General features: G+C 35.3%; 1 protein-coding gene across 1 annotated transcript; it reads left to right on the plus strand.

Annotated features, from left to right (window-relative positions):
* The first annotated feature begins 42928 nt into the window (after positions 1 to 42928).
* Positions 42929 to 111089, plus strand: LOC149568375 (uncharacterized). Its single transcript, XM_089821319.1, has 6 exons — positions 42929 to 43572; positions 44330 to 44427; positions 80095 to 80119; positions 99191 to 99311; positions 99515 to 99649; positions 110579 to 111089. The coding sequence occupies exons 1-6, from the start codon at positions 43209 to 43211 to the stop codon at positions 110796 to 110798; spliced, it is 963 nt and encodes a 320-aa protein (XP_089677445.1). The 5' UTR covers positions 42929 to 43208; the 3' UTR covers positions 110799 to 111089.
* The last annotated feature ends 33090 nt before the right edge of the window (positions 111090 to 144179 follow it).

The following is a 144179-nucleotide window of genomic DNA, read 5'->3' on the forward strand; positions in this document are numbered from 1 at the left end:
TAATATGATATACTATTGGCACGTCTTTTCTCCACATGATAGTACCTTTTGATGGAAAGAATTTTTGAACATAAAAGAATAAACATGTCAACATAGAGTCAAACTTACACAAGTTATTCTTCGATTTTTTGATGATCTCCATGTTCTTGTTGAATTGATTCAATAATAGCTCAGTAAGGTCAAGAGAAAGGTTGTTCTTGACAACTTTGTATGCTAGGTCAATTGCTTCACATGACATAGTATTCAACCTGCTTGAATTGTATATCTTGTGTACAATGACATGAATGCCAAACTTCAATTCCATGTAAGTGACACTACTAATTTTCATTCCCCTACCATCCCACTCGGCTAGGATTTTCTTCTCCAATTCGATGCAACCAAGGGTTTTTATCATTTTAGCTTTAGTCAGCATAGGGAGACTAGTGATCCTGTGTATCATCTTCTTTGTAATCAAAATAGGTTGTTCCAACCACAACTATCCATTATGCACATGATTGAGAATATACCTAATCCATTTCACTTGGAAATCACAGGGCATGTGAGGAATATGGGTTAAACCTTTAGCTTTGAGATGTTGGTGCTTAGGTTTCAAAATTCCATCAACATATAACTCTTTTAAACATTCATCCATTTCTAGGGTGCCAATATCTTGAATCACTCATTTAAAATGAGAATAGATGTCATTTATCAACAGTACCTTGGGAGGGATTTGCAACTATGCTCCACTTGGGTCTAAGGTTTCAACGATTGCAGGAGTGAGCTTGAAGTCTAGTGCTTTCTATTCTACACCATGAACTAGCATGTCTAACCCTCACTTTGCCTTACTGCTAGTTGCTGCCATCTTCACTCGATAGGGTTTGAGAGAATTCAAAAATTTTGACAATAATTTGCTTAAATCGCTTGAATTTTTTTGAAGATCGCTCTATGCAATTTTCTCTCAAAAATTCATGGTGAAAATGACTTTGATTTCATTCCTTTTATCAAATTTTGCCATAAATTTCTGGTATGAAAGTTAGATGGATTTGATAGACTGTCATCCACTTTGCTTGCATTGATTACTCGGTAAAGTGTTTCATCATTCGGTAACCACATGTAAAACTTAGTTACTCTTGACCTCACTCAGTAGAGTCTGTGACCCAACCTCATTCAATAAGGAAATCATAAATTAGTAATAACTGGTACCTTTTACTCGGTGATTCCTTTTGTATCTTGAATACTATTATAGATCTATTGTCCTGTCAACTGGAACTTATTTAGATATCTTCTTTGGTAGCCTGGTTCCAGATCTCCTTCTCAAAAATCAAGTTGAAATGGTGGAGTCACCCAATTCTTGAGTGACTTGATCATCATTGCTTGAACTTGTATTCTCCGTAGACTTTGGAACCCATTGTTGTCTCATTTGTTTTTTGATGTTGTCAGCTTTTGCCTTCTTTTCATCTTCTATTCTTCCAATATTCATACAGCTCTTGGCAAGGTGACCAAGTTCCATACAGATGAAACATCTTTTGGTAGTATCTCTTTTCCTCATGTGATGTTTTACACAATTCATACCAACGTGTCCAAATTCTCCACAACAATGGCATCTGCACTAGGTGTTATAGTTCCAACCAAATATAGCTTTGACAAATTGTTTTGCTAGATTCAATATCTTGGTTTTGAATTCTGATGATTTGTGCCCATGCTTCTTACATTTGTGGCATTTGCCTTCAAATCTTGGTTTCTCTTTACATTCATTTTCTCTATGACCATGTTGATTACAATTGTAGCATTTTTCATTTAATTTTTCCTTCCCATTGCTCCAACATTTGTTTGAAGTATGACCTTTCTTACCACAGTGACTGCAATAAGGTTTTTGGTTCATTTGACCTCCTTGCTTAGATGATTCTCCTTCTTTTGTACATCCAATTCGTACTTTTCCTTTTTGTTTGAAGTGACTTTGTTCATTTAACTGATTCATGTCTACTTGGGATTTCAACATTCTTTCATTGGTTTATCTTTCAATGTTTAGATCATTTTGTAATCTTTCATTCTCTGATCTCAAGTTCATGATTTCTTTATTTGCATTTGTGAGCTGATTAATGAAGTCTGCTTGTTGAAGGTATAGTGTTGGATTTCATTGTTCTTTCCTTCTATCTCTTTTCTTATCTTATTTTTATCTTCCATGACTTTACACAGTCTCACTGACTAAATTTCTTGCTCTCTTCTTAGTTTTCTTACTTCTTCTTGGAGATTATTATTCTTTTCTAGTATTTCTTTGATTGCTTCATCAGTTTCATTTGAATTGCTTGGAATTATGTCTTCAATTATTTCTTCAATGTCAAGTGAATCGTTCATCTAGATTGCAAGATCTTTTCTTCTTTTCAGGGATTGGGAGAGTTGCTCTTTTGCTTTCTTGAGTTGTCTAATGGCCAATTCCAAATCTAATTTTCATTGTCAATAGCCTTGTCAAGTCTGAATACCTCTATTGCCTTTGATCTTTGCTCAAGTTGTTAAAATTTTCATTGAGAACCACAATGCTCTGATACCAATTGTTGAAAATATTATGACAAGCTAAGTCACTGAGAGGAGAGGGGTGAATCAGTAACTTCTAAAACTTTTATCCCAATTAGTAATTAATCCTTTAGATGAATTTTGATCCAACTTCATGCAAGAGAATCTGATAAAACATGAAAGCATACATAACACTTTAACACAAGATTTGGTGACCCAGAAACCTTCCAAATAGAAAGTAAAACTAGGGTGGGGATGATACCCACAAGCTTTAGTACTGCAGTATAAAGTTGGCCTGTTAAGGCTTACATTGATCACTTGTGATGATTTGCCCTGTTAGGAGCAATACAAAGTGCTAGGTCCACCTTGTGAAAGGATTTACAAACATACAATAAAGTATGCACTCGGTAAAGAGATTTACATGAGACTGTTAGGTCTACCTTGTTAAAGGATTTGACTAATCCACCTGTTAGCATGAAATAGTAGCTGATCTTTGATCTACAACTTGGTTTATTGAATGATATTCCTCTAAGTGTACAAATCACCTTGTTGGGATAGATGAATCTTTGCTACTCCTGATACTATTATAGCCGTTGTAATTTGCTCTTTTGCTCTTCTATGATGATTACATTACTTCCCTTTTGATTCCATACATATATTGGATGTGATACAATACATTACATATATGAATCCAATTACATAATTACAAAGTCGGCCACATACAAGTTTACACAAAATATTACAAAGTTGGCTAAAGTATAGAAACTTAGGATCTGAAGACTGACTCGGTGAGGTTCTAATACTTGGCATCCACTGTCAATGCTTGGCATCAACATGCACTTGATAGACATAGAAGCTTGGTCCATACTGATCACTTCCAAGTAGTCTTGAACTTGGTCTACACTGGTGACTCGAAAAATATTGTGCAACTCAACATATAAACTGAACCACTTGGTTCACACTGTATAGCTTAGTAAACATTGTCACCTTGAGCTCAGTATAATCTGAGTCACTTGGTTAACATTGAGTAGCTCGGTCAATGCTAGACTTGCATCACATCAACTATGTTCGATTTACACTGTTCAACTTCAACTCTGTAGTAACTACTCAGTTCAAACTAAAATCTATCCATAGGACTCAGTAGCAACTGTAGGACTCAATAGCAACTAAAATGCTTGGCTAACACTGTTAACTGTACAATATGCTTGGTATGAACTCAAAATCTGAATAAGTGTATGTCACTAATAACAAACATGACTGGAATGTCAACACATTTCTATAGACTCCATATCATTTCCACTACAGTTTCATCGCATGCCTACACTATTAGTTATCATCGCTACATTTCCATAATGAATCGCAGTCATCTCTTTTGTGATAAATCAGCACTGTATGTTATTCTTCATATGACATGACTGCAATTGATCATTTCTTATTCAATACTGAATTAGTTTATGCTTTTCATATTAACGTGATTAGATAATTTGTTCCTTGACTTTAGTTGTATTGCTTCTTGCTCCCAAAAACATCCATACTGATTATTTATATCTATGTTCTTATATATTCATTCCTGATGATAATTGTTTGTTATATATGTTCTGATCTATTCATTCATAAGTTCTCACTAGATTCATTTTGTGAGTATTTACTCTAACCATTTTGTTTTCCTTTAGTTTCTTTTATAACAATATATTCTTTATATGTGAACTATCATATGATCATCTTCTTCTTCACAAAATGATTTACTTTTTACTTAATCCAAATTATTTAACAACACCTACAATATTTCCAACACTCTTCTAGAACAAATTAAACATTTCTTACAATGATATCTTCATACATTTGACATCAATGACTATACTTTCATTAGGAATCATACGACAAAAATGAAGGAAGGCTCTCATATGGAAAAAAAAAGTATAATGGTATGGTAGACATATTTAAGTATGAACTATATTGGAATCAATAAGTAATGCAATGATAGATTTTGTATGAACTATATTGGAATCAATAAAATAAAGAATTTCCTTCACATTGCAAGACATTTTAAGTGATTTATCTATTATGGATTGCAGTTGATAGTGTATAATGGTATGGTAAATAGAAGTGCGGGTGATAGCTAAAGCAAACATTCTTGGTATAAATCATCTACAAGGATAATGAGGCTAAAATGCATGCATCACTGATTGAGATAATGTTATGTAAATAGAAAATAAACAAAGAAAAATCTATTGAATATAGTCAAGTGGAAGATTTCAACAATTTGGAACTTGAAGAATATTTTGGATGTTGTAAGGTTGATTTTTGACAAAATAGCTTTTAATATTTTCCACTATTATAGGAAAGTGAATCAACCAAGATGAAAAAGGCACATTATCTAATAAATGTTTTGTAGGAACATCTAGTGTTTGATATGATTTATCTAGGTAACACATATATGGTGTTGTTAACATGTTCATATAGAAGGCATGTTAAAAGATGATATGTTTGGGTAATGCCATTATGCCAAATTGTCCTTGTGAATTGATATATACTTGTAGGATCTAAGCATTTTTGTTATATTAGTTTAAAGTTCATATAATTTGCCTTCATGGAGGTGATTGTGACCATTTTACAAAGTGTTATATGTCCTTTTCTTATGACTATTTTGGTTGGGCTATTATGTTTTGGCTATGAGCCCTTTGATAGTATTTTTTAGTTAGACCTGATGATTCTTTCACCATTGTTGTATTTGTCTTGTTTTAGTAATAGATCTCTATTACTTTTTAAATTTCCTTGCATGCTCCTCAAAGGGACAAATCTCTTCAAGTATATCATGAAGGCACATGCCAAACAATATCTCATTTTTTATGTTGAGTGCCCAATACACCACTATTATTATTTGGCATGCCTTCTAGCTCTAAATTAAATTTATTTTGATCGATGTTGAGTGGGGCATTGAGAAATTTAAATATAGCTCTAAATTAAGTTTATTTTGGTCATTGTTGAGTGGGGCACTGGGCAATTTCAATTAAATGGTACTTTGAATTTTGTCTAACATTCAATGCTTAATGCTTGTTTTTCACTTTTTTTCTCCTCTACAAGTTCATTGTTGGTGGTTTCTTTATTATTGTCCAATGATGTGATAATTTAATTAGATAGGTGGCCAAAGATGAATTGATAACATATGATGCAAAGGACACAAATCAATATTCAATGACAAGAATGAATGAAATAATATTGATGAATGACAAAGATCAAATGCATAATATGTAAGACTAGTTAAAACAAAGGGAGTTCATAGGCATTTACCTTTTTTAGTGTTTATATTTATCCCCTCATTGATAAAATACTATTTTGAGAATTGTTTTAAAGAAAAATTAAAATTATGCTTGAGTTGACCAAATTAATAGAGATAGTGTTAATTGGAAATGTTAGGTACTAAGGGAGGCAGGTGAGGGTGGGGGTGAATAATTACTTGTTATAATTCTTTAGAATAACTAAGAGGAGGGGGGTGAATCAATTATTCAAGGTCCAAATGCCATAATAAAACTTTTTCTCTTTTCTCTACAAATCCTTAATGGTGCATAACTGAACTTATCATGCATGCAATTTAAATATTGAAACAACTAAGAAAAGTAAACATGCATCACACCATAACACTAAGAATTTGATAACCCAGAAACCCTCTAGGAATAAGAAGGTAAAACTGGGGTGGGGATGATACCCACAAAATAACTGCGCAATTGATTTTAAACACTTTTGATGGTTTGCCCTGTGAAAAGCCTGCCCTGTTAAAGGCTACAACACATTGTTAAATGTGACCTTGTTAGAGGATTTCACCAAAATATTAGGAATGGGCCTGGTTAAAGGACTTTGGAACATTCATTTCGAATGTCACCCTGTTAAAGGATTTACAACATGGCTATTAAACCAATCTAAGTCCATAGGATTTATCTTAACTGTTACAATTGCTAGAAAGTAACAATAATGGCTTTGATCTGATACAACTTACAACATAACTTGCAGATTACAGATCACACTTCAGTTCAATCCTTTGCTTGGATTTTAATCACTTCAGTTCTATTAGCTTGTCTTCCTCTCAAGCTTTGTTTCCTTGAGTCTTCTTTACTCATCATACCAATGCAATCATATATGTGGTCATCCAACAAAACAAAGTATTCTTTTCTCTCTTTCTCCTTAGCACTTTTCTTCAGCAGCTCATGCTTTCATACTTTTCTCACCACCACACTACTGCTTCGTGACCTTATGACTTCTTAAATAGAAATCTAAAATATCTTTCCTGCTCAATTCTCCCTCTCCAATTTTTAGGGTTTCAATGGATTAGGTAGGATACAATAGATCTACCCCATATTTCTTCTTCATCTAGAAACCTTGTCTAGCATCCAGTTGTATTCGCTAAAAACCTTTTTACATGGTCTTCTGTGCCACCATCTCATCACTCTTATCTTCTATCTAGTTTACCAACTTCTAGGTAACAACCTTGTTGGCTCAGATCTAGCGAATCTTTGATTTCAAAAATAATTCAGCAACTCGGCATTATTGGTTTACTAATACTCGGCTTGTTCTGTGTTACTCGGCACTTGTATCCTACTCAACACTTGATGTTTACTCAGCACTTGTATCCTGCTCGGCATCTATATCTTTACTCAACATTTCTTTTCTGCTCGGCACTTGATATTTACTCAGCACTTGTTTTCTGCTTGACATCTATATCTTTACTCGACACTTGTTTTCTACTTGGCACTTGTTATTTACTCGGCACACTCTAAAAGTGAACTTGCTTGGCTTCAACTAAGAATCTGTTTGGCACTAACTTAGGCTTTCTCAACATTCTCTCATGAACTTAGTTAGGCTATCACAAATAACATAGCTAAACCCTTACATCTTTGATATGCTTTAATGTGTCTTAGAATATGTCAACAATACACTATTTCATCAATGGCTTAGCTGATCCTTGTACTTCATTACAACATCATAACTTCAACCTTTCTCTAGGTACTCTAGTTACATCTTATTGATTGCCACCTCCTTGTCAATCAACCAACTGATAGTATTTGGATCACTAAAACAATTGTCATTCCTGCAAGTAGCAAGTTTGACATCAATGACAAAACAATGATTGAAGACTTTCTTTGCCAGTTCCATCATTCTTATTCAATCATTTCCAACATTACTAACATATTGCATTACAACTTTGTAACTCCACCTAGGAATATAAGTATTTTAGGCAATGCATCTAGGAATGTCCTCTTGTCTAAAACACCTAACCCTGCAACAAAATATTTGTTTGGTCACACCTTGACACCTTAATTTTGAGCATCACAACTTTCTAAATCAACTTATATTTGCATGCATGTGCACCTCCAATGTATATATATTTGCATGCATGTGCATATACTTGTGTATCTATTTTCAATAGATCAATTTTGTGCATATCACACACTCATGGCTTGCCAAGAGACCACATTTCTTTGAGGCATTCTATAAAACAGTTCACAATTAGTAGTAAATAAATTGACAACATTAAATTTTTAATGGTAAATATTTCGAGTAGGGTAAATTGAAGGTTTTTTTACTAGTATTTGAATAAGAATGTAGTAGTAAATATGGTGGTAGTTTTAGATGTTAGTTGTGTCAATCTCTTGGTTCAGGAAATGCAGAAGGAGGCTCTAGTTCAAGATGCAATCTTGATTGATATGCATACGGCATCAGGCGGAGCTAAAAAATGCAACAAGTTTTTTTTTTGTTACATGTCATTGATTAGGTATTTTAAGTTATAGAGCATCATAAACATTGAAATTTTGACTCTTATAGGTGAGGGTGATATCCTTAGCATGCAAGAAAATCAAGACTTTTTATTTGTTTCCTTGTTGAGGACATTCTCTTGGCCATAGCAGCCAAAGTTATAACATTCACAATGTTCTATAATTATTTTTTTTAAATATAGACCTATTAAAATAATGTAAACATGGTGCATTTTTTTAGCACCACCTGTTGTCCATACATAAAGGAATGCAGTTGCATGTGCATTCTCGATTCAGAGTGGCCAAATCTTGGGAGGGAGGGAAGCCAAAGACATAAAGGAAATGCACTAAAAGATGGCAAAATGATGTCACTTTACAGGTAGTCAACCTTTTTTTGTTATATTTTATCACATGTATCCACATGTTATCAATTTCCTTAAAAAGGCATATTTGAAGTATTAAACTTTGCTTTGTGGACAGATGAAAGTAAGATGAATTGGTGTGGACAATATAATACACAATGGGGCAATATTTTTGCTAATCCTAAAGGATATTTACAAGGATGTTCTCCTTAAACAACCAACTTGAGGAAAGACTAATGTTTTGAAAGAGCGTGATGTTTGCAAGAATAGAGTAAGTGCAAACATAGTCATCACAAATCCAAACACACTTAGAATAGAAAAATCTTACAAAATTTAATATTTAAAAAATGCCATATAGAATAGAAGTAGAATAGATGAAACACATCCCATCAACTAGATATTTGTATAATGAAAGAAGTAGCTAAAAATGTGGTCATAGATAGGAATCATATAATGTGTGTATAAGATGTATAGAATCTAAGAAAGACAAAGGTAGACAAAGATATATACTAATGTAGTTGGAGATAATAAGGACAAGATAGATGTATATGCTTGATCTTTATAATATCAATATAAAAGAGTTTTATTTATTATGCTATGTCTATTGAATGTTCCCCGCTTTCATGTTTTGTAAACTACAAGTGTTTTGTACAGATTAACTTCTTACTCACTTTGTATAACTAGGTATAAGTAGAGAATACACAAATTACTTGAACTCACAAACTTTGATCCATGTTCCCCATTTTTCTTGCTAACAACATGTGCACTAAAAAATAAGAACCATGTATAGGGAAGGTGTGAATGTAGATAATGTGAAATTTGAAAAAGTGGGATAAAAATAGCAATCATGATAATGTGAAGTTTGGTAAGTGCATCAAGGATGTTATGATTTAAAAGTCAAGTTACAGCCAAAAGTATTGGAAAGGATCTTGTATTAGTGAGTGCATCAAAGGAGCCCAAACTAATGTCATCAACATAAGTGATGTAAAACAAAAAATAAAAATCATAGTTGTATTAATTTTCCTCTTCCATACATCAGCATCACTAGATTATCCAACTGTCATATAATAAGATCTCACATATCATCAATTTCCAATATAGCTCAATGTTATTTCATCCAATAGACATTAAGAAACTTGTTAAAATATTACTCCCAGCGTAAAGGTTCAACAAACCTTCTAGTGCTTTGAAAATAACTTTAACATATATAGAATTTGAAAAGCTTGGGTTATTCTTTGGTCAAATTTTGTGTTCTACATTTTGTCTTCACACTATGTTGGCTTTGTGCTTATATAAATTGATCAAATACTCTCCTTACTTTGTTATCACTCCCTTAAAGGAAACATGCTCCATTAGTAAGAGCTTAGTGTTCATTCAGATAGAAAATATGCCCCAATTGCCTTCATTAATTTGGTTGTTGATTCTTAAATTAGCATAGATCATGATGCAAATAAAACACAAGACTTGGGTTGTCTTTATGTTTCCAATTTGTTATTATTAATTACTGGTAATAAAATCTTCTATACTTATCTCTGCATCTATGTCTCTCCACACAATCTCTGCAACACACATATCAAATTTTGACAAATGGTAGAATGGAGATGATCAAATCATTCCATTTCTTTTATAATGTTTGTGTGCAAATTGGAGTAAAGATTGAATAATAGCAGCCTTTCTTCTATGTTACAAGCATGATAGAAATGACATACAACTACCTTTCAAATTGAGCCTTCATCCCAATGGTTAAGAGCTCATGACACATAATTTCTTGAGAAAGATTTTAGACTTCATTTTCAAAGGTTAGGCATTGAGAACTTTGTGGCATTTTATAGTCTTCTCCTCTTAATGTTTTATATGTTAGTTTTCCAATACACTTAGTGGATTTCTACAGACTATATATCCAATTAAACATCATACATTGCAATGAGAATGAGTGTAAATCATGATGCTTTATCACTGATCAACATCCCCTCAATTCACACTCAACTCTTTCTTTTGACCTAAGGCTTCCCTAAACACATCCATCCATCTAAGTATGTGTCTCATTTGAAGGATTCTTTAAACATAAAACAATATTCACTTATCAAAATTATCAATATGCCCATACTAAAAATATTGTGATCCATTGTCAAATTATTATTTTTCCAATATAAGGCTCTCGTCAAAGTTTCAATGACCTTTTACTAATCTTTTAACGATGTTTGTCATCGATGACATGGCAACACCATCCAAACCTCCTAGGATTTCATCAAATTTTTCACAATGTTATGTAGAGGTTTTGATGGGGCCTATCGCTAATGGCATGGAAACCTCATCAAAAACCACTAGAAATTGTCAAAGTTTCAATGTCGATTAGTAGATGTTTTGACACTTGTGAGGTGAAATCAAATCATGCTCATTCCTGCCTCCTACCAGAGATTAGGCTCATCTTTGACAACATCATTTGTTGATAAATAGACAACCCAACCTTGCATCAAAATTTTGATTAAATTTTAACAATGAGATGTTTTGACCATTTACTATCAACAAATTGGCCAACCCTCATTGAAAAATAGGTCCAAATTTATTGGTTTCATGAATGCAGAATACTATTTGATAATTAGGGTTGTGTTAAAAATAGTTGGAAAAGGAAAAGGAACATGAAGAAATAAGGTTTTTAGCTCTTTAGAATGGCAAGCATCAACAACTATGGTGATGGTAGGCATCCATGGTGGCCTCCTCAAAAAATTTGGTTTGGTGCTAGTGGTAGAGTTCTCTTTGATGGAGGGATGCAAGAGCATCCAGACAAATGAGGGAGTCAAACAAGGACCATAAACTCTTCTCAAAATAGGTGGGACAAGACCTTTTTGGTAGAAACACTAATGTTATGGCTCAATGGCCTTTCAGGAGGAATTAGTTGGAAGGTTTTAACATGAAGGCTAGACTTCTAGGCAAGCCTCTAGGAAATGCTCATCATGTGTTGAATCAAACCATTCACCCAATGATGAAGAGTAGTGGTGGGAATGAGAAGAACGTTGATTGAGGGAAGCATCATTAAAATAACATTTTCTCACTACCAAATAAATCTCAATTTAAGTAAATTAAACAAAAGTTTTGGAAACTAATAGAAGGTGGGATAATTTTGAACAAATCCAAACAAGTAGGACCGGGCTCACCGACTTGTAAGGAGGTAAGCAATATTGAAATCTTTAGAGCTTCTACTTTTCCTATAAAAAAATCCCTCTTGGGATGAGTTGGTTAAAAGTTTCCAACAACAAGCTTTTTATGAAATGATTGGGCCCTTGGCCTTCAATCCATAAACTACAAGGCTAGATTGATAAGTAGTGGGAAGAAGATTTGGTTCTAAAAACTCTCTCAAATGATTTTTTTATGGTTTTATGCCCAACAAGATCAGATAAGGAGGAAATCATTGAAGGGGTCCTTATATGTTGGATGGGAAAGGGATTTATATTTGTGAGTCGTGCCCTAAATTCAATCCTAATATATAAAAAAAAGTAAAAGAGGTTTTGGTCTGGTTGAAGTTGAAGAATTTGTCATGGGAATATTAGGATGAGGAGACCCTACAAGAAATAGGGAATAGTATGGGTTCCTTTATAGCTTCTAAAGAAGATTTAGATGCAAATTATTTGTACCAATATACCAAAATATTGATAAAGATGCAGAATTGTTATAGCATTCCAAAGTATATAATGTTGGGATCAATCTATGATGAATGGAGGTTGAAGATTATGGTGGACTATACAATTTAGGGTAGTAGGGTAGAGGAGCCTAATAGGAAAGGTAAGGCCCTTGAAGATAATAGATGATTGGATTTGATTAAAGAGATTGAAAAACATCGAGAGAGTATTCCCTCTTGGTTGACAATGTTTGAGGAAGATATCATATGTGAACAAAATCTGGTGGGAACCTTCAGGGCTAATAATGAGGTTGGATTTTTCTCAAGGGTTCAGATAGAGAAAAGGGAGGGGGAGGTTGTTTCATAGAATGTAAGAAGAGATTATTCTTTTTCAACTCAAGTGGTCAAGGAAACACCATTATTCCAATTTGAAAGGAGGTTGTCATTTGGAGGTAACATAAGAAGTGTTTTAGAAAGTCGTAATGGGTTACCTCTTATTGTCCTTGACTCTTTAGATGAGTTTCGTTCCTCTCTAGGCAGAGATACTAGGGTGTTGGATAAAATGTGTTGCAAACTGGGATAGATGGGGAAGGAATATGTTTCGTATGGGCTTATATCTATGCCTAGGGGACAAGAGACATAAGATCAAGAGATGTTCAAAGATATTTAGCTATCACCCATCATAAATCTAGAGATATCTAGGGAGGGCCTATGGGATAGTGGAGGAAATAGTTTGCAAAAATATTCAGAGTATTACTCTCATGATGAAGATAATGGTCAAGATGATTTGGGCATTAAGGATCAAATTGATGTTATGGAGGAAAGAAATATCTTACAGCCACCTTCAAAAGTTAAAAAGCCTAATGTTAAAGAAAAAAAGAAGCATGGTCCTATATCAGTCAAGTTTAAGCTTGTAATTACTGATAATGGAGCAGACTAGTCCAAACTACTAAGATCAGGGAGAGGTTATCCTCTTCCTAGTAGAAATTGATAGGGAGAGTGTGGATGAACCAATCACAAGTTCATGCTTCTAGCCTACCACTAAGACTTTAGGTGTCTTGCTAGATCACCAAATGGACCTATAGGATCCCTTTTAAACAAATATCCCCCAATTCTAAACCCTACTCCACTATCTTGATCAAACTTCGCTTCTTGCCATCTGCCAGGCTCCCATATTAGATGGAGAGTACTCAAGGTCTTCCAACTAAGCTAGGTCTTTTTGACCATTCTTCACATCCAACTTGTAGGATCATGGAGGAGACACAAAACCTTTCAATGAATTTCTTTGGTATTCCAAAACAACTCTTTATGGTTGGGCTTCCTACTGCTTTCACAATTTCCCTTCAGAACAGGGCTACATGAAAGAGCTCAAATTAGCCCTCTTGTTCCTACAATTTAGGGATTTTCTAAAGTTTTCTCCACTAAACCTTCCAAACTATCTTCACAAACCTTCATTCATTTCATGAGCACTTTCAAATTTTCTAGGTTTTAGACCCCAGAACTGTCGTACAATACCTTTGCTAATTTTGAGGGGTTTTGAGGGTTTTCAAGGTCAAATTGTCATTTGGATTTGTTAGGTGTCTTAATGGATTGGTGGAACCTTTTACTTATACTTGAAGGACCTCCTATCACTCCCTTTCAACCTCCACATTCATTTTCCAAAATATCTCCACAACCCTACAAACAATAAGCTCTGCAATCTCATTGTTCCCTAGCTGGACATGCTCTAGCTCGCCTAGGGAAAGAGATTAAAAATGCTTCCTAGGATTTTGAGGGCCCTTCGTTTTGCCAAGATGAAGTAAATTATGTACATTCACTATCCCCAAAAGGTCATACTATTCCTATAGTGGGATAGTGAGTTACATCATTGCCAATGCAAATTGCCAGAATAGGACAACAGACTGGCTAGAAAAGAAATATTTTTAAAACAATGAAACAAAGCACAACAAAAAAAACTTCTTGAAACAAAAATTTCCTTAAAAAAACTATCTACAAAGCCAACTAGTATAATACTCAAAAATAATATTAAAAAAAACTCAGATTTTAAGTCTTTTTGCAATCAAAACTCATACTACAACATGATGTCCATACAATAACATGTAACTTCTGACCACTTTAGGTTTTTGGAAGCTTATATACATCATCCTAGGTCTTTCTCCTTCATATTTATGGTTTTCATCAGCCTCTTTCATGTTTGGAAAGGTAAATCAACATTTTTTTGTAAAATTGCAAAATTGCAATATTTTTTGCATAGCAACTTTTGCAATTTTCCTTGTTTGCAACTTTAAACACTTCATACTTGCTAGTTTGGCCATCCCTTAGCATTTTCATTCTAGGGACCCTTCCCTAGGCTAGAGACCTATACTTTAGGTTATTTATTTCTCTATGGAAAGGAATGCCTTGATTCTAAGGACATTTAATGACTTCCTATACCCTAGCTAACACACCTAGGTCCTAAGACCCTTATTCTACTTACAAAGGCTCTCTTGGAGCATAACACAAAAAAATTGAAAATGGTGAAGGCCCTATGTTTCAAGGTGCCCCTACATCATACTCCCCACCAAAGAAGCTAAGTCCCCTCTGGAGACAAAAGGTGGGGATCTATACCCTGAAGCTTAAATTGATTCTCAGGGATCCATGTAGCCTCTGAGTTTGGTTTTCCTTGCCATTTGAAAAGGTGCTCTTTGTATGTTCCATGTATGGTCTTGGTATGAATCTGAGAATCCAATATCCTCTCTACTTGAAGCTTGGGCTAAGGGGGTAAAGCTACTATTTGAGTATCCTTCTGAATTTCTTCCACATGTTGATCCACCACAATAAGAGGGTTTTTATATCTAAGTTTGCTACATTGAAGATGGGAGAAATAGCTAGATCATCTGGCAACCCAACCTTGTAAGCATTCTACCCATACATGGCTAGTATGGGACATGGTCCAAGTCTTCTCATTTGCATCTTTATTGAGGTCCCTTTTTCCATTCTTTCTTTGTTTAGGTCAACCATGACCAAGTCCCCTACACCAAATTGTACTTTTATCTTCTTGAGGTCAGCTTTGTACTTGATCTTCTTGGTGTTATGAATGAGGGACTATTTTACTTGCTCATGCACTTCATAGATTGACTAAAATCTTCAGCATAACCATTGTTAGGTACTTGACCATCTAGGTTTCTCAATTCACATACACCCATAGGTTGTATCCCATATACAATCTCAAAGGGACTCTTGCCCATAGTTCTATTAATGCTATCATTATAAGAAAAATTTGCTTGGTGAAGAACCAAATCCCATGTCAAACCATACTCCTTGGTTAAACATCTTAACAAGTTTCCAAGAATCCTATTGACCACTTCAGTCTGACCATCAGTTTGAGGATGGTAGGCTGAACTAAAAGATAGATTGGTACATAGTCTATGCCACAAGGACCTCCAAAAATATCCCATAAATTTGCTATCCCTATTAAATCCAATGCTAGTTGGCAAACCATGAATCCTCACAACTTCCTTGAAAAAAAAGTAAGCAATATGACTTGCATCATGAGTGACCTTACATGGAATAAAATGACTCATTTTGCTAAATCTATACACTACCACATAGATGCTATCAAAACCACTCTTTGCTCTAGGTAAACCAACCACAAAATCCATACTTATACATTCCCATGGTCTACTTGGTATTGGGAGAGGCTGCTAAAGTCCTGCATTTGTAGAAGTTCCCTTTGCTCCTTGACATATGATGCATTTCTCAACATAAGCTCTAACATCTCTTTGTATTTTAGCCCAATAGTAGTACCTTTGAACCAATTCCAAGGTCTTATTCAAGCCAAAATGGCCATTCAAAATTCCATTGTGTTTTTCTTTAATGAGGTTCTCCCTCATGGAACCTTTTGGCACACATAACTACCCTCCTTTGAAGAGTAATCCATTCTGCAATGTATAGTCTGCAAACTCACGATGAAAGTGATTTAGGTGCTCTTAACACACCTTGTATGTTGCTACAAAATCTCCATCAGTTTGGTAGAGTTCTTTGAAATTATCCAACCCTATGCTCCTTACTTGGATTTCTTAAATAGTGAGGAGCCTTCTACTCAAAGCATCAGCTACCTTATTGAGCTGCCCCTTCTTATGCTTTATGGTGAAGGTATAAGACTATAAATACTCCACCCACTTGACATGTCTATGGCTTAGTTTCTCTTGGGAGTTGAGAAAACTCAAAGCTTGGTTATCAATGAACACTACAAACTCCTTGGGCAAGAGATAATGCCTCCATTTTCTAAGGGATTGAACAAGTGCATAAACCTCCAAATCATAGGAAGAGTAATTTTATTTGCTGCATTTAGCTTTTCACTAAAGAAAGCCACTAGTCTATTCCTTTGACTTAAGACTCCTCCTACTACTATATTACTAAAGCCATTGGTCTATTCCTTTGACTTAAGACTCCTCCCACTGCTATATTACTAACATCACATTCTACAACAAAAGGTTCATTAAAAGTAGGTAACCTTAGGATAGGCTTAGTAGCTACCTCTTTCTTAAATGTTTCAAATCCCTCATTTTTTGTTGGTGTCCACACAAACTTGGTCTTTATTCCACCCTTGATAGTATCCATCATGGGAGCACATATCCCAATGAAGTTCTTGATGAACTTTCTATAGTATTGAGCTAGACCATGGAAATTCCTCACTTCACTGGCATTTTTGGGAGTTGGCCAACTCAATATTGCTACAACTTTGTCTTCATCCATTTTAAGATCTCCTTGAGATGGAATAAACCCTAAGTAGACTAGTTCCTACTTCATGAAATCACACTTGTCTAGATTGATGGTTAGGTGTTCTTCTTTCAATTTAGACAATACAATTCTAATATGGTCTAAGTGTTCCTCTTTACTCGTGTTGAAACTTAATATATCATCTAAGTAGACTAGCATAAACTTACCTGTGAAGTCTTTCAACACCTCATTCATGAGCCTCATGAATGTACTTGGAGCATTGGAAAGGCCAAATGGCATGACTAGCCATTCATAGAGTCCTTCAATGGTTTTAAAAGTTGTTTTCCACTCATTAGGCCCCTCTTTTATTCTAATCTAATGATAACCACTTTAAAGGTCTATCTTTGTGTAGTACTTAGCCCCTCTTAAGAAATCTATTAAGTCTTCAATCCTAGGTATGGGAAACCTTTACCAAATTGTGATATTGTTTATGGCTCTAGAATCTATTCATAATCTCCATGTTCCTCCTTTCTTTGGTGCCAAAATAGTAGGCACAACACATGGGCTGATGCTTTTCCTTATCAACCCTTAATCCATCAACTCTTGTACTTGCTTTGCAACTTCCCTACTCTATTCAGAAGTTAACTTGTAAGGTGCCTTGTTTAGAAGAGATGCCCTTGTAACCAAGTCTATTTGATCATTGATTTCTCTTTGAGGTGGTAGGACTATAGGTGTTCTATATGATATAATGCTCTTGAATTCATCTAAAATTTGCTACACCTCATGAAGTATGTCCTCCTTCTTAGTCTCTTTTTCCTCCTTGGGTTTCACCACAATAGCATAACCCACTCCTTCTTTGTCAAGAGTTTTCATAAACTCTTTCCCCTTCAACAACAAAACATTAGGTCCACTCCCTTAATTATCAGATTCAAGTAGTGACTAAATTTTATAACTCACCCCATCCTTCTTAAAGGTGTATGAGTTGAGCTCACCATTGTGTATGGCTTTCCTATCAAACTTCCATGGCCTACCTAATAATAGGTGACATGCATCCATGGGAAAAACATCACATAGAATCTTGTCTTTTTATCCTCCTATGGTGAACTCAATCCATGCTTGCTCATTCACCAAAACATGTTGCTCCTTGTTTAACTAGGTGACCTTGTAGGGAGTGCTATGAGGTATTTTAGGAATCTTGAGTTTAGCTATGGCTTCCTCTAAAATTATGTTATCAATAGATCCTAAGTCTATGATAACTTTGAAAACCTTTCCAATAATCTTACATCTCACCATAAAGAGTGATCTTCTTTGCTTGGACTCTCCTTTGACTAGTTCTTTAATCAAGATTCTCTTTATCATTAAGTTCTCACCACTTTCAGAATCTAACTAGATATTAGGTCACTTCACACTTGAAGCATCTTCATGAATTTATGCTATCTTCTTTTCTCCTTGTGATGTTGATCCCTTTTCAAGACACCTATAGGCAGGGTGCCCAAGTCGCTGACAATGGTAACACTTCATTGTAGAAAAGTAGGATGGTCCCCTTCCTCCTGGTGATCTACCTCAACCTCTACCTTTGCTTGAACCACCTCCTTGACTAGTTTCTCCACTTTTCTTAGTCAACTTGGACTCACCTTGGGATCTACCATCATTGCTTCTACCTCTGTAGCTTCCCCTATGTCCTCTACCATCTCTACCTCTTCCTCTGTTCTTTGAGGTATAGGCTTGCTTTCTTTTTCCTTTCTCTTCCACGTTTAGAGCCATTTAATAGCACTGATGAACTATTTTAGGAGTGACAAGGCTCAAGTATTCTTGGATAGACCACTTGAGTCCATTCAAATATCTTGCCACCTTGATGCTTTCATCTTCCACCACCTTGGACCTTAGGCATAATATTTGGAACTCTTTAGTGTAAGAGTGCACATCCATATCTTTTTGCCTAACATTTTGTCTTCTCCTATGCAATTGTATTTCATAGTCCTCAAGAATGTAAGCTTGTCTAATTTTAGCCACCATTCCTTTCCAAGTAGCAATGGGGCTTTCCCTTCTTTTTCCCTCTTTGTTAGACCAAACTTCCACTAGGTTAGAGTAGTACCCTTTAACCTTGACTTTGCCACCTTGACCTTTTGAGCATCAGAAACACCATCACATTCAAAATGGTTCTCCATTCTTTCAATCCATTCCATGATGAGCTCTAGATCTATCTTTCCACTAAATAAGGGAATGCCTTTCAAGGCCTTACTATTTATTGCTTTTAGTGCCTTCAAGAAAGACTCTTCTGGTATAACATGGTCTAGTGTTGGCACTTCTTCCTCCAATTGAATCTGTTTCTCTTTGGCTTCCTGATCCATCTTGTCCTTAACTTTATCTACTATGTCTTGGACCTCACTCAACAACTATTCAAGTTGTGCCAATCTTTCTCTCAAAGACTTGTTGTCTTCCTCTTGCTCTTTTACTTTCTTCTCTTGTTCTTCTACCTTCTTGGTTAATTCAACATTGGTCACCATTGTGCTAGAACCACTAGATTTAGTAGGTTAGAACATTCACCTTACTTTGCACTTGCTTTTCCCACACCTTTTGTGAGCTTTGATACCACTTGATAGGGAGAGTAGGGATGAACCAATCACAAGTTCATGCTTCTAGTCTACCTCTGAGACTTTAGGTGTCTTGCTAGATCACCAAATGGACTTATAGGATCCCTTTCAAACAAATATCCCCCAATCCTAAACCATACTCCAATATCTTGATCAAATTTAACTTCTTGTTATCTGCCAGGCTCGCATACTAGATGAAGAGTACTCAAGGTCTTCCAACTAAGCTAGGTATTTTTGACCATTCTTCACATACAACTTGCAGGATCATGGAGGAGACACAAAGCCTTGCAATGCACTTCTTTGGTATTCCAAAACAACTCTTTATGGTTGGGCTTCCTACCAATTTCACACTTTTTCCTTCAAAACAAGGCTACAAGAAAGAGCCCCAATTAACCCTCTTGTTCCTACAATTTAGGGATTTTCTCAATTTTTCTCCAGTAAATCTTCCAAACTATCTTCATAAACCTTCATTCATTTCATGAGCACTTTCAAATTTTCTAGGTTTTAGACCCCAAAATTGTTGTACAATACCTTTGATGATTTTTAGGGTTTTTGAGGGTTTTCAAGGTCAACTTGTTGGTAAGTTTCGTTAGGTGTCTTAATGGATTGGTGGCACCTTTTCCTTCTACCCAAAGGACCTCCTCTCACTCCCTTTCAACCTCCACATTCACTTTCCAAAATATCTCCACAACCCTACAAACAATAAGCTTTGCAATCTCATTGTTCCCTAGTTGGGCATGCTCTGGTTCACCTAGGGCAAGAGCTTAAAAATGCTTTCCAAGATTTTTAGGGCCCTTCCTTCTACCAAGATGAAGTACATTATGTATGCTCACTATCCCCAAAAGGTTAGACTATTCCTATAGTGGGGTAGTGGGTTAGATCATTGCCAATGCAAACTACCTAGAACAGGACAACAAACTAGCTGAAAAAGAAAGATTTTTAAAACAATGAAACAAAGCACAACCAAAACAAACTTCCTAAAACAAAAATGTCCTAAAAAAAACTATCTACAAAGCCAACTGGTACAATACTCAAAAAAAAAATTAAAAAACCTTCTAAACTCATATTTTCAATCTTTTTACAATCAAAACTCATGCTACAACATGTTGTCCATATAATAACTTGTAACTTTTGACCGCTTTAGGGTTTGGGAACCTTACATATGTCCTCCTAGGTCTTTCTCCTACATATTTAGGGCTTTAATTGGCCTCTTTCATGTTTGGAAAGGTAAAAAAAGCATTTTTTTGCAAAACTGCAATATTTCTTGCATAGCAACTTTTGCATTTTTTCTTGATTGCAACTTTAAAAACTTCCTACTTGCTAGTTTTGCCATCCCTTAGCATTTCCATGCTAGGGACCCTTCCCTAGGCTAGAGTCCTATACTTTAGGTTATTTATTGCTCTATGACAAGGAATCCCTTGAGTCTAAGGACATTTAATGACTCTTCTAAGGACATTTAATGACTTCTTATACCCTAGCTAACACACCTAGATCCTTAGACCCTTATTCTACTTACAAAGGCTCTCTTGGAGCATAACACAAAAAATTTGAAAATGGTGAGGGCCCTATGTTTCAAGGTGCCTTTACACCAGAAATGAAGCTCCTTTCATGGAATGTTAGGAGCTTCAATGCCCTTGATAAATAGTGTTTGATCAAATGACGTACTTATCAAATGCAGCCTGATTTAGTTTTTCTCAAGAAAATGAAATTGAGTGGTGATAGTATTTCTTAGTTTGTTAGGAAGTTCAATTAATGGGGCATTCTTTTTTTGGAAGTAGATGAGGCATCTAGTGGGATGGGTATCTTTTGGAAGGAATTTTCTCTAAATGTGAACTTGGTTGAATTGGATGTCAACTGGCAACTGGTTGAGGTGACTTCTTTCCAATTGAGACTCAAATTATTTTCCTTCAACATGTATAGTCCATGCAGGAAGGCTTTGAAATCTTAGCTGTGATCTTTTCTCTCTACAAAGATCAATATGATTAAAGATATTTTGTTTGTTCTATGTGGGGTTTTTAATGCAATCCTTTCACTAACTAAAAAATTGGGTAGTAAAGGATGGTGTAACCAAAGCCAAAAAGAATTCGTAGATGTTGTTCTCTCAAATAGTCTTCTTGATGTGGAAATGAACAATGGAGAGTTTACATGGACTAACTGATGCTTGGGTTTCTCAAATATTGTAGAAACTTTGGATAGATTTTTGGTAGGGAATTATTAGATGGACTCAAGATGGTTATGTCAAGCACAAATAATTTCAATCACAGGGTCAGATCATATCCCTATTTTCCTATGATTTTTAGATGGCAATGCACCTAAAAGAGCTCCATTTAGAATTGAAAAAAATATGGTTGAGGGAAAATGGTTTCATGGAGATGATTAAATATTGCTAGGATACCACTCCTAAACACTCAAAAAATCTTGCTTTTAGGTTTTTTAAGAAACTATAGTTCTCAAAGGAGAAATTGAAAGCATGGAATAGGGAGGTGTTTAAAATGTTTTTGATGAAAAAAGTAATCTAGAAAAGGAATTGACTGATCTTAATGATAAAGTTTCACATGGAAGCATGGATAAAAATACGTTAATTCAAGAGAAGGATTAAACAAAATCCTACATTGAAGTCTTTCTCAGAGAAGATATTTTTGGGGGCAAATGTCTAGAAAACTGTTGTTGAAGGAAAGTGATCATAATACTAAATTTTTCCATAAATATGTTAAAGGAAGAAGGGTAGTTAACAATTTTTCTATTAAGAACAAGCAATGCATAGTGTTGTCAAAGGTTGATCAAATTAATAAAGAAGTGATTAGGTATTATGCTAATATTGTTGCCAAAGAGCTTGTTGAGCTACAAGGTTAGAATGGACTTTTAGATGTGATCCCTAGCATCATTATGAATGATCAAAATGAACTTTTAAGACCAATTTCAAAGAAACAAGTTAAAATTGCATTGTTCAATTTGGGGAGTGATAAAGCCCCTAGTCTTGATGAGTTCCCTGACTTATTATTTCAAAAATCTTGGAATGTTTTGGGAAATAACCTCTATGAGGTGGTGGAGGAGTCAAGGAAAGAAGATTTTATCTTAAGAAAATTAATAATTGGTTTCTCTCTTTGATTCCAAAGAAAAGTGCTAAAGGATCCTTTGATGATTTCAGGCTCATAGCCCTATGTAATATAGTTTAGAAGGTCATTTCTAAAGTTATTGATAATAGGCTAAAATTGGCTCTACCCTCTTTCATTTTAGTGGAGCAAAGTGGGTTTGCCCTAGGTAAATCTATTTATGAAGGCATTATTGTAATGCATGAAGCTATTCATTCTATTATGATGAAAAAGGAGGCAAGAATGCTGATAAAATTGGATATTAAAAAAACTTATGATAATGTGAACATGAAATTGTTAATGGATATGCTGAGAAGGTTTGGTTTTGATAAGTCTTGGTGTGATTGGGTATATAGTTGCATCTCTACCCCATGCCTTTCAATTTTGGTAATGTTAGTCCTCAAGGTTTCTTTGAAACTACTACATGAATTAGACAAGGGAACCCCTTTTTCCCTTTTCCTATTTATTATTCTAACTGAAATATTGGGAAGATCCATCAAGAGATTAAGGAGCAATGGAGAATGGAGGGGTTTAAAAATTACAAGAGGAATTGATCCCACAACTCATTTATAGTTTGTGGATGATAACTATCTAATGGGGGAGCCTCAATAAGAGAAGCTAACTTCGTCAAGTCAAATTTAGAGGTATATAGTAAGGTTCTGGGTTAGTTTATTAATTGAAATAAGTCAAAAAAAAAAAATTCTTTAATACCTTGCAACCACTGTAGGAACATATCTACAGAATACTTGGGATGAAGGTGGGTTCTCTTCCCAGAAATATATTGGAATACCTCTATTTAGGGGTGCAAATAGGGAAAGTTTATGGAAAGACTTGGTAGATAGTTTTGTGAAAAGGCTAGATAGCTAGAGGGGTAGATGGCTAACTTGTGCTGGGAGAATTTTATTGTTGTAATTATTTATATATGCTATCCCTATATTTTAAATGAGATGTCTAAAAAATCTGATGAAAGATTTAAAATATATTGAACATAGAATGTAGAAGTTTTTTTGAAATGGGGCACAAGAGGAGGATAAAATACCTCTTGTGGCATGGGAATCAATTTGCAGATCTAAGAAGAATTGGGGGTCTTAGAATATGGTAGATGATTAATAAAGCTTTCGGTGCTAAGTTGGTTTGGAACATTTATGCTAACCCCTCTCAACTATGGGTGTGTATTTTATAAACAAAATATCTAGATTTGGAGAAGGATACTAGAATCTTTAGGGTTAGAGATCCCATCAAGGTTTCATTGGTATAGAATTTCATACTTGAATACATACCAGTTATTGTCAACCATTTTTCTTGGAAAATAAGGATTGGTAGTAAGGCTTCCTTTTGGGAGGATTCATGGAATTGTGGTAGTGTTCTTTTAGAGAGAGATAATGTCCAAGAGATGAAGGAATGCTTGTAGTGCCTTTGGGGGTTTAAAGTTAAAGACTATTTGGAAAGAAGGTCAACCCTTTAGGATATAGGTGGTGTTGAAAGGATGTTTCTTCTTGTGATTTATCGAAAGATCAGAAAAATATGATGAGGAACATTTTTGAGGAAATGGATGTTTCTCTGATTGAGGGTGGAGATAAGATTGTTTAGTATGCAACTAAGAGTGGTAACTATCCAACTAAACTAAGGTATAGTCTACTGGCAAGGGAAGAGCATGATAATAATTGGCCAAGCAAACTTTGTTGGGACAAAAATTATTTAAGACGTATGAGCCTTTGCATTTCTATAAATTTAGAAGAAGATTTTAACTTGTGAGAGGAGAAAAAAGTATGGATTTATAGGACCAACCATGTGTATGATGTGCAGATAAGTTGTTGAGGAAGTTGATCATCTTCTTGTCTAATATGAAGTGGCACAAGCATGTTGGGGTATGATTAAAGAGAAACTGATTTTGGTTGGACCCTTACCAAATTCATTGTTAGGTTTATTTCAATGATGACCTACTTACTTTCAAAAATCTATAATGTCAAATATATTGATCATAAGTCCTTCAATTATAATTTGGGAACAATGGAAGGAGCACAATAGAAGGATCTTTCATGATGAATTTAAATTAGTAGATAATTTTTTTAATAGAATTAATATGTCTATAGAAGAATTCATGTGCAATGTTACTAGAAATTTGAATTCTTACAGGGTCTTCTCTTCTTGGGATAGTATGATTCAAAGGAAATGGCATGGGATCAAGGTGAGATGAAAGGGAGATGGTAAAACTTTTAAGTAATCCAATTGTTGAAAGGAGGTGTTTTGGAGCCCACTTAACTCAGGGTGGATTAAAATAAATTTGATGGTTCCTCTAAAGGAAATCCTGGGGTATCAGGGGTAGGGCCTATTACAAGAAACTTGACATGTGAGATTGTAGCAATGACAACTATCAGATTACAAGAGGGAACAAATAATACGGCAGAGGGACAAGAAACATTTCTCGCAATAAGATTGAGGTGTAAACTTGGGGTGCAAAATATACATATGGAGGGAGATTCAAAAATAATTGTGGAAACATTGAAGATGAATCATTCTTAAACTTCGTATATTCAGAATCCAAAAGTGAAGTAGTAGGGGAATTGAAGAAATTCACAATTTATCTAGAATTAATCATTTGAAAATATTGGGGAGGAAGTGTTTAAGGACTTTGGATATTTGAATTTCATTAAATAAGTGTAAGGGATTTAGTAAGTTTTAAATGTTCACCAAGTTGAGCATGTTGAATCATTAAGCAAAGAGGACAAAAGAGATAGCATTTTATTTTAATCAAACCTTTTGAACATTGGTATCGAGTGGGTAAAATGGGTGGGTGGCATATTAAATACTGCTGACAATTGGAGGAATGAAATTGACCAATGGATTCGACAAGATTGTTAGTGTATGTGGAGAGATAATGTGTGAAGCAAGACATTAGAATTATAATAACACATCAGTAAAGTGGTATTTATTTTTGAGATAGAGGTTAGTAGCCGAAGTTGGTAAGAAAGAGTGGTTTGTGTTGAAAGCTTGAGAGAGCAAAAATGGAGGCTACATTCAATGTGGATTTAGATAAATAGATGAAATCCTTTAAAAGGTCAGCTAGTAGGGAGCGTGTTAAGAGATTATTGAAGGTAAAAAATAAAAGAGACAATATCTTTAATTATGGGTGTTTTGTGTGAGCAATTCCAAGGGAGGCAAATCAAATGACATGCAAATCTAGATATAATCACCATTTTTGTAGTGTGGGGGTTAGACTTAAATGAAATCACGTAGGAGGTGGGAAGGATTACTAGCACCTTATTCGAAATGGATATGCTTGGAGAACTCAACTCAATATTGAAGTGGGAGCTTATTTGAGTGAATTTTTTGAAGACGAAGATGAAAGCCTGTGTTTTGGGTATGTGTCATTTCTGAGATGGAGGGAGAAAGTTAATAAACCACTCATGTATCATAACACAACAACAACATTGCAACAAGTGAAGGTTGAACTGGAGAGGTTTGAGATGATTAAGCATGAAGGGCCAAGGGATATGATTAGGAATGTGCCCTATTATAGAAGAAGTTATCATGGAAGGGTAATTGCAGGTGTGGTCATTTGAAGTGCCAGGGTAGTCTTTTTTGGCACATTTTTTATGATTTTTGAGATTCAATGGTGGATTAAGTGGAAGCTACCAATGTCATTTTTGAAACAAGTCCATGAAGCTATGAGCCTATGGAGATGTTGAGTCAAAGGGGAGAAGGTTTGCAATCATTCACAAGCCATTTTGGATTAACTGGAAAAGGCAAAAATGATAGTCAAATAATGATTTAGATTTCGGTAACAAATGTCATTTCCCTGGATTCAATCCAGAATTTTGGGTGGCACTAGTTTAAAAATTTGTAGTTGCTATGGTTGGTTTAACCAGTGCCAAGGATAGTGGTTTTCAACAAAATTTGTGATGAAAATATGATATATATTTTATAATTGTGAGGTTGCTAGGATAGTGTAGAAGTGAGGAGTTTATGGACAAGTGTTTTAGTTTATAAATGTGGAAAACATGAATTTTAGTTGTATGTAAGTTTGAACAGTGTTGTAATCTTTATTTTATTAATAAAATATACCTATTATAGACCAAAAAAAAAAAGAACAAGGAGAATACAATATTTTTTGTACTATAGGAGAGTAGAAGCAAACCCACCCTACATAAATGAAGGGGAAATACCAAGAGTCACCCCTTTAGATTGGGTTTGATTGATACAAGAAGAAATATCAATGCAAAACCCAATGGATGAAGGAATGAATGACTTGGTTTTACTTCTCTTTCACCCCCACCTTAAGATGATTTAGGTAAAGATATATGTAATGGATGTAATGCTAAAATAGAAAGTATGGAAATAGAAGGGAGAAAGTAGTACCTTGTAGGACACAAACCTAAAAATATGTTGTCAAATGATGTAGGAGGTTATTGTAATCAGTGAGGCAGGCAAAACCTAGAAATCTTTCAATGATTTGTTAGGGGCAAACTGGTGCATTAGGGGTGGAGTGTGACTTTGATTTACTATGAGCAACACTGATTATAATTTTGTAGTTCCAAAGAAAGATAAAAAGGGTATCCAAATCTACAACATGTTCGTCGATCTGAGATCTAGAATCTGCAAATTAAATGGATTGTTTGTTTCTTTTTCTTTTTTTGCAGGGAGGGGGGGGGTTGCCTTAGTCAAACCTCAATTTAGGAATTAACCTTGATTTAAATTGATTGAAATAAAATACTAGCAAGTAGTAGTGATAAATCTAACATGAAGTAATGTAAATATATTAATATGCTCTTGAATTTATAATATAATCAAGTGCATAGATGCAATAGCTTTGACTTAACTTTAAAACCCTAGAAAGGAAATCAAAGTGAAACCAAAACCTTCTTGAATGTATGTGCTTGAAATATGCCTTTGAAGATCATGAAAGAAGATGTGACAAAGGACCTTAAATGTATGAAGAGAGATCTTGAATGCTAAAAATGAAATGCAAGATCCAACAAAACTCCTTCAATGGCTTGAATGCACAAATCCTTGATCTTCAATGAAGGAAACCTTGAATGCCTTGAATGCTTGGAGAGAACTTGAAAACTTGGATGTTTGAATGCTTTAACTTGTGGATTCTCAGATATGAAAAATGGAGGGATTTATACAAAGATAAGAATTAACTAACTTTCGATGGTTGTCTATCTTAGAAGTTAACATTTGACTATCTGAAATATGGGATTTAAGAAAAGGGGCCAAATAGGGCTTCATCAAGGGCACAATGCACCCTTGATTGGTTGATTAGGGTTGGAGTGCACCCTTGAAGCATTGGGAGCACAATGGGCCCCTAATTATCAGGTGCACAAACCCTAGGGACAATCTAGGGACCCCAAAATAAGTCTCAAAATCTATAAATCATGCTCAAACTTTGAGGAAACCCTATTCTAGTGTCAACAGTAGATTTCGAGTGGAAAGATGGATGGAAAGGAAGGACCTAGGGGAAGCAAATCCTACCTTGAGCTTATCACTATAAAAATAGGATCTTTAAAGAGGATCTACTATGTTTTACCTTGATTCCACCTAGGAGAAAAGACATAAAAGGGAAGAATGAAAGAAAGAGAGGAGGAGATTGATAATCTTACATTAATGAGTGCTAAACCTCCATTAAATTGAAGTGCTTCCAATTTAAGATGGTACATTTAACCCCCAACTTTACCCAAAGTGTGGATCAACCCAAACTTGCGGTAAAGTAGAGAGAAGAGAAGAAGAATCTAATGAATCTCAACAAGAGAGGACATCACTTAGTCAAAGAGGAAAAACCCCCAATACTAAAGGTCCTAACTCCACATACATGCACGAGGGTGAAAAGAAAATAGAATCCAAAAAGGACACAAGCATAACAAAGGGGTTAGTACTAAACAAGCCCAAATCAACCAATGAGAGAAATTTTAGATAAATAAACATCTCTCCCATTAATGTCATATTTGGAAAGCCATTGCAAGAGTATATATGATGACATAAGAAATGTAAGAGCAATATTATTAATCAACATAACTTTTGGATATCTATGTACTAGCATGAAAGCAAAAGAGGAAAAAGGAAAAAGAGAGTGATTAACTCGTCGAGTAGAGTGCCCATCCCCACTATGAAAGATGGCATTGAAATAGTCTAATAGAGTGGTAACCTATTAGTCAACCCACCAAAGTTTCACCCATAGATCAACATCCATTGTATCACCATAGTATGATCACGTGTAAAATGATGTGTCACCTATGATGGGACTTAACATGTTGTGTTTTGAATGTGTTGCCTATATTCGAACTTAACAAGTTGTTATGCGCTACCCATAAATGAGATCTAGCAAGTTTGTCTGCGTTGCCCATTATGATATTTAGCATATGTGTTTGTATGTGCAAAAGAGGGATAAAGCAACAATGCATGGATTTGAGAATGACTTAGAAAACGTACCTAGCATCTAGGGATAAAGTACTCTAAACCATGCTCAGTATTTGTATTCACTACCCCATGCAAGAAAGACTATGTACAAGGAGGGAGCATGGGTGTCCCCCTCTTTATCATGACTATGTCAAATAGACATGTGAAGGAAGAGGAGGAGGACACCTATTTACACAAGAAGAAGATATCATTTTAGTAACAATGCATACTACATTCATAACGAAGAGTCATGATTCTTCAATCTAAGAACATAGACAATTGTGAAAAAGATATATCACTTATGGCAAGAGAATCTTCAAATGGGAGAAATCTTAATTATGAGGTATCCACCTAAGAGGGAAACTTGACTAAGATAAAGTCTCCAATTTTAATAGAAGAAGAACAAGAATGCACCTATTCAACCACCCCCCCATATATAGGTGAAATAAGGATCCTTGAATGAAGGATAACAATCTCCAAACAAGGGAAGGTGTGCATAACAAACATAGTTTTTCTTGATAAAGAAGAGGTGATGATCTAGGACATGCACCTCTTTGAAAAAGAGAGAATCCTTAGTCAAGACACAATTCTTGATAAAGAAAAGAACAATGTCACATAATGAAAAATTTCCACAAAACCTTAAAGAAAGTAGATCCATAAAAAAGAGATAAAGAATGTACGAAGGCTCTTACCCCCCAAATGTGAGAAAAGAAAGGAAATCTAGAGTAGATTATATAATATAGTCCTAAAATAAATTAAGATGAGTCATGAGAAAAAATTGATAGCCATGCATATAATGACAACATCTAATATCTATCAAGAGAAATATAATGCCACACTATATAGATAATTGAAGAATCTATAGAAGATTGTAGCATGCAAAGAATTAAGAACACATATATGAAATATACTCTTCTAAGCAAAACACAACAAATAAAACATACCTTCAAATGAAAACGAACCATAAAACAATATCAATCTATACAAAGATGAATCTATTATACTTCTAGAGAAAAATCTCACAATGATAATGAATTATACAAATGTGAGTGTAGAAGAGATAACAAAATCTTCATCTCACATAAGAGAGAAAGAAGAAATGATCTCAAAAGGAAGAAAGAAAGAGACAAACATTGCCCCCAAGTGAAGGACAAGGAAATGAGCCAATTGGGAGATTCCAAGAACATGTTATGTAGGATAACAAGGAATATACTCCAATAGGGGAGAACAAAGACTAAATGAAATCATGAAGAAATTGTAACACCTCATGTGTATAAGGAATGATAGCCACTGAAGCCTTTTCTTTAACATAGAAATGAAACTAAAAAATAATCGACAATGTTATGATCATCATTATAATGAAAGGGACAAGAATACACAAAAGGAGATTTCTCATTATAAATTGCGTGCAAAGGAAGTATAAGGAATGATAATAGAAGGATGAACACAGGGGACCTTATACTTTCCCCTATTATGAATAACATGAGGAGAAATAGGTCCTCAAAGAAGGTAGAAACATCCTCATTGTGAATTAAAGTGTGAGCTTGAACATGTGTGGAAGAAGTGCTAGGAGATGAAGAAGGAGAAGGATGATTAGGAGGGTTAGGAGGAGGAACATCCTCAACTAAGGTTCTCAAATAATCCAAAGAGGTAATAAGCCAACCACATAAAGAAGTATGCACAATTTTGAAAGAAGGCAAAGTCATATTCAATATTCTCACAATAACATAAGCAAGGAAAGCATGAAGAACCATAAACATTATAAAATACATAGAATTCTCATAAACATCATAAGTGCTATAAAGAGATGCAAAAAAGAGAATGTTGAAAAAGATAACCATACACCAAAAGATCTTCACCATGCAAGACGTATGCAACCTAAAGAAGAATCTAAATCCAATGTACTAATGAGGAATAAGATGACCAAGAAGGATCTAACTCCTAGAAAAGAAGGTGACATGTAATAATGTAACTCTAAGATTAAATAAGAGCACATCAGGTTCACCAATTAATGTAGGGTAGGAGAATGGAAGAAAACCCGCCCTATATAAATAAGAAGGCATAATAATAAGATCTACCTCTTTGGACTGGGTTTGATCGATACAAGAAGAAATATCAATGCAAAACCCAATGGATGAAGGAATGAATGACTTGGTTTTACTTCCCTGTCACCCCCACCTTAAGAGGATTTAGGTAAAGATACATGTAATGGATGTAATGCTAGAAAGCATGGAAATAGAAGGGAGAAACTGGTACCTTGTAAAACACAAGCTTAAAAATATACTGTTGGATGATGTAGGAAGTTGGTGTAATCCAAGATCTAGGATGAAGTCTACAAGGAAAACACAACTTAGAAATCTTTTGACGATCTGTTAGGGGTGAACTGGTGCATTAGGGGTGCAGTGCAACCTTGATTAACTGTGAGCAACATTGATTCTAATTTCATAGTTTCAAAGAAAGCTGAAAAGGGTATTTAAATTTGCATCATGTTTGTCAATTCGAGATCCAGAACCTATAAAATAAAGGGACTATTTGTTTGTTGTTTGAAGGGGGGGCGAGGGGGGTCAAACCCTAGTTTAAGAATTAACCTTGAATCGAAATGATTGAAATAGAATGCTAGCAAGTACTAGTGATAAATCTAACATGAAGTAACACAAATCTATGAATATGATCTTGAATTTAGAATATAGTCAAGTATCTAGATGTAATATCTTTGACTCAACTTAAAAAGCCCTAGAAAGGAAATCAATGTGTAACCAAAACCTTCTTGAATGTATGTGCTTCAAATCCACCTTAGTAGATCATGAAAGAAGATGTGACAAAGGACCTCAAATGTATGAATAGAGATTTTGAATACTGAAAATGTAATGGACTTGAATGCCTAAATCCTTGATCTTCAATGGAGAAAACCTTGAATGTCTTGAATGATTGGAGAGAACATAGAAACTTGAATGCTTGAACTTGTGGATGCTTGGATATGAAAAATAAAGTAAATGGAGGGATTTATATATAGATTGAAATTAACTGATTCTCGTAGGCCAATTGTCTTAAAGGTTGACACTTGATTATCCGAAACACAAGACGAAAAGAAAAGGGGCCAAAACAAGACTTTATCAGGGGTGCAATGCACCCTTGATTGGCCCATCAGGGGTGCAATGCATCTTGATTTTCATGTGCACAAACCATAGGGACAATAGATCTGGGGACCCCAAAATAGGTCTTAGAATCTTGAAATCATGTGCAAACTTTGAGGAAACCCTATTTGGGTGTTAGGAGTAGATTCCAAGTGGAAAGGTACATGGAAAGAAATAACCTAGGTGAAGTAGATCCTACCTCGAGCTTATCACTATGAAAATAGAAACTTTAAAGGTGATCTATTAGGTTTTATCCCAATTTCACCTAGGATAAAGGAAATCAAAGGGAAGAAGACAAGAAAGAGAGGAGGAGATTGATGATCTCATATTAAATAGGTGCTAAACCTTCATTAAATTGGAGTGCTTACAATTTAAGAAAACACACTTTTACATAAAAAGCCATAGCATAATATAATTAAATAATAATAATTTCATGGTTATGTTGAAAATAATTGTTTAAATGTATACTGTCTTTGATGTTACACAAAATGTCAAGTCTTTACCAATCAGTATCTATCGAGCTCACTCGGGTAATAATGACAGTTTCCAGTGTCTACAGAGCATTCTAGAGTTAATCAAGTTTAGAGTCAGTTTTTATCAAGTTCACTCTGTTAGGAATAAGGTGTCTCAACCTTGGACAATTCCTATTCTTATTATTTGTTTTGTAAAATGTATTTCTTGCAAATAATGTTGATGTGTAGGCATCTTGAATTATGTATAAGGAGATCATTGCTAAAATGGTTATGACGGATTCCTATGACACGTAAGAGCTATGTTAGGAAGATTCAATGACAGGTGAAGACATGTGGCTAAAAGTGAAGTGCATGTTATAAGCGTTTTTAGGGTTGCGAAGAGGTTGATGTGAAATAGTGTATTGTTGGTACTATGAGTTGCTACTGGAGTCTTCTGTTGTCGCTGTTGAACTTGCATTGCAAGTGTATTGTAACCTTGTGTTGAAGATAATACATTATGCAGGTTTTAGAGGGGTGGGGTTGTTTTACCAAAAGGTTTTTCCCCACCGGCAAATCTTTGTGTTATATGTTTCTTTCTCTGTCTATTTTCTTTATGCTTGCTTGGAAGAAATATTGTTGTTTACATGATATTGAATCTATAAGTGTAAAAGATTTTAATAGGATTTGCACCATACTTCTCTTAAGAGATTAGTGTAGGAAGTTGTTTCCGCACTCGAGTTTCCTTACACACTCAGGCACCAAAGGAAGTTTGCAGGAAGACAATGTTTACCGAGTTCACTCGAGCACCAAAGAGAAGTTGGCAAGGAACTAGTGTTAATTGAGCTCACTTGGTTACCAAAGGGAATTCAATTTAGGATGCAATATTGAACAAGTTCACGTGTTTAACAAAGTAAGTCTGAAGAAAGTATTTTCTGAGTTAGTATTGATCGAGCTCGGTCAGCTAACGAAGGATTTTCTTGAATCAATTTATTTAGTTTGATGAATTTATTCATTAAGTCTAGCCAACTTAAGGAATGAATATTGAATATTTGTAAGTGTATTCAAGCCAACTTGACAAGGCAAAAGATATAAGTATAAGGTCAAGTTGTGGGATTGAAAGAGAGAAGCATGGGATTGAAAAGATAAACTAAGGAAGCAAATTGGAAGGATAACAAAGTATCCTGAGTTGACTAAGTTACAAAGTTCTATCTGATTAAGGAGGATCAAGTATTCAAGCCAAAACATAGATCTGAAATCAACAATACTTGATGCAGGAGCATCTAGAGGTATAAGGGCAATCCTATGCCAACCAAAAAAAATGTACTTAGACTTAGTTTCTATTTCATGTGTTTTCATTTCTAGATACCCATTTGGGTCAAATAAAGGTTCCAACTCTCACAGTTCCACTATCAGTGTTCTAGGATAGAGTATTTGAACACCTTGGGATATGTGTAAATGCCAAAAAAAATAGGAGTATGTAATTGAGCCATCATTTTGGTGAACTAGAAGGTGTAAATTGGTTAGATGAATGTAATTGTAATTTAGAGCATTCTAGAAAAAGAATCAGGTCAAAAGGCCCCATGGTTTGAAAGTTATTACAGTTTTTTAGTTTCTGGAGACCTCCTAAGAATGCTTCAAAGTTAGGTTAGGGGCATTAAATGACCTTGAAAAGGGCCAAAAAATGGGAGACAAGCACAGCTGGTCCATAGGGCTATAGAGCACTTTGAGAGCTTTTCAAAAATGTAAACGGTTTGTCAATTGGAGCTACAGTTCAAAAGTTATGCCTCCCGAAAGTTCGGTTACCATTTTTGGATTCTTCTAATTTTGCGCCAACTTCTAATGCGACTTCTAAAGCCTTCTATTTGGTCGGTGGATGCCTACTAGCACTTTCTAGAATGCATTCCTAATCCTTAACCCTCCGGAGTCTATTTAAGAACATTTCTGGCATTGTAAAAGGTAGTTTGGAGTGCAGTTTGAGAGGAGGTACTAAAAGGAGAAATTATCTCTAGACTTATACTGTTGTAAGCCCTTAGGGCATGTTTTGAAGTCTATTTTCTCTATACTGAATGTAATAGCATATTTACACAGTTAATACAATTTTCCCTTTCCTGTTGTGTCCATTCTATGCTTGGGTCGTGTCCCCATCAATACTGTTGCATCAACAATCAAGTCGTATCATTGTTACTCTCTAATAATTGTAGCAGTGTATCAAATCTCTTAACAAAGTTAGCTTAATAACTATTTGCCAAATCCTCTAATAATGTGGCATTTCTAGATTGAAGTGTCTAAAGACCTCTAACAAGACCACTCCTAACAAGGTGATTAAATCCTTTAACAAGGTCACACCTAACAATGTGTTTTGTAACCTTTAACAGGGTTCACTTCAGAAGAGTAAAAAATAATAACTAGTTGCAATTGGTGGTTTTTCCCAAATTGGGTTTCCACGTTAAAATCCTAGTGTTATATGTGTTCATGTTATTTGCTTTATGATTCTACAACTAAGTTAATTGTGGTTAATCACATTAAACATATTAAGAAGCATTTATTTCAGTGATTGCCAAGTAACAACAATTCTTAGTGTTTGCCGAGTGATTCAGTACTAATCGAGTTACAACAATATTTTCAGTTTTAGTAGAGTTTTGTTTTGATTTGTATTGACATCTAAGGGATCTGAGATTTATTTTTGTGGTAAATGATTCACCCCTCCACTCTCAGTTACTCCTCTTATGTTTCCAACAGGTTATCCTAGGATTAAAAAGTTGTACAAGTAACCATTTGGAATAAAACATCAAAACAATTATACAAATTTAATGAATAATGATATGGTACTTAGCTTGAAATCTAATGTAAATGCTTCATGGGAGATATGACTAATCAAATGCTTTGAAATTCGTAAAGTTAATTTTTTCTTTGTGGGTGACTAATGTGATTTGTGAAAGTGATCAAAGTGAACTGTGAATCTAACTAGTTTTGTAGGTTGAAAAATGGTATGTAGATATTAAATATGTCAAACTCTGATGTGTGATATTTGTTTTTTCTCATTGTTTACAACTTGACTATGATATTGGTAGTGTTTGGGAAAGCTTTTGAGAAGTTTTTTAGGCACCGTGTGCTTTCCCTTTGTTAAATATGTCTTGATGGTTTGATTTACCAATTATGAACAAGAATTGAATAATAACACTAAGTTATGCAAGAAGGCCTAAGGTACTAGTGCGTAATTGGCAATGCTTATGAAAATATTATAGATGCTACTAGGTAGGGTGTGCTCTTACTTGGTTCAATACGCTGAGATGAATTAATTTAACAATTATGAACATGAATTGGAAAATGAAATTGAAGTTAGCAAGAATTTTGTAAGTATTAATGCAAGTAAATAATGCAATGCTAAATATTTCGCTAATGTGAATGACTCTTAATGTGACTACTTTTATTAGATTACAAGATATGCCCATAACACAGCACGATTAATAGTTATATACAACTTGAAAACAATTAAAGTCATTCACTTTATACCTTGAAATGACACATTACAACTAATAGAAAGACAAGATTAGTTCTGAAATTCTCTTTTTTAAAATTAAAAGTTGTAACACGATTTTTGAATTATGCTATTGTCATAAATTATTTAAAACAATACTAATAATAAATAAAATGCACAATAATATAAAGTTTTAATTAAAGAAAGTCAAATTAAAAATTAAACGTGGAGGAATGTAATTTTCCCCTAATAATTTTAGTTAGTCAAATCAATCTCAAAGTGCAATTCTCACATAACAATATTTAAGTTGATAAGTAGGAGATAATTTCCACAGCTAGTCAAATTGTGATATGAATATCAGGATTTAACTGTGTGATTTTGAGTCAAACTCGATGACCCATGTTTCATGAGTAGTGATTCAACATGAATCCATCTCTCATGAGAATAAATGGAACACTTAGCACTCATTGGATCTAGGTGATGCTCACAGGGGTGAAGCACCGGGACTTCCCGGGAGGTCACCCATCCCAGTACTACTCCAGCCTGAGCGCGCTTAACTACAGAGTTTCCTCCATAGTTAAACCCAAAGCTTGCAACCCCATTTGCAAAACCTTCACCAAGTGTTGTGCCTTATGAACCATTCATTAGAAAGCCCCTTAAGCTCATCTATTGATAAGTAGGAGATAATTTCCACAGCTAGTCAAATTGTGATATGAATATCAGGATTTAACTGTGTGATTTTGAGTCAAACTCGATGACCCATGTTTCATGAGTAGTGATTCAACATGAATCCATCTCTCATGAGAATAAATGGAACACTTAGCACTCATTGGATCTAGGTGATGCTCACAGGGGTGAAGCACCGGGACTTCCCGGGAGGTCACCCATCCCAGTACTACTCCAGCCTGAGCGCGCTTAACTACAGAGTTTCCTCCATAGTTAAACCCAAAGCTTGCAACCCCATTTGCAAAACCTTCACCAAGTGTTGTGCCTTATGAACCATTCATTAGAAAGCCCCTTAAGCTCATCTATTGATAAGTAGGAGATAATTTCCACAGCTAGTCAAATTGTGATATGAATATCAGGATTTAACTGTGTGATTTTGAGTCAAACTCGATGACCCATGTTTCATGAGTAGTGATTCAACATGAATCCATCTCTCATGAGAATAAATGGAACACTTAGCACTCATTGGATCTAGGTGATGCTCACAGGGGTGAAGCACCGGGACTTCCCGGGAGGTCACCCATCCCAGTACTACTCCAGCCTGAGCGCGCTTAACTACAGAGTTTCCTCCATAGTTAAACCCAAAGCTTGCAACCCCATTTGCAAAACCTTCACCAAGTGTTGTGCCTTATGAACCATTCATTAGAAAGCCCCTTAAGCTCATCTATTGATAAGTAGGAGATAATTTCCACAGCTAGTCAAATTGTGATATGAATATCAGGATTTAACTGTGTGATTTTGAGTCAAACTCGATGACCCATGTTTCATGAGTAGTGATTCAACATGAATCCATCTCTCATGAGAATAAATGGAACACTTAGCACTCATTGGATCTAGGTGATGCTCACAGGGGTGAAGCACCGGGACTTCCCGGGAGGTCACCCATCCCAGTACTACTCCAGCCTGAGCGCGCTTAACTACAGAGTTTCCTCCATAGTTAAACCCAAAGCTTGCAACCCCATTTGCAAAACCTTCACCAAGTGTTGTGCCTTATGAACCATTCATTAGAAAGCCCCTTAAGCTCATCTATTGATAAGTAGGAGATAATTTCCACAGCTAGTCAAATTGTGATATGAATATCAGGATTTAACTGTGTGATTTTGAGTCAAACTCGATGACCCATGTTTCATGAGTAGTGATTCAACATGAATCCATCTCTCATGAGAATAAATGGAACACTTAGCACTCATTGGATCTAGGTGATGCTCACAGGGGTGAAGCACCGGGACTTCCCGGGAGGTCACCCATCCCAGTACTACTCCAGCCTGAGCGCGCTTAACTACAGAGTTTCCTCCATAGTTAAACCCAAAGCTTGCAACCCCATTTGCAAAACCTTCACCAAGTGTTGTGCCTTATGAACCATTCATTAGAAAGCCCCTTAAGCTCATCTATTGATAAGTAGGAGATAATTTCCACAGCTAGTCAAATTGTGATATGAATATCAGGATTTAACTGTGTGATTTTGAGTCAAACTCGATGACCCATGTTTCATGAGTAGTGATTCAACATGAATCCATCTCTCATGAGAATAAATGGAACACTTAGCACTCATTGGATCTAGGTGATGCTCACAGGGGTGAAGCACCGGGACTTCCCGGGAGGTCACCCATCCCAGTACTACTCCAGCCTGAGCGCGCTTAACTACAGAGTTTCCTCCATAGTTAAACCCAAAGCTTGCAACCCCATTTGCAAAACCTTCACCAAGTGTTGTGCCTTATGAACCATTCATTAGAAAGCCCCTTAAGCTCATCTATTGATAAGTAGGAGATAATTTCCACAGCTAGTCAAATTGTGATATGAATATCAGGATTTAACTGTGTGATTTTGAGTCAAACTCGATGACCCATGTTTCATGAGTAGTGATTCAACATGAATCCATCTCTCATGAGAATAAATGGAACACTTAGCACTCATTGGATCTAGGTGATGCTCACAGGGGTGAAGCACCGGGACTTCCCGGGAGGTCACCCATCCCAGTACTACTCCAGCCTGAGCGCGCTTAACTACAGAGTTTCCTCCATAGTTAAACCCAAAGCTTGCAACCCCATTTGCAAAACCTTCACCAAGTGTTGTGCCTTATGAACCATTCATTAGAAAGCCCCTTAAGCTCATCTATTGATAAGTAGGAGATAATTTCCACAGCTAGTCAAATTGTGATATGAATATCAGGATTTAACTGTGTGATTTTGAGTCAAACTCGATGACCCATGTTTCATGAGTAGTGATTCAACATGAATCCATCTCTCATGAGAATAAATGGAACACTTAGCACTCATTGGATCTAGGTGATGCTCACAGGGGTGAAGCACCGGGACTTCCCGGGAGGTCACCCATCCCAGTACTACTCCAGCCTGAGCGCGCTTAACTACAGAGTTTCCTCCATAGTTAAACCCAAAGCTTGCAACCCCATTTGCAAAACCTTCACCAAGTGTTGTGCCTTATGAACCATTCATTAGAAAGCCCCTTAAGCTCATCTATTGATAAGTAGGAGATAATTTCCACAGCTAGTCAAATTGTGATATGAATATCAGGATTTAACTGTGTGATTTTGAGTCAAACTCGATGACCCATGTTTCATGAGTAGTGATTCAACATGAATCCATCTCTCATGAGAATAAATGGAACACTTAGCACTCATTGGATCTAGGTGATGCTCACAGGGGTGAAGCACCGGGACTTCCCGGGAGGTCACCCATCCCAGTACTACTCCAGCCTGAGCGCGCTTAACTACAGAGTTTCCTCCATAGTTAAACCCAAAGCTTGCAACCCCATTTGCAAAACCTTCACCAAGTGTTGTGCCTTATGAACCATTCATTAGAAAGCCCCTTAAGCTCATCTATTGATAAGTAGGAGATAATTTCCACAGCTAGTCAAATTGTGATATGAATATCAGGATTTAACTGTGTGATTTTGAGTCAAACTCGATGACCCATGTTTCATGAGTAGTGATTCAACATGAATCCATCTCTCATGAGAATAAATGGAACACTTAGCACTCATTGGATCTAGGTGATGCTCACAGGGGTGAAGCACCGGGACTTCCCGGGAGGTCACCCATCCCAGTACTACTCCAGCCTGAGCGCGCTTAACTACAGAGTTTCCTCCATAGTTAAACCCAAAGCTTGCAACCCCATTTGCAAAACCTTCACCAAGTGTTGTGCCTTATGAACCATTCATTAGAAAGCCCCTTAAGCTCATCTATTGATAAGTAGGAGATAATTTCCACAGCTAGTCAAATTGTGATATGAATATCAGGATTTAACTGTGTGATTTTGAGTCAAACTCGATGACCCATGTTTCATGAGTAGTGATTCAACATGAATCCATCTCTCATGAGAATAAATGGAACACTTAGCACTCATTGGATCTAGGTGATGCTCACAGGGGTGAAGCACCGGGACTTCCCGGGAGGTCACCCATCCCAGTACTACTCCAGCCTGAGCGCGCTTAACTACAGAGTTTCCTCCATAGTTAAACCCAAAGCTTGCAACCCCATTTGCAAAACCTTCACCAAGTGTTGTGCCTTATGAACCATTCATTAGAAAGCCCCTTAAGCTCATCTATTGATAAGTAGGAGATAATTTCCACAGCTAGTCAAATTGTGATATGAATATCAGGATTTAACTGTGTGATTTTGAGTCAAACTCGATGACCCATGTTTCATGAGTAGTGATTCAACATGAATCCATCTCTCATGAGAATAAATGGAACACTTAGCACTCATTGGATCTAGGTGATGCTCACAGGGGTGAAGCACCGGGACTTCCCGGGAGGTCACCCATCCCAGTACTACTCCAGCCTGAGCGCGCTTAACTACAGAGTTTCCTCCATAGTTAAACCCAAAGCTTGCAACCCCATTTGCAAAACCTTCACCAAGTGTTGTGCCTTATGAACCATTCATTAGAAAGCCCCTTAAGCTCATCTATTGATAAGTAGGAGATAATTTCCACAGCTAGTCAAATTGTGATATGAATATCAGGATTTAACTGTGTGATTTTGAGTCAAACTCGATGACCCATGTTTCATGAGTAGTGATTCAACATGAATCCATCTCTCATGAGAATAAATGGAACACTTAGCACTCATTGGATCTAGGTGATGCTCACAGGGGTGAAGCACCGGGACTTCCCGGGAGGTCACCCATCCCAGTACTACTCCAGCCTGAGCGCGCTTAACTACAGAGTTTCCTCCATAGTTAAACCCAAAGCTTGCAACCCCATTTGCAAAACCTTCACCAAGTGTTGTGCCTTATGAACCATTCATTAGAAAGCCCCTTAAGCTCATCTATTGATAAGTAGGAGATAATTTCCACAGCTAGTCAAATTGTGATATGAATATCAGGATTTAACTGTGTGATTTTGAGTCAAACTCGATGACCCATGTTTCATGAGTAGTGATTCAACATGAATCCATCTCTCATGAGAATAAATGGAACACTTAGCACTCATTGGATCTAGGTGATGCTCACAGGGGTGAAGCACCGGGACTTCCCGGGAGGTCACCCATCCCAGTACTACTCCAGCCTGAGCGCGCTTAACTACAGAGTTTCCTCCATAGTTAAACCCAAAGCTTGCAACCCCATTTGCAAAACCTTCACCAAGTGTTGTGCCTTATGAACCATTCATTAGAAAGCCCCTTAAGCTCATCTATTGATAAGTAGGAGATAATTTCCACAGCTAGTCAAATTGTGATATGAATATCAGGATTTAACTGTGTGATTTTGAGTCAAACTCGATGACCCATGTTTCATGAGTAGTGATTCAACATGAATCCATCTCTCATGAGAATAAATGGAACACTTAGCACTCATTGGATCTAGGTGATGCTCACAGGGGTGAAGCACCGGGACTTCCCGGGAGGTCACCCATCCCAGTACTACTCCAGCCTGAGCGCGCTTAACTACAGAGTTTCCTCCATAGTTAAACCCAAAGCTTGCAACCCCATTTGCAAAACCTTCACCAAGTGTTGTGCCTTATGAACCATTCATTAGAAAGCCCCTTAAGCTCATCTATTGATAAGTAGGAGATAATTTCCACAGCTAGTCAAATTGTGATATGAATATCAGGATTTAACTGTGTGATTTTGAGTCAAACTCGATGACCCATGTTTCATGAGTAGTGATTCAACATGAATCCATCTCTCATGAGAATAAATGGAACACTTAGCACTCATTGGATCTAGGTGATGCTCACAGGGGTGAAGCACCGGGACTTCATAAGGCACAACACTTGGTGAAGGTTTTGCAAATGGGGTTGCAAGCTTTGGGTTTAACTATGGAGGAAACTCTGTAGTTAAGCGCGCTCAGGCTGGAGTAGTACTGGGATGGGTGACCTCCCGGGAAGTCCCGGTGCTTCACCCCTGTGAGCATCACCTAGATCCAATGAGTGCTAAGTGTTCCATTTATTCTCATGAGAGATGGATTCATGTTGAATCACTACTCATGAAACATGGGTCATCGAGTTTGACTCAAAATCACACAGTTAAATCCTGATATTCATATCACAATTTGACTAGCTGTGGAAATTATCTCCTACTTATCAATAGATGAGCTTAAGGGGCTTTCTAATGAATGGTTCATAAGGCACAACACTTGGTGAAGGTTTTGCAAATGGGGTTGCAAGCTTTGGGTTTAACTATGGAGGAAACTCTGTAGTTAAGCGCGCTCAGGCTGGAGTAGTACTGGGATGGGTGACCTCCCGGGAAGTCCCGGTGCTTCACCCCTGTGAGCATCACCTAGATCCAATGAGTGCTAAGTGTTCCATTTATTCTCATGAGAGATGGATTCATGTTGAATCACTACTCATGAAACATGGGTCATCGAGTTTGACTCAAAATCACACAGTTAAATCCTGATATTCATATCACAATATTTAAGTTGGCGAGTCAAATCAAATTCAACAAGGTCAATTTCTCATCTAAGCACCTGCAATGAGAATATTTTTTATTCCCCGTTGTTGGGAAGGAAAATGTTATTAAATCTTCCTGGTCTTAGATTAAGTTTGATATAAACAAAGCTCATTTGTTTTACTGGTTAGTATAAATTTATTCTTAGAGGACGGTATATACACATTTCTCTTGTAGAATATTTTTTATTCCCCGTTGTTGGGAAGGAAAATGTGATTAAATCTTCGTGGTCTTAGACTAAGTTTGATATAATCAAAGCTCATTTGTTTTACTGGTCAGTATAAATTTATTCTTCAAAAACAGTATATGCACATTTCTCTCCTTCGTGGGAGTTTCATTGCAACCCGCCATTAAATCATTTCTTTCATTCATTTAACCTCGCCAAATCAGATCTCTACAAGAAACATTTGTTTTTTCAGTTGAAAATCTGTAGCATCTTTGGATCTTGTTGCAGAAACACCAGTATCGAAAAGCTTAAGAACCCTAATTGTAGTGTAAAAGAGGATACCAATCAGGATGCCCTGTTGCAGGGGGTCTGTTGTAGGTTCAGGGTCTTTTGCATTTCCAAAACCCCGCCATTTCGGCTTTATAACGGCTGGGTTCAACATCAGGGATGCCAAGCAGTTGAAATTTTCAAGAAATATGGCAATATACGGACAAATTTCGTTGGAGGATTGCCTGTGTTTAACGAGAGCTATGCACATTGAGGGCGGGGGAAATCTGGAAAATGGTTTCAGGATTGACATTGAAGATTCTTTGTACGACCATTCTAATTTTACAAATGATCCAGTGCACTCGGATCGGGGTGTAAATGGATTGCTCATGCCCGCTCCACAGTCTCGCTCTAATTTGCTTAAGGTGGCGGTGGATGTTGATGAAGGTGTGTTTTCCTCTTCGAATTTTCCTTGTTTTTCGTTTTAATTGCAAAGCTTAATTGGACGAAAATGCAGTTAAGATTATTGTTCTTTCCTCTGGCTGTTGGCTTCAGGAAGAGTGTCCCTGGCGAACCCATACAGTACACTTCTTTTATCAGATTAGATAAAAGGAAAAACAAAGTAGTCTATGAATGTCTCAAAATTAAAATAACAGAAGTTAAAAAATTTACAGGAAGAAGAAATAAACGCAGTCTGTGGATGCCTATGAAATAAAAATAATTATTGCCAATTTTATTTAGATGACTCTTAAGGAGTTTATTTTCCTCACAATTTCATCACTGTTTTGAACTTAAGAAACTCTGCCATGTAAGGGCTTCAGGATCTATCAGTATCGAGTCCCTTGTTATTGGCGAAAAATTGTTACATGTTAACTTGCAATCTTTTCTGGAAAATAAGGGACCCAATATTTTAGAGCAGGTTTTCAACAATTGCATGTTTCCCAGCAACTTGGGTCTTTTTAATTTTAGATAAACAGATCATGAATTCAGGATTAGAATTAGAAGCATTCCTCCAGAAGGCATAGAAAGGGTAAAAAATCCCAATTAATGTTGATTCAAGTAAATCAGGACTCATAAATTTGGTGCAGTGACAGTAATTGTTAAGGAACTCTGTTTGCACAAATTAATTTGGTTAGTCCTTTTTAATTACAGCTGTTTTTCCTTATAATTTTAAACTTAAGATGGCCTAATACTCGTCTTCCAGTTCTTGGCAGCTTTCTCAGTTCGTTGAATGCTTTTCTAGCAGAGAAGTACCTGGTGCATTATGATCTTTCAGAGTATTACGTCTATGACTTCATGAAGGTCAGTATCAACTATTCTGTTGACTTTGGCAGCTGTGTTGTTTTTATTTTCAAAGGTAGTTTTTCCCAAAAATTATAATTAAAAAGCAGTTTATAATATTGCATTGTTCTGGGATCTATTGTTTACCTAGATTTTGCTGGATTTTTGAAACTCTTTGAGTGAGTGTATGTCTGAATACATTATTATGTACCAGATGGAGTTGGAGGCATACATTTATTATTAGAGGAAGCCAAAGTACTCAGATCATGAACCAAGTCAAATTACTATAAACTTCCAAAATGGTAAAACTCATAAGGGAAGGCCCAAGCTTAAAAGAGCAACTATTAACTGGCCTCTGATATGGAGCAGGGCCCTATTCTGCCACGTTCCTTCAATTCCTCACTTAAAGTTTAGATGCACAGAATCCTTTCAAGATACTTTATCTGATGAGCAACTAGTAACTTACCCAAAGTCCGGCTGCACATAAGATGAATAGCCATGATGAAGAACATTATGGAAGTGACCATACATGAATTCAAATAAAAAAGGTAACCTATCAAAAAGAACTCTATGCCTTCATGCAGGCTCTGCACCTCTGCCTACATAATTTCTTCCATGCTCTGCAGAAAAAATCATCCTATAGCTGCACATCTGATTGGAACTAGGTGTGTACTTGTTCTCCATTTTTAAAATACTAGTATCATGGATACACAGCCATTCTTTAGATATGGTCAAATTTATGCACAATCATGCCCAGAAAAATATTACTGCCATCCTCCTACAAAGAAGGAAGACTGTTGCTATCTTATGATGGAAACCCCATCCAAGGTTTCTCTCAAAGAAATGGAACACTCAGTATGGTATCTGAAGGCAAAGGAATTAATATTCAAATTCACGGGGAGCTTACCCTGGTCCAAAAAAAATTCTAACTATTTGTTCTGATGAAAACTGGAAGTCCTCTGCTTTAGTTGACCTTCTCCTGATTCACAAAATATGTTTAATGGTTATATTCTCCGCAAAATTAGAAGCATCAGATCTTCTAAGGTGAGCCCTGATTTATGAAGAAATTAGGCTTATCGATATTCATGAAACCACAACCAGCACCCTTTACTCTCATAGAGGATTTACCTCATGTAGATCTCGTATGCAGAGGATGCTCCTGTTGCCTGGTGAACACTATCATTTCAAAGTTTAAAGGATTGGAATTGCAATAGGCGAGTACATCACAACTGCCATATTTACCGGGCAACCTAGAGTCCTAAACTGTGCTTCATCTGTGTTAGGACTAACCTGCAAAAATTTCACCCATCTCTGATCTTGCTTGACGTGGAAGTGATCAGATGGGAGAAACCCATTGACTACTAAAATTAAATCATAAAACATATCTTTGGGGCTTTTGCCTTTGTTAGCGTCTTGGCCTAATTGGGACTGGGTAATTGTATGATCCTGGTATGGGATCCTCTTTGCCTAGGGCCCTGCAGTGGGTGAATCCAGAGAGAATCCACCTAGGGCCTCAAAAAAGAGTCTTTTTTAAAATAAAAAAGGCAAACTATGATAAAAAGTTCCTGACAGCCAGGTTTTCTTGATCTCAGTTGAGGATGAGGGGCACAATTGCTACACGACTTATGCAGGGCACTAGTGGGAGAGGTACTGACATTACTTCTGCTTTCAGTTTTAACAGACTAGATGATGCTGCTAATGCTCTTGATATATGACATCAATTTTCTGTGAGGAGTTTCACCAATGCAAACCATTTTGATTAGTTTTTAAGTTAATTTTAATATTTGACAGTCAACATCAAAATACCAAAACTGGTAGCTTATCATAGATTTGTGTTGGTGGCAGAGTATGCTGTACCGAGCCCTACACACCTATGATAATTTACTTGTTTTTGGTATAGATACAAGATTTGGGTATTGCCAGTATGACAATTTTTTGTTTAGTTTGGTACAGCACAGCTGGCTATGGCTGCACACACAGACATGTATACATGTATAGAGATGTGTATATACACATATATATGCATGCATATATACATATGTATGTGTGTATGTATACACAACATAAACATATATACATACATAGATATGTATTATAATATATGTATCTATATGTACACATGTATATGTGTGTATATCTATATGTGTGTGTGTGTGTGTGTGTGTACTGCAATGTACCAAATGATAGACTAGGTTTCTTCTACTGTACGACTCCCACACTCTTCCCATACACTAGCAACACCTTCACCATACCACACGCACTTCCATTGTACCATACATACTTCCACCATACTGTGTACACTTCCATTGTATTGTATACACTGCATGCTGCACATCGCATACTGCATGACTGCACTCAGCATGCCATAATTTGACAGCCTTCAATACCTAGTATCGACAACCTCGGACACTCCACACCCTCCATCTCCCTTTGACACACAACACTTGTGGCACTCAACCTTTGACACTTGGTACCTGACAACTAAATATAATACTCGATTTATTTAGAATAATGAGTGGCTATCATTGTAATCCGAGGGAACACAATAGGTCGTAGATCAAGGCATATGCAAACCATAGAAATGAGTTGCTATCGATTGGATCCATATTCTCAGATTATATCTGATGCTTTTTTTTGGGTTGAAATAAATTAGTTAATCAAAGTTTTGTTTCCTTATAGTGTAGATCTGAAAATTTGTAGTAGAAAAATAGTTATCTAAATCATGCCTTCCTTTAAAAGAATCTATTTTTTATTTTGGGTAAGAAATTCTGGGCATGACATTATATCCAGATGCACAAATTTGTCTTTGCAAGAAGACTTCACAAATTTGATAATGAAGTACATAGTGAAATATCTAAAGCAATATCTCCAACGATAGACTAAGGTGAGGAATGATTCCCACCTAAATTGCAAATACAAAATAGGAGGATCTTGCACCTCTGAAATCGTAAATAAAGAGTCAAGTCCAACTAAAATCAGGAATAAACAAGAAACGTAAACTCCACAATGATTTCCTATAATACCAACCACGACTCTATGAAGAGCCCTAGGTAGTTTCTCGAAGGGTTACAAATAGGCCGACATACTTATTATTTTATTATTTTGACCGCCTTTTATTTTATAACTAAATTTATTAATTAAAGAAGTCCTTTATGATTTTATTTAAAATCTTGGAAACGCTTAATTAGTTAATTTAAGTAAGTCAGTTTATTAAATTAGGGACATTACAGTCCTCTTGGCTCAAAGATTGCTTGTCATCAAGCAATTCACAAACTATCCGTTGTTTAACAAGCTCTAGGATCCCAAACCATGCGCAAACATTGATAGCCATATCTGCTGAAATCTCCATGCCACAAGATGACCACATGTGCACACTTGGATGTAGGCGAGAAGAGTAAATTTCCATCAATCTTCTGCTGCTCCACTTTGATATAAGTTTTTCCATGCCCAGAGTCATCAGGATCCCATTGAAGCTGATGATCAAACACTTCGATGCCTGAACCCTTAAGCTATTATGCCATCATGCCAATCAATCACTTCCCATAAATGATGGTTTGGAATCTCAAAGCGCATATATAGATGTCATTCTTTTTGAAAAGCAATGGTCATGTTTGCCACATGTTCTACAAAAGGAAGAACTCCATACTCAACCAATTATAGACCTTGCCCATGAAAAGGACTGTTGGCAGAGTCTGCGCATTTGATTGATCAACATTGACTTTGCAAGCTTCATACAAGCACCCTCTTCAATCTTTTGGTTGTTCTATAGGCTTAGGTGTTCTCCATTGTAGGTGCAATTGTAAGATTTAGAAAATGCTTATGTGACTAAAGTAAACCTGTGATCATGTCTTCATCATCCTCATGTAGTTCATTGCTCTTATTTGTTAATTTTGTAACTCTAGTAATCATGACTGATCTGAACTACAGATCCTGTAATGCATGAATATCCTTAATCGAATTTGCCTCTTTATTAACCTTAGATGATTAACCTTATCGGCGGCCTCCTTAGGAGCATTTAATAATGTTCTTTTGCATGATTGTTGTTAGTATAATTACTAACTAATTATGTTTTCTGGAAGATGCCGATCATGGATTATAATCATTAGTTTATTCATAACGGCCAACCTAGAAAGAGATATGTCCTTTGAAAGGACATGCCACGTGGGTGCAATATAAGTATGAGGTAAGAATGAGGTTAGAGAACGCACAATACACAATCAAGTCTGCTCCTCTACATGACTGCCTTATGCGATTTATTGCAGGGATAAGAACATTTCCAGAATAGTTATTATACTATTGGTAACACTTCATACAAGTCTGATATATAAAACATCATCTTCAGCAAGCACTTAAAGGCATTGTAAAGTTTGGTTGTTCAGAATTTGCAGAAACTTTACATGGTATCAGAGCTCTGGTAGTCGAACCTAGGCTTTGCAAATTAATAATCAGATTTAAAATATCTAGCAACTCCTTCTACCTTCAATGGCTAGCACAATCAGACCCGAAGATAGGTTTGATGGAAAATAACACTTTGTTGCTTGGAAATTCAGAATTATGATGATTCTTGAAGACAATGATGTAATACTGTTTGTTGATAAAGAATCCAAGTGACCTGATGCTGATCCTCATAAAACTATCTGGATTAAAGGAAACAAGAAAGCCATGCAAATCATATTAGATTGGGTTAAAAATGAAATAGTACCTATGCTAATGAAACATTAGACAACATTTAATATGATGAGTGCATTATTAAATGCATATGAGGTTAACAATGCGACTACAACCCTTGCACTAAAAAGGCAACTAAATCATATACAACTAAAGAAGGGAGAATCTATGAATTCATACATCCTAAGGGTGGCTAGTCTAAGAGATTAACTTGCGAGTATAGGGACCACAGTTGAAGACAGAGAGCTAACACTTATGGCTATTGATGGGTTACCGGATTCATGGGAAACATTCTCACAAGGAATAAGTGCTAGAGACAATCTTCCAGATTTCAATAGACTTAAAGGAGATTGCCTTAAAGAAGAATCTAGGAAACTTAAGAAAGGAGGAAAAATTGAAAATTGAAGATGAAGAACTTCATGTTCTTAACACAAATTCCTATAAAGGTAAGAAGAAACACTTCAACAAGAAGAATGGTAATCAAAGAAACGACAAACCTAAGAAAGATTTATCCAAAATAAAATGCTTTAAATGTGAAAAATTTGGACACTATAGATCTAACTGCCCTGAGAATTCAAAGCAACAAGTAAACTATACAAACATTACTAGGCAAGAAGAAAACTATGATTCTGAGAAACGTGTAATGTATTCTGCACTATCAAATGAAGTATCAAACACAACATGGGTAATTGATAGTGGATCATCTCGACACATTACAGGATACAAAGAAGTACTAGACTCAATATCAGAAGAAGTTAATGACGAAGTTACCATAGGTGATAATCCCAATCATTTAGTCAAAGGAACTGGGAACTGCACCTTGAAATTGAAGTCGGGTGTTTCTCTCGATCTCAAAAGAGTACTCTATGTAGCAAGAATAAAGAGAAATCTAATCTCTGTTACAACACTTGAAGATGATGGACATAATGTTGCATTCATGGATGGTAAAGTGATGACCTGGTCTAAGAACTCTTCATTTAAGAAATCAAAATTGATTGGTCAAAGAAAGGGATACTTGTATGAATTAAACATAGAACCTATTCAAACCTTAATTCATGAAGCTGCTGATATAAACGAAATGTGGCATAGAAGGTTAGGACATCTAAACTTCAAAGCCTTATCAACTATGGAGAATATGGTTACTGGTTTACCTAAGTTGAATAAAGATCATTCAAGCATATGCAAAGGATGCGCTCTGGGTAAGAACACCAAAAGTCCATCTCATAATAGCACTAGAAAAACTAACAATGTTTTGGAATTAGTCCACTCAAATTTATGTGGACCTATGTATGTTTCTTCTCTTGGAGGATTTTGGTACTATATACTTTTTATAGATGATATCTCTAGGAAAACATGGATTTACTTTTTAAAATGTAAAGAATCAGAAGAAATTCTTAAGAGATTTAAAGAATTCAAAACCTTAACTGAAAACTTATCAGGACACAAAATTAAAACTCTTAGGACTGATAATGGAGGGGAATATACTTTAGACTTGTTTAAAGATTTTTGTAAAGAAGTAGGAATTAAGAGGGAGTATACCGTTCCTTATAAACCACAACAAAACGAGGTAGCAGAAAGGAAGAATAGAACAATTATAGAAGCAACAAGAGCTATGATATTTGATCAAAATTTAGAATATTATCTTTGGGCAAAAGCCTCTTGTACTGCTGTCTATTTCCAAAATAGAAGTCCTCACTCCCACCTTAGAGATAAAACTCGTTACTAAGGTTAAACCAAATATAAGCCATCTTAGGGTATTTGGGTGCCCAATATACATACATGTTCCAAAAGAAAAGAGAACTAAGTTAGAACCCTCCAAGAGGAAAGGTATTTTTGTCGGGTATAGTGAAACATCTAAGGCATATAGAATCTTCATACCTGGTCAGAAATACATTGAACTTAGTAGGGATGTAATATTTGAAGAAGATTTAGCATTCAAAAGAGCCCTTAGCTCTGAAGATCCTTACATATATACCTAGTTTTGAAGAAAATCACGAGTCTGAGTTTCAGAGGGAGAATAAAAAATGAAATTCAAAATCTTAATCTTGAGGAAACTCAAAATCCTAAGAAAAGACCACTTTGGGCTATTAAGACTATAGAGGAAGCACAAGACTTTGCTGCACCATCTGGAACCTTCAGAGAAAGCAAAAGACCCAAAATATTTTCTAGTTATGCAACAAACATGAGTGATTTATCTAAATCAGAACCAACAAATGTTTCAGATGCTATTAAACATACAACTTGGAAGGATGCTATGATGGAAGAATACCAATCCATTATTAAGAATGATGTTTAGGAAATTGTTCCAAGGCTTGAAGGAAAATCTTTTGTTTCTTCTAAGTGGATATTTAAATCAAGTATGCTATAGACGGTAGCATTGAAAAATATAAAGCCAGATTTGTAGCCAGGGGATTCTCTTAGAAGGAGGGAATTGATTATGAAGAAACCTTTGCTCTAGTTGCCAGATACACCTTTGTAAGGGCAGTCCTAGCTATTGTAGTATCGAAGGGATGGAAAGTACATTAGATGGATGTGAAAACGACATTTCTAAATGGAAAGATTACAAAAGAGGTATATTTGAAACAACCTGAAGATTTTGAAACTCGTAACCCTAAAGTCTATGTTTGCAGGCTCAAGAAAGCTCTCTATGGGCTTAAATAGGCTCCGAGGGCATGGTATGAAAGAATTGATAAGTATCTCTCTAGTTTAGGATTGAATAAAGCTGATCCAAATCTCTATTATAAAAAGGATAAAGATGATATGATAATTTTGATACTATATGTTGATAATTTACTAATAATAGGCGATGATCATCTTATAGATCAATGCAAGAAAGATCTAATCAGAGAATTTGAAATGAAAGATTTAGGACTCCTTCATTACTTCCTAGGACTGGAAGTATGGCAGAACTTTGACAACATCATACTTAATCAAGGAAAGTATACATTAGGCATCTTGAAGAGATTTGGAATGTGGAACTGCAAACCTATGTCTTCTCCTACGGAGACTAATCTAGATAAACTTAAGGAAGCAACAACATAATCACCCTCTATAGATTCTACTCTTGACAGACAGATGATTGGGTCTCTTATGTACTTGGTAAATACAAGACCTGATATTTGCTATGCTATTAATGCTTTAAGTCAATTTATGTGTGAGCCAAAGGAGATTCACCTAGTTGCAGTCAAACACATCATGAGATGCTTACAAGGCACTCTTAACCTTGGGCTCAAGTATGAGAAAGTTGACTTGGACTTACATGGGTACATAGACTCAGATTGGGCTAGAAGTGTTATTGATAGCAAAAGCACTTCAGGATGTTGTTTCAGTTTAGGCTAAGCAATGATATATTGGATATGCAGAAAGCAGGCATCAGTAGCACAGAGTTCCATAGAAGCTGAATACATTGCCGCAACAATGGCCTCTTGGTAGGCAGTTTGGCTTAGAATGTTACTTGTGGGATTATTTTGTCAACCCATGAATCCTCCTATTAATCACTGTGATAATTAGAGTTCCATCAAGCTTTTTGTGAATCCAGTTTTTCATGACAGGTCCAAGCATATTGAAATTTCTTACCATTCTGTAAGAGATATGGTAGACAAGAATACTGTAAAATTAGAATACATTTGCATTACAGATCAGACAACATATATTCTTACCAAACCTCTCTTTCGAGTGAAGATAGATCACTACAGAAAAAGACTTGGTATGGTTGAATTATAATACAGTTGTATTCTTTAATTATTAATGAAATAATTTTGAGTTAAAATTATTATTGTCAAGCTATTGACTGTTATGGGCTCCACCATTTGTATTCATTATTTAAGAGGTGACGATCTCTAAGATAATAAACACTTGTATAAAAAACATTATGAGAGATGACGATCTCTTAGATAATGTATTGAACAATAGAGAACTACTGTCAGATCTGGATGAGTCCAAGATCACATTTTGATATAGACATTTTTATGCCTATGAGTCACAACTTGGATAAAGGAAGAATTTAATCATTCTCTAGATTTTATCCTGTGTACTGGTAAATCTTAACTTAGGATCATATTGTGATATAGGTCTGCCAGTGCCTATGAGTCACAACTTGGATAAAGGAAGAATTTAATCATTCTCTGGATTTTATCCTGTATGTTGCATTCCATGCAATACTGTTATCACTAGTATAAGTGATATGTCATGTCATAGGTATAGTAATATGGCATAGTATCATGTGTTCAAATGATACCACATGCTTAGAAGATTTAGATAGATATAGAGTATCAATCTATGCTTATTCATCATAATTGATGATGCTAGATATGCTATCTCTCAGTATGATTATCAAGTTAAGAGGGAGTGTTAATTCTGTAACTCTGGTAATCATGATTGATTTGAATTACAGATCGTACCTTATTGGCGGCCTCCTTAAGAGCATTTAATAATGTTCTTTTGCATGATTGTTGTTAGTATAATTACTAACTAATTATGTTTTCTAGAAGACACCGATCATGGATTATAATCATTAGTTTATTCATAAGGGCCAGCCTAGAAAGGGACATGTCCTTTGAAAGGACATGCCACTTGGGTGCAATATAGGTATGAGGTAAGAATGAGGTTAGAGAACACACAATACACAATCAAGTCTGCTCCTCTACATTACTGCCTTATGCAATTTATTGCAGGGATAAGAACATTTCCAGAATAGTTATTATACTATTGTTAACACTTCACACAAGTCTGATAGATAAAAGATCATCTTCAGCAAGCACTTAAAGGCATTGTAAAGTTTGGTTGTTCAGAATTTGCAGAAACTTTACATTATTGTTGTCTTTAATTTCCTCACACGTGTCCAAATGAGGCTTTAGTTTTTTATCACAATGCTTGAATACATTATTAACCAATCTACATGCTACAATAGAAGGAATGCATTATAGATTACGAATGACCCATAGCATAGATAAGATAGGTTGGTATATTTCCTGCATCTCTTCAATACATGAAATCATGAGGCTCTCCATGGGAATAAAAAACTTATCATGGTACTCCTTGATAGTGACCAAGAAGTGATGAAACATATCATGGATCAATTTTTGTAATCCCAAGCCCAAAAGGTGGTTATTCACTTTGACTTTTGCATAGATCTCTAGTATTGTAAACCTCCTTGCGAAAGGGCTATTGTTGTCATCAAGGCTCTAAAAGATCACAAATATCAAGTGCAATATCTCCTTCATGGTGTTGTCATCATATGGTACTTAAGGGGTCAAGATCCTCAAAATCTCACTCAAGCATCAAGTAGCTGCTAAGCTTAAAATCCTTGTCATGGTGTCTTAACAATCTTGGTGTCTTAAGGAAATCTAATTGGAAAATGGATCCTCTGTATAAACATTGAAGGTGACTACTCCACCTTACTCAGACACGCTTCCTATTTTTCGAATAGAATATTAGTACCATTGTTGAGATCTTTCTTAATCTTTTGTAGTGCATTCAACCACCATTTTTTCATTGCTAGGTGCCATACTAAGAGCCAAACCCCCAAACTCTCAATCTCCCTGATAGGTTGCAAGATCACCAACTCTAATACCGCTATGATGTACTGAATAGTAGACTAGGCCTCCTCTACCGTGTGACTCTTGGTAGTGCACCAGTGTCCCTCGCAGTATTCACGGCATGGTTTAACATCGTCCTATGTCTTCTATGAGTCTAGTGGTTGTATTGGGCATCGACATGTTGATCTTTTGGTGTAACAACAACCACTACTTCTAACAAGTGGTATCAGAGCTTGGTTACAGGTACAAATCCACGTAGGCCACGATGAGCAATGGTGGGAGGTAGATTGTTTGCAATGTGCCTCACAGGATTTTCAACATGGTTTAACAACCTCTCGTGTCTTCTATAAGTCTAGTGGTTGTATTAGGCATTGACAAGTCGATCTTTTAGTGCAACAACAACCGCTACTTCTAACATTGATAGTCGCACTCTTCCTTAAGGTGACCCCTCAATATGCTAACGACACCTCCACTATACTATGTACATACTCCCATCATACCATGCACACTTCCACCATACCATGCACACTTCCACCGTACTACACACTTCCACCATACCATGCACATTGTCACCGTACCACACACACACTTCCATCGTATCATACACTTCCACTACATATACACATTGCATGTTGCACACCACACACTACATGATTGCACTTTGCATGCCGCAACTTGACACCCTTTAGCACCTAAAATCGGCACCCTTCAGAGTCGGTACCCTTTACCCTTTAACACTCAACCTTTGACACTAGGTACCTACCAACTGAATATTATACATGATCTATTTAGAAATATGAATGACTATTATTATAATGGAAGGTAACACAATAGATTGTAGATCAGGGCATATGCAAACCTCAAAAATGAATTGCTATAGATTAGATACATTTTTCTAGTGTAACACGGGGACTCACACCCCTCTCCTAAATCTCAAATTACTCGTCCCCGAGACCTCCCTGCACCGGGTACTTGCGTTCCAAAGTACCCCCACCTCCGCCATTCCACAGCCATGCTGCCGCTGGAATGGGTACTTGGATTTCTATTTTAATTTTTAATTTTTCGATGTTACTTTTAGGTTGTAATATGTTATTATGTTGAATATTCAATGGTTCTAGTTCATGTTGCAATTTTGCTATGTTCAAGTATTTTAATTTTGTATGTTCTACTGAGAAATCATTTCATATCAAGCATTTCATGTTCTATATGTCTAAATACAACACCCATCCTTGCCTCGTCTTCCCCTTGCCACTGCCCCTTTGCCATCCACCCGCCGTCTTGAAAATGAGGCCCATTTTCCCCCCGTCCCAGAAACTCATCCCATCGTCTTGCCGTCCCGACGCACCCCAGTAGTGGTGTTACATTGCTTATTTCCTTAGATTATATCTAAATGCACAAATTTGACAATGAAGGACACAACGAAACATGAATTTGACAATAAAGTGTAGAATGAAATATTTGAAGTGATATCACTAGGGTGAGGAACAACTCCCACAAAAATTGTGAATACATAATAGGGATGGTCTTGCACCTTTGAAATTGCAAATAAAGACTCAATTCCGACTAAAATTGTGAATAAACAATAAATTTAAACTTTACAATGATTTCCTAGAATGCCAATCACGACCTTATAAAGAGCTCCAAGAAATCTTCTGAAGGGTTACAAATAAGCTAACATACTTATTATGTTGACCTCCTTTTATTTTATAACTAAATTAATTAATTAAAGAAGTCCTATTTAATATTATATATATTCATATTTTGGGACCATTTTAATTAGTTAATTTAATTAAGCCACTTTATTTAAATTAGGGACATTACATATAGACACAAAATAAATCTTTATATACATAGATATGTATGTAAGTAAAAATGAAAATAACGATGTTTGAAGCTAGGATGGTATGATACATCATTGTTGGTCAATAATAGTGATAAAGATTATATCAATTGTCAACTGATAATTAAAAATTTCAATATTATGTCATAAATATGTCTGGGACTCTAGAGTCAAGATTCAAACAGAAATCATTGCAGTTACAAAGTTTGAAAATAATGCAACAAAAAATTTCTATTGCCGTCTTCAATCTTTGTTGAAAGCATCTAGATTGAAGTCATTATTTGGTTCAAAAACATTTGAACCACAAATTAATGGAGTGCCCCCCTCTCTAGGTATATCATGTTAAAAGAATGCTTTTAAAATTAGGTTCATCTTAGCCTGGACTTGTGTCGGGATCTTTTGCACTTTTATTTATTTATTATAATGTATTAATGTTAAAAAATGCTTAAAAAATTAGGTTTTCACCTTTTTTAATTGCCATTGTGGCGATGGGTGTAGTTAGGAGTGGCAGGACTGTACCCTGGCTGCTCTTATTTTGGGATGGGTACCCAGATTGGTTCGGTATGAGATCAAGACCCAAGGGGATTTGCCCTACAACTTAGTATCTATGCATACATAGTGTGTATGTGTATGGACACATTGATGTGCACACATATATGAATGTCTATATAGGCATGTGTGTGTTTACCAAGCCATGGCCCTAGCTAAATCAGATCAGATTTTTTCTGGCAAATTGCTGAATCTGGACTGGCAATGTAGCATTTTGTTGTAGTATTACTGTATTTGTCACAAAACATGGAGAGGAGACCAAAGAGGAAATTTGTTGATGTGAGTTTTTGTACTACTACATAACATATAAGCAATTGAATATTTGATACGGAGTATCAAACACACAATTCCTCTCTTGAAAAGTTAATGCTCATGGGACATGAGAATAACTTCAATGTTTCTTACACCTATGGATACTCGCTTAGTTTTATCGATGTGATTTGTTGGTAATCACGTAGGCCACCTTACGTTGTTCATTCAAGGATGACTTGGGTTTTTGTTGAGATTGTGATGATTTTGTATGAGTGTCAGATGATGTTAATGGTGACAGTGATGGTGGAGGATGTAGTGCCAAATAATGTTGATTGCGTGAGGAGGCAATAATGCTTCTAATGACTTCTACCTTTCTAACTTTCTTAGAGTGAAATTTGACTACTCAACTACTCACTATTCTACTCCTACTCTTATGAATGGAAAGAGTAGCAAATGGACAGGGATTGAATCTAATGAAAGTTATGAAATCCTACTTTAATTTGAGAGATGAGAAGAACCATGCAATACACTAAAATGATCATGTATATCCACCATGCGAGCCACAACAATGAATAGAGAACAATTTTGATAGTATTTTGGCAACAATTCTCCAACATAACTCCCTCACAAATGAGAGCAAAATGGCCTTATATAGAGGCCAAAATTACAATTGACAGTAGAGATAAAGAGGCAAAACTGACGATCCAAATTGAATCCTAAAAACCCTAATTAGGGTTGCCACCCTATCGGCCAATGAGAAGATGCCACCTCGTCAATGGACCAATGAAAAAAGTGGAAAAGTGGCAACCAATGAGAAGGCACCAAAATGGTGGCCAATCAGAATTAGACACTTGTCCTATTCTAGAAGAAAGAGAAATTGCCACTTGAGGCTTACATCAAATGATCTTCTAATATAAATCTCCCTTTTTCTTTCGTTCTTTTAGCCAAGGCAATGAACCTAGCTAGCCTTTCGTTGACTTCCTCCATGGGAGGACAAGGTGTATGCTTTATCTTGAGCTCAGCTGATTTCATCGTGTTGCTTGCTACCCATAGTGTCTTCTCATGGTCCTTCTCATACTCTTTTGCAAACCGATAAAGGCATTGAGGGAGGAAAGGGTGCCCAAATGTTTCTTCTTGATAGTAACCTTTCCTAACTCATCCAATCTTGATCCAAGCGTAGTCTCATTGATATCCTCTTCCTTGATGTCTTCAAAATCAAGTGCCACCCCAACGTCGCTCATCATGGTTGAAATAGAAGTGTCGACCCTTGGGTTGTGATGTGCAACCGCTTTTTGTATCTCCTCTTTGCCAAGGGGGATTAGCCTTCTTTTAGTCTGTCCTTTACCTGTAGCATATTTACTGTACCAACATTGGTATCGGTTATTCGCCTCATTTTCGAGAAGGAAGTTGTTTTGGGCATCATATCCTCTTTGTCTTTGTTAGTGTTTGTTCCCTTAGGTTTCTTGCTTGCACTAACATCTACCATCTTGTCAACCCATTACCATCTTGTCAATCCATGATAGGATGGTGAAGTGGTGGATGATGAATGCGAGAAGAACCAAGGGAGTCAATGTCTAGACAAGAACAAAAGAGAGAAATCCACTTAAGGACCCCTTTCAACTCTAAATGATTTGAAATTACCTTTACCAATAGGGGGATTGTCCTTCCTTTAGTTCGTTCTTTATTTGTAGCATATTTACAGTACCGACATTGGTATCGGTTATTTGCCTCATTTTTGAGAAGAAAGTTGTTTTGGGCATCATATCCTCTTTGTCTTTCGTAGTATTTGTTCTCTTAGGATTCTTGCTTGCACTATCATCCTCCATCTTGTCGCCCTATTACGGGATGGTAAAGTGGTGGACAATGAATGCAAGAAGAACCCAAGGGAGACAATAGCTAGACAAAAACAAAAGAAGGAAATCAGCTTAAGGACCCTTTTCAACTCTAAATGATTTGAAATTACTTTTACCAATAGTCGGGTCTTTTTCTGAAATATAGGATCAGACTTCGAGAATTTCAAACCCCTTGCAAATCTTGAGGCTCTAGCTAGAAAAATCAAAATTTTGTCCACTTGAAATTGCCCATGCATGTGCCAAAAAAATCAGATTTTATCACTTGTTCTCTTCACCAACAAAATCGTCCAATCTCTAGGAGAAAATCGTAGCCCCTCTTGAAAATCAGAATTTTGTCTTCCACAAAATTCGGTTCCCACAAAATTCGCCAAGGAAGAAGAGTGCAAAGCTGCCCTTGCAAAAAAAAAAATCATCCAAGGAAAATACCAATCTGCCCTTGCAAAAATCATCCAAGGAAGAAGAAATCTGCTCCAAGTCAAAATTGCCAAACACCATGAAGAGGAGGATGGAAGAATGAGACAAGGGGTAGGAGACCCCTTCTTATACCCCATTTGCATGCCCTCTTGAGCTGGCCGAATTGCACCGTGGGAGAGCAAAAAAATTAATAAATGCACAATTCATAGTCCAAATTAAATGCTTAGCTCAAAATTAATTTTGCCAAGATGAAATTTGCATTTTAAATTGCCGGTTAGACCAAATTGCAAAAATAAAATAAATAATGCCTTGGAGATGCTAAATGTTTCCATTTAATGATGATTTAGTAATTAATATGTCATTAAAATCAGATTTTGGCTAGCCAAAAGCCATTTTTTCAATATTAAATTACTAATTTCATTGAAGACCTAAAAATTTCAAGGCAAATTTAATCCATTTAATGCCAATTTTTTGCAATTCAATTCAAATCGATTTTGCCAAGTAATTTAAATTTTTTTAACACAAATAAAATTATTTCTCTAAAGTCTAAAATCGCTTTTGCAATTTGATTTCATCATCACAAAATTAATTTTTGTTCACCGATTTTTTTTTCAAGATTTTCCAAAAAATTCAAATCTAACAAAATTTCATCATTTGAAAATTATCCAAATTTATACAATTATATCCAAATTTTCAAAAGAAATCATCTAAGTACAAATTTTACAATTTTATCCTGCCAAGTGTTGTTCTTTGAAACGGATGAAATTAGTCGTTATGGAAAATCAAGTTGAAATCGGGTGAAGATAAATCTAACCCTCTCCCTTTTGGCTTGAAGGTGTCCAAATCTTAAAATTTTTCAAAAAATCAAACTAAATTTTTTTGGACAACTTCGAAAAATTTGCCAAGGTGACTGAAAAAGGGGGTCCCCAAAATTTTGGGGCGATGGTGTGAGAACTTCACAACATCTAGCATCAACCCAAAGAAATGTTCCTGAACATTCCAAGAAATAAGTAACTTAGAACAAAAATATTAGGATGGCCTATCCGCAAATCTACTTAAGGACGAGCACTCAACAAAGGAAAGAACTCTCAAGTTGAACCTAAGCATCCTGACCATAAGTTACCCACGTGTGCAAATGATTTATTCCCCGCTTGACAAGAACTTGATAATTTCTTAGATCAGTTAAACTTAGCTTATAATATCCTTACTTCAAAAGCAACCTAGATAGAGCCTCGTTGCTAGTTAGGCGTCTATAGCCTCGACGAAGTTATTGCTGTGGCACTACAATCATGGTTCTACCTTTAGTGATAATTTTTATAGCACCGATATAGATGATTGCACACCCTTGAACCAATTTTCATCTTTATTTTCACTTTGATACTGCTTTTTCTCTTTTCTCATGATGTTTTCTCTTTTTTCCTTTTCTTTTTAATCTTTTGTTTGGTTTGCAGGCAATGAAGCTTGCGGAGGGTTTGGAAAACCACAGTGGCGCTGAAGTAGGTATATGATTTTTACTAAGTCCAATTTCACTTGAAAACATCAAGAACTCAGAGCAATTAAGTGTGAGTAGAATATTTTAACCATGTCAGAGATAACTTGAGAACCCCCATCGAGTTCGACCCAAATTTAGTACAAGTCCTACCATACACCAACGACTAAGCACATCTTTAAATCTCTAAAATTTGTTAAATATACTCAAGAAACGAACAAGACGGATTCCGTTGTGTCACCAAAAATGTAAAATCTACACACCTCGCCCACGAGTGATAACATGGACCCCCTTTGCTCTTGCAAAAAGCCCAAAACCAAAACTACCTTCCAACTAAGGGAAGCTAAAAGACCCTAAGTCAAATGACTTGATGCAAATCAAGCTCAAGCTCCCTCACAACATCTAAACTAAATAGCTAAAAGAAATCTACTCTAACCAATTGAAATGGAAACTTTAATCTACCCAACTGAAAGGAAACTAAACTACTCTCCAGAACCAAATGGTCCAAGACAAACCTACCCTAACTATGTACAAGACTCTAGAGGGACAACACTAACCGATCTAATATATACACTGGATCTAACATGGTTCCTCAGGATGTTCAAAAGTAACAAGGTTTGGGTGATAGTTCTCAAATCTCGCAAACTCATCCTTGCACTTTGAAAAAAATTTGGTCACCTCAAACTCAAACTCTAGAAAATTATCATGCAAGACTAATAATTGAGGCAACTCATAGGGTCCATGATTAATCCAAATACAAGTTGTTTCTCTAGAATTTCCATAATCAAAATAAAAACTTTCAAACCTTTCATCTTTAAGAGCAGGGAAAGAAACAACCTGGCATGACTCAAATTCAAATGGAACTTGCAAATTCTCCACGACCTTAGGAGGTTGAAGTTGGTGGTACACCATCCCAATAGCATCAACACCCAACTCATTGGTAGTCCAAGTAGGATCAATCTTGGAATCAAGCTCATGAAATGTCGTCTTTGGGGGCTTGTCCCTGTGAACAGTGAACCATGAATCCTTGTGAATCTCCTCAAGTGTATCCTCAAAAATCAAGGATTTTTTGATATTTTTCCCATCAAACACCTCTCCAAGTTGCTTGAACACAATATCCAACCGTAGCATCAACCCAAACTGTGCTTTATTTTCCTTTTCCATGGGAGCAACTTGATCACCACTCAACAATCCTTGCATACCCTTGTCAATAGAAGCTTCATCATCTAGTATGTGATTTCCCTTTGAACTCTCTTCAGGAACATCTTGCAATTCTTTATGTAGACTCTCACCAAACATAGCACCTTCAAGATTGATAGGAGAACCATCATACATCTTTGTGAGTTGCCCATCAACTTCCATTTCAAGTGACAAAATTTTTGGAGGTCGAAGAAGATGTTGAATCATGCCACTTGCAACAACTTGATCACCTTGAAAGGCTTTGGGCAATGACTCCTTTTGTATTTCTTCTATAGGATCTTCAAGGATCCCCCCAAAGAATGTGGTGGAGATAGCGCCTTGTATTGGTTTATAAATTTTTTCCTCATATCTTGATTCTCTTGTGATATCTTGTAATTCCTTGTTCAACTCACCCACTTGATTATCTTCCTCTTTAAGGATATTTGAAACTTCTTGCAATCCATCCCCAAGAGTCACCCCTTGAATTATGCATGAAGGCTCACCAAAGATTTCCTTTTCGTCCACCTTTCGATGTTCCATTTGTAGTTCTTTGTGTGTCTTCACTTGTTGACCTTTGCCTACCATCCTTTCTCTCTCTTGGATAAATTCAATTGTTTCCTTGATTTTCTTGTCAACCTCTCCACCTTGTGATATAATGTGTGAAGGTTCATCCACTTGGTTATCTTGAACATTAGAATCAACTAGATCATCTTGATAAATCTTACCCTCTTCATTCTTTGGTGTCCAACTTAAAAGCTGAAAGAAATGTTTACCACCCCCCATTGATATTTACTCATACCAACCCAGTTGAAACTTAATCAAGTCAATAGTGTCTTGACAAGATGGGCAAGTAGATTCTAAATATGAGAGATTGTGTACCCTGCACTAAGAACTTCTTCTATATAGGTTTTTTGGTTCCCTATTGATATCTTCGTTGTAATCAAGAAAGTCTTCCTCTAAATTGACAAAGACTGCAGGCTCATGTATTTGTGAAAAAGAGAATTTTCCTCTTAATACCAAGTCCACTCTTAAGAGAAACACCAAACAATCTAGCTCCTCATGATCTGCAGTACCATGTATCCTACACTTCCTTGATACAACAAGTTGAGGCAAATCCAATGGAGGTAACCTTTTGTTCAAATCAAACCAAATGGGAAGAACGTCCACCTGTTTGTCCATTGAGAAACCTTTCCCTTTTTTGAATTTTTTGATTTTCACTTTTAAAAGAGATCTCTCATCTTAAATCTAGCTTTGAAAGCTCATTCCTCGTCAATATCTACTCTGAATTTCCAAGTTGATCCAAGAATGAAAGTCATTCAGCCCTCCTAGCGCCAGATAATGTTGATGTGAGTTTTTGTACCACTACATAACATATTAGCAATTGAATATCTGGTATGAAGTATCAAACACACAATTCCTCTCTTGAAAAGTTAATGCTCATGGGATATGAGAATAACTCCAATGTTCCTTACATCTGTGGATACTCGCTCAGTTTTATCGATGTGATTTGCTGGTAATCACGTAGGCGGCCTTATGTTGTTCATTCAAGGATGACTTGGTTTTTTGGTGAGATGGTGATGATTTTGTATGAGTGCTAGATGATGTTGATGGTGACAGTGATGGTGGAGGATGTAGTGCCAGATAATGTTGATTATACGAGGAGGAGGCAATAATGCTTCTAATAACTTCTACCTTCCTAACTTTCTTAGAGTGAAATTCGACTACTCAACTACTCACTATTCTACTCCTACTCCTATGAATGGAAAGATTAGCAAATGGACGGGGATCGAATCTAATGAAAGTTAAAAGTTAACCAGCGGCTCCACCTCCATAAATGCAATGATTCAAAGGAAAAGAGAATTAGTTTACCACACAAGGCTCCCTAACCAGTGGCTAAGATGCTAGTGGCCTAGTTGTAGATCCCTATCAAACATTCACTAACATCACCATACAATTAGCCATCTACTTTTACTCTAACATTATGAAATGAAATCCTACTTTAATTTGAGAGATGAGAAGAACCATGCATTACACCAAAATGATCATGTATATCCACCATGCAAGCCACAACAATGAATAGAGAACAATTTTGATAGTATTTTGGCAACAATTCTCCAACATAACTCCTTCACAAATGAGAGCAAAATGGCCTTATATAGAGGCCAAAATTACAATCGACGGTAGAGATAAAGAGGCAAAACCGACGATCCAAATTGAATCCTAGAAACCCTAATTAGGGTTGCCACCCCATCAGCTAATGAGAAGATGCCACCTCGTTAATGGACCAATGAAAAAAGTGGAAAAGTGAGAACCAATGAGAAGGCACCAAAATGGTGGCCAATCAGAATTAGACACTTGTCCTATTCTAGAAGAAAGAGAAATTGCCACTTGGGGCTTACATCAAATGATCTTCTAATATAAATCTCCCTTTTTGTTTCATTCTTTTAGCTAAGGCAATGAACCTAGCTAGCCTTCCGTTGACTTCCTCCATGGGAGAACAAGGTGTATGCTTTATCTTGAGCTCAATCGATTTCATCGTGCTGCTCGCTGCCCATAGTGTCTTCTCATAGTCCTTCTCATACTCTTTTGCAAATCCGATAAAGGCATTGAGGGAGGAAAGGGTGCCCAAATGTTTCTTCTTGATAGCAACCTTTCTTAACTCATCCAATCTTGATCCAAGCTTAGTCTCATTGATATCCTCTTCCGTGATGTCTTCAAAATCAAGTGCCACCCCAATGTCGCTCATCATGGTTGAAATAGAAGTGTTGACGCTTGGGCTGTGATGTGCAACCACCTTCTGTATCTCCTCTTTGCCAAGGGGGATTGTCCTTCCTTTTGTCTGTCCTTTACCTGTAGCATATTTACTGTACCGACATTGGTATCGGTTATTCGTCTCATTTTCGAGAAAAATGTTTTTTTGGGCATCATATCCTCTTTGTCTTTCTTAGTGTTTGTTTCCTTAGGGTTCTTGCTTGCACTAACATCTACCATCTTGTCAACCCATGATAGGATGGTGAAGTGGTGGATGATGAATGCGAGAAGAACCAAGGGAGACAATGTTTGGACAAGAACGAAAGAGAGAAATCCGCTTAAGAACCCCTTTCAACTCTAAATAATTTGAAATTACCTTTACCAATAGGGGGATTGTCCTTCCTTTAGTCTATCCTTTATTTGTAGCATATTTACTGTACCGACATTGGTATCGGTTATTCGCCTCATTTTCGAGAAGAAAGTTCTTTTGGACATCATATCCTCTTTGTCTTTCTTAGTATTTGTTCCCTTAGGATTCTTGCTTGCACTATCATCCTCCATTTCGTCGCCCTATTATGCATTGGTAAAGTGGTGGACAATGAATGCAAGAAGAACCAAGGGAGACAATATCTAGACAAGAACGAAAGAAGGAAATCAGCTTAAGGACCCCTTTCAACTCTAAATGATTTGAAATTACTTTTACCGATAGCCGGGTCTTCTTTTGGAATTTAGGATTAGATTTCGAGAATTTCAAACCCCTTGCAAATCTTGAGGCTCTAGCTGGAAAAATTAGAATTTTGTCCACTTGAAATTGCCCATGCATGTGCCAAAAAAATCAGATTTTATCACTTGTTCTTTTCACCAACAAAATCGTCCAATCTCTAGGAGAAAATCACAACCCATCTTGAAAATCAGAATTTTGTCTTCCACAAATTTCGGCTTCCACAAAATTTGGCTCCCACAAAATTCGCCAAGCAAGAAGAGTGCAGATCCACCCTTGCAAAAAAAAAAAATCATCCAAGGAAAATACCAATCTGCCCTTGCAAAAATCGTCCAAGTAAGAAGAAATTTGCTCCAAGTCAAAATCGCCAAACACCATGAAGAGGAGGATGGAAGAATGAGGAGATAAGGGGGAGGAGACCCCCTCTTATACCCCATTTGCATGCCCTCTTGAGCTGGCCGACTTGCACTTTGGGAGAGCAAAAAATATTAATTAATGCACAATTCATGGCCCAAATTAAATGCTTAGCTCAAAATTAATTTTGCCAAGATGAAATTTGCATTTTAAATTGCCGGTTAGACCAAATTGCAAAAATAAAATAAATAATGCCTTGGAGATGCTAAATGTTTTCATTTAATGATGATTTAGTAATTAAAATCGGATTTTGGTCAGCCAAAAGCCATTTTTTCAATATTAAATTACTAATTTCATTGAAGACTTAAAAAATTTCAAGGCAAATTTAATCCATTTAATGCCAATTTTTCGCAATTCAATTCAAATCGATTTTGCCAAGTAATTTAAATTTTTTAACACAAATAAAATCATTTCTTTAAAGTCTAAAATCACTTTTGTAATTTGATTTCATCATCACAAAATTAATTTTTTTTCACCGAATTTTTTTTTCAAGATTCTCCAAAAAATTCAAATCTAACAAAATTTCATCTTTTGAAAATTATCCAAATTTATACAATTATATCCAAATTTTCAAAAGAAATCGTCTAAGTACAAATTTTACAATTTTATCCTGCCGAGTGTTGTTCTTTGAAATTTGTCCAGCCTAAGGATGAAATTGGTCGTTCTGGAAAATCAAGTTGAAACCGGGTGAAAATAAATCTAACCCTCTCCCTTCTGGCTTGAAGGTGTCCAAAACTTAAAGTTTTTCAAAAAATCAAATTAAATTTTTTTTGGACAACTTCGAAATATTTGCCAAGGTGACCGAAAAAGGGGGTCCCTAAAATTTTGGTGTGATGGTGTGAAAACTTCACAACAAAATTCTTTAGAAGTAGAGAAGTTTCAATGAGTCTACATCAGGAAAGGGAAGGCCACTGACAGCAGGGTTCTACACGAATGAAGCCTGCTAGAAAAGTCCCTTTCTTTACCACTGTTTCCTCTACTTTTACCACAAGGCCTGGAACCAATGATCTGATTGTATGAATAGTTCCTAAATTATAAGGAAATGTTATCTTTCATCAAATAAATCTAGTCAAACAAAGAAAACTGGTTTAGGGTTTAGGGTAATTTTTACAAAGGGCTCACTGCCAGTGTTCTCACTGCTGGTTGGCTCACTATCGGTTGGGCTAACTACCCAAAAAATACGAAAGGTTAACTATTTTTACAAATAGGTTCACTGTGAATACACATAGGCTTACTGCCATAATATAAGAAATGAAAATTGAATCCACCATTGAAGTCACTGCACCAATACTCAACAATACCAAAATGATATAATTGTCCGCTACAAGTTGCACCAACTCGCATGGACATCAATACACATATCTTCCCTTGTCAGATTCACATTCACTTTGCATATACTTGCAACAAATAGAATCATTGCTCTCCTATACCATCCCATGCCAACAACTAGGTCGAATGCAATTTCAAATAGGTCACATAGAAGCATTCTACAGAGGGAAGGAAAGAAATGTGGACCACCTTTCTCAATGAAACATGTCTCACACCTATCGGCACGATACACCATTGTGAGATCTGCAGAACCAACAGATAGGATCTATATGTTACAATGCAAATGCTTCAACCAAGGCACAATAACCACTTTCCAGATAGGACCTGACTCAAACAAATGATCCACAATATGATGCAAGATAAATGGGACCAACAATGACACGGCTAAAGATTAATCTTTAAGGTACATCATCCGCTGCACACTCTACCAAATCACCATAACAAATAATTCACACCTAATTTACATCTATGCATAGGAAATGTTGACATCAATAACAACCATTACTGACAACAACAATGGTAGCATCAACATCACATTCTAACGGGGAGTTAGGAAATAACTACCATGGGAAAATATACGAAGTAATGCAATCCCATATGGAACACACACATGGCCAAAGGAGACAAGAATTTAAGAGGGATAAGAGAGCAAATTTAATTAACCATGAAAGTGAACATGGTAAACCCGAATGGTGAAGAGGGAAGACATAGATAGAATGTTGAGAGGGAAGAAAGACATTATAGAAGATTGGAAGATGCAAAGAAAATAAAGATTGATTGTGCCAAGGTGGGTTGTGTTGGGAAAGTAAAAAGAAAGGAAACCAAAGAAGAATGCAAGACTGGAAAAAATGAGTTCATGATGGGAAAAATAGGACAATTTTAAACTAGTTTGGAGAAGAGCATTGAGTCCAAAAAGCTGTTAGGAGAATGTTGTAGAATGAAGGCTCCATCTCTACCACAACTCTCTTAAACTCCAACCATCAGATCAGATCCACTGAACATAACAATCGAGTTAGATGATAGATCTCTTGAATTCCTATAGGTTCTTGATGAAATTTTGTCTGTCAAAGAGGAATATTCAAAAGAATTAGTTGAATTCTAAATAAATTTTGAAGAGATGAAAAAGAGAGAAAATAAAACCATGTTTATTTTAGTAGAAGAATTATGCTCACTAACTAATCAAATGCCATTAACAAATAAGAAAACAAAGAGGTGCTATGAGGAGTTACAATCCCTAGACTAGCATCCATCCCCCATGCCGTATACAACTAGGAGGATATTAGCTGAAAAAGTACCACATAGCAAAAGGAGAAGCAAGCAAGAAGGTAAGACACTGGGGAGAGATTCTAGGATAAGAATACAATGAGATAAAGGTGACAAGAGACAAGGATAGAGAACATAAGCCCAATATAGTCAGAAGCATTAAGAAGGAGAAAATAGACACCTCGCCACTCCACAAACCAAAAATAGATATCGAGAAGACCAGATCAGACTCATCTATCAATCTTCTAGAATTTGAGAAGGATACGGTAGAGCGCTGCAAAGCACATATTCCTCTTGGAATCAGTTAGCAAAGAAACAATATTGAAGAAGAAAAAAAACCAAACTGCTAGACTTTGCAGTCTTCCTGTGGAAAGACTCATCAGACTAGTATAAAAAAAATCCAAAATATGACAGATTGGGAGGTGAAAAAAGACTTACTAGCTAACTCTGACACTTTGGATAGCCCAATTGAGAGTATCATTGAAATGAGGGACCTAGTAGAAGGAATATAAACCAGTAAAGGCATATAAAGACGTTCAAAGAAGTGTATTGAAAATTGGAAGAACCATAGACAGAAGCAAAAGATAGAATGGCTCATTTCCAAACTACAAAATGACATTAGAGCCACACTAAATGGATCAACCTTTGATGCAAATTTGAATGTCGTAGCTATGGCCAAGTGCATTGAGGCCCAACCATTGAGGAAGGCAGACAAAGAAGGATAGAAGCAAGCCTTAGAAAAAATACAAGTGGTGGTAAACAGTTGACCTTGCAGCAAGATATCATGGCTTGAGAAAAGGTGAAGAAACCAAAACATGAGATTTGGTACTACTATTATGGGAAGGACACCTAAGAAATCAGTGCCCTGAGGCACAGGGAGAAAGAAAGTTGGCTGCTGTCAAAGTAAACTACAGACAATGTTGGTCAAGCTAATTCTTATACTTTGGGACATGCAGAGTATGGGATAGTCATACTTGAGGACATTGGCCATCTAATGCATTCCATCTTGGAAAAGCTGAAAACTACTTGGAACCTAGATGTCACTGAATCATGATTGTGGTAGGGAGATAGACAAGAATATGGCTTATGTTGAAAGATTTGGTAAGCAGCCCTTGTATGCTAATGATGGAGAATTCAGACAACCTTCATTGAGGATTGCGGGGAATGCTAACACTACATATAAATCTCTCTGGAATTTTCTAAAAGATAATAGGCAACATAAGTACATAGGAGGAAGAGGACACAAAAGGGGTAATCACAAGAGAGATGATGCACCTTGTTATAAGTGTGGGAAAGTCATTCACTTTTCCAGAGAATATTAGTCTGAGAAGAAGATTTGTGCTTTTTGTGATTATGAAACTATGATTCATTCAAATGTGAGAGGGCATAATAGTACTTTCAGAATGCCACCCCACATTCTAGAAGTGACGATCTTCAAGGGAATAGAGGAGCAAGGGTGATTAGAAGAATTCCCCTACATGTGTGAGAGAATGTTAGAGAAGCAAAAATGGTCATTAGATATATCCAATAGGGAATAATCTGGTGAAGAACATCGGCATCAGATGAGGACTCCAAAAAAAAATTCAACTAACAAAACAGATTAAGTTGAATTAATCTGCCAAGGGACATTTATTGGGAGAAATAAGCAAAAGATTGTTGAAGGATTAGTAACAAATTTGGTCTGGAAGAAGTTGAATATGATTACTTTCAGTCTACTCAACAACATGAAGAGTAGAAGAAAATGTGAAACAAACTATAGTACAACAGCAGAATGAAGGCTTTGTTTTTTAGAGGAAGAAGTCATTGAGCTGAGGAACTTAGCCTCCTTGGATCAATGAAACGAGCTGTTGGTGAAGCTGAAGCAATTGGGAAGATACTGGAATAAACAGAAGCAACTGCAAATCCGCAAAATCAGAGGAAGTCTAGAATTGGAAAACTGCAAATCCGCAAAATCAGAGGAAGTCTAGAATTGGAAAAATTGATCTCTGCTGATTGCTACACACTTGCATAATATCATGATAAAACATGTTATGGTGGACATGGGAGCAGATATAAACATCATTTTGGAATCTAACTGGGAATGAATAGGGTGATCCATGTTAGTAAAAATCCCATTTTATATAATTTAAGCAGATGGATCAGTAGTGGAGACATTAGGCACATGGAAGAATGTAGAAGTGAACATGCACGACTTAAAGAAACTATAGCAGATTTTGAGGCAGTAGAGATGAAGGAACCCTTTAACATTTTCAGAGCATTGCTAGGCCTAAAATGGTTTGTAAATGCCAATGGCATTATAGACTCAATGAAGGAAGATATTTCCTTTGCGGATGAAAATAGGGTGGTGCACCTCCCCTTAGGAGATGGCCATGATAAAACTCATGGAGGAAGTTGCTGAAGATAGAAATGAAGAAAATAACTCAATACTCAATCCGAAAACTCCCAATCACAGATGAAGAAGGTTCAAATGGCGTAGGATAAATTGCGCTTGTTAGTGATAATACTAGCATAGATAGTGGTAGAAGTCCTAGGCACATGGATGTAGATGAACAAAAATAAACTTCTCATAAAGTGTAAAAGCTGAAAACTACTTGGAACCTAGATGTCGCTGAATCATGATTGTGGTAGGGTGATAGACAAGAATATGGCTTATGGTAAAAGATTTTGTAAGCAGCCCTTGTATGCTAATGATGGAGAATTCAGACAACCTTCATGGAGGATTGCAGGGAATGCTAACACTACATATAAATCTCTCTGGAATTTTCTAAAAGATAATAGGCAACATAAGTACATAGGAGGAAGAGGACACAAAAGGGGTAATCACAAGAGAGATGATGCACCTTGTTACAAGTGTGGGAAAGTCATTCACTTTTCCAGAGAATATTTGTCTGAGAAGAAGATTTGTGCTTTTTGTGGTTATGAAACTATGATTCATTCAAATGTGAGAGGGCACAATAGTACTTTCAGGATGCCACACCACATTCTAGAAGTGACGATCTTCAAGGGAATAGAGGAGCAAGGGTGATTAGAAGAATTCCCCTACACGTGTGAGAGGATGTTAGAAAAGCAAAAATGGTCATTAGATATATCCAATAGGGAATAATCCGGTGAAGAACATCCACATCAGATGAGGACTCAAAAAAATAGATTCAACTAACGAAACAGATTAAGTTGAATTAATCTGCCAAGGGACATTTGTTGGGAGAAATAAGCAAAAGATCGTTGAAGGATTAGTGACAAATTTGGTCTGGAAGAAGTTGAATACGATTACTTTCAGTCTACTCAACAACATGAAAAGTAGTAGACAATGTGAAACTAACTATAGTACAGCAGAATGAAGGCTTTGTTTTTTAGAGGAAGAAGTCACTGAGCTGAAGAACTTAGCATCCTTGGATCAATGAAACGAGCTGTTGGTGAAGCTGAAGCAATTGGGAAGATACTGGAATAAACAGAAGCAACTGCAAATCTGCAAAATCAGAGGAAGTCTAGAATTGGAAAATTCATCTTTGCCGATCACTGCACACTTGCATAATATCATGATTAAACATGTTATGGTGGACATGGGAGCAGATATAAACATCATGATTAAACATGTTATGGTGGACATGGGAGCAGATATAAACATCATTTTGGAATCTAACTGGGAATGAATAGGGTGATCCATGTTAGTAAAAACCCCATTTTATATAATTTAAGCAGATGGATCAGTAGTGGAGACATTAGTTACATGGAACAATGTAGAAGTGAACATGCACAATATATAGAAACTATAGCAGATTTTGAGGCAGCAGAGATGAAGGAACCCTTTAACATTTTCAGAGCATTGCTAGGCCTAAAATGGTTTGTAAATGCCAATGGCATTATAGACTCAATGAAGGAAGATATTTTCTTTGCAGATGAAAATAGGGTGGTGCACCTCCCCTTAGGAGATGGCCAAGATAAAACTCATGTGGAGGAAGTTGCTCAAGATAGAAATGAAGAAGATAACTCAATACTCAATCCGAAAACTCTCCATCACAGATAAAGAAAGTTCAAATGGCATAAGATAAATTGCACTCATTAGTGATAGTACTAGCACAGATAGTGGTATAACTCCTAGGCACATGGATGTAGATGAACAAAAATAAACTTCTCGTAAAGTGTATGGGTTCCAAAAAAGTTCATGACACAACCAATACAAGAAACATTCCCCATTTACCTCAAAGAAAAGATGACACTGCAAAAAGCTAAGGCTAATACAAAACCTGCATTTAGTAAATCTTTTGCAAATTCTATACCAAAAGGTTATACCTACACAAAGTACCTCAGGACTCATGTAGATAAAAGCAAGGACTACTTATAGGAAATAGAAATTACTTCCCAAATTATATAAATTATTTCGTAAGAAGTGGATACTATCAATTAGGTTGAGTTTGAAAACCCATTTCCTTGGCCCAACCCTATGGACTTAAACAACATACAATAGTTGTACCATAACATTAAAAAATAACTTGCTGAATTGAACCACAAAAAGTATAGAAATCTGCGCGTGGGTGGACAAACAACTATAACAATTAATACACCCTGTAACCTCATTTTTATAAATATACCAATAGGACATACACAAAATATTTGTTCTTGTATATTGCTACTACTGCACGTACTTCCAAATGGTCACACTCAGCTCATGCATAACAATGGCAGCTCCAATTTTTGTAGATTTTTTCGAAGAGCCCCAACTCAAATATAAGAAGTTTCCTTCAAACCAATGGAGACAGATCTGGAGGGGCCATTTTCTAAGGTACCTATTGATGTAATTTACATTGAAGACATTAGGAAGTACATCCATGCACCTATAACATAGATAGGCCATAACCATAAGGGTCACCTTGCAATAGCTTGGGACACAACAGTATATGCCATAATAAAGACACATCACAGAACGATTGGATGTATGGAGGGAATTTCTGAATTTTACGGTTACCCAAGAAGAGAATTGGGTCTACATCATATTGAGTCGTAATCATGATGAGCCTATAATAGGACCAGCTATATCAAATCACAAAGGAGGCTATCCAGGTAGTCACAAGCCTTTATGCAAATGAGAGGTGCTACTGAAAAAGGCAATTGAGTATGCAGGGGTAACCAAGCTAATCGGGGTAGCATATGAGGTAATAATAATCACCAACTCTGCGGTCAACTATGTTACTGGGGGCATAGCTTACGAGGTTTTCATCACAAACATGGAAGATTTAACTTCCACAACCTCCTTTCACATGGCATATCAAATGGCTATTGAGGGCAGGAATACTAACCTATGCAAGGTTGTGGAGCAGGAGCTATTGAAGAATATTGAGTGCACAAAGCAATCCCCCTATCAATTCTGGTAGGATACCTTGATTGTCTCACCTTCTACCTCATAAATGAATTGCTAGCATTTGTGGGAAAAATTTGGGACACGATTAGGCCGGTCTTTGTTTAGATACAAGATCATGCCAAGCATTTTAAGGATGCCACCTCTTATACGACCACATATCGAGGTTTCCTCAAATCTCTTCAATGGAAGTTGTAGGAGAGGTAATACATCTCTTATGATGTATTTCACAGGTATCTAAAAGATATAGTTTTCTAGTGGATAAGGACTATACTTCTGTGGAGGCAATTGAAACTCGGACATCTTGGATCCAACAACTCCCATATGAAGATCATGTCAAGCATTTTAAGGATGCCACCTCTTATATGATCACATATCGAGGTTTCCTCAAATCTCTTCAATGGAAGCTGTAGGAGACGTAATACATCTCTTATGATGTATTTCACAGGTATCTAAAAGATATAGTTTTCTAGTGGATAAGGACTATACTTCTATGGAGGCAATTGAAGCTCGGACATCTTGGATCGAACAACTCCCATATGAAGTCACAAATACGTAATTTGACTCAGATGCAACAAATTCTACTCAATACTTAAAAAGACCCATAGGCAGAAGAGTTCACAACATACCAAGAATACAAAAACAATTTGGCTAAACAGTAGTCTAAGGAACATATAGATACGGACCAAAAAAAAAAGGAGAAATGGGGTGTACCAAAGGAGGAGCTGAAAGAACAGAGCACCTTTACTCTGTAGAGGTTAGGAAGGCTACAAGTTGGGACATCCTCATCAGAATCCACACAATCCTCAGATAGCTCAGAAAGAACAAAAAGGCATTGGCCACCACAGAGTTCAGAGGGAGCATCAGAAGAAGAGGCGTTTGCAACTCTACTACAAATGAGTGTGGAAAGGAAAATGAAGCAAAAGAAGGAAAAAGGCCAAAAAGAAATATCACCGAAGGCAGAAGATTAGAGTTTTCTTGAGGATAGTACTGTCAGGAGTTTACACAATAATTTGCAATGACAAAATGTGTATGGTTGATACCATAAGCAATGATAGCAGACTCAATTTGATGATAATCTGAGCACTATCGATCATATCTTGATCGGAATTATTTTTGGAACATGATCAATGATAATCTGCAATGTTGAATGTCTAACAGACATGTAGATCAATATTATACTTGGAACTAATATATGATATTTCGATCTGATTTATGAATGATAATTAGTCTCAAAAATAATACAATGATATTATTTCAAGCATTTAAATATGTATGTATGTATGTATGTGTATATATAGACATACATATACTTACATGCATATAATTATATCATAGTAATGATAACTGTCATTCATAATCATTTGACCGAAGCTATCATTTCCAACACTCCCTCTTAGCTAGGGAAGATAAAAGTTAAACCGAGCATAGATCACAACAATATCACCTTGTCATATCAAAAAACATGACATGTTTAAGAATATCAAGTCACATGACATTCTTCATAACACAAATATCTATATTATGGCATGTGCACTGACATCAAGACTCATGATGTCGACCATAAATATGGTATATCCATGGATACACTATCCACCATGACTATAACTTAAGGGTCATAATGATCTTCAAATGATATCAAGTTTCATGATATCTATCAAAATGTACAAGAGATACTAACTATCATGACATGTCTACAGATATCAAATCACATGATACCCATCATGATAGTGAAGCAAATCATTGTAAAGTCATCACCTTACAATGTCAAATATGAGTGTTCATTATCTGAAAGATTGCCACCTTCATTAATGTCCACAGGGGCCCATAAAGTCATGGAGTCCAACACATGACAACACAAGAGTTTACACATTAAACAGCTTTTTATATATTAGTACAAATAAATAATAATTTTGAGACTCGATCTCAAGCTTGACTTACATTTTCAACTGTACCAAGTTTAATCCGGAAGTGTTCAACTTTTACCCTAGATAGAGGCTTGGTGAGAATGTCTGCTATCTGATCTCTTGTTCTAATATACTCCAAGTGAATCACATTCCTTTCTACCATGTCTCTAGCATAGTGATAAGGAATCTTAATGTGCTTTGATCTATCATGGAACGCTGGATTCACTGAAAACTTGATGTAACTCTGATTATCACAATGGATAATAGTAGGATTGAAAGGCTCACCAAATAATCCCACAAGCAATTTTCAGAGCCATGCTGCTTCTCTTGCTCCCATAGAGGTTGCAATGTATTCGACTTCTATAGAGCTTTGAGAATTTGATGACTATTTCATGATGATCCTAGACTGAAGCAACATCTTGTTGTACTTTTCTTATCCATTACTCTTCCAGCCTAATCTGAGTCAGAGTGTCCATGTAGATCTAGGTATATATTTTGTACTTAAGACCATATCTCATTGTACCTTGAAGGTATCTCAAAATATGCTTTGCAGCGAGTGCATTTACTACATAACATATATCTGGTCTTGTGTGGACCAAATACATCAATGATCCAGTTATCCGTCTATAGAGAGTGGGATCTGCAAATTTTGGTTTTGCTGTTGCTTCCTTCAGTTTGTGCACATTGCTTTCCATAGGTGTAGACATGGGTCTACAATCCAACATTCCAAACCCCTTCTAAATGTCAATTGTATACTTGATTAAGAGTGACGCCATCTGATTTTTGCCAGACTTCTAATCCAACAAAGTAATGTAAAATGCCCAAGTCCTTAATGTCAAATTTTGAAGCTAGGTCCTTACATTGAGAGATAAGGTGATCTTCTCCTTTGATTAGCAGGTCATCAACATGTAAAATAAGTATTAATATATTACCATTAATTAGCTTTAAATAGAGGTTTGGATCTGCATCATTCTTGGAAAACCCTAGTCCCACAAGATAGTGATCAATCCTCCCATACTAGGCTTTGGGGGCCTGTTTAAGTCCATATAGAGCCTACTTTAATTTGCATACATGTGATTCAACATTATGTATTACAAAGCCTTCAAATTGCTCTAAAAGGACTTCTTCAATTGTCCCATTTAGAAATGTAGTCTTCATATATATATATATATATTCCCAAAAAGCTGCGATTTCTTCCTTTTATTCATGCATTACAACATAGGCAAATAATTACATATGCATTATATTATCAAGTGGCCCACATGATGTACACCTAGGAGTTATTAATTCATAACTTAAAAATGGTTCCCCTAATAATAATTAATTGTAGTTAGATTTCACTTTAGCTTTGTTGCTTATATTTAATGTTCACCTTCTTAATTCTTTGGCTCCATATTGGGGGCATTACATTATGACCTAGGAGAAGTCTCTTTTCTGTATTGTGTTAAATAGTTAAGTTACAATGTGGATCAACTCCTTACTCCCTTTGTATAATTGAGTTTGGGGTATAAATACCATAGTTGGCATAATTGTTGATTGGTAACTAATTGCTGAGCTTTCCACTAGGGCGGGTAAATCTCGGAAAAAATTGCAACCCGACACTTCTCAAAAACTTGCCGAATTTTTGGTTTCTCGACAGATTAATCGCCTAGTTTTTACTTGCAACTCAGCTGCGTGACAAACAATGGCGTTAAAGGCCAAAAAAGGTGTTTTTTTGTTCACCAGTTTCATTTTCAGTGTTTGGAGGCTTGAGGAGTTGAGAGAAGAATAGTTCCAAGGCATTCTTACGTGATTGCAAGCTATTGAAGTCGGATTTGAGTGGATTAACTCATTACATGCATCTTCACATTGAATTTTTGAAAAAAAAAGTATTTTAAATTAAATTTAAGCGGTTTTTTAGGTTCTCAAGTTTTTCTTGATTTTTTTTGAAATCTGGCCTATTTTTCCCAAATAAACTTTTTGGGGCTTGGCAAGTTGTTGTAGAGTTAGAGTTTTCCAACTATGATAAATACAACATATAAAAACTACTTGGGGCTGAAAACGTTGGCATATGTTCCCCATTTTTGTTGCTAATATAGCATATTACAATTTGTTGTTCCTCCATCACAGCTTATAATCAGAAAAAAATGCAAGATGGTATGTCCTTTAAAGGTCTTGAATCAATCACTTTGCTCTGACCCTAAAACTTAGAATTGGGATGCTTCTGCACTAGCTAATTTATGTGACTATGTCCTCTTCACCCCAGTTTGCTTCTTGTTTTTGATAAAATTGGTTGTCTCCTCTCCTGTGACGGATGGAAAAGGGTTCTTATGATCATGACATTAAACGTTACTTCTCCGGCTATGGGGTCTTTGTTATTCATCTTCTGTTGCTCCCATCTTTGCATTCCCCTTTGCCCAAAATCAATCTACACATGGCTTGATCCATATGAACTACAGACTATCTTAATGCAGTCTAAGTATTCTCCATGGATTCTTCCACTAGCATTGTAATATTTTATTTCTTCTCTACGATCAGCTGAGTATAACACCATGGTTGATCCCTCAAATTGCCAAGAAGGTGGCTCTGACACAGGTGTTTTTATGGTTGCAATGGGATCCTAAAAACTCTTAGGATGAGACTTTAGATCCGCAAAATAAAAAAAGTAAAAATTTGTGAATATTCGTAAAAGAAAGTCATCCTGTTATTGTATAAGGATTGGAGGTTGTGTTTAAAAAATGAAAAAATGCCTTTAACTTAGTATAGTTAAACATAACATGTGCTTGGTGAGCGATAGATGAGGATACATTTCTCTAGTTGGAATGAACACCAAGTCAGGTCAAGAAGTCTTCAGGTGTAGCATGGTCGCTGTTGCTGGTCAAGATACAATCTCCATGGACTTGTGCACATGGAAGAACTTCAGAAAGAAATGCCCTGCTCCAAAACCTAAGAGCCCATACACAGCTGGCTCCCTGCAAAGCTTTTGCTCGTTTTGTGTGTAGAATGTTAACATTTTTTGTCTAAAGCCAACTGACACGAAGAAAAAATATTAATGACTACAAATACACCTGATTGGACCCACAAAATGGTCTTTGTTGGACGATAAATGGGTCTTAAGGGACAAAAACTGCTAAAAGAGGACCCATAATATCATCCAAACAGATCTACAATATGCCTACTGGGCATAAAAGGCAATTTCCAAGCTGCTTACCCTCAATCAGCTTAGCATCTTCACTTTTTGACAGCTAGACACCTATGAAAGATTTAAATGGTATACGCACTATTATTTTGTATCAAATTATTTGAGATGCTATTAGGGAATATGAGTCCCAAATGTGATGTAGGTCGTAAATGGCACATGGAAATTGGGCTCCGATAATTATTTACTACTTAAATTGAGAACATCTATAATTTGGGATACATATATTAATGAGGTGGGCTGCCTCGTATCTGATGCCAAGGAGGCTAGTGGTGATGGAGTGGTAAGTGGATCAAAACTGTCAAAAAGTGCAATTGAAAACCCTTTCTGTTTGAAAAAACCTACATCCAATGGGATGCATATGTTAAGGAGCTGAGCTACATTATTTCATGTGTTGAGGAGGCTAGTTTGGAGTATTATTTGGTTTTAACATATGTAGAAGTTGTTGAGATGGTGCATGAAATATACTATAGAAAACAGAGTGTGGTAGCAAATCTGTAGAGAATTGAGAATTTTGTTCTTTCCTATTTTATTTATTCCAGGCTCATATCATTTATGATTTTTCCATTAGGAGTCATGTTATTATTATCATCATTTGGACACTCGTATCTCAATGAAGAATATGTCATTTGTTTGTTTAAGGATTCGTTGATTTATTTAATGGCAGATATAATTTTATCTTTGAGCTTTATTGTTTATCGTTTATGATTTTTCCATTAGTAAACATCTATCAGTTATGATTTAGTCATTGCAATCATCAACTCATGCTATCCGTATGATTGTGGGTTTTTTGTATTGTTGCCATACACACAATTTTCTCCTTTAAGTTTGGAAACATATGCAGGAAATGCTGTATATTTGATCTTTGGTAGTTCATTGTCAGTGTTAATGCTCATTCATTGGTTAAATTGCTCATTCCTTGTGAGATACAAGTAGGAAATTTCTTTTAAATGTTTATTAAATCTTTTGACATTATGTATTCCTTTTGCAGATTTGGAATTGCACACAAGCAGAAGGTACTACAGCTTGTTGTAGTACATTGTCTCTTTAGGTGATTTTCGTAGCAACCATGTGATACCTTGTCATGATATTATACATTTTGTTGAACAATTTCATTTTCTGGTCATGATCATTGATAAGGGGTGATTTTATTACTAAGAGGAAAATAGTACTTTGTGTGCTAAATTCTTCTAATCTATTAAAAAAATTTATGTTACACATTATAGGAAGGAAAAGCTTTCTAACATTGCAACAGTTGTTTCCTTCGGTCTGGTAGAAAAATATAGTATAAATGTACAAAATATGTTACAAATAAGCTTTCTGGTATCTAGATAACACTTTGTAAAATCTCTTTGGTCTGTATTTGCTGAGAATTTTATGGATTGCAAATGTTCAAATTACACCATGTAAGGAGAAATACAGCCCAAAAACTACCGGGAATACCAATTAAAAAACATAAAAATGCAAGAGTAAAACTAATTTATATTTTCAATGCTCGATGAGATTAAGGAGTTATTCTTAAATGCATATTTCTAAGTTCATGTTATCAAACCCACATTTCCCAACTGCAAACTGCATAAAGCCCATGGAATCCAAAGTAGCAATTTGGGTGTCCATTTCAAAACATGCATTTCAAATTTACTGTGACCAATCAGAGAAACAGTGGAAGTTTTGGAGATGCCCAAAACCCTCTTTGTTGAATGAGTCCCAGCATCTTCCAGTAGCAGCCTAACCACTTTTGACATCTCTCTAGTGAGAATGTTGTTATGTTGTCAATGATGTTGAAGGTTGATGAAAAATGTCATATAAATCTCAGAGGATCATTCTAAGTAATAAAAATTGGTTGAGTTGCTTGCTTGGTTGAGCTGCTTGAGCTGCTTGATACATTTGAGGTGCTTGAGCTGGTTGGTTGTCTGGTTCATTACCTGGCTGTCTGCTTGCTTGTCCTTGTTTGTGTAAGTCAAATCTTGAACCACATCAAAGGTTGAATTTTCAAATTTTTTTATCCTCTATTGAATCTAATTAATCACTTGTTTGTGGCTTGGCTATCACTCATTTATGTGGATGATTAATTTGGTTCAATAATCTTTGCCATATGACTACTAAAACAAAGGTGATGCTTGCATCACACATACTTCGCCATGATGAGTGTTTCAGCAATGGATTTTATTTGAAGCAATCTATTTATTCCTTCCTCCAATTGGAGAGGGTGGCTCTTTTATGGTGTTGGCTATAAGAGTAACTGTTTGTCTATTCTTGAGCTTTTGTTTTATAATACATAGACTTCAAAACAAAGAATTTACTCCAGCCATTTAGAAGGTGCGCGTATCATCGAATGTTGGCCATAAGAGCAAAGTTAACAGAATCTATAGTATTGCTCTTTTTCCTAGCAGTTCTCCCATCTACGAGCTCATCATCATGAAGATCAGCAAGTGTCTTAGCCCACCACTTAGGCCGGATAGGAGAAGGACCAACAATAGTACTAGGAGATGCTTGATCAGCAGGATCCGCATCAGAAGAAGCTGGATCAAACTTAGGTGAAGCATCTTCAACACGAGTTGATTCTGTAGGAGAAGCCGGAGGAGTCTGTATAGGTATCACTGGAATAATTGGAGCTACAGGAGCTACTAGAGCCCTCCCATCAAGTGGACCTAATGGAAGCCGAACTCCCAAATCATGAGCCTGCATAGGCTGGTCTGTTGGATCAGGAACAAGAGAAATAGGCATGAATGGTCCTCGTTGCTCATCAAAGACTACGTCACGGTTGTATATAAGATGAGATGTCTCAACATCAATTAGGCGGTAGGCTTTGTGAAGACTGCTATATTCAGCAAGCATTAGTTTTTGACTCTTGGCATCCAACTTGGTGCGTGAAGCATCAGGGATCCAAACAAAAGCAAGAGAACCAAAAACCTTCAGGTGACTGATTTTGGGCTTGCGAGCTGACCAGGCCTCTTCTGGAGTTTTACCTTTGACCGCCACTGTGGGTGACCGGTTCAACAGATAAACTGCAGTGTTAACTGCTTCTGCCCAAAATTGCTTCGGAACATGTCTGTGTTCGAGCATGGAACGAGCCATCTCGGTGATTGTCTTGTTCCGACGTTCAACTACACTGTTCTATTGTGGCGTGTGGGGTGTGGTGTACTGGCATTGGATGCCATGTGTATCCAAGAAGCTGGAGAAAACATTAGAACAAAATTCCCCCCCATTGTCTGATCTAAGAGTAATAATAGATTTCCCAGACTCTTTTTCAACTAAGGGTTTAAACTTTTGAAATACAGTAAATGCATCGGATTTCTTTTTAAGGAAATATACCCACATTTTTCTACTGAAATCATCTACAAACAACAAAAAATACCTGTACCCAAGAATAGAAGGAGTGGCCATAGGGCCACATATATCAGCATGAACAAGTTGAAGTACTTGAGAAGCTCGCCAAGAATTGCCATTGGGGAAAGGTGTGCGATGTTTCTTCCCAGCTTGACATGTGTCACAAACTCCAAGGTGTTGAGTTTGAATCTCTGGCAAACCAAGAACAAGCTCATCCCGAGCAAGTTGTGAGAGATAATGCACATTTAAGTGCCCATATCGCTGATGCCAAAGTGTGCTTATGGAAGATTGCCGAGCAACCATAGCCAAGTCCTGAGAATCACCAGAATCAGTAAGTTTGAAAAGACCATGATCCTCAAGACCAACTGAAACAGTAGACTTAGTCGCCCGATCAGTGGTGGTGCACTGATGTGAACTGAAGGTGACTGCCAAGTGTGGAGAATGTCGCAGCAACTGACTAACTGAGAGTAGATTTAGTTCCATCCCTGGAATGTAGTACACATCAAGGAATATGAGATTCCTCCCAACAGATTGAATCTGAATGTTGCCTTTACCGACAACCGTGTACTCTTCTCCGCCACCAAAAATAACAGAATTTGAATAAGGCTAGTAGTTAGTAAACTAGTCTTCGCGGTGAGTGAAATGTCGAGAGGCACCTGAATCAATGTACCAGGCAGACGACTTCACATGATTTGCAGGTCTCTTAGCCATAAAGGCGTAAAAGGCAAATTCTGCCTGCTCAGTGTGCTTTACACTATTCGCTTTGGGTTGCGAACCGGATTGCTTAGACTGGGCAGCTAAGCGTTTTCGACATTCAACCTTCATGTGACCAAACTTGTGACAGTAGTTGCATTGAATGTTCTTCTTTTTGGTACCATCAGATGCTGGAGCAGAAGACTTTTGCTGAGATGGTTGCTGAAACTTGCCCTTATCCTTCTGAAAGGATTTTGCAGCAAAGGCTTACTCAGTGGAGGTGGAATTGGAGCTGCTACTGAACTGTTGTTTCCACCGATCTTGCTGAAGCAACAAGGTGCAAAGATCAGTGAACTTTAGATCAACACCAGTAGATGTGATGTTGAGAGTCTCGATAAAATGCTCATAGGATCTTGGTAAACTCCGAAGAGTGATTACCACAATATCCTCTTCCTCCATCTTGCAACCAATGGCAAGTAGCTGATCACGAATTTCCTGAATCTGATTCAAGTGTGCTTGGAGCGTGGTCCACTCGTCCATGACAATAGAAAATAGAGTGTTTTTCAGAAAGAAGGCTCTGCTCTTGTCAGAAGTCGCATGAAGACCTTTGAGGTGTGTCCAGATTTCGGCAGCTGTCTTGCCGGATGGAATCTGAGAAAGCTGATCATCAGCCACGGATAACTTGAGAAGCATTACTGCCTCTCGGTTATTCAGATCCCATGTATCTTGATCAGGACCCGGAGAAGTTGGACGCTTCGTAACTCTTAGAACAAGTTGATCGGTGTTCCGATATTCAAAGATTGCGATGGTGCGCTACTTCCAGGTTCCATAATTGCGACCATTGAATTTGGAGTTAGCTCGAGCATAATATTTGTCAGAGATGCCATGGTATATCTTTCAATGAAAATCTGTGAAGGCACGTTGTTTGAGGCAAAAATATGGAAGACCTAGAAGAATCAAAGAGTGACCCAGAAGAGAGCTCGAAAAACCTAGAAGGAATATGCTGTTGTTTTTTGAATCCGCTGGCTCGAAAATTGAGGCACGAAAAATGAGGCACCCAGAAAAATGGACGACAACCCAGTTGAGCTCTCGAAAAACCCACCAAGAATCTACAAACAAAATTTTTTTCTGACCCCAAAAATTGTTTCGAGCCAAAAAATCAGTCGGCAGATTTAAAGGTCAAAGCAACAGAAAAATGGTGTTTGCAGGTCTGAAAAAGACGATTTTGATCAGAACAGGGGCGTTTTTGCCTGAGACAGCATAGGCAAAGAGATTTTAGTATAAAAAACTGTGATTTTACCCTAAAAAATGTTGTTCCTTGACTGCAGAAAAACAGATGCCAAAACTGAAACCCTAGCTCGCAATTTTCAAATATGATGAGGATCCAAGTTGCAGAAAAACAACCTCCAGACCTGCGATTTTCAGCAGCTGAAAAATGACAGTGAACACACGAATTCTTCAAAAAATGGAAAACCCTAGACGGGTTTTTGAGAAATCGCAGAAAAAACTTCGAAAATTTTGAAGCAAATAATTTCAAAAAAGAAATTATAGAATTTTTGAAAAAACTTCAAGTATTAGCTCTGATACCATATTACGGAAGTAATTGGTAAAATACTTGCTGGTTATTAACAGAGACCAAGCGGTCAATTTATACAAAAGAATAAAGCGATGTTTCCTTAGGAAACTATAAAAAAGAATAGAAATATTCTATTTTAACAGATAAAGCTAAAAAAGTGAAAGCTAACTAAAGCTAACTAGATATTTACAATAGATAACCATTAACTAATAATAGATGACTTATCTATTATTGTAATGGTGTGCACACTGCAGACAATATTCATTTTGGTAGAGGAGTAATATTCTCTCTCTATTATTATTAAGCTGTTGGTGACGGCTTTGGAATTCGAAAAATACAAGGCAGCTTTTTTGGTTGTAGAGGGTAGTGTTTAAGTGATTCAAATAAAGGAAATGGTGAGATTTATTTCAAAGTGTAAAATGTCCAAGAAGGTATCAAGGGGAGTTTGTTTTTGAATGGAAGGGTGGATCCAATGTACCTCGGGGACATGTCCTCCCCAAAATCCCTAGCATTGCTAGAGCGAAGATGCACCAAGGATGTGGGGACAAAGTTTTGGTGTCCCTAGTAGCACCACCCAAATCACCGTTGTCCCTGGAGGGGACAAGGAGACACAACGTTCCTTGACCCCTCAGGTGATGCCCATGCATTACCCATCAGAACAAATAGATAAAGTGCATTTAAGAAAAAAAAACATTTTTGATTTGTTTATGGGTTCTATTGTTTCCTTGGGGTATGTGTGGTCCATCTCTTGTGTTATATTCCTTCAAAAGACTCTCAAGCTTCATTTCTATTCATTTTTTCCTTTCTAATTGTTTGCAACAGCAACGAGAAGAATAGTGAAGAGCTGAGAAAAGGGTGTTTGGAAGAGAGAAAAGAGTGATTACAAGTCAAAGAGGAGTGACAAGGAGCAAGAAGATGAAAAGAAGGAAGATTCTTCACCTTGTTGAAGAGAGTTTTCAAGCAAAAAGTAGGGTTTCCAACTGAGTTTTTATTTTATTTTCTGATTCTCAAATGAATGTTCATTTTTTTTAGTTTGACATTTCTTGTTTCATTTTGTTATAGTTATTGCATTTCTAGATTGAAGTAGATTCTCCTTGTTTCATTTTCTAAACTTTTGTTGTTTAACTTTAAATTTTAAAAATTTAAAGTAGGGCTAGGCTGAAACCGTGTGCTTATTGATTTTTTTTTCATTTGGTGAAATGCAGAGTCAAAATAAGTTCCCATAGTCATGAAACAGTGCACTGACAGCCAATCAAATTACGAATCTGAGCATGATGATGATACCAATGAGGGGGGTGAGCATGTGCCAAATCCGCAAGGGAAAACCAGTTCCATAGTGCACGATCTGGTCCACCATCTACTGATTGCCCCTCCACGCTTTTGACAAAGTGGGCTAGGGGTACTTATGATCCTAAATCTCCTCTTAGACAGTTTGCAACAAAGGGCAACAACCCCAATGCCATAAGGTGGTGGCACAAGGAAATGAAAATGCAACACTTGTGGTACATAATGGTTTGGTGGCATCACTAGAGTGAATGTACACTTCCTCTTTGGCTAGGAAAAGGTGTGGAAGCATGTGATTTTTGAAGAAGCCTAAGAATCTGCATTATAGAATTGAGTTCAACAAGCTTTGGGTGTTCTCGATGGCTTCAGAATTGCAATGCTTACTACCATGTCTGGTAGGCAACAAATTTAGAGTATTCAACAGGTGCATGAACAATAAATACAAGGGAAGACACCCATTTCTACTCCTAGATTGTAGTAGAGAGAAATAACATTTTCAGGGGTAGCGTTAACACCTTCATCCACTTATAGTGCTATGGCTGAAACTCAATCAAGCAAGGGGAAACACAAGGTGCAAACTGAAAGTAACCCCATAGCAGATTTGTTAAATGCACACATGAAAGAGCAGATAGAGGAATCCATTGGCAGATTCTTTTTTTTCAATGACACCCCACTTCATTTAGTGTGATCTTCTTATGATGAGATGACATAGATGGTGGAAAAGGGGGGAGAACTATCATTTGTGCCACTAGGTGAGTACAAATTGAGGACCACAATCATGGATAAAGAGTATGCCACGATCAACACAGCGATAGAGACCATGAGGGCATGTTGGAAGGAGCTTGGATGTAGCATTATCATAGATGAGTGGACGGACATTAGGAGCTGCCCACTCATCAATATCATAGTTAAACGCTCAGAGGGCCCATTCTTCTTAGTGTATTTGATTGTTCAAGGCATGAAAGCATGCTGATTTTTAGTTTAACATCCTTTAAATAACTATTGAGGAGAATAGGCCACAAAATGTGATCAAAGTAGTGAGAAATGCAACACCTGTGTGCAAATTTGAAAGGAGGCTTATTGAGGTTGCATATAGACATATTTGACAGACTCCAGGTTGTGGATATGCTATGAACAATGCACTCAAGGATATGAGGGAGGTTGATTGGATTAAGGGAGTGATGAGATATGCTAGAGATGTACAAATGTATATCTACAACCACCACACTTCACATGCACTTTTTAGGAGCTTTGCAAAGGAGTTCTTAAAATTAGTTGAGACCAAAAATACATCCCATTTGATTCATTTGGATAGAATGCTTGACCTTTAAGAGCCACTGGAACTCATGATTACGATGAATGAGTGGAATCAATGGGATGGGTCTAGGACAAAGCAAAGGAGCAGGGTAAAGGAGATAGTGAAGAGTGATGTATTTTGGAGTGATGCAAAATAAGTTTCTATCTTCAGTCTAGTTTTTCTAGGTCATCAGATATGTGGATGTGGATGCACCTAGTCTTGGATAGGTGTACGAGTGCATTGATTCTATGCTTGGCCAAATCAAAGATGTGCGAGATAGGGACCTCATTTTTAGCATTCTACAATGAGCTCATTCAGCCTATTATTCAATGTAGATGGGATAGCCTAAACATTCACTTACCCATGGCTGCTTATGTATTGAACCTAAAGTGTTACATGCCTAGGTCTGGTAGGGTTACACTAATTAAGGATGATGAGGTGATTCACATCATGCTACTCATTGTAATCATCTTTATGCCTCGTACATCTTTTCATCATTAACATCTTCTATTTGTCAATAATGTGAATTTTAAATTTTGTAATTTTTCAGGTAAAGGAAGGGTTCATCTGGTGCATTGGGCAGATGTATGACTCTGAGATTACTGGGATGGTTCACATTGAATGGACCAAATTTGCTACTCTTAGGGATTATATGGCTGTGATAAAGGGGGACATAAAAACTATGGCACATGTGAATATGATTTTGTGGTGGACTTGTGATGGACCAAAATCTATGACTACTGAACTAGTCATTCGTTTGTTGTCTCGGGTTTCTAGTTCTTCAACTTTGGAGAGGAATTGGTCTACATAAAGCTTCATCCACTTCTTTGAAGAGGAACAAACTTGCCTCTTAGAGAGTAGAGAAGCTAGTGCTTGTCCAAAGTGTCTTGCATATTATTGACTGTAGGACGTGTGTACAAGGAGAGCCTAGCATCACAATGGGATGCAAAGCCAAAGGAACCATCATAGATTGATGAGGATGATGATGCTTTAGATTCAGGGCTAGTTGGTGTTCCTTTCGGACTCTTGACCTTGGAGAGTGATAATTTTGGGGATGATGAGTTTGACGACCTTCGAGGGATGCTTAGAGGCCTCCTTCACCATGTTTTGGGGTTTCGCATTTGATTTTATAGATTGTGCTTGTTTTGATATCATGTTACTCAATAAAATCATCTTTATGATTAGATACTCATACTTGTAATATCCATTATATAATAGAGCTCTTTCATTTGCTGATTTGACTATTTAAAATTTATTTTTCAGTGTTCAATGCAATGTTCAGGGATTTAGTAATTCTAATTTACTATTTTACAGTTATTGTTTTACATCTTTATGTCTTATTTGTTATACATCTTATCATAACTAGCATTTTAAGTACCACATGTATAGTATATACACTTCCTCCCTGTCTTGGAAACTTGCCCCCTCGTTTTTCCATCCCCTAGGGTGGTGTAACTATAGGTGGATATGAATATGGAGGGAGCTGTGCATATTGGCTAAGATTATATCTTGGTTCAATTTTTAATAAAAAGGATATTGAGCGTGTAGGTGTTGTTGAAAAGGCAATAGTGTATCATCATATGTAAAATCTTTGGTTTATGTGCATCGAGCTATCTTTGGAGTTATCGACATGTGTAGAAACTAATATATCTTGCAATGTGGATGCTACTGTGTGAAAAATGAGCATATACCACATGTTACTGAAATGGAGGAATGAATGTTGAGCATGTAAGGAGTCGAATAATCATTAATTTAATGTGTGATTTTGAAGAAGAGACTAGAAAGATATATTATTTGTGGCAAGTAATAGAGGTCAAGTGATTTATTGTATCAAGTAGCTTGCGTGTGTAGCAAATTTATTCAGGTTGGCGGTATTGAGTTTTGAGTTGGTGCCTCAACTATTCGAAGTTGGTGCTCTCAAACTATAGTTGGTGCTTCAATGTGTGGAGTAGGTGCTTTGAAGAGGGTTGGTGTTCTTTACAAGTTGGTGCTTATTGTTGTAATCTGGGTTGGTGCCCATTTTTGTCAATGAAAGCTATTGTATGCTATGGTATTTTACCCAATAGAGTTTCCATGAGAAATCTGGTATATGCATCTTTATGGTTGCTTTCATTATGTTTTATGGGATTTCTTGTAGTTAAATATTTTAAAACTTCTAAAATATTTTGGTATCAAAGTAGGGTGCATTTGGAAATAGAGCTTATATGCTTTGAGGTTGATTTAGATTACATTCACGGGTTCTCATGAAGGTCTGGCTACGATTAAATCACATTTCATTTGATGGCTCTGACTATGCAACTTGGAGAATTCAAATGGCTACTTATATAAGGTCTCTTGATTTAGATGTCTAGTTAAGTGCAGAGATTGCTTACACTATTACGACAACAAATTCTGCTGAGAGGAAGGCATTTGAAAGTAATGCAAAAGCTACGAATGCAATCTTACGTGGGCCATTAGAAACAAATTTGTCAAGGTTATGCATTTTGAAACAACTTATGAGATTTGAGATGAATTCTAGAAAACATATGAAGGAGATGACAAAGCTAAGAAGGCAAAACTTTAGACTCATAGAAGACATATTGAAAGTCATAGAATGGAAGAAGAAGAAATTTTTGTTGCTTATTTTTTGTGAGTAGATGAAGCTTTTAACTCAATTAGGAGTTTAGAGAAAAGATTCAGGAGTACAACATAGTTCAATTTTTTTAAGGTCTCTTAAGGTGTGTTTATTGCGAAAGTTTTAGTTGCGAAAGAGATGAAGGAGCTTAGACTGCTGATGTGCTTGATAACAATCAAACAACCTATAAGACGAGGACAACTTTTGATTCTTCATGCAAAAAGGAGACAACCTTTCAAAGTTTTTAAGAAACAAAAAGAAAAGAAATATGTATAAAGTGAAAGTTCAGATGAAGAGTCTTCATGTGAAGAAATACTGCTCATGGCCCTGGATGATGTACATGATGGAGATCAAGAATTTGAAGATTATACTGATGGAGGAGAAATGGATTTGGAAGAAGAGCTAATAAGGGCTCCTATTAAAATCAAGTCTTAGGAAAAAAACCCTAATATGAAGTTTGCTTCTACAAGAAGGGAATGAAGTGAAAACCATGATATCTCTAGCACTTGGAAAAGCAAAGACACTGAAGCCAGGAAATCAAAAATCACCTCAAGCTTAAAGAAGATTGTGGAAGACTGGAAGCTACAGTTGTATCACGTAGAAAGATAGACAAATCTCCGACATGATTGAATCATGCGAATATAGATTATAAAAGTTTCATGTCATTGGATAAGATTATTAGCTCACAGAAATCATCTAAAGACAGTTGGAGTTGGTCTTGAAGAAGGTCAAAGTTCTATGTCTACAAAAGAAGAACAACAAAAGTCAAACCTTAATAGCATAAATGATTCTACATCAAAGATCAGCAATAATGCTTCAAGAAGCCTCCTGTCTGAAGACAAACTCGTGCAAACATGTTTCATGATTCTTTCTTTCATAGTTACCATTTCTCTTGCAATTATTATTGACACAAGTCAATCAACTATAAAACATTTGCAACAAATGATTTTAGATTGAGGAGTAGAAACTGTTTTGCTTCTCCATGAAGTTATAATGTTGTATGCTAATGCTATACATGTAATAATCTTGGTCACATTGTAAGAACTTATAGAAGTGGTATGACATATTTCTCTCAATAGAACAATGTTTTAAAAAGAAGAAAAAGTAAAGGAGGTCACTAATCTTTGAAGTAAGGAAGAGAAATAAGTGTTAGTGGAATCTCTGATTATACAAACAGCCTCTCTTGCACAAAATGGAAAAGACATGGTAATAGACAAAAATGTGTATTCTAGGCATATGGCTAGAGATGAGCAAGTTTATCACTCTTGAAAGCACCAATTTAGGAGAGGTAATTTCTTTTGGTAATCCATCTACAAAATTTAGAAGTCCAATTACATTTCTTTCAAATAATAGCAAGGCAAGTTGAAAACGCCTTATATGTAGAAGATCTGAAACACAATCTTTTAAGTGCAAGTCAATTGTGTGATCAAGGACATTATTTGATTTTTAATTTAGATTGTTATGAGATTAGAAAAGATGGTAAACATATTGTTGATGAAAGAATGGCTTTTAACAATCCATACATTCTCGATGATATCAAAAGGGAAAAGTTTGGAGTGATTTTACTCCATTATTGATTTTCTGTTTGGACTTGGAGAAAGTTCTCTTTGTCAAATTCTTTTGGCTGCACTTTAGTTATGTGGAATGGTTTGAGTTGTGTAACTTGGTTTCAGTTATGCAAGATGGTTTCAAGTATGTAGGTTGGTTTAGTCATTGATGTTAAAGGAGGAGAAATAAGTCAAGGGTGCCAACTTTGTTTCAGTGTAAGGCGACATGCTTCAATTTATTTTAAAGTAGCATTACTTTAGAGCTTCTTTGTTTCAGGTTAGTTTTAGGTGGAGTTGCCATCAATGACGAAGGGGGAGATTTTTGAGTATGTTGTCATTGAGGTCAAAGGTTGATGATCAAGGTCTTGTAAATCTTTGAAGATTATTCAAAGTAATAGAAAATTGGTTGAGCTACTTGCTTGGTTGGTTAAGATGCTTGAGCTGGTTGGTTGCTTATTCTAGTTGTGCATCTACTTCACCCGCTTGCTTGTCAGCTACTTATTTGTGTAAGTTAAATCTTGTGCCACATTGAGGTGGAATTTTCAAATATATCGATCTTCCATGTAATAAAAGTAATCCTTTTGCCGTGTCTATTTGTGGCATGATCATCACTCATTTATGTGGATATTTAATTTGGAGTGATAATCTTTGACACATGGCTACGAAAATAAATCAGCTTCCATCATGTTTACTTCACCATGATGAGTGTTTCAAAAAGGGATTAATAATGGATTCTATTTGAGACAATCTATTTATTTGTTCTTCCTATTTTGGTAGTGCGCAACTCTTTTATGGTGTTGGCTATAAGTTAATTGTTTGCCTATTCTTAAGTTCACGTTTTATAATGCATAAGCATCAAAACAAAGAATTTACATGAGGTATTTAGGTGTGCGTACCCTGGATGTCGTGTATAACGAGTGTGGCTGGAAAAAGCAGTTTGTGCATTTTTGGAGAAACAAACAGTAAATAAGTCTTTTTGTCTATTTTAGTTTTGACTAAAACAAAAAATTGCAAAAGGAGCTTTGCATATTGTGTGCAGACAATATTCATTTTGATAGAGCAACAATATTCTCTCTCTATTATTATTGAGCTGTTGGTGACGGTGTTGGATTCTAAAAAAACACAAAGCAACTCTTTTGCTTTAGAGGATTGTGTGTAAGTGATTCAAATAATGGAAATGGTGCAATTTCAAAACATCTAAGGAGTTACCAAGGGGAGTTTTTTATCTGAATGGAAGGGTGTGTATGAAGATGGAGGGAGCTTTGCTTCTTGGCTAAGATTATATTTTGGTTCAGTTCTAATAAAAAGAAGGATATTGAGTGCGCAGGTGTTGTTTAATAGGTGTTAGTGTATCATCATTTATGAAAGCTCTGAGTTGTGTGCATTGAGCTATTTTTGGAGTCATTGACATGCTTAGAAGCTAATAAAGCTTGTAGAGTGGATTCTATTGTCTAGAAAATGAGCATATATGCCATTTTATTGAAATGGAGTAATGGATGTTGAGCACATAAGGAGTCAAACAGTTATTAAGTCAACATGCGATTTCTGAAGAAGAGATGAGAAAGATATATTATTTGTGGTAAGTATATTATTTAGAGGTCAAGAGATTTATTGTTTCAAGCAACATGTGTCTGTAAAAGATTTATTCAGATTGGTTTTATTGAGTTTTGAGCTGGTGCTCTAACTGAGGTTGGTGCCTTTGTTTACCGAAGATGATGCTTTATTAGCTCAAAGTTAGCGCTTTTAAGAGGGTTGGTGCTCAATCTTATAATCTAGGTTGGTGCCCATTTTTGTGAATGAAAGCTATTATGCCGTGGTTATTACCTGAAAGGGTTTTGCATGAGAAATTTTGTGTATGCATCTTTATGGTTGCTCTCATTATGGTTATAAAATGCTCATTCACACCCCCATCAATTATTCAAATGTGCACATTATTTCTTGTTCCATGGGATAGGATGACAGACCAAACAATTGCTAAATGGAAACAATTTGTCTGAACTCTTAAGTACCCATTGGACATAAGTTAGTTCTTTTGTATCAAATTTGGAAGGTTACGAATTCGAAGGCACAATTGCTCTTGTAGATCACAACTTAGATTTTGCATCTTTTGGTGTTATGAGTATTGATTTTGAGAACACCTTTTAAAGTTATATCAATAGTCTCCAAGCTTTATAAAGTCATTTGTTGGGTGCTCAATATGAGCATTAAGTCTTTACCAAAATTGTTCTAGATTTTAGGTAATCTTAATTTATCAGTAGTTGGTTGCCCATGATTCATATATTTTTTGGTATAAGATAATTGGAAAAAATGGGCTTGCATGTTAGAAATTTGTCCGTCTTTGCTAGGCCAACCTAAAGTATACAAATTTTCTAAGGGACAATGAGATTATTAGTGTCCACGTTTAAGATTATTTCAATTTATTGTCAAATACTCTTGTATGATATTTCTTCCGTTGAGCTCAATTGTTTGTAGCCTATGAAAAACTAGCCAAAATTATGATTCTTCTGTTTGGGTCTCATAAAATCATGTATGAAGCTTTCTATGCATGGGTTAGAATATCATATGTTTGCACCAAGGATTTTATTTTAGTGTGAATGGATTTGCGACCACGATGACGATGATGTTTGAAAATGTGACCTTGATTCATTGCATACAATTGGTACTTCATATGGCAAGAAATGATTTGATAGGGTCTAGGGATACACATTGGACAACTTGTTGATTATCTAATTATTTGTGGCCCAAGTATATGGAAAGCTTGTGAATCTCTTGAACCCTGCTTGTATGAAATGGAGACTTGTTTTGAGTTGCTATTTCTTACAATAGTTGTTCCCTTTGATGATGACTATTCTTTCTACACATTGGCGAGTTCCTTGTTGATTATAATGTGAATGGATTAAATGAGTAAATGATTGAATAAGTGAATATATAAAGAAATAATTTTCCCTTACAAAGGCATCCCTTTGCTTAGAACCATATCCAAATTTATTTGACTTTGTCTAGTAGCAAAGAAAGAGGCAGTTGAGAAACTCTGGGCATTGCAAGAAACAAGTATGCCCTTTCTCAATTCTTCTTTCCCCTTTTGGAGAATTAGTTCATTAGTAGCAATCCTCGTGCACCTTGCAGTGGAAACCAAAGATTCATCCAATTCTAGTTTGGGATGTCCTGATAAAGAAAACACTGAACCCTATGAATCGAGCTTTGCATTTCAAATTGATTTATCAATGCATTTTTCTTTTGGCATTTCAGCTTAGAGATTAAATGATATCAAGTCATTGCATTCATTAGGTGGTTGACATGATGGAAAGTATTGTGTTAGGCTTGTCGTTGCACCAAAAGGTCACCCTGTCAATGCCTGATGCTACCACCTGATTTATAGAATACACGAGGCAGTTAAGCCATGTCACAAATCTCGAAGGGGAATGTTGGCGGTTAGTCCAACAAAGGGAATTAAAATTGTTCAAAAGAGTTCTTCTAGGATGGACTATCTGATCCCTGCAGCAATAAAAAAATTAGAGGTAGAGACAATTCGTCCTTGATTTTGTGTTTTCCAAAATTGATATTAAATTAACAGAAAGATTGGAGATGGAAAGTTCAAAGGCCATCTTGATAGTCACCTGGGGAATCTTACTAGTGGTTGTGCTGTGCACTTAATGTTGACAACACGTTCAATGGTCATTGATGCATTGAAATGTTCTCAGTTAACTTCAAATTCTATGATTGGGTGCTTAACCTCCTAGCAATTGTTAAGATCAGTGATATGCCTCTAGGGAGGCCACTTAGTACAGCTAGATTGACAAAAAACCTGCTATAGAGAGAACATAGACTATCACTGGTTGAGAAAATGTTTGATGGATGACAAGATGAGCATATTACCAACTACAACTTCTTGACTACAGCTAGATGGTAAGGGCATAATTGCATGGGAGAGAATTTGATTGACTACAACTACATTGATAACAGCTTGGCCTCTAGGAGGAAATTCTAGTACTTATGGTATTTTGATGTGAAGGAGAGGCCATTCATTTAATGTTTGAGGATCAATTAGACAATAGGGTCTACTGCTTGAGCAATCAATAAAATACAAGTTAGGTTCTCAATGGAATTGGAATCAATATGTTGAGTATTCTTGTTGACCAAATGGAGAAGAAATTGCTTTCTTGAATGTTGAATCCTAAGGGTCATGGGCTTTTGGACTCAGAATAAAAATGCTAGAATAATTAGTATTTGGGGTACTAGTGCTCTCCACCACAGAAAATGCTACTCATTTGGTCACTTGGTCCACAATCTTATTGATTGTTATGATATAGAGGTGCTAAGTGGTTAGCAGTTCCTATCAGAATGTTGGACTCATACCAAGTTAGCTTGTTGAAGAGTGCTCTCCACTTATCCATGTGCATACTTGATCTGAAAGCCCTCTTGCTACTCATCCATCATTTGTGTAATTGTTTTGCGAACCCTAGCCTACATGCTGCTAAGTTAGATGATTTCTCTCAGCTGTCTTCATTGCACTCAAAAGCATAGGGCCTCTACACAGACAATAAACTCTCCTCATGTTTATTCACTCTACTGATAGTATCCTTGCAGACAAAAGCACTTCCGTTCCTTACAGAAAATAATTTAACAAGATTAGCTCTTGATTGCTTCTTGGAGATAGTGTCTCAAGATTTATCACTTATCTTGTTTGGACAAGAAACGGAATAAGTTAATAAGAATAATAGCTCTTGATATCTTCTTTATCTTTTTTGATGATAACATATCTAGGAATTAGTTTCTCTGAAATACCTTTGCACAGATGGGGAGAGGATGGCCTAGCAAGATTATCTTCAAAGATTAGCTCTTGATATCTTCTCACACTCAGAAGTATTGGATATATCTTCACATAAAATAAGATGATATTCCTTCTCCATTACAAGATATTTTCATATAATAGCTGAGAGGACTGCAGTATCAATCATGTCCTAAAATGAGGCTGCCCTGAAAATATGATTCTTTTTTAAAGTTAGTTGCCTGTTACTCACTTGAATTCTGGCCAATATGAGGGGTCTTTCTGACAGTCAATCAATTTTTATATTTTATATTTATTTTGGAAAATAGTTACTAAAGAGTTGAAAATCAGTCCCAAATATTTGTCTTTGTGTTGGATTATAGCCTATCAGCTGATCATAGAAGTGCCTAGCGTACACTTTAAGTCCCCTAAGGTTGCCCTTAGGCAACCTTGTGCTGGGTTTTTTGCTGGATATGCCTATTGATTGTGGCATTCACAGCCTTGGTTTGTTCAATTGCTAAATGCAGGTCCTAGGTCATGAATTTCGGAAGGCCTTTGCCTTATTTTTTAAACTTTCAAGTTTCAAGTAGGCAATACACAAAAATCATAATGGGATGTGTGGAACCTGATTCTCAAGCTCAAAGGAGATGAGGAACATGCCCAAGATTCTCTTCCATCTGTTGGGTTGTTTTGCAAGTGCCTAGTGAGTGGTGCAGCACTTTCCCTATGCCCAACTCAGTTCTATCTAGGAAATGAATGCGGTTGCCGAACCCAGAATTTTCTCTGAAGTAAAATATCTTGATTGTTAGGAAACTGGAGGCAAAATGTATAAGTATTAAGAACATTGGAACATAGGAGTTGATATTATAAAAAGAAGACTCGGGGGAATTTTTTTCATGTATTTTAAGTTTAAGATAAGGCTACCAGGTAGTTTGATCAGCATATCTTATTTACATCCCTTGAATCCAAGATAGTTGTTGACTTTAAACGTCAAATATTTGATGTTTGAAGTGCCAATAGAAAATGTAACTAACTGTTCATCTCAAAAATGTTTGGCATAATCCTTGTATACAATACAATTAAGGATTGTTTATTGCTCATTTTTATTCAAGTGGCCATTAAATGCCCATGCTAATTCCATCTTGTATTTCTTTGTACTTTGTAGACATCCCTTTTGCTCTTTAATGCCTTTTTTTTCACTCAAATGCATCTTCACATAATGTAAAGCAAGAATAATCCACCATTTTTTGTTATTTATCTTTAGAGAATGTGCTATTGGTTCTCTAGTCCTCTTGGGTACTGCATCATTTCTCTACAAGTCCAGTCACTAGTTTTGGTATCGATTTATATATGAGCTTTATGGATTCTATGTATTTAAAGAAGTCTAAGCATTTTAAGAAAACATACAATTTCCACTATCTTCATTAAAATGCTTGTGATAGTCTCGAAAGCATTACTCATAATTTGCATTATCTGAAGTGTTTCCACGTGCCAAAACAGGTGTTTCCTTGAAATTTCTGGTAGTATGGCTGTGGATATTTCTTATCATGAACAAGTCCTGGTCTCCCATTTTTATTCAAGCGGTCATTAAATGCCGATGATAATTCCATCTTGCATTGTTTTGTAGACATCCCATTTACCCTTTAATGCCCTTGTTTTTACTCAAACACAACTTCATGTAATTTAAAGCAAGAATAATTCACCATTTTTTGATATTTATCTTTAAAGAATGTGCTATTGGTTCTCTAGTCCTCTTGGTGTACTGCATCATTTCTCTAAAGTCTAGTCACTAGTTTTGGTATCGATTTATATATGAGCTTTGTGGATTCTATGCATTTAAAGAAGTCTTAAGCATTTTAAGGAAACATGCAATTACCACTGTTTTCATCCAAATGCTTGTGATAGTCTCAGAAGCATTTTATATAATTTCCATTAGCCGAAGTGTTTCCAGGTGCCAAAACAGTTGTTTCCTTGATATTTCTGGTAGTATGGCTGTGGATACTGGTCTCCCATACAGGAGGATTTATTCTCATCATTACTGCTTTTGGCTATTTGTTTGTTGTGTGGCGACTGTTACATTGTTTTGCCTTATATACTGGCACATAATTGACAATCTGTTTTAATGATGCATTCAGTGGAAGGCTTAGGACCTAAGGGTTTAGGCTTTTATGGTGCCGTTTTGATCATAGCGCCCCGTGAATATGTCAGGATTGTTTTCCTACACCACCATGCTCTTTTTGCTACAAAGTTTTATATTTTTCTTTTAAAGACTATTTGAAAGCCTTTATTTGAAAGGACAGAAACCTTTAAAATTGGGTCATTCTGGGATGCTTTCTAGCATGGTTTGCAAACTCTGTGGGTGCTCTTTGAGTTGCTAAATAATCTCTAATTTTTTCGCTGGGCCAAAAAAATGTGGGAAAAATGTCGATGCAGGTAACTGTAAAACGTTTGTCAAAATGCATTTTTCACATGTTTTTGCTATGAAACCATGCAATGTCTCTTTTGAGATGTCAATTTTTAATTTAATAACATTTTATAAGTGTATTTTATGGAAAATATGTTTTTAAAGAGATTAAGTTTTATTAATTGCTAAGGTTGCCGAGTTTTTGCTGAGTTGAAAGTTTTGGGCCTGCCAAGTACTCTCTGTGTCCAAGTGTGCAAACTATGCATTGTACTGTAAGTTGCAGGCTTATCCATGGAAGAGTTTGTACTGTGCACTTCTTACTCAATTTTCAAGACTGAAGTAGGCACATTTTGATTTGCAAAATGTAAAATCTGCAAGATGATATAGTTAAATTTTATTGAAATTTTGATTTGATGTGCTTACCTAATAAAGTCTTGTTAGCATGAGGTATTAACTTGCTAATGCTTGTATTGAGCTAACTTTTTTGCTATTTCAATAGATGCTTATCCTTCTATAGCAATTGAAGTTGTAATTTCTGTTGGAACTAAATTGTCTGATCCTTGCTTTGTGGCAGCAAATCATCGGGTGCATGCTTTCTTTGAATCAAAGCATTTTAATAATGGCATCTTACCAATTACTGGTGCATATCAGTCTCTAAGTCGACTGTCGTCATATTGCGAACTGGTGGTAGTGACGTGAGTTTAAGACTTCTTCAAATTCCAGCTGCTTTAATGTTTAGTCTCTTTGATGGTTGCTTCTGTCAACCTGTTTAATCATAGGGCATTTTTGAATGTGTAATCGGGAACCAATATATTTTTGTTTAGAGATATTTTTATTTTGGGATTTATTGTAGACTGATATGTTTTGATGTTCTGGTAATGCAATCTTTCTGGTTCAGGTCACGGCAGCATGTTATCAGAGAGCCTAGTCTAGAATGGATTGCAAAACATTTCAAAGGAATTTTTAGCGAGGTCCACTTTGGAAATCATTTTGCACTGGAAGGAAAAGCTAGACCTAAATCTGAAATTTGCAAGTAAACTATGAAGCTTTCCTATGCTATACCTATGTTTCTTTGTAGTATATTTGCTTGCTTCTTGATATTAGTTATTGTGCCAGCCCAACAAATTCTAATTCAATGAAACAACAGTTTTAGAAGGGAGTTTCTGTGGAAATATTAATGTATAATTTTACAATGAATTGCATGCTATATGTTTACAGTTTTTCCTATATCATTCATATATTGAGAAAAACTTTACTGGAACTATACTAACCATGATAATGGATCATACAGTACTTTAAAGATCAATTAAATATCTACTGACAATAAATGTTTATGATGCTTTTATATTCACTCTAATAATATTTATACGAATCCTAAATTATTTGGTGTTCCACTCATTTTCATAGAGCAAGAGTGCTCTTTGGTCTACAAATTGTTTCTGATGCTTTTTATATTCAAACTAATGTAATTTATACAAATCCTAAATTGTTCCGCGTTTCACTGGTTTCCAAAGAGCAAGAGCACTCTTTGATCTGCTTAGTGCATTTTTTGTTACCCCCTTATACTATATAAGGACAACTCTACAATGTACATGTATTGTTGCAGTGACATTGTAACAAGATATAAAAAACAGGAGTCGACACTGTTGTGCTTGAAACAACGTTTTAGAGTTGAAAAGATCCCAGCTGTGTTGTGTTGAGAGTTGTAATCTATTTTGGACATTTAAGGGAATAAAATGGATTGATGGCTTGTGATAATTTAAGGCTTGGAAACTTCATGGTCTCTGGATTGAAATACTTTAATGGAAAGAGGATGATATGCTGAGGATGGCATGACAAGTGATATATTATTAGATCAATGCTGTTCACTATGAACAAATTACTTTCATAGTTGGTAACTTATATTGAACAACAATCTGCACCAGGAAAGAGAATCACCATAAGATTTACAATATGAGGGCTAACAATGGAATGAAGGAGGTCCAAGATGAACATGGAAGATAGTTTATAGGAGTAAAAGATGCCAGCTGGCATCAGGAACTAATTATCACAGTTCCGAAAAGTAAGGAGTCATTATCATAATTGAAGCATTTCTCCCTGACATATTATGATTTTCTGGTTTTGTCTTAGTAGAAGGAATAAGAAAGGAGTCATTATCATAGTCGAAGAATATATCCTTGAGATAACATGATTTCCTGAATTTTTCTTTGTCAGCTTGATGCCTCCTTGAAGTGTTCTTCCTTCATAGGCCTTTTTGTACTTTATTCTTTTAAGTTTTTATTTAGGGAAACTGTTTGTTAAGTTGACAGGCATAAACTACAGTGGGAGCAAGTGTGCAGTGTAATGACATCAATAGGAAACAATATCTCTAAATTAATAAAACTGACATTGTAAATAGAAAATAAAATATCACAAACAATGAAGCAAGAAGAATAAAATACAAAGAGTGCAAAAAAAAAATAGTGACAGTTTCCAAATCATCATATGGTTATGCATATTGCTTTTCTTATCAGTAAATATGTTTGAGTGGAGCAACGAATTAGCGAGGCCAAAAAATGGGGGATCTCATCCCCAAGCCCAACAATCCAGACCTGTGAGCACAAAAGCCTAATAAAGACCCTGCACTATAGATTGAAAGATCTGAGTGCATTCGATTCAGAAACATCAAGCACGAAAGACCTGCGTGGGTCCAACATGGACTTCACGAGCAGCCTCTGCCAAGGGGAATTTGGATCCACAAGCAGCATGCAACCTACATGGGGTAGTCATTGGGTCTGTGAGCACACTAACCTAGTGAGGGCCTGCCGCAGCTAGCCCTTAAGATCCTTCATAGAACCTCCTTCTCACCTCACATGATCACCATCTCCGAACTCATCCACAACCACCAAAACAACCACCAAATGTCAACCAAGGTGGGCCAAATTTGGAATTAACCGCAACTTGGGCCAGGCAGGGATTTGAACTTGGGTTGCACCTTTAACAATGCAAGCAATTCACCACCACACCACAAGGTGATCCCCAGTTATGCATATGTTTTAATATGTTCCCACAAGTTTCTGGGACAAGGATGGTAGGGCACGACAGGACAGGTTTCTACGACGACAATTTATTTTGTCGAATTTTGGGGACGAGGGGCGACGACAAATGGGATGACTATATAAATATAGGAAAGACATAAAATATATAGGGAAATTTGCATATATACGTTACATTCATATAAAGACATAGATAAACCATGCCATTTAAACATCATAGAACCTTAACATACACCATTTTAATAATCAAACTCAATGCTCAATGTGCTTATAATGCATTCAAGATTTGGAATTATTGTCAATGTGTGTGTCACATTAAAATAATAACATAAAAATTTGAAATATACCCAAGAACATAATTAAGATTTCATTTTCAATAACAACAAGAACAATGACCCACCTTCCAAATTGAAACATACTATTATCATTTAATTTTGAAACTACACTTATTTATTGGAAGTGGACTAATATTAATACAAAAAGGTCCTCTATATAGTTCTTATCAGTGTTCCGGGACTCTACGAGTCCGAGGCAGAGGCGACCTTTCTGAGGCAAATGGCCTCTGACGTGGACTCGTCGAGTCCCGAGCTCAAGACTCTTTTGAATTTTTTATTTTTTATTTTTTGTTTATTTAATTTTTTTTTAATTTTAAAAAGATAGAGATTTCTGGAAGGTGTTGTTTTTTTAGTGTATATTAATTCTGAAAATAATGTTGTGGGGCTCACTGCCAATATTGGTTACTATTTGAGTTTCATTATAAGAAGTCGCTTTTAGCATTGTAGAGTTCAATAATGTTGTACAGATATTTTCAGATTTACATATATTTGTGTTATAATTCTATAATGATATATATGAGTTTTTTTTTTTTTTTTTTAAAGATTTACGTGTTCATGAATGTTAGAACTCTCTAGTGTTGTACATAAAGTTATAAAATTTCAGACTTACATGTATATGTGTTGCTGGCTACATCTTTGATAATTGTTATTAAAAGACTTTTACCGTTAAAGGTTGTGTTTCACCAAGCAAATTGATAGACATACTTGAGAGCCTTGTTGTCTACAATGCTCACATAAGCTGTAACAAACATATTTCTCAATATCTAAGTCTTCCATGACTTATCTTAGGTGTATTCGTAGGAGGGCATAGGCTACTATGAACCGTAGTCTTCTACACTCTAGCAGATATTTTGATATATGTTTTCAATTTTTGATTCCATGAATTTCATATATTGTCGACATTTGACAATAACACTATGTTTAACTTTATATTATGTTATTCGGTTTTTTTCCTTTATAAATTTGCTTTTATACTTATGTGATTTATGCAAAAGTGTGTATGAGTGTTAAGTAGCTTCTATTTATCTCAATTATTGTGTATTGATGTTAATTGACTAAATATGCATGAAAAAATCTTTAAATCCTTAAAAATCTTTGAATTTCATGAGTTTTTCGATTTTCCGAGTCCTTGCCGAGTTCGAGTCGGATTTTGACTTTCCGAATAAGAGGCAAGTCCGAGCCCCGTAACCATGGTTCTTATCATGATATAGGTTTGTTACAATAAGACGGTATCTTGATGCAACTTCCAATATTCTTCCACAAAGGACCTAGATCAACCCAAGACCAACCAAGCACTGATCTATTGCCAGGAAATGACATAAGGATGCATGTTCTAGGTCTATAATGCACTTTTGAAACTTTCCCAACACCTTGTAGACAGTCTGCTATATAATTTTGAGCATAGTGTGACTGTAATAGCAATATTAATTCCATGATTCTTAATGTAATGTTGCTGAATACTAATTAGAGGGCCCCAAATAGCATGAATTAACTACCAAATAGTAATAAGCATGTTAGGTTGAACTTGGAAGGAGGGGCCCACTTCAAAATAAAAAAAGAAAAATATTTGTAAGTGTTGATGTTCTCTATAAAATTGGAGACACCCATCCGTCTTGGGGACCTCTAAGGTGTCCCCAATCGTCTGCGGGAAGTATGGATGTCCCCAATTTTTTTTCCCGAAGTCCCCAAGTTTTTGGGACGTTTTTTGGGAATTTTCAAAAAAGGGGGACAGGATGGGAATGTCCCCTAGCCGTTCCCAACTCCTCGAAATGTTTCTAGTATGGGGATGGGGGGTTTGAGGCCAGGGACGTATCCCTAGGTAACGTAGATAATATTTGCTTTCTAGTTATAAATTTATACCTATATCTATTTGATCAAAGCTACCAAAAAATAAAATAGTTCTCAAGGACAAGTTAAAAAATTGTGTCCATCTTAAGTAAATAAAAGAGTTCTTAGCTAAATAAATTAGCTCAATGTTGTACTTATCCATTTATGTCTATGTAGCTTAAGCAAAATATAACACTTATTGTTTTAAGAAAGTAAAATAACTCTCTTCATCAAATAAAAGTTTACCAAAATAATTTCTTAAAATAGCACTTTGTTTTACCTATCTATTTATGACTGATTAAATTAAACTAAGTTCTCTAAGCTACTGAAAAATAAAAATAAAATAGTTTTCAAGTACTTAACAAAATAATTCCTAAAAATAGCACTTTGTTTTACTTATCTATTAATGACTGATTAAATTAAAATAAGTTCTCTAAGCTACTGAAAAATAAAATAGTTATAGTTCTCAAGTACAAGTAAGAAAATTGTGTCCATATATGTAGTACATAAAATAATGCTATAAATAAGAGACAAGTACTCTTAAGTAAATACTAAATAGAAGAGTTCTTAGCCAAACAAATTAGCTCAATTTGTACTCACCCATTTATGTCTATGTAATTTAAGTAAAATATAACACTTATTATTTTAAGAAAGTAAAATAACTTTCTTCAGTAAATAAAATAATAATAAAATAATTTCTAAAAATAGCACTTTGTTTTACTTACCTATTTATGACTGATTAAATTAAACTAAGTTCTCTATGCTACTGAAAAATAAAAGCTAGTTATAAATTTATACCTATATCTATTTTATCAAAGCTACTGAAAAATAAAATAGTTCTCAAGTACAAGTTAAAAAATTGTGTCCATATATGTAATACATAAAATAATGTTATAAATAAAAAACAAATACTCTTAGCTCAATGTTGTACTTACCCATCTATGTCAATGTTCCTTAAGTAAAATATAACACTTATAATTTTAAGAAAGTATATTAACTCTCTTCAGTAAATAAAACAATAATAAAATAATTCCTAAAAATAGCACTTTGTTTTACTTACTTATTTATGACTGATTAAATTAAACTAAGTTCTCTAAGCAAAAGTTAAAACTTATGTACTCATGTATATAAAATAGTTTTTAAATAAAATAAAATAACTTGAATAAATCATATAGCTTAATGCCCTGCTTTCTTATTCATGTGTCCATGTCTAATGTGAAAAAAATAAATGAAAATATCTGAAAGCTTAAATATCTCAAGTACATTGACTTAAAAGATTCCAAGTTACATCTCTCAAATTGCTAGTTGTGTCTATTGCAAAGTAACAAGAATCGGAATCGGCAAGGCCGAATCAAATCGTGAATCGGCCATGAATCGGAATCGAATTGGCCATGAATCGGAAAATTTAAAAAACCCTTGAAATTTAGTGAGTAACTTATTTCATAAACCCTTTATCGCTAATTCGATTCACCGATTCACAAAAAATCGTTTGGCTTGAATCGAATCGCCAAATCGCGTGAATCGCATGAATCGCCGTGATTCTTGGAACTATGGTCTATTGACATCTTTTAGGTTAGATGTTTTTTTTCTCAGGAAGATATCTCAATTCTTTTATATATATATATATATATATATATATATATATATATATATATATATATATATATATATATATATATAAAAGGTTTACCCATTGTTATATTACATTCCTACTTTCTTGAGTGCATAAAACTTAAATCGTTATATTCCTACTTAAATCTTTGTAATCTATGATCCTTTTCTTTTAGCTCTTCTCTAATAGAAGTTAGAAAATGTGTTTTTTTGAGTTTGGAAGCTAATTAGAAAAATTGTCTTGATACAGTGCTGAAGGCATCGAATTGAGAATTCAGTTCTATGAGAAACTAAATGTAGTATGAGACATAGTTTAAAAATTTGGTTTCGGCAAATATCTCGGCCAGTCTAAAATTTTTGAAGATCTTGGAATCGGCAAAAACTTGGGAAAAAATTTGACACTTTTCTTGAACATTTGAAAATATACAATTTCTTAAAATATTCTTAAAAACAAACACATACACACCAATTTTGTAGAACATATAATGATTTGAGATATCCACCATATATTAATCAAAATCTTGAATTAAACAGTAATTCATAGCAACTAAAACTTAATAGATTAACATAGTATCATCATACCTAAACCAATTTTTAATTCTCTTGTTTGTCTCCTTCTCTTCCAGCCATCAAATACACCGGAGTCTTAGCCACAACATGAACTGGAGTAATTTCAAATAACTTTACAGTTTACACTACCTTAAAGAGAAGAATACACCTTCCAATATTATTATTAAGGAGAGAATTTCCATTTATCACATAAACTGGGAAAATTCCTCCTTGAGCACGATTTGATAACAAAATGCGTGTTGGCCAAGAGGCGAGTTGTGTTGGTTAGGTGCTGCATGCTCTTGGGCTTAGTCTGAACAATAACAGGGCACCTTTTGTTGATTTCTTCTCCAAAACATAAATATAATGAATAATGGGAAATGGAACCATGGATTGTTATTGCATGATTTAATTAAATATGATAAGATGATTATTGTTGTTCATGCTTATAATTGTTGATTGAACCCCTAACCTTAATAGAAATAGTCAGTCTTAGGCATTATATTTCAAATGTTGTTGAATATTATTGTAGGTGCTCAATCGAAATTTCTATTGGAAAGGAAATTGTTATATGGGAAGGTGTATCTTAACAAGTTATATTTCTTATTTTTATTCAACTTGTGTTTTCTAGGGCAAGATTTAGGGCAATCCTAAAAAGGGGACATTATAGGCTATGCCATCTAACTAGAAGGAAATGGTTCCTCGGGTGCATCCCGATCCTTGGCCATCATGTCCTCGAATCCAATGCCTTCCAATGCTGATTCTTCTGCACTCTCTTCTACTTGTCTTTTAAGTTTGACAATTTTGTTCCACTGCTGATTCTTCTGCACACTCTTCTACTTGTGTTTCAAGTTTGACAATTTTGTTTTCTATAAACTTGGACAGTTCTATCTACTCCCTCGGTTTGCTTATGTATTGGGACTGGTGTGTCTGTCTAGTGTGTGGGTTTGGACAAGATGTTTTTTGTGTAGGGGTGGCTGCCAAAGTTTTGAGCTGATTTATTCAGGTCACTATCATTTTTATAATTGGCTCTGAAAAAAACTTTAGGCACCCATCTTGAAAACCTGCCAGAGTAAAGTTCAAAGATATTAAAAAAATTCACTGAAAGGTTTTCTGTGATGTCTTTAATGAATGTTGAGTGAAGTTTTAACAAAGAAGTTGGTGCATTTTTTTCGTATGAGAATGAATGAAAATGCCTGGGGAGACGCATCATCAACTTTTTATCTACTTTTCTCTAACGATAGCAAACATTTGTGAAATTTATGAATATTGGCCAAGTTACCAGATTCTCTGCAGCAACCCTCAAATTCTGGTTCAATTCTGTACAAAGTCTGGTCCTCGTCAAATTCTCTTGCAAAGCTATGAATTTTTTGTAAATTCTGTCAGAGGAACCCGGGCAGAATTTGCAGCAGATTCTGAAGAATTTGCTGTCTAGACCTAGGCTGAATTTGGTCTCAGAACATTTTTTTAAAGACTTTTTAATTTATTTTTTGGTTCTCTCAACTCTATTGTGACCACTAAAAAGACCAAAAAAGATGTTTATATGTCATTTATGCATTTTGTGTATGAAAATGAAAACTTGCTCATAAAGGAAATTCAAATTGACAATAGGTGACATCTAAATTGATGATTATAGAATAATGTCTTTAAAAGATATGATATCTTTGAATCCAGGACTTCAAATTTGTATCTCACCTTTTTATATTGCCTCGTTAGAAATGCTCTAACCAATACAAAAAAAAAATTCAGATAACTGCACTATCTTTCATTCTCAAACTGTCCCCATGATATGGAAATATGTTCCATGCATGTAACCAAGCAAGTGTATCAAGTTGTATGTATTGCTAAATGATGCAATTAATGCCCTATTGAATTGAAACATAGATTTGGTGGTGTATTTTGCTATGTTCCTTTACTATTAGCAGATTCAAGTATGGATTACTTTTTTGTTGCATATATATATACATACATATACATATTTAATATTTTTTTTTACTTTTGTATGGATGAACCCAAAACGAATCTGAACCTAAGCCCAAAAATATTTAGACAAATTTCGAACTCAAATCCTGAACCCGCATCCATACTGGAATCCGAACCGGCAACTTAGATTTTTGGTGAGACGAATCGAATATAGCAATATTTATTTGATGGAGGTTTTATGTGTAGTGAGAAATTAAGACTGACTGCTTTCTTTGGATGCTGTCATTCTAAAGCAGTATTTAAAGGAAAAAGGATCCTTCATGAGAAATTTTATTAAATCTTTATATTTTCAAGAATGAGAATAGTTCATATTGTACTCAGGAGCAGATGTTAAAAAGATATACCAGTGCTATTTGTAGTTGGCGACTAAAATTTTCTAAGGTGGAAGGGTTCTGGGACGTTAAAGAAAATAAAAGAGAACCACAGGGGATGCTGTGAAACCCTAATACGATATGTCTCAGATCTGACAGTAGTGATATTTCTTTCTCTATTGCTCACTCAAATTAGAGTAGGACAATCTATTTGAGAATCAGAATTTCTTTTAAAAGTTATTGGAAGGTAAATTAGTGGGTGACCATCTACAGATTTTGAGGACATCAAAACTCAGCTTGCAGGTATAGGTGAAAAATATTGATGGACAACTACAATTCCTTGTATTTAATAGTTTCATCATCAAATATATGTGGTCAAATGGGAATGCAGCACAACCCTCATATTATATCTTATACCAACTGTGCCTGTGATGATGCAGGCGATGGTGTTGTTGCATTGAAGAACCAACGTCTTTGTATATGGTCCGGAACAAGAGTAAGATAGTTTATTTGTAAAACAAAATTTATACTTCAAAATTAGAGAAACAATTTAATAAGAGTGATCTCACAAAAAATGGAGGGAATTAGAATTCACCTCGCAGGTAATGAAATATAAAACATAGATGATGAACTGTTGACATCAATTTCATCAAAAAGTTTCACCAAAGCTGTACAAGGAACAAGTGAAATTGTCATTTCTTAGCGGAAGTGTGCCTTAAATCTCCTTAGATTTCACATCGAAATTTGGAAACCAACCCACTTGCTCCTTGTATTTTCAATCTATAGCCAAGATAAAGCATGGTGCAGTTTCCCTAAGGTTGATGCAATCCTGTTTAGAAAGGTGGTTGGCAGTCTTAGATACATGGCTAATATTTGTTTTGATCTTACTTTGCCATTGGTCTCGTGTCTTGCTTGATGCAGGATTCACATGAGAATGCCACTGGAAAACACCAAAAAGAATTCTACACCATATGTGAGGTCCTTTAGTGGGGCTTCACATCCATTAATGGGTTACGTTGGATTTTGATTAGGCTGCAAATGCCAACATCAGAAATTGATTGTGAATGATATCACACGATCTAGAAAAGAAACTGATTTTGATCACTCCTTATCATGGTGCTGTTGGTGCTTCCAAGTTGTCTATTTGAATTTGATAGTTTCTTTAAGAGTTTGGGTTCAACATGCAGTGATCTACCTGTTGTCGTGACAATCAGAGTTCCATAAATATAGCAAGTCCAGCACCAGCAAAATAAACATGTGAAGATTAACATGAACTACGTTTGGCAACTCCTCTGTGATCAGGTCATTGATCCATGCTTATGCCCAACTGACGTCAAGTTTTTCGCGTCTTTGGACTTTGTTGAGTAGGAAGGGGTGGTGTGATGTAGCATATACTTCCTTCTTTCCTGCCTCTTTTGTATAGTTAATCTCAAGGGGCATGCTAGTATACATTGTACCTCGTATATACCAAGTTATATAAGCTTAAGTTGGGTCATTCTCCAAGTAAAGGCAACTAAAGAGTTTTTTTGTTTTTATATTACCTAAGATGAAGGACTTAGTAGCACATATTTCTTCCTCCCTTATGAAAGTTGATCGTAGGGGTTATGTTGGTGTACGTAATACCTAGTATATACCAAGTATATAAGCTTAACTTTGGTCGTTCTCCAAGTTGAGGTAATTCAGGTTTGTTTATACAGCGCAAGATCAAGGATTTTAATATCTGCTTATCAATAAATGATTCAATGGTCACAATCAGGCTTCCATGATAATTTACTTGATGGCGACTTTCTCATCCTCTTCCCCATTGATTTCTTATAGATAAAGGCACAAGAGTAAGGGCAACTCTGTCTCCACTTCACCGTATATTTTCTCTGATGGATTTCTGTTGTGAGCTGGACCTCAAGATGATTTCTCTGTATTTTCATCTCTTGTATATAGTTAATGCTGATTTCTTGATCCTTGTCCGTTTAATTTCTTATACATCTGAATTTATTATTTTTAAATGCTGGAAAGAAGTGTAAATTACACCCTTACATAAATAGGAGCCACATTGCATCAGCTTCTTCTTGGATTTCTCTATGAAGAAAATTGTCACTTGATTCTGGTTTTAAACACAGGAATTTGAAACAAATGATGATTAGATCGAGAAATGAGAAATTCTCATAATTTTTCATTCCTTTGTTAATTTAACCTTGTAACAGTTATAATTTAGAGCTCTTCTAATGGATATGCTTGATTGTTTGCTTCGACTATAAATTTGTATTTTCCCTTTTTAAGGATAGAAATTTAGAATGATTCATTACATTGACAGGTCTCTGGGAGTGGAGTTACTTATAGATGACAATCCAAGATACGCTGTTGAGTGTGCCAAGCAGGGGATCAAAGTACTTCTATTTGACCTGAATTATAGTTATCCATGGAGTAAGACCTCAGAAGGTCCTTCTCATCCCCGTATATCAAGGGTTTGTAATTGGCACGAAGTTGAGCTCCAGTTGATGTCCTTGTGTGCCTCGCATTGTGAATTGAGTTAGATGAATGGTTGATCTGGCATCGGGAATAATTCTGGTGCAGTTATTTCTCATTCAGTAGGGTGGAAAAGTTAAATTAAGATCTTGTCATTTTGCAAAATAATTAATCATAAACTGTTATTATTCATACTTTTATGTGAAGTGATATGTAATTTATAACATACAGAGACATGATAAACAAATACTATATCAGGCAACTGCTTTGCTGTTGCAAATCTCTCGTTTGATCATTACTTTACTTGTTAAGCTCATTTATAATCAATATGCTTCAATGCACTCTAGTTGCTTTCTCTATTTCCTTACAGTCAGGATATGTACAACCTGAGTTGCTTTGTCGTAGATCAAAATGGTCTGGATAGGGCTTTAACACTATTTGTGGAATGTTAATGGCACAAATAACAAAAAAATTGCTTCTAACATTAAAGTGATAAAATATTGTTGGAGCGAAAAAAGTCCCATGGAAACTCTAAACTTCTCTTTGCACAATAGTTTCATTGAAAATATAAAATAGCGCCTCCAAATGTTTCAACATCAATATTGTAGAACTCATACTGATCTCTTTATGATGCAATATGTATTCATATTTGTGTGAACATGCTTATTGTTAACTTTCAACATATTTAGTGAAGAAAAAAGAAGAAATTATTATAAATCTTGAGATAGAAAATTGGGATATTGCTGTCATTGTCTGAGACCTCATCTCAATGAACCTTCGGCAATCCCATTGAAAAGTTTGTTCTCACTAGATCCAAAATTTAAGTTATAGTATTTGGCTTGGTGGTATGAATGCATGGTATCAAATTTGCAATGATAATGGTATTCTTTGAAGTGTTTAAGTTAATCTCTTCGATCAGAAATGAAGATAAACATATATTGACTGAGTAATAAATATCTACATTAGCAAACTACTGATCGGACAATCTTCTTTAATATTCAATAGCTGAAAAATAATTGCAAGAACAATGATACGAAGGGCTAATCTTTCATTGCAAGTAGCAAACTAGAAATAATTTTTAGTAACAAATACCAGTCTGAAAATGGAGCTGCAATGCTCTGGAAATATGCATCAGCCTTTATAATGTGTGTTGAATTATTAATAAAGCTCAGATTTTATGCTATGTCCAGGAAAGTATAAGCGTGCTATTGAAAGCAAACCTTCAGCTACTTTCAGTAAGGAAACCGACCCTTGCTTCACACTCAGCAGTGAGCCACGCCCTCTCCCAATAACACACGTTCTATGCACAGTGCTAGTGACTTTTATTGTTCATAATAGAACTCCAGCAACCTAAGAAAGTTTCATGTCCAACTTGCAATCTCATCCTATATAGCATTCACCTGGTTTATGAGGAAGCACAGGTCTGGCTTAGGTTCATTCTTCGTCCACGCCAAGCCCGAAGTCAAAACTTCTTATTAAAAAGACAATCTCCTTTGCATATCAGTTGGGTTTCACTTCATGCCATGATTCGCCAATGTTGCAACTCGATCTCCCTTTCCAGTGCCCTGCCAAACAAGAACGGGATCATTTGCAAATAACACTCACCTAGATAACCAACAAATAGGCTAAAGATGATGTCCTCCTTGTTAGTTTTACAAACTCAAAACCACTATATTAGTCTTTCTCGAAGATTTCACTAATTTCAAAAAAATGTATTTTATGGGATAATTTTAAATAATTCCTTTCAACACAATTCTTGCCTATGAGAATTTAAATAGGCTAATTAATCACTCGTGTTCCGTGGAAGGGGATATTGTTCTTTCTTCGAGTTGTTTGCCTCAAATGGCATTCTCCATAGGCTAGTTTCTCCATTTGATAAGATTCTCTGACTACTCCGTTCTATAATCTTTGCTCTCTAATTTCAATAATCTTATTGAAGTCGACACTAGTAGACCCTCATCTAAATGTGGAAGTTTAGGTGAGCATGTAATACATTGCCCTAGTGCCTTTTGAGGCAAGACACATGTATTTTGCTGTTCTTTGTAAATTCTAGTCATAAGTTTCTTTTCCCATTCTTAGAGTAAATCTTATATGACCTATGGTACTAATTTGTCTACCAACAAATATATATAGGGACTCGATGTTGGCTAATTTAGTTCTATTAGAGTTAAACATGATCATGAAAACTCTCTAATAAAACTCTTGTAATTATTACATAATTTGAAAAAACCCAACAATTTCTAATGTGTACTCAATGTTGGCTAATTTAGTATTCCCTATATATTATCTCTATGTATGAGAACACCCTACACATTAATCACAAGGCCCAAGTAGATAATCTTTGTCATCCAAAACTTGTGGTTGGAAGCCTTGATGCACAAAGACTGTGCCTCCAAGATGATTAGAAACTCATCATGATGTCATACACATTTTTACCCTGTCCTATTGTATATGTATATGTTATCGAAGAATGTGTTAAACAATGATTGGAAAGTAGGGGGAACATTGTTCCAGTCAAATGAGATGACTATAAACTCACATGGTCCTTAATGAAATACAAATGTTGTTTTTCAGATGTCTTGTTCTCTAACTCTGATATGGCGATTCCTTGATTGAAGATCAATATTTAATAAGTCCATTGCTCCATGCAACTCATCTAATAACCCATCAATTCTAGGGATATGATATCTATTCTTAACAAGTTTTTGTGTTTAGGGAACAATTATCTAAACGCATGCTCATGGTCATGTCCTTGTTTTCTAGGGCAACTAAAAAAGCAAATGGACTTAAATTGGGTCTATTGTGCTGTATATCTAGTAGCTCCTTGATGGATTTTTCTATACTCTTAAACTTCTTAAGTTGCTTTTAAGGTGTAGTGATGATTATCTTAGAGCTCTCTTCTAACTCGATAACTTTTTAAAACTTGTCTAGAGGTCTCCCTAGAGGAATTTCACTAAATACCAAATTGTGTTTTTCGAACATTGATTGAATGTCCACATGAAAATAATGATTGCTAGCTGTAGGGACCATGGAGGTGATTAAATACTATGCCACTATCTTCATCACCATGTCTAAAAATACTCTCTAGTCTCTTTGTTGGCACAATCTTGGGAGCACCATCTGAAATTATTCTCAATACAACCCTCTTCCCATCCACTCTGTACTTCAATTGCATAGTTTGAATGCTCGGTGAATATTTTCCCAGTGAATGACATCACTAGATGCCCAATATCATATTTGTATTTCCTAAGTCAATCACATAGAAATCATCCATAAATTTGATTACCAAATGTAATGTTTAGCTGAGGCACCCATTGAATGCAAACAATGTTGAATCCGTTTACCACCATAATATTGAATTGATCAAAATTCTCTTTTTATACCTCTCTTCCCTACTAGTGTTGAGTCAATGAAATCATCGGCTGCCACATATCTTACTAAGATTGTCACATGCTACCCTAGTAGGATTCCATATTCTCTAAAATAATTAAATATAGGTGCACTAGTCAAAGGTAACACTGGTTCCATCTTTTGTTGAAGTTTAGCATCAGTCAAAGTAATATTGAGTATCTGAATCTAATATGTTGTATATAAATTGATATATATACACATACACATGATTATACACACACACAGACACAGACACACACACACACACAGACACACACAGACACACAGACACACACACACAAGTTACACATGTTCGTGATTCAGATTGAGTTTCTCTTACTATTGTCATCGATTCATATCGGGTTGATTGAATATTGATATCATAACATCTATGTTTTCACCGATCAGGGATCAGACTCCAAACTGTATTGCCTTCGATATACGTCAAGTGTTGTTCAAATTGATGTCGAACATGTCTTATCGAGCATGATTAGTTTGGGATATAATCACTGGTTGGTTATAGTTACCAACGGGCATGACCATGTAGGGTCATGACCCTATGTGGCCTGTCATGCCCCCGTAGTGTCATGCCCCTATGGGGACATGCCCCTTCACTTTATATAAGTGTTAATTCTCATCGGTGGACAAGGTAATATCAATACAACATACTTGCAGTCCCAAGCTCGGTAGAATTATATACGTTGGCAATGTTACTACATTTGCAGAAACGATCTTAGAAAAACAACATGGCAGTAGAGCTGCAGGCTGCAAATGAATAAAATGAAATAAGAAGGAAAAACATTACCATAAATTATCATCGAAGGGGTTAAATTGAATATGCAAACATTGAACAGTGAGCGGTAGTTGATTACATGTTGGTTGACAACTAGGAATAATTTAGCAAGTAGGAGATCTAATATGAGGAATAATGTGTCCATATACCTGTTACAAACGTAAATGGCAGAATAGTTGATATATTAATTAGAGATCAAATGATCTATATATACAAAGAGGAGAGTTGAATAGAATAGAAACATTCTATTCTAGACTATAACTAAATATTATAAACATTCTAATATTTACAAAGATACAATAAGATACAATAGTGAGCATTAAAAAAGAAACATAAAGATTATTCTAATACCCCCCCTTAATGCTCAATCTATTTACTACACTAATAGATCCCCTAAATTTACCAAACTTGTCAGGACCAAGGGGTTTTGTGAAAATATTTGCTGGTTGCTTTAAGGTAGGGACATAGAGTAACTAAATAGATCCATCTTCTACTAACTGTCAGATGTAATGACAATGAAGCTCTATGTGCTTGGTTCGTTCATGAAACACTGGATTCTTGGCAAGTTTGAGTACTCCTTGATTGTCTGAAAGCAAAGAAGTCAGACTTGTTTGAGGAATATGCATATCTACAAGCATCTGACAAAGTCAAACTGCTTCACAAGCTACCTTGACAACTCCTCGATATTTTGCTTCTGTTGAGGAGAGTGCCCGTGCCTATTGCTGCAGATCTGATATTGAACACATAGCTAGAAGTAGATTTCCTGTCATCAACTAAGCCGACCCAATCGGAGATAGTGAATCCACTGAGCTGAGGAGTAGCACTCCTTGTGTAAAGAAGACCATAATTTGAAGTACCATGTACATAGCGCAACACACATTTCACTGCAATCCAATGATCAGTCTTGGGGCTCGTCATGAACTGTGAGATGTAGTTGACTGCAAAACTGAGATAAGGTCTATTAGTAAGGTAGATGAGACTACCTACTAATTGCCTAAAGAGTGTTTCATCTACAGGAGGAGAATCCGATTGTGTAGACAATTTCAGACCAATCTCCATAGGAGTGGAGGCAGGTTTGCAATCCTGCATTCAGAACCTGTCAACCAAATTTTTGGCATACTTGGACTGAGACAAGAAAATACTATTGTTAGTTTTCCAAATCTCAATACCTAAACAATAATGAAGCAATCTGAGATCTGTCATATCAAAAGTTTTGCATAGATACTGTTTGATATCTGAAATCAAATGTTCTGAACTCCCAGTAATGATCAAATCATCCACATAGACAAGAAAAAAAAGAATATCATTACCAGAGTGTTTAATATATAGATTAATGTCTGACGGGCTATGCTGAAATCCTTGAGCAACCAAGTATTGATCAATCTTTATGTACCAAGCTCGAGGGGCCTGTTTAAGACCATAGAGAGCCTTTTGGAGTCTACAGACTTTTGGTTCTGAACCGACAACCTTGAAACCTGGGGGTTGCATCATGTAGACTTCTTCCTGTAATTCACCATTGAGAAAAGCACTATTCACATCCATTTGATGAACTTTCCAACCATACTGAGCTGCAATGGCAAGAAGAAGGTGAATAGTGCTCATCTTGGTTGTTGGGGCAAAGGTCTCCTCATAGTCAATGCCTTCGCGCTAGGTGAATCCTCAAGCAAAAAGTATGGCTTTGTATTTGTCCAAGGTACCATCTGCATGGTACTTGACCTTATAGATCCACTTTACAGCTAATGGGTTTCTTCCCAGGAGGGAGATCTGAAAGAACCCAGGTGTGATTCTTTTGAAGACTTTGAAGCTCAACACCCATTGCCTATTCCCATTCTGGAATTCCTTTGGCCTCTACATATGCCTGGGGCTCAGGGATATTGTGGATGTTGGCCATAAGAGCAACATTAACTGTGTTGTGCTAAATCTTCTTATTTTTGGAGGTTCTACCCTTAATGAGTTCATCAGGACGAAGATCACTAATCGTTTGAGCCCACCATTTTGGTCGAAGAGTAGAGGAGCCAATATTAGATGTCGGAATAGCTAGGTGAGGAGCAAGAGCAAGAGCTATATTATTTGGAGGTGGTTGTGGTGTTGTATCAGTAGCATTAGATGACTCATATAAAATAGAATGGCCCAAGTCAGAGATTGCTGAAGATTGAATCTCATAATGTGGTGGGAAGGCAAAGAGTTGAAATGGTCCGAGTTCCTCATCAAACACAAAATCACGATTGAAGATTAAATGATTAGTGTTTACATCAATTAGTTTGTAGGCCTTATGTGTGTGATTGTATCATGTAAACACGAGTTTCTAGCTTTTGGAATCCAACTTAGTGCGTTTGGCATCAGGAATCCACACATATGCTAGAGAGCAAAAAACTTTCAAATGGTTGATCCTAGGTTTACAACTAGACTAGGCTTCCTTAGGAGTCTTATGGTTAACTACAAGGGTGGGTGACCGATTAAGAAGGTAGACAGCTGTGGATACTGCTTTTGCCCAATATTTTTTGGGAACATTTCTATGTTCTAGCATAGCCCTAGCCATTTTTGTGATGGTATGATTTTGACGCTCTACAACACCGTTTTGCTGAGGGGTGTGAGGTGTGGTGAACTGATGTCTAATGCCATGAGTAGTACAGAAGGCAGAGAAACCAAAAGAAAAAAATTCCCCCCCATTATGAGTCTTAAGAGTACGAATGGGGGAACCATGCTCTTTTTCTACTAGGGCTTTAAACTACTAAAATACAAGAAAAGCATATGATTTTTGCTTAAGAAAATATACCCACATTTTGCGACTGAAATCATTCACAAAGAGTAAGAAGTACCTATTCCCAATAACAGAAGAAGTATTTATAGGACCACATACATCAACATGGACCAGCTAGAGTACTTTAGATGTCCGCCATGATTCACCATCCTTAAATGGTGTCCTAGTTGCTTCCCTGCTTGGCAAGCTCTGCAAATGTGATGGTTTTGGGTCTGGATATCAAGTAGGCCATGGACTAAATTATCCCAAGCAAGTTGTGCTAGATATTGAATGTTCAGGTGACTGTATCATTGATGCCAGAGGCTGCTGTGAGCGGATGATTTGGCGATGAAGGCACGCTCAAGGAAATTGCCTGAATCTACAAGCCTACCATGATCTTCAAGACTGACAACAAGTGTAGTGTGAGAAGCACGATCAATAATTGAACACTTATTTCCACTGAAAATGACATCCAACTAAGGGGAGTGCTTTAACACCATCTAAGGTTGATACACTTGTGAAAGTTGTTACTCTTGAGAAGAAGCAAGAAGAAGAAAACGATAAAAATAGACAACAGGAAGTAGGATAGATAGTTTCATCTGTACCTAAAGCACAAACACAAGGTGCTATTCATGTCATTGTATTAGACAAGAGCCAATCTAGAGAAGGCGAGAAAACACCTAAGGTAAAGGAGCAAGAAGCCATTCAGGCACTAGTAACACTACCAACATCTGGCACTTCTCCTACAAAAATTCTTCCGAAGTCAAGCATGGAAGCTATATCGTTGTAGATCTCAGTGCTAGGCTCAAGCTCTTCAAAAGTTGATAAGGTAACTCACTATGGTGATATCACTTTAGATGAAAAGATTATTATTCCAAAGTTTGATTATGACATAGTGAAAATAGATCAAATACGAATTTTACAAGAAGTTTTAGAGAAGAAGAAGCATCAAGAAATGCTTAGGAAAGAATATAGGCAAAAGCAAGCACTGCAAGAAATTAAAGACATCTTTTTAGATGCATTCAACTTGCCTACTCTTGAAGAAACAAAACCACTATTAGAAAAATTGTCAAACATAGTGGAAAAGGTCAACAATGAAGACATTGATACAAGTGCCAAATTTTTAGAGTGGTCAAAAAATAAATTCTAGAGCAAGGTCAATGAGAAGATATTTGGTGACATAGCACTGACTCAAGTTGCATTAGCAACAAAGGTTGAGGATGTGAAGAATGTACTTGAGAACATATTCTCATTGTACACCAAATTGTGTGACCCTACACTCTTCATCCAAGAGAATAGACATCATATTTTGAGCCTGGAGAGAAATCTCAATATATCAGGTACAAGGTTGCCTTAGAACCTAGCTTAGAGTGAGCAACATTTTAATACATTGCTTCAAAAACAAAGTCAATTAGTTGTATTAACAGTAGAAGAGGCTAGCATAAGAGCAAAATTGACAAGTATACAGGAATCTCTCAGCCCTCATATGGAGATACTACACAAAGAGCTAGGCTATGCAGAAACTTTGCTAAAGAAAGACCCCAATGTTTCTACTCTAGATGGCCTAGTACACCTTGCTGTCGAGCTTGCCATCCAACTCAAGTCATTGGATGTTGCATGTGACAACTGGTATGTAGCTCTAAAAATCATAATGTAGGTCCACAAATCATTTTTGGAAAAACACACTATCTGTGTATAGCCCATTTGACATAAGTGTCAAAAAGGGGGAGATAGAATATAAGTGATAGAATATAAGGGGAAGAATATCCTATGGGGAGATAGATAAAAAGGGGGAGACATCAAAAAGGATGAGAATATCCTACGAGGAAGAATAAAAAAGGGGGGAGTTATACACTTTTGGGAAATACAATGCAAAGATAGAAACAAAGCAGAACAAAACATGAAAGAGTATAAGTGCATTAAAGTCAAAGAGTATCAGTTAGTAGAGACAAATCTACTCAGAGTGGAGAACAGATTTTGGATACAAAATAGACATATTAACTCATGGGGAGTTATAAATTTTGAGGTATATAGGTTATTGCAAAATTTTGAAAATTTTGAAACTTTGTATATAACTTGAGTCATGGATATGTTATACTTGAGAAGATTAGATTGATTATGTATATTCAAGTGTTTTTGACACTCATTTCAAAGGGGGAGATTGTTGATCTTAGATTGGTTTTGACAAGTGAGTGTCAACACACTTAAGACATTTACTTACTTAGTGTTGAACTAGTAATGCATGTCGAGTACAACATGTAAATATTAGACCATGCCAAGTTGCAATGAGTGTTGAGTCACTCAAGTGCTAAAAAAATAGACCATGTTTAGTGATTCAAGTGTCAAGTAAATAGTAGATGCTGAGTAGTTTAGGTGGTGAGTTAGAATAGTATATGCCAAGCATCAAAGACTACATGTGTCGAGTAACACAGATTGGACATATTTGTTTGTTATGGCACAAACAACTATGTAAACCATTTTTCAGCCAACCTAAGGATAGCTTTTGATCTTTTAAAGATAAGGAAAAATCTATATGAAAATCCCCTATGCAATTAAATGCAACTAATCAAAAAATGGGAAGGTTTAAGTAGCAAAATGGATGAATCTTAGCTATAGATTCATACCTAACCGTAAGCCACCTCCGTGTTCTTAAGGAGGATGAAGCCCTAAATTTTCAACGATGTTGAGAGCGTTGTAAAGGGGTGAATGATCAAATTGGAGGAGCGAACAAGACCGTTTGTAGAACATTCAAGGTGACTTAGCCATAAGAGTGAATTGCAAAATCAATTAAAGTGAAGAACAGAGAATAGAGGATACAACATTGATACATTAGATCATGAAGGATTAGTTAGAGATTGGATAGAGGTGATCTATTATTAGGCAAGCAAGTGCCAATCACAAGATCTATACTAAGACATTTTGACAGGTGATTTTAGTTAGATCTCTTAACATAGTAGTCTTAATAGGCTGTATGAAATCTTTTAAAAGGGTGCTTACTTAATTGTAAGTTGAAGTCCTCTAACAAGGCACACTTCTAATAGGGTGTTGAAATCCTCTAACAAGGTGGGACTTAACAGTCTTTGTAAGTCTTTATCAGGGAAGGCCTTTCACAGGGCAGATCATGATCCATGGTCAAACCATTGTAACGTTAATTGGATACACTTTATTAATATAGTAGTGAAGATTTGCGCATGTCATCACCACCCCAGTTTTACCTTCTCATTTGGAGGGTTTCTAGGTAATCATATCTAGCGTTAAGTGTGTGTGTATTTGATTACATGTTTACATGATTGATGCATATGCTTTATATGTTATTTCAATTTATTATGCATATGATGTATGAAAGGTGAAATTTTATGGGTCCAAGTTTAAACTCCTAATTCACCCCCCACGCCCCCCCCTCAGAAGTTTACTCTTTTCCCACTTGTAATTCCAACACAATACATTTACTATAGTACTTTAATGGACTATTGTGCTCCTACTTGTAATTTTAGGACACAACTTTTAAATACTGTTATGTTTAAAGTAGTGTATGTTAATCCCCAATATTCTAAGACTCGGCTATCTTTTGTGATTATTAGCAAGGTTTTGACTGATAAGTTAGACTCTAGTATTAGTAGTATTTATGTTGTGTTTTTATTAAGTTTTGGTTTGTGGAGGTTCTCTAATAGTTTGTGTTAGTGATGGTCTTTTCTGTTGCTTGGCTTTAATGGCCCAGAGCATAAAAGCTCTATGTTCTTGTTGTTCTTCAAGTCCCTTTTCCTGCATCTTGTAATCAAAAACATTATGATCTCTATAAATACCAAATAATTGTACACATAACTCCTAATAATATATATGATTTTTTTATTTATCTTTATACAATTTATTTAAAGACCAAAAAAATTCAATAAAAAAAGATATTTTTTCGTGGAGTTGTTGGGTTGGACAAGGATACCTGCAAGATTAATAAAACAAGAGAATAACCTTCCTAAACATTAGAATCCTAGTAATAGATGTATCTCTTCATTCATCATGATAGAAGGTAACAAAAACACTAATAAAAACTTGTCCTTTGAGATTAGATTCTAGTTTATTTAAATACTATTTTTTAGTGAAAATACTAGTACTTAGGTAGCTAGCCAAGGTTGTTGAACTACAAATATAAAAACAAACTCTAAAGGCATTTGAATATTAAAGCAATCAAGAACTCAAAAATGCTTTTGATTCCATTTAACTTTTTAAATTCATCATTCATCACTCAACATATCAGCCAAACTTCTTTATTCTTCCTTATGGATTCCCTCCTACACCATTTCACTTTGGAGCCCACTATGTATTGATGTACCAAACCAAAAAAAATCATGGATACATCTTTTGAAATTTATATGCTAGAAGAAATTCACCTTTGATGTAGGAGCATCTTGGATGTAGGGATAATCTTGCAACACTCCAAAATATCACCTAGTTTGTCTTGTTAATAAGGCTTATCTTGATGCAAAGTTACTATTTCTAGAAGCTTATTGTTTTTAGTAATTTTTTTATTGGAGCTCAAAATTTTGTAATTTATTTTGTAGAGATTCCCTTTGGATATCTCAGTTTACAAGTAAAGTCTCATTGCATGATCAAGTCTAATATTGATGATATTAGAAAACAATAGGTATTGGTAGCAAAGTACATAAACTTTAGACTTGGTTTTGAAGGTTTTAGAGGCTCTACAAAGGGATCAAACCAAAACTAATTGAAGCTTGCATAAGTGAAAAATTGTAGAGCGGTTCATGAAATTTTTGAAATAAGATCATAATATCCAATTAGAACAACTAGCGGTAAGTTGTGGTCTTTAGAAATACCCAAAATTAAATTAAATTAAATGAAATTCTTACAAAATTTCTTTTGAGCCCCAAATATTATTTAGCCTATTATAATGTAATTAGCCAATCGACTATTATACTACACACTTTGATCAAAATGTGTAATGTCTTGCCTAGAAAATTGTGCCACTACTAAATATTTATAGAAAAATATAATACAATGTCATTTTCAGAGTGGGTAGGTACTAAGAGTAATTATTCCAAAATAAAATATGACTGCCAACATTGTGGATTTTTTTGGAATGTGAACGTTTTCATCATCTTCGGCAGAGTCGACATAGAAAATGGCAGCATGGCCTTCAGAGAACAAGGAAGGAATGATCTTTTGGGCATGGGGAGAGTTTTTCTCTACACCAACATGCTCTCCTTGAAGACTTTTCTGGCCTCAAACCCATTAGAAGTCTTCCTTTTAATTCTAGCGAATAGAGAACGATTGAGTTATGCAGGTAATTTTTACTTAAATGCTCAATAAACCCCTCTTCGATGGACCATCTAGAAGCATGGACTTCTATATTACACTTGGTTTTCTTTCAGCGTTTGGAGGGATTATCGAATTGCTTCATATGGTGTGGTTAATGTTATCGTAGCAATATGAGTTTGCAACGGGGCTCGCTACACACGTCTTCTCTACTTATTTTGTTTTGCACCGTGCTTAAATTTAAGACGTCTTGGAAACAACTTTCTCGAGTGTATAAAATTATTGTTGTGTGAAGGCTGGCCATCCCTAACAGAAGCGTTTACGCAGCAAACAAAATGTCTATTTATTGGTATTTATTTATTATTTAAAATGAAATTATCTTTTTCAACAATTTAAAAATAATATCATTACATTGAATGAGAGGATTTTTATTTTGTTGCTACATTATTTTATTACTCCGGCACACTCGAACCATTGACTAATAGTGGCTAGGAGTGGGTCCAGCTACTCTTTGCCAATAGCTTGGGACCATTGTTATGCATTGGTCTCATGCTATTGGTTAAGAGTGACCAGGGCCGCTCCTAGCCACTATTGGTCAATGGTTTGAGTGTGTTCGTTAAGCCACTCGCTCCCGATGTTGTAGTCTTTATAGGTGATGTAATTAGAGTGAATGTGGTTTTCTTATGTAAGTTGAGAAGAGAGCAATGAAAGTAGCATTTAGAGGAGAGGATTTTTAAAGAAAGAAAGGTGGAATCTTAGTATTGGGCAATGCATGATACCAGTAATGCACTAGCCTACTTAAACATCACACACTAAGCTTGATTCTGAGGTTAAAAGTGTTAAATAGTCAAAGTTGACTTTTTTTCCAAGCTTAACTCTTTCCTTAGTGTGTGATATTCAAGAATGGTTGGAACTCACTAAAATACTTTAAATCAATAGATGCAATAATCCTTTCAATCCTCTGTAATGTCAGATAAGAAAGGATCTGGATGGTCAAGGCGCTGATAAGAAGAGATTTACCAGGATTCCAAATCCTAGCTGATTTACCCACTATCACTACACATGCATCGAATATTAGTAGAGAAATAAAATAAGAAATGCCATCGGCTTAAAAACATCTTCAATTAAATCATCAACTGAACCCATCTTTTGAAATACCAGAGAAAGCAGACAAACACTGAGATGGTTTATATGAGTAATGTTGTCAACCGTTTTTTCCCTAAAATTGATTACTCAGAAAAAGAGAACTAATAATGGAAGATTAGATATAGAAGAAAAGGATAGAGTAGAAGACATACATGTTATAAATCAATTGAACAACATGATTTAGCTTTGGATTTGCAGTAAAATTGGTCTGAGAATCTTGAGTTTTATTTCCTTATCAGGAAAACGAAATATTCTGAGACCAATTTTTTTTTCAATTCCAAACTTTTTTGACCAGATTATGTTCTATCAAATTGTGTGGTACAATCTACGTCAAATCCCTCTCGCTGATGGACGATCTGACAACTGTTGCTGGATACTCAGACAAAGTTGTGTGAAATCTATTATAAGAATTGTTAGGACAAGTATGGAACATCCTTCAGAAAGTGAGATTGCATTGCATTATTTGTATGATATGTAAAACTTTCAGTTGATTTGCATGAAGAATATATATTTTTTAATGCTCGGTCCACAACTTCCTCCAAATAGAAGCCAATTAGAGGACTCTTGTCTCACAGCTTTTGCATTATCAATTCAACTTCCATTTTCAGTCAAAAGTTGATAGAAATTAGTGTTTTAACTCCACCCTTCAAATTATGCCTTGCGCTAGCAAAGACAAGAAACATCTGATAATATATTAAAAACAGAACACAAAAGAAGAAGAAACCAGAGGAAAGAAACCAAAGGAGAAACCCAGAAAATGGGCTCTGCTGAACACAGGCCCAGTCTATTAATTTATAGACAAATACATAATAAATGTTGTTTACACTGTAGTAGAAAGTTAGCTGAAATAATTATAAGGAGCAGTTGAGATGGATGGTGATTGATTGGTTGGTCTGTATTGGACACATGCAGAAATTTCTCCTTGGTCTGTGCTGGGCGGCTGGTCTGGTGCCAACCATATTTGAGATAATTAATTTATTTCAACATCCACTATCTTCTATGTGCTTTAAATAGGTGAAGTGATTGAAAAATTATTTGCAAATACTTGTATTATTAATATATCTAACTTCTATTTTTTATTATTTAAACTTGGACCTTTTGAGATATGTGGTGTACATTACATTAAGGAGTGAAAAAAGAAAAACTACGTTTCTATGTTTTAGAATAGTAAAAATATTTATAATGGACTTATTTAAGAGCTTCTTGGGTTCGACCGATTACCTATAATTTTTTTAAAAAACATTAAGGATTCTAGATTGTTAATTAATCATGTTATTTCCTCTAAAAATAAAATCTTTGCATCATTTAATCATTCCCTAATTTTAATTAAATAATTAACTTTATTTAATTATTTAACCTTCAATTAATTGATCATACTAGTTAATTAAATTCAGTTTCTTATAATTTAATTAATAATTAAATCATTTAAATTAACTAACTTATTCCTCTCCATTCTAAATTTAATTTAATTTCATCTTTTTTCTATCAATTTCCATTTAATTTCAATTAATTCCATCTTTCTAATTCAATTAAATCTTTTAAAATAAAAAATCAATTTTATGAGGACTTATAACACTTGAAAATCAGAAAATCCTCATAAATTGAAAATTTGTGTTTTTTGAAAATCCAACATCATAAAATATTTCAAACGTTCCATTTTTAATTTTTGGAAACTTTATCTCTCCAAGATTGAAAATATCTTAGATTTGAACCTCTTCTTTTTCAATTTAAAATTGGAAACTTTTTGATTGTCTCTCCAGTTTCTTTCATCCCCGTCCATTGATCATGCTTTTCCCAAATCAATCTCAACCATTTATGGATTTTCGAAAAATCTATATAAACAACCCTCATATCTCACAATTTCATGACTCACTTTCACATCAAACTTCTGTCAGTTTGCTATCATTTGAAATCATATATTTTTATTATATTTCTTAGAGCTCGAAGTCTAATTGTTGCCAAAATCACAACTTAGTGTACACTTCATACAAACAAAAAGAAGCAATGGAAGATATTAGGCATCATTCAATTTTCTTTTATTTTGTTTAATTTATTTGTTGATTATCATGCCTATATTTCATTATTTTGTAATGTTGGGTTTATTAGTAGTTAATTTAGATCAAATATTTTTCTACTAATCTCTCTTTCTATTTGTGTAGATTTCCTCTACGACATTTTGGTGAACCTAGCGTGAACAAATGACCTAAATTGAGAGTTCATATTTAGTGTAGTAATTATTATTCTATTAATTAAGGGTTCTAAATCATTAATTAATCATCTCATTTCCTCTAAAAATCAAATCTTTGCATCATTTAATCATTCAATAATTTTAATTAAATAAGTAAGTTTATTATATTATTTAACCTTTAATTAATTGATCATTATCAGTTAATTAAATTAAATTTATCATAATTTAAATAATAATTAGTAATTATTTAAATTAACTAACTTATTCCTCTTCATTAAATTAAATTAAACTTCATCTTTATTTATTTCAATTTCATTTTTTATCAATTCTTATTTAATTTCAACTAATTCTATTCTTCTGGCACAATGGTGAAAACCTATGAAAAATATTTTACAATGACTCAATACATCATCATGTTGATAACACAAGTTTAATTCTTCTAAATCATATCTCCTAATTCATTCTTCTAGCTCATCCATGCTTCTCACTAACATTTCTTCTATCTATCAATTTATCAAGATTTTTAAATCTTTTTGTCAATCGGTCAATCAATCAATTACCATATGTCTTATACAGGATGTATCTTTCTTGAAACCAAACATTGTCTCATGTCTTATACAAGGTGTATTTTCTTTGAAACCAGGCACTATCACTAGTCTGCAAGATGGGTCCTTCCTAAAACCAGACAAGATTCTTGTTAGCAACAATCTCTATCAGTTAAACAATCATCATCATCTACCAAGTCTTCACTTTTTACTCACTATCTAGAGTTGTTTAAATGTATGGATGACATCTATTTTAATGACCGTTTAAGCAACATGAATTCTCTTGTAGTTGGTTTCATTGGACACATGTTTAGATTAAGCAATATGCATCACCATCAACCCATGCATAGTGAGAATCACAATGTTTTTAGTGACAATAAGAGGAACTTATAGTAACAAAAATGAGATTATTATGTCTATGCAATGCAACAAAAAATGAAAGGAGTTGGTGGAAGCAATCAAATTCATTAGTCTTATTAGGTATGAAAAGTATTAGCTGATCAGAGTTTCTTAAATATATGGATGACATCTATTTTTATGATCATTTAAGCAACATGAATTCTCTTGCAACTGGATCCATTAGACCCATGTTTGGATTAAGAAACATGCATCACCATCAACTCATGTATGGTGAGAATCACAATGTTGCTGGTGACAATAAGAGGAACCCACAACATCAACAACAATAGGCTTATTATTTCCATGCAATGCAACAAAAAATGCAAGGAGTTGGTGGAAGCAAAATCAAATTCACTAGTCTCATCAGGCATGGCAAGAAAAAGTAAAGATCAAGTAGTAGGAGATAGATTTACCAAAGATTTCTTAGATGTGGGAGGGGCCTCAAATGCAATCTTTCTTACTAGAAACCATAACCCAGATAGTCTAGCAAAACGTATGCTCAAAGGAATTTCCCAACTTCATATAACACCAACAAAAAAAATAGTAATCAATGGGAAAATTTAACGATGATTTTATTCTTTTGGGTGGTTGAACAAGTTGAGCTTGAGGGACTTTGAATTACATCTAAAAATGCAAATTTCTAGGACTCAATGATGGTAAATATCCATTTCTTTTCTTTTCTTGTTGTAGAAGAACCCAAAAAAAAGGTTATTTCATGTCCTTTTTTTAATTTGGTCAAAAATTAATAGTTTTTAGTGACAAACTATCGTAGAACGAGAGAAATGAAGTTTTCCTTTCCTTTTCTTCTAGTATACTTTTCTACTTTTGAAATAATTACTCTCTATTTCTCATTTGACATCGAATACAAAAGTATTGCATAGTTTTAGTCCTTTGCACACTACATACAACTATTTTATCTTTAATATTTTTTGAAAGTGTATGAAAAGGAGGAGAAATATTAATGGTATCAAGTTTTCACAATCTATAGAGTTGTAAGTTGTTGTTTTGAATTAGATTGGCTTGACTTTTTCTATCAATGTTTTATATTACACAAGTGATTCCTAATCAAAATAATTTATAACTAGGATAAAAGAAAAGATGACTATGATAGATTAAATATGATATTTTTTTGTTGTCTCTACAATATATTAGTATGAAGAGTTAATATTCATTTATACATATTATTCTACTCTAAATATAGATTGCCTATCTTTATTTATAAAAAAATTCGAAAAACTTTCATGTTTTATTAGTTATGGAAGAGGAATTCACTCTTATATGACAACTTTGATTGGAGTGACTAATTTGAGTGTGTGTTTCACTTGTACATCTTATTTGAAATAAATTTTTTTTCTAAACCAAGGAAGACAACTAGATACCATCCTTCAACTTTGGAAGGACCTATAACCACTTAATATTTCTAAATTTCTCACCCACCTAGCAAGCCATGCAAGTTAGTGGCTATCCATTCTTTTTATTTCACTTAACATTTTTGATTTGATCACCTACATAGCAAGCCATGTAGTGCCTCTCATGTTTGCAATTTGTACCTTGTTTATTTTGACTCAAGAGATGCTAGTACTTCTATTATGTTTCACTTGAGATGACATTAGGGTTGGATGTTATACTTTGATTTCAATATCATATTTGCATGTTGATACCATTTTGAGATGACAGTATATTCTATGATGATATCTTGTTATCTAGTATTATGGACATATCACTAATTCTGTTATGTGATGGATTTTATGCTATGGATATTTACTTCATTTTGTTTTAGCATGCTTTATGTGAACATGAGTGATGTAAGTGGCTAAATTAGGTATTTAATGCATTTATTGCATTGCCTATGATATTATATGCAATTGCACTTGATCATGTGTTTTAGTGTGCAAGAATGATATCCCTGGCAGTGGCACATGGAGTTAGTGATTCAACTATTCATATTTCACCAATGTCATCTCTATATGGTCGATGTATCTTATTTTAATGTTTTAGTTTTAAATATTTTGGTAATTGTTAAATTCGAACTCATTTGCATTATGTGACTAGACCTATGAGTGTGTCTATGCACTTAGAGGTTCACATTGTCATTAAAGTTGTTAAAGAAATTTATGTTATTTTGGGTTTTGTGGCTTTAACTTTTGTTGAACTTAATTTCTAGTAGCTTTGCCACAGATGAATTCCTATTTCTAGGTATAGTCTATTTTCCTTTGGGTCGATTCAAGGTCTAGCTAGTCTAATTGGCTATTTGCTCTAATTGATTATTCACTTGAAAAGTGAATAAGTATTGGAATAAGAATTTAATTCCTCACTCCTAACTTTTGTAAAATACAAAATTAAGAGCATTTTTTGAGAATCCTCTTCTAGAGGATCATGTTTTTGTTCATTGTGAGAGCTATGGGTGTGGGATCTTTGTGAGGTTAGTCTCATTGAATCTGGCTCGGGGAGACCTTGGTGTGCTATGATTTTTGAAAGTTTTTGTGGGTGATTTATTTCTTTGTGTCATTTCCTATTTCAACCCCTTTTTGCTGTTAGGTAGGGCTCTTTTTTTTTTTAGTTTTAGCTTTGTTTTTGTATCTGTTTTTGGTAGCTATTGGTTTAGAGGTAGAGAACTATTGTTCTCCTTTATTTTTGTTTGCTAGTCTTGCATAGTTGGTCGGGTATGAATATTTTCCCTATTTTTGGGATGAGGGTTTGGGGTTTCACACTGTTATGTTGGTCATTTTTGCATACAGTGTCTGAACACAAATTTTATTAGATTTTTGAGGCTTTTGTGCCCACAGGCTGAATGGGTTTTAATTTTGAAGTTTTCCTATTTTATGGGTTTTACCTCATTTTTCATGCCACCCTATTTCCTTAGGTTTTCTTGGCATGATGTTGGTCATGGACCTAGATCATCCATTTGGATGTTAGTCGGACCATTGTTGCACTTTTATGTTGCATTGGGATGTGTGTTGCATCCATTCTCCTAAGTTATTTTGGTTGAGTGATATTTTTCTTGTGTTCTCATCCAGACCTTGTGTTATGATCTTCATGATGGTGGTGCACCACACACGAGTACGTGCGCATATATTTTTTGAGTGACCTGCAAGGCCTAATCTTTCATGGTACTTCTGGGAGTTATGATCATTAGGGTTGGTTTGGGAATATGCATGCCTACAGGAACTCATTATTGGATGAGCATGGGTAGAGTATGGTGGCACATGGAGGGGCTTCTATCTCGCAACCTGGTGACTATTTTCCATTGGTTAGCAGAGGAAGTTTTATATAAGTGATAACTAAATTAAAATAAGTTATGTGGTAATAAATATAAGATAGTTTAAAAGTGGGTTGTGCACCTTCCATTGGGAAGAGTTGTTGCTTGGGTTGTGCGCCTACAGTTGGGGAGAGTAGCTTCCAATACTAACTTGGGCTTGTGGATGTCAAGTGACTCTCCATGATTTTAGCCCTTTCTTAGTACCCCATTGAGTGTCTGACAAGACCTGTTGTACTTACATTGTCTCATGATCTTTGTTTCTGTCATCATTACTATGTGCCATGAGTGTTTGCCATGGACATTTTCTTTAAGTGTGTTTTTGGTTGGATCATGATCTCCATCAGCACAAAAGGAGTCGACTTATGGGTTTGATGTCATTGGGAGGTGTAGCTACCTTCACCACTGCTGGGTACTAGTGTACAAAGATGGTATATTGTCCTAGTGCAACCGTTGATGGATGCTTTCACTTGGTACTTCGAGTTCTAGAATATGCTTTCTTGTGATTTATGCTTTCATTGGAATTCATGTATATCATGTTTTGATGATATTAGTTTATTAATGCATTCCCTTATTATGATGTTTAACATACGATAGATGATGTTATCTACTTAGGTGGAGTATCTATTGCTTTTGGTTTAGCATGTTACATTTCCTATTCTTGATGTTATTATGCTTTAGTAGTGACATCATTATAAGATAGCTCTAACTATCTAGTTGGTAGTTTGGGATGTTATGTGTGCGTGATGACTAGGACCTTCAAGGTCTCATGATGCTATTACAGTTGGGAGGAACCACATGTACTTAGCTCTTTATTTTAGTACATTGTGATGTTGCTTTTAGTTATTTCTTTCACTTCTATGTTTGATGGATAGATGTAGTTTCTAGTTTGTAATTAATGTTTGAGTGTCTATGCCTCGACTGTGGATCCGGTACTCCTCGGTGTGGAGGTTTTGACTTCTTATTTTATCCCCTTGTTTGCCTTGGAGCATTTCTTATTGTTCCTAGAGAGACCATGCATTAGCATTGTGTGATACTTTAAAGTGCCGCATGCCCAAGGTAGAAATATTGTGCAACCCCTAAGAGTATCACACGTCTTAAGAAGAAATTTTGTGCAATACTAGAAAGTATCACACTCCCATTGAAGAAAGGTCATACAATACTTGCGAAGTATCTCATGCCTTCTTGAGGAGTGTCAAATAGACCCTGAATGTGTCGCATACCTTCTTTAGAAAGGTCATACAATACTAGAAAGTATTGCATAGTGTTGAGTTATTATATCACATGGGTCTTAGGAAAACCTATTTGGGAAAACATTGGGCGCTTTTTGGATTGTCTGGAAGTTTTTAAAAGTTTTTTTGTCTACTCTCTTAGGTGTTCTTGAATACCTTGGAGTTTCATTTTGATTTTTGAATGTTTTAGTTTTGAATTTGATTTTGTCCTTTTGTGGTTCATCATTTTTGGTTAGTAGTGGCATTTGGAGATCCATTGGTGTTTGGATGTTTTCTTAGTCTTCTATTGTGATCTTTGTGATCCTTGTATGTCGTATGTCATGTGCATCCATACTTTTTAATATTTTTTTAATCTTGGCTTGTTTCTGTCCTTGTTCCAAGGGTCTCCAGGCAGGGCATTACATCTGGTATCATAGCCCATGTTGCAACATTGGGATCTTTGTATTATGCTTCCACTATGGTTTTATTTTCTGTATATATTTTTTAGTTACTACTTATTATTTTGATAGCTTGATGTGACTCTTATGCTTAGGACTCATTTGTTCTGATCTTATCTCATTTCTTCCATAGTGATGCCTCTTGCATGTAGATCTAGTGGTTGGGGTGGTACCTATAGCAATAACTATGGAGAAGAACACAAGGAAGAGAAATGTTAGGATGGAGAAGGAGAATAGGGTAATAATGAACATAATGGAATTAATGCCAGTGCTTTAGGAGATTCTTGCTCACTTGGGCCCTCGTGTAGAGGAATGCCGATAGGATCATGATCAGGAAGAGGGATCTCATCATGGGGATTCCCATCAGTTAGAGCATAGAGAGGAGAAGCATGAATGTGAATGCTTTTCGTACTCCATTGGGTGGCCAAGGACACCGTCATGGTGGTAGGGACCTCAGTAGTGAAGATTCCATCCATTTGGATATATGAAATCTCTTCAACAATCCAAACCACCATTGTATGATGGAAAGGGAGGTGGCCTCAAGGCAGAGACTTAGTTGTTAAACATTAAGCGTTGCTTCACCATGTACCCCTATGCAAGCAATATGAGGGCCCATTGTGAGATTATGTAGTTAAGGGACCACACATCCATATGGTGGAATATTGAGGGGTAGAAGCTCCAGGTTAGCATTGCATATCTCACCTAGGAGATCTTTGAGGAGAGATTCCAAGATAGATTCTTATCTGCCTAGTTCAGAGAGGCTTGTGCTAATGAGTTCCATGAGATTAGACAAGGAAATATGACAGTGGACTAGTATGAGATCTAGTTCTTTGAGCTTAGGCAATACTCATGCTACAACCATGATGATTTACTCTTGACTCATCATTTAATCTGAGGCCTTAAGGATGCCCTTATTGGGGAAGTTCATATGCATTAGCCTAGGACTCTTGTTCTCATTGTTAAGAAGGCATGTATTGTAGAGAATAATTTGGCTAGAGGCTTTAGTGGTAAATTAGGGTCTTAGAATCAAAGTGCACAGAACTCGGGACAAAATGCATAGTTTACCTAGTCCTCAAGAAAGGGCCAAGCCCAATCAACATCCTCTCAAGGTGATAACAGTGGTTGTTATTGGCGTAGGGCTAAAGGGGGACAATTTTCTAGTACTTTAGGAAAGAAAGGAGATAACTAGAGCCATGGACAAAAATCTTAGTAGGATCACCCTTCTCAAGGTGGTCAGAAAAACTCTAGTAGGGGTAGTGCACCTTATCTTAGCACTACTCAAGGTGGCCACACAATAGGTTCTAGCTTCAGGGGTAACTATTATTCTTATGGTCATCCTGGTCATAAATCTTTTGAGTTTTCTATCAAACCATCTACTGGACCTAATAAGGGTGTAGCCAGATCTAAGCCTACTATGGGAGATGTCGGTAGGAATCATCGAGTCTTTGCAGTGGTTGATAATGTCAAGCTGAGCATCAAGGTATGGTAGTCGAGGCTACAAGTACATTACATGGCACTTTGTCTTTAGTTTTGTTTGACTTTGGTGCTTCAAATTCTTTCATTTCACCATCTCTTGTTCAATAACGTGGGCTAGTGGTAGTAAATTAGGTCAATAGGTAGTAGGTTTAGTTAGCCATGAGTTCCATAGTGGCTATAGAATCCTTATTAGTGGTTGTGTTTTGAATCCAAGAGCCTTCTCCACCATAGTGGATCTTTGTATCCTACCTCTAGGATAGTATGATATCATGTTGGGCATGGATTAGTTAGCTTCTCATCAGGAAAACATAGATTGTCATTGCAAGTTGGTATAGTTTTTTGATGACATAGGTGGGTAGGTGGAACTTTTAGGGGTTCAAAGGTCAGTCTCACTTTGAATGATCTCAACTAATAAGCTAAAGTAGAGTGTGTGGAAGGGTTGTCAGATGTTTCTTGTTTTTGTTAGTAATCTTGAGGAATATGAGAGCCATACAATGACACTTGATGATCACGCACTCCTTCATGAGTATGTAGATGTGTTCCTTGATGATATACCAGGTATGCCACCTTAGCATGACATTGACTTTTAAATTGATCTTGTACCAGGAGTAGAGCGCATTTTACAAGCTCCTTACCGCATGACTACTCAGGAGTTGAGTGAACTCATATTGTAGTTGGAGGAATTATTGGCCAAAGGCCACATTCATCCTAATATATCCCCATGGGGTGCACCATTCATCTTCATGAAGAAGAAGGATGGATCTTTGTGTTTGTACATTGACCACCGATAGTTGAATAAGGTGACAATGAAGAACCAATATCCTTTTCCGAGGATAGATGACTTGTTTGATCAGAAAAAGGGAGCATGAGTATTCTCAAAGATTGATATGAAGTTAGAATACCATCAAATTTGTATCTAGGAGGCTAACATTCATCGAACAAATTTTTGTAAATGGTATGGGCATTATGAGTTCACGGTTGTACCCTTTGGGTTAACCAATGCGCCATTAGTGTTTATGAGTTTGATGAATGGAGTATTTTGCACTTAGTTCAATCAATGTGTCATCATAATTTTGGATGATATATTGATCTACACAAAGATTGTGGAGGAGCATGAAGTCCATTTATGTCAAGTGTTGCAGTGCTTGAGAGATCATCAATTGTATGACAACTTGAGTAAATGTGGGTTCTTCTCGTCAAAGGTAAAGTATTTGGGGCATATCATCACTGCTGATGGTATTGCAGTGGATCCAAAGAAAATTCATGCTATCATAGATTGGTTGGTACCCTTTAATGTCTTAGAAGTTCACAGTTTCATGGTATTGGCATGTTATTTATGTCGCTTGGTGAAGGACTTCTTACGAGTAGCTCATCCCATCACTTCTCTTTAATGGAAATGGAATATATATGCTTGGTTAGACTAGTGCAAGGAAACTTTAATGCTCTTAAGGAGTGTTTGACTAGTGCACTAGTCCTTGTAGTACCTAATCCTATAAGTGATTTCATGGTTTGCATAGATGCTTTATTGGAAGGCATGGTTGTTGTGTTGATACGAGATGGTTGTGTGATTGTATATGAGTCTAGAAAACTCAAAGACCATGAACTTAACTACCCCACTCATGATTTGAAACTTGTAGCCATGGTGCATGCTCTAGTTTTTTGGAGACACTTCCTTTTGGGACATAGGTTTAAGTTGCATATTGATTACAAGAAATTGTAGTATATCTTTACTTAGCCAAACCTGAATGCACAACAACATCTCTTGATGGAGTTCTTGTGCAAATATGACTTTGGTGTTCATTGCATTAAAGGGAAGGATAATTTCATCATAGATGCCTTGAGTAGGAGGTGACATGAGATATTAACATTGTCATTGGGAGTGGATTTGTGAGGCAGTATCTTGGAGGCTTTTCCTAGTGACACTTGGTCTTAAGAGGTGAGGGTAGAGATCGAGTCTAGATGTACTTTAGAGGGGAGATTTTTAAGTTATTTACTTGAGTTTGATGGACTACTGTGGTACTTTGGGTGTATCTATGTACCCATGTCTAGTGATCTTCATACCTTGGTTTTTTTAGAAGCACATTGTGCACCGTATTTTTCACATTTTGATGTTAAGAAGATGCATGTTGATCTTAAGCAACTGTACTTTTGGGAAAGGATGAGATGTGATGTTGCTGATTTTGTGGCTCAATGTCTCAAGTGCTAGAGAGTTAAGATAGGAAATCAACATCTGATGGGTCTTTTTCAGCTGCATATCATTCCAGAGTGGAAGTGGGATACAATATGTATTGAATTTATCATAGGGTTGCCTATGTCATCACATAGACATGATTGTATTATGGTGATAGTGGACAAGTTGTCCAAGGTAGCACATTTTTCACCAATGAGAGCACCCTACATAGCTTCTTTTGTAGCACATGTTTTCTTGGAGGATATTATTCATTTGCATGTGATCCCTCATTGGATTATTTCAGATAGAGATCCAGTGTTTAGTTCTACACTGTGGATGTCTCTCTAGTATGCTTTGGGCTCGTAGCTCAATTTTAGTTTGGCTTATCACCCAAAGAAAGATGGTCAAACTGAGAGAGTGAATCAAGTTCTAGAGGATATGCTTTGCATGTATGTCATAGATAGGTAGGTGATGTGGGAGGATTATTTATACCTTTTTGAGTTTGCATACAACAATAGGTATCATAGTTCTCTTTGCATGTCACCTTTTCAGGCCTTGTATGGTAGACCATACTATACCCCTTTGAGTTGGGATCATTTAGAGGACCAATTTCTTTTGGGTCCAGAGATGCTTTAGGATATGAAGCATTTCATTGTTCATATTAGTAACCATGTAGATGCCCATAGGTTGGATTGTCACTTTTCTGTTGGTGACAGGGTGTTTTTGAGAGTGCATCCAAGGAAGAGCCCCATCTATTATGGGAAGGCCTCTAAGTTGGCACCACATTTTGTTAGGTTATTTGAGATCCTCAAGAGGATTGGTCATGTTTCTTATTGACTAGCGCTACCACCTAGTCTATCGCGCATTCATGATGTTTTTCATGTTTCTATTTTGAGGCAGTATATTCCTAAAGTGACCCATGTTCTTGATTGGAATGCTTTGGAGGTAGCAGACGGACAACTTATTTTGGAGTGGCCCATCTGTATCCTTTAGCATCAGAGGCTAACCTTGCGAGGTTAGGACATAGAGAAAGTAAGGGTCCAATGAGACCTGAGTAATGAGATCTTTGTGACTTGGGAAGATGCTACACGATTGAGAGAATTGCACCCCTATCTATTTTTTGGTTTCTAGGAGTGAGCCTATGCTAGTGGGGGAGGACGTAGTGCCTCTCATGTTCACAGTATGTACCTTATTTATTTTGACTCTAGAGCTACTAGTACTCTTATTATGTTTCACTTGAGATGACTTGAGGTTCATATGTTATACTTTTATTTTAGTATCATAGATGTTTTACTGCTATGTTGTTCAGTTTATCATATTTGCATGTTGATGCCATTTTGAGATGACAGTATATTTTATGATGATATCTAGTTATTTAGTATTATAGACATATCACTAATTCTATTATGTGATGGATTTTATGCTATGGATATTTACTTCATTTTGTTTCAGTATGCTTAATGTGAATGTGAGTGATGTAAATGGCTAAATTAGGTATTTAATACAATTATTGCTTCAACTATGATATTATATGCAATTGCACACGATCACGTATTTTATTATGTGGAATGATATCTGAGGCAGTGGCACATGGAGTTAGTGATTCAACTATTCATATTTTACCAATGTCATCCCTATATGGTTGACGTATCCTTATTTTAGTGGTTTAATTAAACCATTTGGTGATTATAAAATCCAAACTTATTTTCATTATGTGACTAGACTTGTAAGCATGTTTGTGCATTTAGAGCTTCACATTTTCATGAAAGTTGTTAAGGAAATTTTCTATGATTTTGAGTTTTCGGACTTTAAATTTTGTTGAACTCAATTTCTAGCAGCTTTTTCATAGATGGATTTCTATTTCTAAGAATAACCTATTTTTGTTTGGGTTGGTTTGGGGTCTATCTAGTCTAACTGGCTATTTTCCCTAATCGATTATTCACTCAAAAAGTGAATAAATATTGGAAGAGGAATTTAATTCCCCACTTCTCATTTTTGCAAAATACAAAATTGAGATCTTTTTTTGAGAATCCTCTTCTAGAAGATCATGTTTTTGTTCATTGTGAGAGCTGTGGGTGTAATACCTCCTCTACTTGACTTTTCTCATTTATTTTGACTAGATTCTTTTAGGCATGTTCTATTATTACGTTTTATGATTAGTGGTGTTGGATTACAAAAATTGATTAGTTATATTTCATATTCAGTTGATATATATGTTGAGGTACTTAGTGCTAGTTATTTCAATTATTAAATGATGCTAGTTAGATGAATGATTTTTACGCAGTTTCTAGGGATACTTATCCCATACTTGCATGTGTATGGTGTGCATGTATGTTTTCTTTATGTTTGACATTTCTAATATGGTTGAGGAAGGGAGTCATAGTCACCTGCTAGTCGAGATCTACATGATAAACCACTTCTTGACATTGCCTATTTAGTTTAGAATATTGTGTTTGTATATGCATGGATTTTATGCAGATTGTAGGTACTATGTATCAACTTCCCTAACTCACCAAGATGAGCATACCCTATCACAATATTTCAATAGTATAAGTGGGGAGACAACTCTTGAGTCCAAATCCTAAACCCTAAGCCAATTGTCTTAGAAAATAGAACAAGTATCTGAGTTACTTTCACCTTTTTGAATTTGTCAAGTGATGTGAATTCGTGATTTTAACCCTGGAATTTGATTTTTGTCCTATGTCTTCAGTTGAGTTGTTATATTTGGTTTTGTGGATTTGTTGTGATTTTCTGTTATAATTAAATCAAATTAAAAGTGATTTAATGATTTAATTTAATAGAAATTTTATTAAAAAAATTGATATTTAATCATATTTAATTAATTGAAAAATTAATTAAATAAAAGAATTAAATTTAAAGATTTTATTAAAGTTTTATATTTGACATATTTATATTTATTTAATTTAATAATTATTATTTAGGAGTTTTATTTTAATAACAAACTCTAAATAACATTATTACTTGAATTAATAAATATATTATTAAAAAGTCTCATAATTAACTGGAGAGAGAAAACATAAAATTTATAAAGTTTATTTTTATTAAATTGCATAAATCATATGCAAGAAATTTAAAGATAAAATTATATTTCTAATTGTGGCGTAGTTATATTTATTTAATTTAATGATAATTATTTAGGAGTTTTATTTTAAATAATAACCTCTTAATAATGTTATTGATTAAGTTAATAAATATATTATTAAAAATGCCTTGTTAATTACTTAAATAAGTGAATAAAATTTAAAGATAAAGTTATAGTTCTAATTTTGGTGTATTTATAATTATTTAATTTAATAATAATTTATTTAGGAGTTCTATTTTAATTAATAAATTCTAAATAATATTATTAGTTAAATTAATAAATATTATATTAAAAATGTCTCATGATTAATTAAAGTGATAAAAAAATTTAATTTAATTAAGATATTTTAACTTAAATTGCATAAATTTGTTGCATGAAAATTGTATATAGAAAATTCAATATTTAATTATATTTAATTAATTGAAAAATTAATTAAATAAAAGAATTAAATTTAAAAGATTAAATTAAAGTTCTAATTTTAGCATATTTATATTTATTTAATTTAATAATAATCATTTAAGAGTTTTACTTTAATAATAAACTCTAAATAATATTATTAGTTGAGTAATAAATATTATTTGATTAAAAAGAAAAGTTAAAATATGTGAATATTTGATTAATTAAAAAACTAATTAATTTATGCTTTAAATAAAAAAATCTCAATTTAGAAGTCTAAATTAGAGGTCTAAATTTAGAAATTTGGTTTAAGAAAGATTAGAATATGATGTTATTTATGTACTTAAAAATTAATTAAATATGTACTTCAGTTTAAAATATTTATTTTAAAAGTCTAATTTAAGAAGTTGGATAAAAATAGAATTAAAATATTAAAAAATTAAAGATTCAATATTGTTTTATTATGATTATTTAATTAATAATTGTTAGATTAGAGTTGCATTTAAATAATGAGCTTTAATATTCTTATTAATTTAAATAATAAACTATGCTTTAAATAGTGCTTTCACTAGTTAATAAGTGGAGGAAAAGAAAATATAAAATAATATTTTAATTTAAAAGTTCTTTAAATGTGCATGAAAGAATTAAATTTAAAAGATTTGATTAAAGTTCTAATTGAGGTGTATTCATATTTATTTAATTTAATAATAATTTATTTAGGAGTTTTTTTTAACAAACTCTAAATAATATTATTAGTTAAATTAATAAATATTATATTAAAAACATTGCATGATTTAATAAGGGAGAGAAAGCTTTAATTTAATAAAGCTTATTTTAATTAAATTGCATAAAGTGTGTGCATGAAAATTAAGATATAGTAATTAAAGACAAAGGGTTTTCACATGATTGCATGATCAAAGCCTTGATTTGGGGGGAAAACTCTTTATTAAGGAAATTAGAGCTCATTTCTAGATACACAGGTTTGGAGGAGCCAATTTTTGAAAAGAGGGTTTTCAAAAGAAAATGAAGATTCTTGCATGTTTGTGCGTTCATTGTTTTAGCATCAAATCCAGATAGGATCTTGTGGACTTGTGTAGTAGTTGCTCGTTCTTTGAGTTCCTACCTTCTTCATGTTTGATGTGTTTCTATTTTTAGAATTTGTCTGGGTTGAAACCCTTGTTTGAGAAAATTGATTTCCATTATAGAATTGTCTGTGATTTAATCTAAAAATCTTTAGTAAATATTGAATTTTAGGGTTTTCAAAACCTAATGAATTATGAAATTCACTTTTGTATGTGCCTTATGTGATGTGTGATTTACTGGTGTTGGGGTTTTTGGGTTTGTCTTAGCTTTGGCCAGTTAGGATGTTTACCATAGGCTTGGGGGTTTTTCTATGATATCATGATGATGTTTATATACAATGTTTTATACTCAACCATGGTAATATGTCTTGTATGCTCTATGAGGTGTTTTGATCTATTGATTGTTATTTGTTTTTAGCATTCTTGTGTGATACTGAGGTGAATGGTGTGACCTATCTAATATAACCTTTGAGTCTTTGATCAGTTGTATTTGGATTGCTTTGTAGTCACTTTTATAAGACTGAGGTGTTTGTATGATTTTTTCTTGGTGATGTCATGTTATGACATGGATTGGTGGAATTTTTTATTGTGATCAGTGTTTTTCAATACTTATCAATTGTTTATTTAAAAACTGATGTATGGTATGTGGTCTTTTGTGATATTTTGATTTTACTGAGCTTAAGGTAGGTTATCTATATGTCATGTTAGGAAGTGGCTTGCAATGGAGGCCAAGGCCCAAAGTGGTTGCCAAGGTAACCCATTATAGGTTATTTAATAAGTGATAACATTTCATTAAATGAGTTTTACATGAATTAATAAGATATTGGTACCATAGAAAGTCACTAAGGGGCTAGAGGGTTAAAAGACTAGTCGAGTAACCTTAGAGTTGACTTGTTAGTATGCCTTGTTAGTATGAAAGGGTACTAGTGCCGCATAGAGTCACTAGGGGGCCAAAGGATTAAAAGACTAGCTAGATAACCCTAGAGTTGGTTCATGTGATGACACTTGTCCACTTGCATAGTAGATTTCCTACATGTCTGTGTTGCCTCTAGGATTAGTTGATACTTTTATCTTGGTACCCTTTGAGATAGTTTGCTTTCAGGTGATTCCTTGAACCTAGAGGTTGGTTTTTGACTTTTGAGTTTTTTATCCTATTTGGGACTGGAGACTATCTCCTCAACATAGTGGGAGTGGACCATTTAGGTTCCATGAGGTCAGGTGGTAGTGCTTTTTCTTATACCATTGAGATCTAACTGTCAGATGTCGTTGTTGGATGTGTTTGTGTAGATGTTCCTTTTTATCCATTCTTGTATTTCTATGATGGATGGTTGTACTATTGTATTGTATTTGATTTCATAAGATCTTAAGAGATGATGTGATTTATTTCATTATGTATATTATTTCAGCCTTTCATATCTTGTGACCTATATAGTGGATGATTGTGCATTCTATTTATTTCCAAGTGGCATCAAATGTAATTTTATATTATTTAAATGGATTGGACTTATAGTTATTCTTTCATGTAGATGTGTTATTTATTTTACTTAGTATTAATAAAATTCAAATGTGATTCAATGCCATAGGGCTGTTAAGAATTGTAATCTATTTTATGGTATGTGTTGTTGATGTATGAGTGTATGTTAATTGCTTCCACTATTCTATTACTGTTTTTGTATCTTTATCTTTAAAAAAAAAATGTTTGACAAACTTAGTAAAACTTTAGGTTGACTTCTTTTGGGTCACATGGCGGGGTGTTACATCTAGTATCAGAGCCCAAGTTTCTACATTGGGAGCTCTAGGTATATTGGAATGCCACTAGTTGTTAACTAATTGAATTGAAACAAAACCTAAACTATGATATGTATTTATTACAAAGTTGAACATTTGGACTAGTTAATCAAAATCAAAACTTGAACTTTTATATGTATCTTTTACAAACTTGAACTTCAAACTGAAATGAAATATAAACAATGTTATGTAACTTTTGCAACTTTAACACTTGAAAACTTCAAACTTGAACATTTGAAATTTGAAACTTTAGACTTGATACTTGAAACATAGAAAAAGGCAAAACATGGATAACTCTTGAGTTTATTTTTAGACATATTTTCTTATGACTATGCTTTAAGGAAGTATGCCTTTGATTATTTTTATGAATATTATGTTGATCTTTTGTTTGGAGTGTTTGAGGGGATCTATTTCAATATTTGTTAAAAAGATGAATGTTAGATCAATATGGCTTTCAATTTACTATTAAACCAAAATCATATTGCTCTAAGTGACTGAAAGTGTATACATAGTTAACTTATTTGCATGAGTTCTTAAATAAGCTTTTGTTTGACATTGTAGATAGTACTGTTTGACTTTTAGTTACCTTAGTCATTGTAGCAGGCTTCTAGAAGTAAGCCTAAGTCTAGGGTGAGTGATGTAATGCCTACCTCTAGTTTAGTTTATCTTTCTTGTAGGCTTCCAGGAGTAAGCCTAATTCTAGGGGGAGTGGATGTAATGCCTACCCCTACTTGACTTTTCTTATTTATTTTGACTGGATTCTTTTAGGCCTGTTCTATTATTATGTTTTATGATTAAAAATGTTGGATTACTAAAATTGATTAGTTGTATTTCATATTCAATTGATATATATATATATATATATATATATATATATATATGTTGAGGTACTTAGTGCCAGTTATTTCAGTTATTAAATGATGTTAGTTAGACGAATGATTTTTATGTGGTTTCTAGGGATACTTACCCCATACTTGCATGTGTATGGTGTGCGTGTATGTTTTCTTTATGTTTGATGTTTTTGATGTGGTTGAGGAAGGCAATCATAGCCACCTACTAGTCAGGATCTACACGATGAACCACTTCATGCCATTGCCTATTTAGTTTAGAATATTGTGTTTGTACATATATGGATTTTATGCAGATTATAGGTACTAGGTATCGACTTGCCTGAATTGCTAGGATGAGTGTAACCTATTGTAGTATTTCAATGGTATAACTGGGGAGGTAACTCTTGAGTCCAAATCCTAAACCCTAAGAAAATTGTCCTAGAAAATAGGACAAGTATTTGAGTTAGTTTCACCTTTCCAAATTTGTCAAGTGATGTGAATTCATGATTTTAACCTTGGAATTTGATTTTTGTCCTGTATCTTTAGTTGAGTTGTCATATTTGGTTTTGTGGGTTTGTTGTGATTTTTTGTTATAATTAAATCAAATTAAAAGACAATTTACTAATTTAATTTAATGGAAATTTTATAAAGAAATGTGATATTTAATCATATTCAATTAATTAAATAAAAGAATTAAATTTAAAGATTTTATTAAAGTTCTATTTTTGACATATTTATATTTATTTAATTTAATAATAATTATTTAGGAGTTTTAATTTAATAATAAACACTAAATAATATTATTAATTGAATTAATAAATATATTATTAAAACATCTCATAATTAACTTGAGAGAGAAAACATAAAATTTATTAAGTTTATTTTTATTAAATTGCATAAAGCATATGCAAGAAATTTAAAGATAAAGTTATAATTCTAATTGTGGCATATTTATATTTGTTTAATTTAATGATAATTATTTAGGAGTTTTATTTTAAATAATAAACTCTAAATAATGTTATTAATTATGTTAATAAAGATATTATTAAAAATGTCTTGTGAATTTCTTAAATAAATGAATAAAATTTAAAGATAAAGTTATAGTTGTAATTTTGGTGTATTTATAATTATTTAATTTAATAATAATTTATTTAGGAGTTTTATTTATTTATCGATAAATGGCCAAGGCCTTGATTAATTTTATTAAAAT

The sequence above is a fragment of the Cupressus sempervirens genome, chromosome 3 (assembly GCF_028749045.1).
Source record: "Cupressus sempervirens isolate cs-2001-9-10 chromosome 3, ASM2874904v1, whole genome shotgun sequence".
Taxonomy (NCBI): domain Eukaryota; kingdom Viridiplantae; phylum Streptophyta; class Pinopsida; order Cupressales; family Cupressaceae; genus Cupressus; species Cupressus sempervirens.

Bases quoted from the DNA above. Each gene is read 5' to 3' on its own strand.
- LOC149568375 (XM_089821319.1), top strand. From the start codon at position 43,209: ATGCCCTGTTGCAGGGGGTCTGTTGTAGGTTCAGGGTCTTTTGCATTT. The intron at 44,428-80,094 runs GTCAGTATCAAC...TTCCTTTTGCAG, and splicing joins ACGTCTATGACTTCATGAAG to ATTTGGAATTGCACACAAGC. The intron at 99,312-99,514 runs GTGAGTTTAAGA...TTTCTGGTTCAG, and splicing joins TGCGAACTGGTGGTAGTGAC to GTCACGGCAGCATGTTATCA.